Genomic DNA, 144,179 nt, shown 5'->3' with positions numbered 1-144,179 from the left:
TGCATGGCTCAACAAAAGGACAGGATGTATCCATGGAGCCTTTCATGGTTAATTAGGCGGGGCATGGCAGGAGGAAGGTTTTGCCCTCCCCCTTCGGAGAGGACAGGGTGAAATCCTGGCTGTCATATCCTAACTAAATATCACTGGGGAGGGTACCTGTAGGCTGTGTCCACCCAGAGTACACGGGTCTAGGTGTATGTCTTCCGGTGAGCATAAGAAAATGTGTGCGGATTAGCCACACATTTTTCGGAGGTTGATCTACCATCCTTCAACTTCATTTAGAATTTCAAAAAAGCCAGGCGCCCACACACCCACCTTGCGGATGGTCGAATTCCTCACATACCCCCCACCCAGCCTCAACATGTGAACCACCACCTACTGAGGGTTTGGTTCTTCATCAAGGTGAAAGCACTGATTGAGGCCATCTGCATTTCCATGCTGGGAGCCTGGCTTGTGCTAGATGTCCATATCTAATCCCTGTACGGATATGGGCCAACGCAGAAGCTTGTCAATTAACCATCGGAAAGGCCAGTGGTCTGTCTGGATCATAAAGTGCGACCCAAAGATGTAGGGTTTCAGCTTCTTTACGACCTATATGACTGTGTAAGCCTCTTTTTCAATGACGGCCCAGTTCCTTTCCCTTTTTGTCAATCGACTGATAATGAATGGTTGCTCTTCCCCTTCAGAGTTCAGCTGCGCTAACACTGCTCCAATCCCATAATCACAGGCATCTGTCTGGATAATGAACTCCTGACCATAGACTGGTACTTTCAGAACGGTATACGGTGTTTATATTGAATCCGGTATATTGAATCTCCATATATCGAATCTTTTATCTTGAAAACCTTTATAGTGAATGTATTTAGGGTGGGGTAAAGTGTAACATTTTTGGGGGAAATGGTCGGGATGGGTTTTTAGGGCTGGGAAACGGTTGGGGGGGAAATGTTTTCAAGATAATAGATTTGATATATGGGCATTCATTATACATTACCTCGATATACACATGTAACCTTCAGAACTGGGGCCCTGCTCAATCCATCCTTTAAATCCTGAAAGGATGTTTGACAGGCAGGGGTCCAAGTTACCTTCTTCTGCATTTTCTTGGAAGTTAAAGCATTAAGGGGCATGTCAATGGTCCCATACTCCTCGATGAATGACCGGTAGTACCCAGTGAGAGCTAGGAAGGCTCTCACCTGTGGCTGTGTGGTGGGGATTCCCAATCCTTCACAGCCGGTACCTTTGCTTCAAGAGTTTGTTTCTTACCTCCACCAACCAGGTGGCCTAGATAAGTCACTGTGCCCTGAGCTATCTGGCACTTAGTGGCCTTAAATGTCAGACATGCATTCTGTAGCGCCTGAACCACTTGTTTCAGACGGGATAAGTGATCCTCTCAGGTGTGGGTGAACACAGCAATGTCGTCTAAATAGGCAACACTGAAGTTTTATCAGCCCAGACAAAACCTGGTTAACCATCCGCTGAAAAGTGGCAGGGGCATTCTTCAATCCGAAGGGCTTCACAATGAACTGATAATGTCATACTGGGATTGAGAATGCTGACCTCTCTCTCGCTCCATCTGTCAAGCCGATCTGCCAATACCTTCCATGAGGTCCAAGGTGCTTGGGTACATGGCAGCGCTGAGATTGGCAATGAGCTCATCTGCCCGAGGAATGAGGTGAGCATCTGTCCTCGAGACAGAATTGAGCCCCCTGTAGTCCACACAAAAGCAGACTTCAGTCTTTCCACCATTGGTCTTATTAGGGACCAGTACCACTGGGCTACCCCAGGGTCTGTGGGAGGGCTCGATCACTACTAGGGCTGCATCTTGGAAACATCCTCCTTGATGGTGTCCCTGACCTTATCGAACATCCAGTGAATTCTACTCTTCACTGACTTACTGTCTCCAGTGTCCACATCATGGGTGCACCAATCTGCATGACCCAGAGTGAGTGAAAACAGACTGGCAAACTGTCCCAATAACCAGTGACAGTCTGTCCGTTGCTGTTCTGACAGGTCCATTGCAAGTTTGACACCTTCAAATGACCCATATGTGGTTTCAGTGTACATGGGGTCTGGGAGGGGATCGGTCTCCTCCTCAGTCTCTCTATCAGTCACTAATGCCAGGACCAATTCATCCCAGCTTTAATGGGGTTTTAGCCAGTTGACGTGAAAGACCCTGCACATCTGTCTAGGTCCTTTCACATCAATGAGATCAATCACCTCACTGACCTTTTTCCAGCACACAGTAAGGCCCAGTCTACTTGTCCTGAAGGGCACTCGGTTTACAGGCTCCATAATCGATACCCACTGGCCTGGAGAATAGATGGTCACTGTGGCCTTGTGGTCATGTCAGTGCTTCATTAGCTCCTAACTGGCCTTTAGGTTTTTCGTCTACTGTTCCATGTACTTTGCCATTCTAGACCAAAGGACAAGTACATAGTCCACCACATCTCGTGCAGGGGATGAGGGCTTGCCCTCCCATCCCTCTTTCACTAGACTGAGGGGACCTCATACAGGGTGTCCAACAGAAGCTCAGAGGGGCTAACCCCTATCCATTCTGTGGTACCTCCCTGTAGGAGACAAGAAGGCATGGCAGGAGAATATCCCATTTTCTCTGCAGGTGCTCTTCCAAGCCAGCTATCATGACTTTCAGGGTCTTGTTGTACCGCTCAACAAGCCCATTTGATTGTGGGTGGAAGGATGTAGAGAACCGGTAGGTGACTCCACACTCTTCCTACATAGCCTTCATGTATGCTGATATGAAGTGTGATACTCTGTCAGAAATGACTTCCTTGGGGAATCCAGCATGGGAGAATGTCCCAATCAGAGCCTTCACAACCACAGGGGTGTTGATGCTCCTCAGAGGTCCAGCTTTAGGGTACCTTGTGGCGTAGTCTACCAGCATCAAGATGTATATGTTCCCTGAGCTGGTTTGAGGATCCAAAGGACCCACACTGTCCATGCCTATTCATTTAAAAGGCTGCCCAACCACGGGTAGTGGAATTAATGGGGCCTTTGTGGTACCACCTGACTTGCCAGAAGCTTGTTCAGTTGGGCTGGACCAGACAAATTCCTTAACCTTTTCCCTGAACTGCGGCCAGTAAAAGTGTGCAGACAACCGGTCCGATGTCTTAGTCACTCCCAAGGGGCCTGCTAACGGAATATGGTGAGACAAATCCAAAAGGAACTTTCTGTGGCACTGTGGAATCACTTACCTTCTGGTGCCCTCATCTCAGAGTCGTTTGGCTCACTGTACAGGAGTACATCCTCCCAGTACACTTTGAACATCCCAGTGGCCTCGCCCTTAGACTCCTAATCTGCCCGCTTCTGCAATCCCGCCAGAGTGGGACACTCTTTCTGGGCTTTATAGAAGTCAGTCTGATCTGAGCCCCCAGCTGATGCAAGCTCATCCAGCTTGGGCAGGCCCTTCAGATCTGAGCTCACCTGGTCCTCCAACTCGTGTTCCTGTGCTGCGCTAGGCAAATCTGAAGTCACTGAGTCCTCTGCTACCAAAGTAGGATACTCGTTGGCTACTGGACCCTCTCTCAAAGGAGTAGGTGACTCAGCAGTCTGTGCAACTGGAGTAGAGGCTACCAGCCATGCCGGTCCCTCCAACAAGCCCTCTGGAAGTGTGAGGAAATGGGGTGTCAGGAATATCCGGAAACACTATGTATGGGCAGCGTGGCTCAATGGACTTCAATTCCTATGATCCTCATGGGCGTTTTTGGAGTGCGCGCATGCACACAATGCTGATGCCTATGAAACTGCTCCCCGGGCTATGCTGCATTTTGCTGATTTTGGCATCTGCAGGCTTGGCCGGAGGAAGAGCAGGAAGGAGTGCTGGAAGACTGAGACCGGAGGGGGAGAGAGGCTGTGCGGGTTGAGTGGCAGAGGACATCAAAGGTTTCTCTCCTTCGTGGCATTAGAGGCAAGCGTTCTTGACACCGCAGATACGCCCGCTTCAACGCAGTTTCATCATTGCCAGGGGAGGTGCCATCTGGCCACATCAGGCCTCATTTAAGTGCCTCATCAGGGGTGTTTAAGTACAGTGAACGGGGGGAGGGATGGGAGTCGGAGGGAGAAGCGCATGATCGCTGTTTGTGAAAAACGTTATTTCAGCGCATGAACGCTAATTCGAGAAGGATGTGCTGAAAGCGTATGAATGCTACTAATGAGGCATCATGTGAGAACATTTGTCTCGAGGGCACGCTATATTTGTTTGTTGCTGCCTGCTCAGAAAGGCACATGTGAAAGCATGCAGGCAGCATGCTGTGTTTTCTTTGGAGAATTGAACTGTGGAACTAAATCCTTTGAGGAATGCATTTAAGAGCTCAAGGGGGTAATGTGTTCAGCCTGTGTTCAAGGGCTAAAAATGTTATGTTGATGTTCTTTTTGTTTTTTGCTTGTGCTAGTGCTCCTCCAGGAGTCTCCTGGAAGCTATCTGCTTATGTGAGTCGCTTACCACTAGGGTATGAATGTTTGAAGGTACAAGTACTATGAGAGCATATTCCTAGTCAAGAAGGATTGTGCTCTGCTGAGTAGGAGAGAGGCCAGGAGGAAAAGAGCCCAAGGAACAAGAGGGTTAACACTGTTTTCTTATTGTCAATGTTGTATGTGTCTTCCATTACAAACCCCACTACCTATCCATTACATAAACCCTTACGCTCTATCTGGTTACCCTAAACACCCCCTTCCCTATCCACAACTTCTCCCTAACCCTCTTCCCCCCCATTGACTGCCTCGAGGTTACATGTTAGGAAGAATCAGGAGCCTGTGTCAAACAAGGTGGGAGGGGTCAACTACATTTGGCTTCCGTTGTCATGATTGAGTTGTGAGATACTCCAGGGGTGTGACAGGAAGCACTCCAGTCCTTAAAGCTCTGAGAGTGTTCACTCTAGCGATCTCTTTGGCCCTTAATCGGGTAGCCACTGCGACTATCTTAGGATCCGGAAGATCATTACCCAACAAACATGGGACAGGGATGGAGTCTTTCACTGCTACACGGCGCAGGGTAATTTCACCTTGCCAGCTGAACTATACTATCGCGAAGGGGTGCTTACTCTTTCCGTCAAACCCAATCATCAATATACTGGCCTGCCTGTACCCACTGCTGGGTGACAGGAGTGAGACTAGCCGCTGTGTCTCGGACACCATTTTATTATTCGGAACTGGGATCTCATCTGGAGACCTGCTACCTTTCCCACTCAGTGTACCCAATCCAAATTCGGCCACTCCTTGACCTAGTGGGAAGTCCTCCTTTAGGAGGCACACACTAATGATGGCCTCTTTCACGAGTCCAACATTCTCTATGGCTTGCTTGGGTAAGGCCCTCCAAGTAGGATCCCCTTTCCTATGGACCAGCTCCTTACACACGAAACAACCCTTGCGTGGTGAGAACGTAGGTGTCCCAGTTTTAGGGGTGCCTGCAATCCTCTTTTCAGTGTGTATGGCAGACCTAATGTTTTGGCATTTCCCTTCAGTCTTTTGGGGACCTGACTTTGAAGAGGAATGGGTTGGACCTTTGTCCTTCCAATCCTTGTTAACTTTTTTGTCCAAAGATTTCTCTTCCGGTTTAGGTGTGCTCGCCTGAGCCTTTTTCTGGACTCGAGTACTCACAAAACTCGGCAGCCTTTGCAAGCTCCCTAGGGTCTGTGATAGTTGTGTTCACAAGATGCCGGTGTAGGTCAACCTCACAATTCTCCAATATATGCACACACGTAATCAAATTTGACATCCCTTTAAATGTGTCAACTTTGTTACCAGCCACCTACCCGCTCAGATATTTCAATAAGTGTTTGAACGCTTCAAATGTCTGCATGCTTTTTTTCTGAGCTCTCTTAAGCTCTTGAGATACTGTTCTGGGGTTTTACAGAACTTCCTGAGGAGGGCCGCCTTTATGCTGTCATAAACAAGCCTTTTCTCAGTAGTTAACTGAAGAATTGCATCAGTCGTTGGTGTCGGTAAGCGACTCATCAGGGCTGCACCCCACAGTACCTCGTCCACCTCCTGCAGCTGAAAAGCAAGCTTAAGTGCTTCAAACCAGTCAATAATATCCTTCCCCACTTCATAAGCATGCACTAAGTCTTTGGGGATGTGCTGCCGGGGCTTGTCCCGGGCACTCTGGTTTGAGCCAGTACCGCTGCTTTCACTAGAGGTGGATCTGTTGGCCTCCTTCTTCTCTTCAAGTGCCAGTTTGTGCAGCTCTATGGTGACCTTGTCTCGCTATTTCCATTCCTCTAGCACTAGAGACTCCTCTCCTCTAGCAGGGGATTTCCAGCCGCTACCTCGTTAACAGCCGGAACAATTATAGGACCACTTAGAGACCTTTCTGAGGCCTGGACTTGCGGGATGCTGCACTAGCCCCCAACCTCACTGACACTCTACAGTGTTGAGAAACCATGCTTGCCCCCCGGCGTGAAGGTTGGTGAGATACACTGCTCATGCTGTCTTCCTGGCCAACTTCCACTATCCCTTCCGGAAGGTCTACTTCAATTGGGTACATGTGGTCTAACCCGTCCCCTGAGGTCTTCTCCCCAACCGCCCTTGCTTCTATCCAAGCTTGGAGGCTGGTTAGCAACTCAGGTTTATTAACCTTAGTGCTGTGGGGAAAGTCCACTATGTTGACGTACGACATGCAGGACATCCTTGGTCATGCCTTTCACAGTCTCTATGTCAAGAGCCAAGATTATTTAACAATACCTAGCAGTGTCTAAACGTTGCCTGCAATAGTACTTTTATTGTTGGGTGACTAAACTGTGCACAAGGCTCCAACTAGATCCGACCGCTTGCCCCCAATGTGACTAATCAACTTCCGAGGCACCAGTGATCGAGGGAAGAATATCAGTTTCTAAACCATCAATCAGCCCCACACCTCTAGTACACCAGAAGGGATCCGAACAGATTGGTAACACAAGTCAATTAGAAACCTCCTTGTCCAATTTTGGTACCGTGGACGGAATGGAAGACTTATCTCCGCAAGGTTGTGGATCATTAGTTAGTTGCAACACAGCGAAAATACAATTATTACCCGATGATAAAAATGGACTGTCCAGTCAAGGTTGTAGACAAATATCTACCTTATTATTATCACAAAAGACAGCTCTAGCACACTGCAATATACAACCCACCGTGTAACAAAATGCAGAGAACAGACAGTTTCAAAGAACGAAAAGGGATGCACTCTGGATATTGAGAGTAGCATAGTTGGTATAGTAATTAATCACAATAGTTCATAGATACTTGGTTTCAACACAAATGGATCAATGGGTCGTAAAATGTCACTAGGGGCCTTCGGAGAAGGACCAGGGGGTCACAACCACAATGTACCTTGTGCTTGTATAGGTTCCTGGTGCTGGACAGTGTAGAGTCGGTTTCAGAGCGCTTTGCAGCTTCTGTGACAGAGCTCAAGATGCGAGACAGCTGCAGGCATCAGGTGGCAGGCAGTTTGGCGAGCGAGGCTGGACGGATGGCTGCAGGCTGGCCTACATGGCGGCTAAGGGTCAGGAATCATTGTCTCAGTGCTGGTCAGCGGTTCTGAAGCACTGGTCGAGGCGTCTCGGACGGCTTTAGCGACTGTGGCATAACAACAGTCAGAGGTGCAGTTGGTTGCTCGATGGGCTCAACTGGTTCGAGACGTAGACAGGGTAAGGCCTCAGTGGGCAAGGCCCACCCAAAATCTGTAAATGCAGCGCTGTGTGGGCATTTACACATGTTAATGTCACTGCAGTGGGCCCAAGTACATTATCTTCAGACCCCACATGTTAGGCAATCCTGGCTAACCGTCTGCCTTTAAGGCGGACGGTCCAAAGCTGAGGAGAGTGTTGCAGGCAGCTGCCTTGTCCTTGGTTTGGTTCAGAGACTCAATGGCACCTCCCACCTAGGAAGCTTGCTGCAGAGCCTAGCAGGGCACACTGTGTGCTGGCTGAGTACCAGTTCTGGAGCTGCTGGAGGATCTTCTGGATTCAGTATCTCCCTCTGTTCCCTGGGAGATGTTTAGGGGAGGGATCTTGCTTCCCTCTTGGATGTCCTGGCCTTCCTTCACCAGGGGAAGATGTAAGGCAGACTGTACCATCAGCCAGGGTCCAATGTGGAGTTTGTTTTGCTACTCCTAGCAAAGTCTTCGGATGATCTTCCCAAAATAAGGGCTCAGCCCTCTTTTAAAGCCAAATGGGCCACAGTGATTGGTGTAGACTAATCTTACCTTAATGAACCAATCCTGGGTCCCCACAAAACACCTCCTGTATGTATAAAGGTCATAAACAGAGTGCTTGCAGCAGAAATGGTAAAGGGGTGAAAACATGTCATACCAAGTCCCACCCATCTTCCTGTCTGTTGTGGATCAAAGGGTCTCTCTGGTTAATTGAGCTCTCTGTGGTTCCTGATTAAAGCGGTAGGTCTCCATTGAAGCTGCGGCAGGACCAGACTTTGTGGCTTCGGAAAACCACATTCTCGTACCTTTTGAATGGGGTCCCCCTGTGGGAATGACTACTGCAAACAGCTGACCCAGACATGGCAGTTCACTGCCCACAATATTGAGAGACAGGAGCTGGCTACATGTTGACATAGATGCATATCAAATGTTGTTGGGGTTTCCTGTCTCCTTTGTCAACCTCTGTAGCCAGGCCCCATGCAGGCCTGTTGGAAGTATACTCTATTAGTATGTTACTTGCTGCCACCATACTGCAGGACTCAACAAAAGGACAGGGAGGCTCAATGAAGCCTTTGATAGTCAGTGCCGGACTATCCATTAGGCCAAGTAGACACCGGCCTATGGGCCCCACTCCTTTTAGGGGCCCTGCGACAACAGATCAAAATAAGCATTGCAGAAAATTAAAAACATATTAGGAGATAATTTGTGAGGGGGGCAACATTTCAACTGCCTCGGTGCCTCTGCAGTGTTTAATCTGGCACTGTTGATGGTTAATTAGGCTGGCCATGTCAGGGGGATGGCATGAGGGACTGCGCCTGTAGGCTGTGTCCACACAGAGTTCACAGGTCTAGGTGTATGTTGTGCGGTTAGCATAGGAAAATGTGTGCGGATTAGCTCTACACATTTTCTGGAGGTTGATCTACCATCCTTCAATTTCATTTAGAATTTCAAAAAAGCCAGGTGAGTGCACACCCACACTGTGGGTGGTCGAATTCCTCACACACATAGCTAATCAGCCTGCAGATTATTGCCTACTGCCTCTAACAATTTTTTGGATACCCCCAAAATATCGTCTTCCCACAAAACAATCCAATGGTATTTTTTGGTTGCGTGTGTGTGCACCGCCTCAAACAAGCAGGACAGCGCACATCTTAAACAAGCAGGACAGCGCACATTCCCACTGAGGACTACTGCTCAGTGTGCCCAAGCAGGTGGTGAGTTGCCTCACAAAGCCAATAAACCTACAAGTAATTGCTCACTGTTTCTAACAATTTTTCCAGCACCCCCAAAATGTTATCTTTCCCCTAAACAATTCAACTGCTTGATTTGTGTGTGAGTGTGCCATTCAAACAAGTTGTCCCTGTGCAAATTCCTCCTCCGCCTACTATTTGGTGAGCTCAAGCAGGTGGTGTGTTTCATCATACAGCCAATCAACCTGTCATCATCTGGCCACCTCTGCCAGCAATTTTTTCTGAACCTCCAAAATGTTCCTTTCCCCCAAAACAATACAAATGTTTGTTTTGTGTGGGTGCACTAAGTCAAACATGCTTGACCAGTGCAAATTCCTCCCCCGGTCGAATGCTCACTGTGCTCAAGCAGGTGGTGTATTGCCTGTCAGAGCCAATCATTCTCCCTCTATATGCTCACTGCTTCCAACAATGTTAACGGCATCCCAAAACCTTCTCTTGCCTCTAAATATTCAACTGTTTGTTTTGTGTGTGAGTGCACCCGTGCAAACAATTTGTCCCAGCACAATGCCTGTTCTGGCCTACTGCTCACCATGCCGGCTAATGTGATAATCACACAGCCAATCAAACTGCCACTAATTTCCTTCCACCTATAATCACTACCTCCAACAATTTTTACAGCACCCGCTAATTTTTTTCTCCTCCCCCAAAGTTATCGCAAAATAATTTAATTCAACTGCTTGTGAATGGGTGATTGTTCAATCAAGGAGCCCCACTGCATTCATACAAAGTAAATTATTGAGGTGCCTGGCAGAGAAGGTGAAACCCTAAAAAGAAATCCACAATCAATCTGCAATTAATGCCCAGTGCATGTGATCACCTCCAATAGTTTCCGCAGGACCCAGGACCGTGCATTTTTTTCTGTTTCTCCATAGTTGTGGCAAGTAAATTCAATTAATCTGCATGTGTGAGAATGTGTGCTCATTCAAGCGGCTCCAGTGCATATCTGAAAAGTTAATTGTTGAGTTGCCTGTACGAGAATGTGAAATCTCTCAAAATACATTCCCAAAGGTAAGCTTGCCTTTCTGTGAAATGCAGATTTTTGTGTTGTGTGTGTGTGCAAAAAATAAAAAATGTAATAATGATTTTTTAAAAAAAGGTTTTTATTATTCTTGGTTCACTTTGAACCTTTAACAAATTCATTTTCAAATTACATAAACACGTATCCATTTCATCACAATATCAATATCAAAATATCCCATAAACATAAAAAACAAACATCATACACATTTAAAAGTAAAAATACAGCATACCTTGAAAGCATTGCAATAACTATTAATCCATAAAAACCTTAAAGATTATTTTCCAAATTTTGGTCATAGGAAATTATTCCAAAAACAGAGCACCCAAAAAAACAAAAAAACAACCACTGCCACCACGTCAGACGATACTGAGCCCCTAAGACATTGTTCCCAAAAACAATCATTGTCAATAAAAGTAAAGGAGTTAAAAAAATGAATATCTAAGATGCAGGGATCTTAAAAAAGTGCAATCAAGTATTTAATGGAATAATGTTTCAGTCTCTGTTTAACATAATCTGCACATAGTTTCTTCCATCAGAATTTCCTTCTACTTATATAAGATTCTTTTAGTCAAAATACATTTCCAACTAAATCTCATAAAATGTTCATGTGCTTCTTTTCCAAGAAAGATTGACAGAAACAGGGCCAACAGACCCAGTTATTTTTATAATCGCTGGCCAGATGGGCCAGAGCATCATAGCTGTGCTTTTTTCCATAGTCAATATTCAATCCCAACATTCCAGACAATCTTTAGTGCAGTCTGGCCTATTCATCAACTCTTCTCGATTGGAACCAATATCAGACAATAAAATATCACATTAGAGACCAAATTGCCTGATCGATAAACTCTTTCGCAAGTTAATATAACCCTCTGGCCTTGAGGTCTACATATAACATTCCCAGACAGCAGTTAACATTTTACCAAAAAAAAGTTACAAATCACCACATACCAGTGCATTTTAATGATATCAGTCATAGATTGTACCTTACTGCATCCACAGGTAAGTAGTTCATTAATTTAAATATTTGCCTCTACAACATAACTTCAATACCTGGGAGCATATTTAAATAAGTAAAATTAGACAGTTCAACTCCATAAATGAGCTTCAGCACGATCTTGCCCTTGTAAAGTTTCACAAGTTCGAGAACCGGACATATTTTCAAAGCACAGCAGAAAATTATGTTTTGTTTCAAAGTCAAAGTCAAAAACTTCCTTCCTAAAAGTTAAAGTAAAATGCTCCAGAACTCAAGCAGCAATACAACTAAACATTCCTTTCCTTTTAAATTTTCCTTCTTTCTGGCTCTCCCCATAAATATATTAAATGCAAACTCTTTAAATGCCTACCAATAATAGAAAGTCAAATGCTGCTGCTCTCAAACAGAGGCAAACACAAGTCCATACCACCCTTTCTACCTCTCTGAAAGATTCCCAGTGACAACTGAAGAGCTCCAGCAGCTCCCCTACAAAAAGTCAGGACAATCCGCGTACCCAAATATCTTATAAATTCGTCTGAATGTGGTAAAAAGTGATTCAGATGAATAATTCAATCTGGGGTTACAATACACCATGGGTGTGTGAATTAGCTGAAAAAAATTGCTTTTCATTTTACACAAGGAAATTGTCATTGGGGGTCATTATGAGTTTGGAGGTAGCCATTCCTTGAATGGGGACTTACCGGGTCATTCCAACCTTGGAGGACCCGGTAAGTCCCCATTCAAAATACCCATCCCCATTTGAGGCCCCATAGGGCTCAATGGGAATGGGGAGGGAGCTAATAACGGGCCCGTTAATAACAGGCCCGTTATTAGCTCCCTGGTCCCTTAGCGGCTCCCGCTAAGGACGGATGGTAAAACCAGCCGTCCTTAGCGGGAACTGCTAAGGGACCTCGTAATGCAGAATGCGGCGGTAAGAGGTTACCGGCACCGGCATCCTTATGCGGCGCCGTTAACCCCTTACCGCCACACTCGTAATGAGGCCCATTCTCCCATATGGCAGTGTTATTTTATACAAAGCGTGACAATCTAAGAGTGACTGCTCTCAATGAAGCAAGAACCAATCACATACACATTTAACCCTCATTGCAGGATCATCAGTGTAGTGTAATTTGACATCTTTGAGATTGAATCATTAAGTTATTTTTACAATTCTCCATCAATCTTAAGGTGCGTTTGATAAAATAAGCAAGAAAAAACTTTACCTACAGCATAATAGTAGAATCGCCCATTTCAGATAAAAAGGTACAAATGCAGAGCACTACCTAGTTACCATCACTGGAAGTTCACCTCCAAAACAGAGCTACCCAGCAATGCATGAGTATGCAATGTATCAGTAAAGCTTGGTTTTTGCTGTGTATTTGTACAGGGGAGCGGGGTTTCACTGACGGGCCCATAGATCAGTGCGCGCCCTCTAGTACCTGTAAGACAAGATAGCTGCACCATGTGAGGACGGGGGTGCAGGATTCACTTACTCCAACACGACACAATAATGAGGACTCAGGAATTTGGCAAGGGAAGTCTGTTTAATGACAAGTACATCAAACAGAGAAACAAATGGAAATCAGCAGCATTGCGATCACCTGTCTCACTCCAACTTCCTCAAACTTCAGTCGAACAGCAATACTTAAATGCAAAACTCGTCATCACTGGCGTCTAATTCTACAAAAACTTGACATGCAATACAATTGGTTAGGAAAGGTAAGTTAAGTATAGGTGCTATATCTGTATATGATAATAGGGCATGCGGATTGGATAACTCTTATCGGGTGGGCGTCTACGCCCATCGCACTACATCAGACGTGATTGACGTCACTACAAGTACGATGTCTTATTGGTTCTCCTATCTATAGGACTCCAGATAACTTGATCCATTGTGATTGGGTAGGTTACACCCCTAGACATAAATCCCCATTTAAATTAGCAGCATGCAGAATGGACACCCATGTGCCTGGTGTCCCAAGTTCTACCCTATCTCCCTTCCATCAATCAGTATGTTAGGGCTATGTGTCAATTAGTTGGCTGGGTATGGCCTCGAAACTGTAGCCTCTTATCGGGAAAAGTTATGGCATCCTCTGGTCCTGGATGACATCAGGGGGTGGTACCTCTTCGCACCTGGCTGGTCACGTGTTAGTCACCATGAATCTGCTTCAGGTTCCAGCTTTTAGTGTATTTAATTCTGTTTCGGCCTCGCCACCTGCATGGGCCCCCCTTATCTTGACCTTCATGGGGCAGGCTGGTATGCACTGAAGTTTGCATCTTGTTAGCTGACGATCTCCTCCCTTCCTCTGGATGACCTTGATTTCCTAGGCATGAGCCGCTCTTTGTTGAGTTTCGATTCCGCTCCTTCTCCTGCCTCTGGCTGGGTTGCGAAACTTGGCCTGTCAGGCCTGTGGCAGCCTGGGTTCATTTCTGCTTTTACAAAATGGAGTCGCACTTGCATAATGTGTCTTATTGAGGTAGATATATAGTTGGTGCTCGCCACTCTAATCTTCTACTAAGCATTGCAAGCAGTATCGTTTCTTTAGCCTCTTGCGTTCCAAGCCAATCTATACACGTTTAACTGGTCGGTTGCTTCCATCTTGTCTCGTAGCAACATTTCCTTACGTTTTAACATTGTCTCTTCTCTGTGTCCATTACATTTATTTTCGTAGTTACTCGCTCTGGCGTGCTTGCCTTCGATAGCCGCTTTTGTTCATTCACGAGTCTGTTGAGGCCCTTGTGTTATTTCCACTGGCCTTCCATTAGGGCTCTTTGGGTCTCTTCATGGACCGTCTGTAGGTACTCTTTGTTTCGTATCAGCGGCTGGTACGGCTCTCTGATAGGGTACCGTGCTGCCCAGGGTTGTCTGGTTATGGGCGCTTCAACAGGTATGTATCTTCTGATGTATACTGGGCAGAGTCCCAGTGCAGCTCTTTGTTGATTCATTTGCTCCTCCTACGTCACATACCTTGGCGAGTATGCTCCTGGTACCTCGAACTGAGGGGATGGGGTGCAGGCCATGTCTGGGACCTCCTCTACACTCCCCCCTCTGGTCGGTTCATCGACCACTTCTGCAACCTCTTTTGTATTTATTTCTTTTGATTCTTCGGTGTCATGTTCATCGTCTTCAGGGTTTGTACATGATGGTGTGAATGTGTGCGTCTTTGAAGTCCATATTTTTATCACTCCTTTCAAACTCCCTGCTGTTTTCGTATGTTCGTCTTTGTTCCATGTCATTAGCTGACATTGTCCATTTGGACTGCAGTAAATCCATTTTCCTTCATATCATCTTCGTTTCTTGGGATATGTGAACTTTGTTCCTTCTTGTGCAAATTTGCTGGCCATCACAAAGTTTCTTATTTCTTCATCAGTCAGGTCTCTGGGCTTCCACCCTGGATCGACATGAACCATTATTTTCATCCCTATGGCTTTCTTCACAGTTTTCTGGCACTGTGTAATGATTATCTTGATAACACAGAATCCTAGCAGTACCATTGCTAGTAAAGCTCCCAGAAACTTGAATATATCTGCCATCCATTGTGGGACCCATGAGAACAGGACTCCAAACCAGCTGTCATCGTCCACTTCATCACTTTCATCGATCATCTGGTTCTTCAAGTTTGTCAAAATACTTATGGCCTCTGTTAAGGTTCCATTTTCTTCATCGTGTGATGATACAAATGTGCAACATGATTCTCCGATTTTTGTACAAACACCTCCATCCATTGCTGTGATCATGTCAAGCACATATCTGTTTTGGAGGGTCATCAGTCTGATTGCTCTCAGCTCTTCTTTGATCGCGTTAAATCCTTTTATAGTGGTATTGATGGTCTGCAATAACTCCCATCTGCTTATCTGCAACCATTTAGCATTCACTCCAATTTGGATGTGTGGCAAGAGCATTGTGGTGAACACTGTTGAGGTGAGGCTGAACAGCCTGTGTTCGTATAGGATTGCATGGAATGCCTCTTCTGATTTGGTAGAAAAGTAATTTTCTCTCTTTATTCTGGATACCAGTTCCACAGGTCTCCTTCTTCTTAGATGAGCATCTGCTTTCGGGAAACTGTCCAACTTCAGGTCATTCTTAGGGATCACTAGCACGGGAACGTGGACGTTCACTAGTGTGCATATGCCTCCCCAGTTTTTCGGCAGCCTTATGTATGCCTTGGATCCACACGCCCAGTAATGATCCATAATAACTGTGGTTCCTTGTGTCATTCCTGGGGCTTCAAAGATTCGTCCGCAGTTTACATTCTCTCCCATCTTCCTCGTGCCATTATTTCGGATGCATAGTTTTGGGGTATCCAGTGGTACTATCTGCAGGAGTCCTCCTCTGTCTTCGACCCATGTTAGCAGCTTTACCAGTTTTGGCCATAGAGGTTTGCATAACTTCTGCGAATTCTCTATTGCTTCTCGGCATGCTCCAAGGACCATCCAAGCTCGGCAGATTACTACTCTTTCTTCCCATCCATCTGGGGAGACCACTGTTCCCCAAATCTGCATTTGGCCTCTGTTCTTCCAGATTTGAGCCTTGTCTGCAGTTTTTCCTTGAACGTTCAATCTTGGGTTTATTACCCATCGTATTCCTGATCCTTTGACGTCAGGATTCTCGTATGTGATCACGTGATTCCTTGTGTGCGCCCTGTTTCTTGTCTTAATGTCCTGGACGTAGCCATCTTCGTCCGGGTAGTCCTTTTCGTTGGCCCATATCGACGAGGCTTCTCTTCCATAAATTGTCCTCTGGTGTTGCACATTGCTACGTGTGACATACAGTGTGCTGTGGGTACATCAATTTCTACAGCCACAAAGATCTTGGATTTTCCCATGCTGTACCGCAGGTGGGCACAGACGAAGCATTCTCCTTCTGACTGCCTTCGTCCTACTTCCTACATGTGCTGGTACCATATGTTGTTTCCGAGATGGGCTGTGCTGTCCAGGTAATCATTGAGTTCATTGTTGTCTTCATGTGGGTTTCTCTTAATCCTCAATGTCCTTTTGTAGTTAGCTATAACCACATCTCTAAATGCGTCTATATGACTCTTTCTTGTTGGAGGATTCTTGGGCATGCTTGTTAGCGGAGCGGGTTTCATTACCTGTATCGCTGTGGTAGGGGAAGGTTTTGCATTTCTTTTCCTTTCCTTTTGTAATGTTTCATCGAGGTTCTCCGGCCGCCATTGGCTCACCAACTCCCCAACGTGTGGCTGTCTTGTAGATCTGGTGCTTGTTAGCAGTGTTCGAGCTGGCGTGCTCGTTATTACAGTCTCTGCAGTTCTATTTTTCAGCTCCTCATGCAGTTTCTTTGCTCTGGCTATGACTGGGAACAAATAATCTATCAGTGCTTGCGTTTTCTCCCTTGTGAGTTCCTTTGTAGCTTTTTCTGTTCTTTCGAGGGATTTTGCTATGCCCTCTCTCTCTTGGGTTTCTCACTTGACTTCTCTTGGTTACTTCCACTATTTTCTGGAACCGATTGTTCGGCAGGCTGTCTCCCATTCTCTGCAGCCTTCGTTGGAGGCCCTGTAGCCATTGACACTTGCCCTTGTCTGCATGCATCCTGTGTGTGGGTGCGTGCAGTGGTCAGTGCTGCGTTTTCATTCATTCCGTGCTGACCCTGTCTCCAGCTTTTCTCTTCATTGGTTACCTCAAATGTGTCTAAATCACTGCTAATTACATTTAATTTTAGTTCGTTAATTTTACCATCAGGTTTTCTTGGGACTGGAATGACTATATAGGGTCTGGGTGCTTTCGTAGGCCCCAGACGTTCATTATCTGGTGGGTGTACTGAGATTGGAACACTTCGTGCACCAATAAAGAAAGCAGTTCTGATTGTTAATGACAGAAAAACAATAATAATTACTATACATATGCACATTATCATTCGGAAAGACAATTTGCAACATTTTCTTCCAGAGAAGTGGGGGCGCCCTTCTGCTGGGGGTAAAACCAAGTTACTGTTCTGGGCTCCCATTTCGAACGAATTCATAGTCAGTTAGTTATTCCTTCTCTTGCTCTGATCTCGTAGTTCAAGAGTTCATTACTATTAAAGTGACGAGTGCTTTACAAATGTCCCCCCTCTTGTGGGTGCTGTCGGTGATCTCTGGGTATTGCAGTACAGTTCCTTTTGCTAGACTATGGAAAAGGGTTAGACTAGCAACCTTGGTACATCACATTCATAATGCATATCTATAGTAGGTAAGGTCTCAGTGCACTCCTCGAATTTGCTTTGGTCCTGAGGACATGCTGGAACCTGTTCAATGTGAAGGAATGAAAAGACGGAACTGCTAAAAACCATACAAAAATAAAATGTTGTAAAAATAAAAGTGAACATGAAAAATAAAAATAAAAATGAAAAATAAGGAAAAATAGAGGGAAAGTACAAAGAAAAATAAGATGGTGCAGTTCTTGTCTCTGCTCACCTCGATCTGTCCTGCGGCTGAGTGGTTGAAGAACTGTGTCTCTATCCTCGATCTGTCCCACAGCGAAAGTCTTACTAGAATCTCCTAAGGTACTCTCGCTGGAAGTTGGATAGCTCCGCCTGGAGCATTATGCCGTGTAGGAGTGTGCCCATGAGTGGGGCGTTGGCCGAATCTCTAAGGAAGGTGATGACGTCATCATCTGCAGGCCTCCCCACCATTTCCGGATAGTCTGTGACTACTCTAAGCAGGACGTTGTGCGCCAGCCGGGTGTCTTCGGGTGATAGGGACATTTGTCCTGTGTTGGCTGGGTCCTGGTCATTCGTTTTTCTTTTGATTCGCATAGTCTCTGCACTTTCCTGTTGCGTGGACTACCAAGAGGTAATTTAGTTTAGTCCACAGCTGGTTCAACTGGGCTAAGTTTCTTGGGTCTCTGATGAAAGTGCGTGTGTCAGTTGTTCTCCCGACAAGTCCTGGGCATTTCTCGATTATTTGAAAGAACAAATTAAATCTGAGTTCATCAATGTCTACTGGCGGTGGAAGCATTTGTGTCCTCTTTGCTGTGCTCGGAAAGCTCGGCGAAGGCTTCCGTGATGACAGTCAGCAGTTGCCAAATTACCTTCTTGTTTGCAGGATCTTGAATAAAGTCTGTGACACTAGTCTCTCTCCCTATGAGTGACGGGTATGACAGCACCACCAATTGAAAATACGTAAGCACATCCCACTTGAGGCTTCTGCTAGGAGATACCATGAGTTCTGTGAACAAAGTCTTGACAGTGGTTACTTCAGGATACTTTGTTACACTCTCAGAAAATATTTTATTTGCAGTCTATCAGAGTCTTGATTCTTTGTACTACTTGGGCATGACGTGCTTTCAAAAGTTAGTTTTATCAATGTTGTTGTGGCTTTGGATGTGCTTCTCTTTACCCTGCAACTAGGATGCACAGGGTGTCCATTTTATGTCCCTTATTATCTTTCACTGGTTTGCGAAAATGTCTTTCTTTAAATCCACACTTTAAAACTGAGTTTTTTTCGCCTTTATTTCGCAGCTCATGCGTCCTTCTTCCTCGTCATGGATCTTGTCTGCACATGCTGAGGTTCTTCCCCGTTGTCTGTGGTTTCTTCATGGTTAGATGTAGCTTGGGGGCTCTCTCCTATATAAGGTTTAATATCAATTATTAAGATCCATGCCCTTCTGCCCTGGAGCTCGACGGCGGAAGGGGTGCAGTCCTCTACGATGAAAGGGCCATTGAATCGTGGCTCATCCCACCTCTTCCTGGTAAAGTTCCTTACGAGCACATTGTCACCAGGGAAGACGAGGGGCGCATGTAGACTTTGCGCGGTGTCTGCTTCAGCACTTCCAGATGTGTTTTGTGCTGCGCTGTCCCTTTTTCGCCGTCGCTGCAGCTGGCCTGAAATGACAGAGGCGCTGGATGTCATACAGTTAAGGTACTCGTGCATCTCTGTTCCCAGAACCTCTCTAGTCGGCTGGGCATCACATCTAGCTCTATCTCGGGAGGTAAGAGGGGTCCTCATCCTTCTGCCTGTGACTATCTTGTGCGGCGTGAGATGATGGTCAGAGCCTGGTCGGTTCAGAAGTGCATACAATGCCAGTAGTAAACAGTGCAACCATCCCTTTTTTAATGTGAGCTTCAACTTAGCTATCCTCTCATTTAATAGGCCATTGAGCCGTTCGCATATCCCATTCCCCTCCGGGTGATACACCGACGAGAACTTGTGCTTTATACCAAGCGACAAGCTAATCTGTTCAAAAACTGAATTTACAAAGTGGGCCCCATTATCTGATCTCATTACCTCGCACACCCCCCATCTAGGGAACACTTCCCTCACCAGAAACTTGGCAGCACAGTTAGCGTTGGGGTGTGTACAGGGACCTGCTTCTATCCATCTAGAGAATGGACACACCACCACAATTAAATACATGTACCCATTGCACACTTGAATCATATTGACATAATTGATGTGTAAGTGCTGAAATGGTCCATTTGGCCTGGGGATAACTCCTCTTACTACTTTTAATGTGTGCCCAGCGGTGAATTGCTGGCAGATTATGCAGTTCACCATGAAAAATGCAACGTGCTCCGCTAAATTCAGCGTGAACCAGTCTTCTGCGAGCGTTGCAGCTAGATTTTCTTTTGACATGTGGATGGGGTAGTGCAGTTGTTCTAATGCTACCTTTAGCAGGGCGACAGGCATCACTGGTTTACCAGTGCTGTCTTGCCTCCACAACCCGTCAGAGGGATTTAAGGAACAGCCTCAACACTTCCACACATTTTTCTCCTCTTGAGGTGCCTCCCCTTGGAGTTCCATTAGCTGAGTCTGCCCCATGTTACTATAGGCCTCACGTGTGGTTAGTGCTACCATCATCCTCTCATGGGTACGTGCCACCTCCACGTCCATGATTGTTTCATTTTTGGATGCCATGCGCTTGGCTTCCGTGTCCGCTTCATGGTTTCCACGTGACACGAAATCTGTCCCCTTGGTGTGGGCGGCGCATTTCACGACCGCTATGCCCACTGGGAGCTGTAGTGCTTTTATCAACCTGTCCAATAAGGCTGCGTGTTGCACTGGTGTGCCGTCCGCTCAGAGGTAGCCCCTCATTTTCCAGCACGCTAGACCTGCATGTACTGTGGACGTCACATAGGCGGAGTCACTGTACAGTTACTTCCTGATATGAATGATTCTCAATGGCGAGTATCAGCGCCAAAAGTTCTGCAGCTTGCGCAGAATAGTGAGAGGGTATTCGCGCAGTGACCAGTACTTGGAACTCTCCATTCGCTAGGTGTTTTACCACGGCCATGCCTGTATATCTTTGTCCGTCTTCTTGATCGATTCTCGAAGAACCGTCAATGAACACGATTTCGCCACCTGCCAGGGCATTTTCCTTTACCCTGGGGATTTCATCATAGGATTCCTCATAATTCGCACAGTCATGAATAGGTTCTCGCTCTGCGACTGGCTCAGCTATGAATGTGGCTGGGTTCACAGTTTTACATCGCACTATTTTGATCGATGGGTTAGAGATAATCACTTCATATGCGGATGCCCTCTGAGATGTCAGCGTGCCCTTTGGTTTTTCTAATATGGCGAATAACGAGTGCTCGACGTACAATGTCATGGAGCACCCAATCACAATGGATGACGCCTTTTCAATGGCGAGTGCGGCAGCAGCTAGATTTTGTTTGCATGTGAAGTGGCCTTTCATGACCGGGTCCAAACTCCTGCTGTAATACGCTAGGGGCTTGTACCCCAGTGAGGTTCGCTGAGCGAGTACTGCCGTCATGAAATTGCCATCAGTATGTGAGAACAGGTAGAATTCCTCTGCATAATTAGGAATACCGAGAACTGGGGCCGCACAAATTGCCCCCTTAAGCTCTGCAAACCCCTTCTCCATTGCCACAGTCCATTCAATTTCTCCTTTTGTTGCCTGGGCTTTCTTCAAAGCCTGAAGCAAGGGCTTGGTATATGAGCTGTAGTCGAAAACCCATGATCTGACATAATTGCACAGGCCTAAGAAGCTTTGCGTTTGTTTTATCGTGACTGGTTTAGCCGTGTTCATGATAGCTTCAGCCCTTTCTGGGATTACCTTTTTCCCTTCGTGTGAGATTAGCTGGCATATGTACAGCACCTCTCGCTGACAGTATTATAACTTTTCCTTATCAACTTTATATCCTTTCTCAGCCAGGATAGTCAGTAGCTGGACAGAGTCACGCCTGCATTGTTCCTCAGTGATACTGCAGATCAGAATGTCATCCACATACTGAAAAACAACACTGTCTACTGCAATATTGCTTAGGTCCATCTGCAGGAAAATGGATGGAGACTCACAGTACCCCTGTGGCAACCTCGTGCTTTTCAGGCACATTTGTCTGAAAGTAAATGACGTCAGGTCTTGAGAGTCACGGTGCAACGGGATTGAGAAAAACGCATTTTTCAAGTCAATCACCATGAAATATTTTGCCTCAGTGGGTATGTTGCATAGAATTGTGGATGGGTTAGGGACTAGAGGGAATTCGGCTTCAACTATATCGTTTAATTCTCTTAAATCTTGGATTAAACGCCAAGATCCTCCCCTTGATTTCTTGACAGTGTAAATCACTGTGTTGCAAGGTGATTCTGACGTCACTAGAATGCCCTGCTCCATCATGGCGGAAATTGTCTTCGCAATTCCTTCATCTGCCTCTCTGGAAATAGGATATTCTCATGCTCTTGGTAAAATTGCTCCTGGTTTCAGTTTAATTTTCACTTCACCTGCCCCCCTCAGGAGGCCTACGTCATAGGGCCCTATAGTCCATACAGCGGCAGGCACTTGGGCCATGTCGTCATCAAAGTATTCTGGACGTAGCAGCGCCAACATCATTCTCTGTGGCACCTCCCGTTTGATCATTTTGACCCAAAATATGAGACTTACTTCCACCCTTGTCTCTTCTAGGTCAGGGTATTCTTCGAACAGATCGTCATCAGTGACGTCAGTCACTCGATACCCTTCTTCGATGGCAATAATCGCACACCATTGCCTGCCTTTGTCATCATATCCTTCGACCAATACCACTTTCCCTCGCACTGCGGCAGATTGTATCATTAAGGGAAATACTTGTCCCTCCTCTTCGTGCATAGGTATTCTGAGTCTGAATAGAAACTCATCAGGTGTCCTCATAGTTCTATCTGAGAGGCCTGGCAATCCCGTCATAAGCACCCGCACCCCATATGCGAAGACTTCTGGCTCTAACGTAAAAGCTCTCATGGCTATGCGTCCTGAGTATGCTCTGATCATTTCACACACGTTCAAATAATGCATTCCTGGAGTGGAGCACACTATACCGTTCTCGGTAAATGAGATGGTCATATTCAACTTAGTCATTAAGTCCCAACCCAGGATGTTTACTGGGATTTGACGTGAATATAATAAGGGTACATTAATTTTGCGCTCTCCCACAGAGACGGGGAGCGCGTCTGTAGGGAACACTACTATGAGCTCCCGTGAAACTCTGAGTATCTATGGCCTCGCCGGACAAGGAAAACTTGCCTTCTCGTATGCACGAGCGCGTCGCACCCTTGTCAACTAAGAAGGAATATTCTTTACCGCCTATGATGACATTCACCCTAGGTTCCCTATTAGGGTCTGGTGTCACTGATAGGATAGAAGACATCAGAATCCCCTGTGAGCTGTCCTATTTTATATATAAGTTCGGCCCACTGTATACTTGCTGATTTCCCCCAGTCCCAGGGTTGACTCCCCCTCCAGAGCTAGTGCCCTGTGTCATTTGCGGTGGTGCCTGCTGGGATTGTCCCTGCGGTACGTTCCCCATGTGCGGGGATTGAACCACTTGCTGTGCACCTTGCTGCAGGCCTGGCGCCTGCGGCTGCACTGTGTGATTTTGTACACTGCCCTGCTGCGGGACGGCAGGCTGATTCACCATGCCTGGCCCCTTCCCTTGGCTATTTTGCCACATGCCTTGGCTTCTGCACACGCGCGCCACATGTCCTGTCATTCCACACAGCCAAAACACTGGCGGTGGTCGGGCCATCTGTCCATCTGGCATAGCTGGACTGCCCATCTGTGCGTTCTGAAAGCCACTTTGATTATTCTGAAAGCCTCCCTGGTTACCTTGAAAGCCACCCTGATTACGCTGCCATTCTCTTCCTCCAAAACCCCTTCCCCTCGGGTATAATCCCGTGCTACTTTGGTTATTCTGATTGCATGCTTGGTTCAGCTAGGCTTGTCAGCATGGCTCTCTCGAGAGCATACTTTGAGAGTTTCTTTTGCACCAGCTTTGCTTCCTTACCCTTATGAGTTGCCTCCTTCTTCCGGTTCTTTTCTTGCAACAATCTGCAGTAGTGTGCAATTGTCAACTGTATTTCGGCCCATGGTTTAGCTTCTGCACTGGTTCAGGCAACCCCTGGCATAATATGTGGTAGAATAAAGGGTAGATTTCGTCTAAGACTCATGCGTTTCGAGCACCCACGCGTCTTGAAAATTCTGGATATAAATCAACGGATCCTCTGACTCTTTCATTTTCTGAGTCATCATAGATCCTATATCTGAAGTGTCTGGATATAGCGTTCGCAGCGCTTTCCACACCGCTGCTCTACAATTATTAAATGGCGCTCCATCATGGGAGGTGTCAATTATGGTTACCCGAGGGTAGCCTGCCCGTTTCCATACATCGTCTGCTCTTTCACCAAGTATGGCGACTAGGAGGCCATTAATGTCCCCTATAGCTAAGGTGACACCCCCCGTCATTTTCTCTAACTCATGTATCCACTTTCCGGCTCCCGATGTCAGCATTGGAAGCTTATTTTTAAGGTTCTCTCGGTCCATGTGTGGCCATGGAATATATTGTGGTCTTGCTCCCCCCTTTTCTAGCAACGGGAATTGTAATGCGCAGTCTTCCTTTTCCTTCCCCATAGCTCCTTTGCCTACCGCTGGGGTGACATTCCTGCCTTGCCATCTTCCTGGCAATGCCCTTAATCTGTCTGCATAGGTAGGTGCTGACCCCTCCCTCTGACCGTGGGGTGTTCCTTTATGTCGGCCGGACTGCGCGGCAGACTTCGGTGTCCTACTTGTGGACCCGCTTGCATCTGACCATCGCACCCCTCAGTCCCCTGGAAGCCATTTTTCACACCGTCCCCCTTCCTCGTGTGCTACATCCTCCATTTCCCCACCGGAGTCAGATTCTGAATACTCCCAGTTGGTGTCCAGTCATAATATCGAAAAAATAAAGTCGAATGACAAAAAAGTCGAATCAATAATGTCGAAAAAAAAAAAGTCGAATTTGTTTTTTTATTATTTATATATTTTTTTGGGTTTGGTAAGTAAAAAAAAGGGGTAAAATAAAAAAAAAATAGAAAAACGGGGGTTTGGGGGGGAACCCCCCATTTCGAATAAAAAACGTATTAAAAAAAATTCGACTTTTTTTTTTTCGAGATTATTTTTTCGACATTTTGACTTTCGATTTTATTGATTTCGATTTTATGTCTAGGAACCCTCCCAGTTTACACAACTCCTTGCATCCTCTTCGTTCTGCCCAATCTCCAGCCTGTCTGGGGACAGTCCCCTGCTCCCACTACTTTGGGTGACATCCTCAGTGTCATATAGCTGAGTGTTCTCTAAGCACTCATCTTCCCTTCCCCCATCGGATATCTGTTCTAGCCCCATCTCATCGTATATTTTATCAATCATTTCCCCGATGCTTCTGGTGTCGAAGTCAGCTTCAATATTTGTCCCACTTATTCCTTGCACCGAGTCGTGTGCAGGAAAGAATTCTTCTATGTCTTCCCATTCTACAACAGGATTGGGTTTTTTAACTTCCTGCTCCAAATATTCTAGATCTCGTGCCCTCTGTCTGCGCTTATGTTCCATTTCCTCATTTACTTCCTTGCGCTTCCTTGCTTCTTCTCTAGCCTTATCCACTTCCCACATCCTTTCATTTCTACGTTCCTTTGCTCTTCTGATTTCCTCATCTTTTCTTTTCTTCACTTTCTTCTCACATGCTCTTTGCTCTTCTTCCGACCTTTGCCTATTATGTTTGTACTGGTCGTAGGCTGCCTTCTGGTTGCGATCGAGCTGTTTCTCTTGCTCTTCGCGATATAGTTGTTCTTGCTTTAGCCTATCCTTCCTTCTTGTCCTTTCATCCCTTACTTCCATCTCCTTTTCTCTCTCTCTCTCCTTTGCGTCTCATCTGAACTCTCTCTTGGCCTTATATCATCACTTCCCTTTCCATCCAACTTCAGCAATATCTGACCTCCCATCCATTCGTCTTTCACGAATGCTATCTCATCAATTCTACCTTCATTTCCCTTTCGTTTACTTCCCTCTCTCTCCTTATCAGGAGGTGCACAACTCCGTGCCCGATCTTTTCCTTCATCTTCGCGTCTCTCCTTGTCCCACGAGACCTTGGAGGCAATATTGTTTTCCTGTTCCCTTCCCTTATTGTCATCACTACTGTATGTAGGCGACTCAAATGCTTGGTTGCTATACCCCGTGGCTGCCTTAAGTTTTCTTAGCGGGTAAAGCCCCTCTGTCTTACTCCCTTCAATGACTGGCTCAGGCGGGGCCGGTGGTGCGGTAGGCATCTCACCCCCCTCCGTACATACATTTAGTATCCAGTCTGTGGGTGGTTATTCCACCTTCGTCTCTTCAAACATCTTCCACAATTCTAGAACAGCAAGACATTTCTTTAGCTTCTTGCCTGTATATGTGGCATTTAGAAAAGTCATCATATGTTGTAAGACGGCTTTAGATAATGACCCATTCTGTGGCCAAGGCATAAACATCTTGTGGGCAGTACCCTTAACCCACTCTGTACTATACTTTTTTAGTTTAGGAGCATGCTTAGGTAGTTGCATGCACAGATGCGCGATTCCGCTACCAACAATATTTATACAGTTTGTTATCCTTCTACTAGTATGAGCGATCACCAGATACGCAAACTCCAATCCAATCATTTCCCGCCAAAATGTTATTATCAATTAACTCAAAACCATCAATTCATTGGCGATTCCCTCTCAGTTACAGAATCGCGTAAAACCAAATTTCATTTCGGACAATCGACGATACAGTTCTATTACATTTGATGTATAACAGAACACATATGACAGGCACTTGACATACTAGACAGACAACAGCTGGTCATACATATACCTGCCTTCTAATCAATACCCCATCATGGAGTTTAAACAAGCTCCTTTGATGCGTCTTTGAACGTCTTGTAGTCTAATTGTCCCTTATTATATGGGCTATGAGTTCACGTTTCTTCTGACTGCTGTATTAAAGCGCAGGAAAAAGGTGAATCCTTACGTTTTTATCTCAGGTGCCCCCCTGGTAATCCTTAGTTTTTATCTCATGTGTCCCCCTATTACTCCTTGTTTTTCTCTCGGGTTTCCCACCGGTATCCACTCTTTATCTCGTATGCTCTAGTCATTACCCCTATATATATATATACAGTCTTCTCTACTTCTTACTATTTTAATTTTTTCCCCGCCACCCACTGTTACCTTTCCCTTACTTGATCTAATGCCTACAAGACATTTGCCAAAGTAACGAGTTTATTGTTTCACTCACCACTCGCATCTTTTCCTCTCTGGAACTTCGGGATCACCGCCCCTTCCACTTCCAGCCTTTTAAGGTTTTTTTGTCCGATTGGCTGCCCGTGGGAATGAGAAGGGTTATTCTTGGAAAGGCGGATTCCTTCAGACCCACTGCAGATTTTTTATTGACTTACTCTATCATTGTCCACGGGGAGCTACTCAGTCTACTCAGCCGGAATGGCGAAAGGACTCGTGATATTGCCGAAGGCCCAGAGCTACTTCGTGCCGTCGGTCTATAGGTGTCTTATAACTATATTAATCAATAATCAATGGCCGAAACCATCCTCACGCTACCAAGTGTACAGAAGAGCGGGGTTTCACTGATGGGCCCATAGATCAGTGCGCGCCCTCTAGTACCTGTAAAACAAGATAGCTGCACCATGTGAGGACTGGGGGTGCAGGATTCACTTACTCCAACACGACTCAATAATAAGGACTCCGTAATTTGGCAAAGGGAAGTCCGTTTAATGACAAATACATCAAACAGATAAACAAATGGAAATCAGCAGCATTGCGATCACCTGTCTTGCTCCAACTTCCTCTAACTTCAGTCGAACAGCAATAGTTATAGGCAAAACTCGTCATCACTGGCGTCTAATTCTACAAAAACTCGATATGCAATACAATTGGTTAGGAAAGGTAAGTTAAGTATAGGTGCTATATCTGTATATGATAATAGGCAGCGGATTGGATAACTCTTATCGGGTGGGCGTCTACGCTCATCCCACTACATCACACGTGATTGATGTCAATACAAGTACGACGTCTTATTGGTTCTACTATCCATAGGACTCCAGATAACTTGGTCCATTGTGATTGGGCAGGTTACACCCCTAGACATAAATCCCCATTTTAATTAGCAGCATGCAGAATGGACACCCATGTGCCTGGTGTCCCAAGTTTCACCCTGCCTCCCTTCCATCAATCAGTATCTTAGGGCTATGTGTCAATTAGTTGGCTGTGTATGGCCTCAAAACTGTAGCCTCTTATCGGGAAAAGTTATGGCATCCTCGGGTCCTGGATGACATCAGGCGGCGGTACCTCTTCGCGCCTGGCTTGTCACGTGTTAGTTCACCATGAATCTACTTCAGTTTCCAGCTTTTAGTGTATTTAATTCAGTTTCGGCCTCGCTACCTGCATGGGCCCTGCTTATCTTGACCTTCATGGGGCAGGCTGGTATGCACTGAAGTTTGCGTCTTGTTAGCTGACGCTCTCCTCCCTTCCTCTGGATGACCTCGATTTCCTAGGCATGAGCTGCTCTTTGTTGAGTTTCGATTCCGCTCCTTCTCCTGCCTCTGGCTGGGTTACGAAACTTGCCCTGTCAGGCCTCTGGCAGCCTGGGTACATTTCTGCTTTTACAAAATGGAGTCGCACTTGCATAATGTGTCTTATTGAGGTAGATATATAGTTGGCGCTTGCCGCTCTAATCTTCTACTAAGCATTGCAAGCAGTATCGTTTTTTTAGCCTCTTGTGTTCCAAGCCTATTTGCACATGTTTAACTGGTCGGTTGCTTCCATCTTGTCTCGTAGCAACGTTTCCTTACGTTTTAACATTGTCTCTTCTCTGTGTCCATTACACTTATTTTCATAGTTACTCGCTCTGGCGTGCTTGTCTTCGATAGCCGCTTTTGTTCATTCACGAGTCTGTTCAGGCCCTTGTGCTATTTCCACTGGCCTTCCATTAGGGCTCTTTGGGTCTCTTCATGAACAGTCTGTAGGTACTCTTCGTTTCGTATCAGCGGCTGGTACGGCTGTCTGATAGGGTACCGTGCTGCCCAGGGTTGTCTAATTATGGGCGTTTCAACAGGTATGGATCTTCTGATGTATACTGGGCAGAGTCCCAGTGCAGCTCTTTGTTGATTTATTTGCTCCTCATACGTCACATACCTTGGCGAGTACGCTCCTGGTACCTCGAACTGAGGGAATGGGGTGCAGGCCATGTCTGGGACCTCCTCTACATATTTAAAAATAATAATTGTCTCATATGATAGGGTTATTTTGTACATAGCTTTATCAAACCGTGACTGACAACTCCCAAGCATACTGTAACCAATCACAACCACACGTTTCCTTAATTGAGGCTTTTAAGCCCAGCATAAATTGACATCTTGGGGATTGAAGCATGTGGGCATGTTTACCATTCACCATCAATATCATGTGGGTTGAAAAAACAAGAAATAAACCCTTCTGCCCGCAATGTGGTAGGAGAATAATCTATTCCAGCTAAAAGGTCACACATGTGCAGCAGCTTCTAGTCTTCTAGTAGCCATCACCAGACGTTCACCTCTAGATCAGAGCCACACAGCAATGCACTATGGGTATGTAATTTAGCTGAAAAGCTTGCTTTTGCTTATAATGGGGAAATTGTTATTGATGTGGAAATTACGGTCTCTGCGAGTGGACCCCTAACAGCTTTATCTGTGTTTCACATGTATGTCACTGTTGCATTTTAATGTATTGCATGACGTTTCATTTCCCTTAATGTATTTTTCATATTTCACTGTATGTGACTGTACTGGCCCAGACACAGGGGATACAAGACCTGGCCCATCCCCTGAGAACTCCCAGCCCAGACGGCAGCTGCAACAGCTGTGATCTTTTACTGCAGCCTGGGAGGCTGGTCCTCCATCCCCTTCCTGGGATGCTTGCCCACTTGCCTTCCCCCTTCCAGTTTGCAGCCAGTGTAAAAGCTGCAGCCTGGTAGGCTAGCACATCCATCCCTTTCCTGGGAACAATTCCCTATGTTTTCCCACCTGTGATGTCCCTGCCTCCTTTCTGTACAAAGCTTCCTTAGTTCTGGGAACAGCCCAGAAGGCTCTGCAGAGGGGAAGCGACAGTTGTGGACGGGGGGCCTGTCCCTGCCTGTGTCCTCCTACACACTGCGATCCCGCCCCTTCCTCCTTGCATCCTGTGGGCGGGCCCTGGAGGGGTGGAGCAACAGCCTTATAATTGGACAGAGGACTGGGGCTCAGTCTCATTTTTGACACTGGTGGTATTGTGTGCTGACCATGGGGCTCGGGGGACAGCGAATCTAAGAAGGCCCCTTTTAGCAGGTATCCTTGTTTCTTGTCTGCCCTTCACTTTTCCCCACTCTTCTCCTCCTCCCCAATCTGCTCTATTTCACCACCAGTAGGTCTTCTGGCCTCTCTGCCCTTGCTTCCCACTGCTGCTTTCTCCTGGCCGCTCTGATTCCCCCTGCCTCTCTCTCTCTCTGTGCTCCCCTCTCTCTCTATGCCCCTCTCTCTTTCTGTGCCCCTATGTCTTGCTGCCTATCTCTCTCTGTGCCTCTCTCTCTGTACCTCTCTCTGTGCCTCTCTCTCTCTCTCTCTCTCTCTCTCTCTGTCTATCTCTGCCACTCACTCGCTGTGCCTCTCTCTCTCTTCCTCTCTGTGCCCTTCTCTCCCTCTCTCTGTGCTTCTCTCTCTCACCCTCTTCCTTTCTCTCTGTTCTTTCCCCCTTCTCTCAGTCCTCACCAGCTCTACCAGCCCCCCTTCTCCCATTATCTCACCACTGGTTATTTTCCTCCTTGCTCCCCACCTCCCCACTGTCTCCCTCCCACCTTTCCCCAACTGCCCATTCATTCTCCTCTCTCCACAGTCTCTCTCTCTTTCCTCCTTCCCAGCAGCCTACCCATTCAAACTTCTACCCCTCGATCAGTTCCCTTCCTCCCTTGGTGCCCCCCCTGCATCCAAGGGTACTCCCCAGGCCTAAACTGGGTCCCATGCAATTGGGTGTGCCCAGCTAGTATGCCTGCCACCAATGCTCACCTTGTACCCACAGCACAAGACAATCATCCATGTCCAGTGTGCCTCACTTACTCTGCTGCCAATGTGCCAGCTTCTCTGCCTGTAATAGATCTGTTACTGATTTCTTGATGCCTTCATTTGTGTTCCCTCTTTTTGGTGTAGCCTGCCTGTTATTGCCAGAGGGGGGACCCAGTCGGCATGCACAATGCACCCTCACTGAGGCCTGTTAGCTCCCTGCCCCAAAGCTGTGGTCCTGCCTGGGGTCTCCCACATGGCCTTCCGCATTTTGCCCTGCCTCCCACTTCCACATTGTCTTAAAGGGCAATGCTATTTTAAACATAGCTTGACCACCCCAAGACTCCCTGCGCTCAATGATGCAATGAACACACATATATACATTTCCCCATCATTCTGGATCATCAGTGCACTGTAGGTTGACTTCCTGGATATTGACGCACTGGGCATGTTTAACATTCACCATCATATGGTGGATTGGGAAAAAAGCAAGGATAAAACCCTTTTTCTTGCAGTGCGATAGTAGAATAGTCCATTTCAGATAAAAGCCACAAATGCACAGCACCATCTAGCAGCCATCACTGAAAGTTCAGTTCCAGATCACAGTTACACAAGACATCACTGGAAGATCGCTACCAGGCCAGAGCCACAAAACAATGCACTATGCATATCCAAATGAGCTAAAAGACTTGCGTTTTCCTTGCGTTTTCCTTCATATGAAGATATTGGACCTCATTACAAGTCCGGCGTTACACATCTGGTGTTACCGTGATGGCGGTGGTACCGTTTCTGCACTGGCAGAGACGAATGTACCACCACAAATGTTGGCGGTGCATCCGCCTTCGCCAAGTGCATGCCGGACATAGCGGCACCACTTACACGTAGCCGGAAACACCGGAACCGGAAATACCATGATCACCAGAACCTGAAAGAGAGTGGCGGCCATTACAGAAATCACAATCCACTGCAATCCTCCTTTACCAGAAGCCACCCAGCAACAGTGAGTGGCCAAACATACAGAGGAACATAGCATCAAGAATCCCACAAATCTGTATGCACAAGCCCCACTTCAGTGAAGCAGAACTCAACATGCTTGTAGACCACATCGTTGAAAATGCAGGGAAGCTATTTTCAGCTGACCAGCGACACAGCACGCAGCTGAGGTGCAAGGCCATATGGGCTGAAGCTGCCCAGAAGGTGACAGCTGTGGTTGTCACAGCCCATTGCATCAAGGACTGCCATAAGAGATGGGATGACCTCCGCCTAACGGTGCAGAACCTTCTGGCAGCCCACAAACGACAATGCACAGCAACAGGTGGCGGACCTCACTCACCCCTAAAGCTGCTCCCATGGGGGGAAAGGTACAGCAGTGTGTTGCACCTCAAGGGCATCGAGGGAGTCGGTACAGCGGAGGCAGGAGCTGGGACACCTGGCAAGGCTGGGGAGTACAGAAAGTGCACAAATATGAAGCTGAATTAAGCTAATCCTGCCCCCCCCTCATCAACGCACAGAAAACACAAAATCACCCCGAGCACACCCAGTACTCCCATGGACCTCCCCCCCCCCTGGAAATATTGGAAAGTCAGTCCGATGGCCTGCACCCAAGTATGACCCATACACACCCAAATGACAATGCACCACACATCAATGCGAGTAACCACAATGTCATGTTGCTCGATGACTGTGTTGCATGTAATTGTACTATACACACCATGTCAGTCCACTAACAGCATGCCTTACATTCATCCACAGGAACATCATCTGATACCGATGTCGGACAACCAGGGATATCGATGGGAGATGAGACGTGCACGTTGGCCAGCACGTCAGTCAACATCAGGGGCAGGCACCTCGGCCATCCGAGAAGTCACGACAGCCCAGGTACACCACGCCCAGGAGACCACCACTCCTGCTGCTCCTGGGACAGAGCAGGCACCCCAGCCCAACACCGCTTCTGCCCCTGAGACACAGCAGGCATCCCAGCCCAACACCCCTGCTGCCCCTGGGACACACCAGGCACCCCAGCCCAACACCCCTGCTGACCCTGGAACGCAGCAGACACCCCAGTCCAACACCCCTGCTGCCCCTTGGACACAGCAGGCACTCCGGCCGAACACCCCTTCTGCCCCTGGGACACAGCAGGCATCCTAGCCCAACACCCTTGCTGCCCCTGGGACACACCAGGCACCCCAGCCCAACACCCCTGCTGACCCTGGAACGCAGCAGACACCCCAGTCCAACACCCCTGCTGCCCCTGGGACACATCAGGCACCCCAGCTGAACACCCCTGCTGCCCCTGGGACACAGCAGGCACCCCAGCCCAACACCCCTGCTGCCACTGCTATCCCACCAGGAAGTGCGCTACCACCATCACACCAGGCTGAGTCACATAGCACGGACAGCAGTCAAGAGGAACAGCCCAGTGAGGCATCTGGATTAGGCAGCGAGGAGAACCCCAACACCCCTGATCAACTGGACGCATTCTGCCTATTGAGCCTCAGGAGTCCCATCCACTCACCATCCCCATCTCTGCAGGAGATCAGCGGCTGTCTCCAACGGATTGAGGAACGGCAGGACATGCTGGCCACACTGGTTGCAATGTGGGGAGTCTAGGCTGCAATGTGAGAGCAACCAGGAAAATGGCCACCGGGTTGCACGTGCCATAGGGTGTTGTGCCACTTCAAACATGCTAATGTCATGGAGGGTCCGTGAGGGCAACAGTTTCCAGTCAAACATTGCAGAAAGAATGTCTCTGGCCCTGCAGGGCATCATGACACGCCTAACCCCACATAACCCCACAATGCCCTTCACCAGCACCACACCATCTAGCTCACAGGCAGGCAGTCCCAGGAGGAGGTCCATGCAGCTGTCTGGGGCATCTCAGAGGGACATACATGGGGCCAAGTGTGGAAAGAAGTAATGCTGTTTGATTGACAATTGTTTCACATGTTGGCATATTAGGTCTGGGGCAGATTTAACCGCTTCTTCAACAGTTTGGCCACGATTTTGTCCCAATCTATCCGCCAAGATAGAGGATTGGAATCCAAGCCGAACAGGAGGACCGGGACTACTTTGCCTATATAGAATCTAACCATGGGTTGAATAGAAAACTTGCAGCATTTATGAAGGATTCTTTTCATCTGCGCCCCGATATTGAGCACCTTTAGGTCAATAGTTGCAAGAACAAGAGCCATAGTCGGAAAGGATTCAATACTAGCCCCTAGGTAGATGATCTCATTAACTACCTCTACAGGACGATTCTCCAATTCCCAAATGTACGATTTGAGCAGCTTTTTTGGCTGTTTAAAAATCAAGATTTTTGTTTTTTTCAGATTGATTTTTAGATCATTACATTTAGCATAATCTGCTAATGCCGAGAGCAGTCGTTGAAGACCACTTGTGTGTGTGGTCTAGAACCACCACATCATCTGCATAGGCCAACCAGTTGATTTTCAAGTCTCCAATTTTTGGAGTGGTTAAGCCTTTATCTTGCAGCCATATACTCAGATCGGACATGAAAAGAATAAATAGAAAGGGGTTAATCAGGCACCCCTGGCGGACTCCTTGTTGGATCTTAATTGAGTCTGACAGAGCACCTGCTCTGGATAGCCTGACTTGCATGGATGAATTATGATGAAGTTCATTAAGAATTGATAGGAGGTTGGGCGGAGCCACCAAGCGTTCAATTTCTTCCAAAGAAGATTTCTATTGATGGTGTTGAACGCCTGTGAGAGGTCAGTCCACGGTCCAAAGAGGGGAGTGTTGCCTTTCCCCACAGACCGCGTGCTTAGACAACTTAGAACATTAACCTTCTCTGTGGACAGTGTGGCAATCAACATGTCATGGTCATCACTGTTCCCTCTCGCAACTATGAATTTCATACAGCTATCAAAGATCCTTCTAGTTACAAAAAAGTCATCTAAGGTTGAAATGGAGCCTCCCCTATGCCAAGTGGGTTTGCTCAAGAGGTCCACCACCACATTCCGATTGAGCAGCCAGAGATCTTGTTCCCTCATAAATTTTAACCAGATTTTTCCACTCCTTGTACTCGATTTACTTTTGCCCAAAAGCCTATCCTTGACATCAACACATTGAGAATTCAAATCTCGCGCTATTATAATTTGATCAGACGGAAATAGAGAGACAAATTTAACAAGACAATCAGACAAATCTTGTAAATTACTCAAGTATGTTGGAGACTTGAGTATTCCAATACAAATTAACCACCAACCAGCGTCCCTCCTCCTGACCACCAGACAGACCCACTCTAACAATCAGAATGCCCTGTCTCTCTATAGATAACAGTTTGGAAAAGACAAAGACATCGTTTTTGAAGGCAATAGGGAGACCCCCTACTGGCCTTCCTCCTCCCAGTTGAAGGGCCAGCTGTTGAAATGTTGAGAAACCATGTCACGTCTCCCATGGTACATCCCCGATCATGCCCAACCAGAACCCTGTTCAGTCCCCGCCCATCCGGTTCCACACTCATCACCCACCGAGCTCCCTGCAATTCCCGCACTCAACCACGTAGGCTATGGCAGCAACGCACTGGGCAGGGGAGATGTCCGGCTGGCAATCAAAGATCCTTGCGCCCTTTTTTGAACTGGCATCTGCCATGGCGATTTCCATATGGGCGGCGCTGCCATACGAGCACACAGAGATCCACATGTCACGTGATCAAGCGTCCACTACTGTTTCCGTCAACATCGCGGGTCACATGACACAGTTCTCGCGTTTCCCCGTGATCCACGTCACATGACCACCTGATGCAGTTAAAAGGAACGGGGAAACCCGGAAGCAACACTTCTCAGCTACTTCTCTCGAGTTCTGTCGGCGCCTTGTTATTTTTGGATTTATTTAGCTACTACGACCTCGGAACGTTTCCACAGACAACCTTGCCTTTTCCCTTGGATTACAGCTGCCTGGATATTCTGGATTTATTAAAGTTACTACGACCTCGGAACATCCCACGGACTGCCTTGCCTTTTTCCCTTGGAGTACAGCTGCATTTGTCTGGTATTCAACCTCTGTTTCTGTTATTTCAAACTCAGGAATCAACCTCCTTGACTTTTGCTATTTACTGGTTCTCGACCGAGAATTTGTCTTCCGGACTGTTTTAGGATTATCCTGTGTACTGCACACTTGGCTCAGGTGTTTGATTCATCCAGAGTGCTGCCTAGACCCTGTCAGTCTCCTGTTGCCATAGACCCCTCTTGTTCTCCTTACCTGCCAGGTCCTTGTTGTCATCACACATAGGTAAGCCCTTTTGAGATATTCCCTGTTACACTGTATCTTTGTCCATTGCTACTGTTTATATAATCATTCATTGCATTGCAGTGGTCCAGGAGTCCTTTCCGTGTTCCTGGTACTAGACTGACGGCACTCTACACCTGTGGCCTCAAAGGTTGCAGGGGTAATGGTTTTACTTTCTACCCATGTGGTACTTGGGGACGGAGGTAACATTAATCTACACGACCATCAAGTTCAGAACAGACTGAGAAGCCTTTCTGGTCGTCTAGATCATGAACACCTCCGCCGGGGACCCGGTGACCGCTCTAATGCAAGCAGTTGCAGCCCTTAGGGCCGACATGGCTGCAGCCACGACTGCAATTCACCACCGCCTGGACGCCCTACAGAGTGCCCGTCACCCCCTACCCGAAGATGCCGAGTTTGGGGATACCACATCTCAAAATCCGACTCCATCCACGCCTCCCGCACCACCCATTCCCCTCGTACTCCCAGCCCCGTTTCCCCTTGCAGCACCAGAGAGATACCAGGGTGACCCCAGAAAGTATTGCACATTCTTGAATCAGTGCAAGCATCACTTTCTCTGTCGACCCCAAGCATTCCCCGATTCCGTCACCAAGGCTGCCTTCCTGCTCTCCCATTTATCTGGTGTGGCAGCCACCTGGGCGAACCCCTTGCTAGAAAGCGACCACCCTGCGCTTTACGATTTCAACCTCCTAGTGGGTGAGATGGCCAAGGTGTTGGACACTAGATACAAGGCTCAAACCCGGGACTTGGAACTGTTAGACCTCACCCAGGGCAGACAGACCCTGATTGAATACATAACCCGGTTTAATCAACTGTCTGCCGAGACATCATGGCCCGAGAACAAGAAAGCCATTGTATTCTATAGGGGTCTGTGTAGCACCATGAAAGACGTGCTCTCGGTTGTGCCATCCCTCCCCACTGTGTACTCTGATCTGGTAGATCTGGCTCTACAGGTGGACGCACGGAGAACCGAGCGCAGGGCAGAAGCCGGTCTTTCTAGTCACCAGTCTCTCCCCTCGGCAGACACAACCACAGAACCCATGCAAGTAGGCGGGATTCGTAGCCCAATAAGCCATGCTGAACGGGAACGCAGAAGAACAGATAACGCCTGTTTTTACTGCGGAATCAATGGTCACTACGTCAAAGAATGTCCCCGTTGACGATAAAACAAGACTTTGGGTTGTAAGAAGGCTCGCCCTTAAGACCGGGGGCACTGGCGAGCGCTTCATTGACCCCCTCTGATGCCACGTTCGGTCCTATCAGACCTGTTGTAGTCCAGGGTCAACTGAAACCCACCAGGGATTGCATACATATGGTACATATTGTAATCGACTCAGGGGCCACGGGTTGCTTCATAGACATCACGCTGGCCAACAATCTTAACCTACCTCTGATAGCAAAGGAACACCCTGAACCTGTGCAGGTCGTAGATGGCACCTCTCTCGAGTCTGGCCCGATCATGCAACAAACCACTCCTTTGGAAGTAGTAATTCAGGGCACTCACAGGGAAACTATGTCCTTCGATCTTATCGCTACACCACAGTTCGGAATCATCCTGGGCATTCCTTGGCTGAGACAACACAATCCGCTAATCAACTGGGGTTCTGGGCAGGTTTTCTTTGAGTCGGAGGTCTGCCAACATTTTTGCCTAGTGGAACCTGAAACAAATCCTAGCCCTGCTAGTTTCCTTGGGGCTGTGGCTTCCTTACACTTAGAGGATGATGACCCGACAACCACAATGCCACACATGGTTGGGGCTACCCTGGCCGGAATCCCTGCAGCATACCACGACTCCCACACCGTTTTTGACAAAGCCTCGGCAGAGGGTTTACCACCACATCGGTCATATGATTGCCCCATTGACTTAGTCCCCAATGCCTCGATTCCGAAAGGTCGGATATATTCACTGTCTCAATCAGAGGAACATGCCCTGAAGGAATACATTCAACAGGCCTTACGACTAGGCCATATCCAGCCCTCAACCTCCCCAGCTGCAAGTCCGATTTTCTTTGTACCGAAGAAAGAGGCGGACCTACGCCCTTGCATAGATTATAGGCAATTGAATTCAATTACCATCAAAAACCGGTACCCCATTCCCCTCATCTCCACACTACTAGACAGAATAACTCATGCGTCCATCTATACCAAACTAGACCTCCGGGGGGCGTACAATTTGATCCGCATACGCACTGGGGATGAGTTGAAAACTGCATTCTGCACCCGGCAAGGCCTTTTCGAATATACAGTGATGCCTTTTGGCCTATGCAACGCCCCAGCTACCTTTCAACGTTTTATGAACGATGTGTTCAGCGACATCCTTGATGTATTCGTGGTAATATATCTGGATGACATTCTGGTTTTTTCCCATACCCTGGAGGAACATATCATCCACGTTAGGGAGGTATTGTCTCGTCTTAAAAAGAACGGTTTGTTTGCAAAACCCGAAAAATGTCTCTTCCATACTAAGGAATTCAAATTTCTAGGTTTCCACATAACACCCCGGGGTCTGTCCATGAACCAGTCAAAAGTCCGTGCTATCACGGTCAGTCAGCCTTAAACAGCTGAAATCCTTTCTTGTTTTTGCTAACTTTTACCGGCGTTTTATCGCTGGTTTCTCCTCCATTGTTGCGCCACTAGCCGCCCTAACCAGTCCACTCGTCCCATTCCATTGGACCTCAAACCATCAGGTAGCATTTGATGCCCTCAAATCCAGGTTCACCATGGCCCGGTCCTGCAACACCCTGACCCAGAACTTCCTTTTGTTTTGGAGGCTGATGCTTCTTCTTTTGAATTAGGCGCGATACTCTCCCAGCCCTGTCTGTCCACAGGCCGCCTGCACCCAGTGGCATACCACTCACGGAAGTTCACGCCAGCTGAGTCGCACTACACGGTTACGGAAAAGGAACTTCTGGCCATAAGAAACGCATTACAGACCTGGCGACACCACCTCCTAGGGGCTAAACACCAAACTATTGTATACTCCGACCACAAGAACTTGCAGGACCTGGCTACCCTAAAATGCATGAACAGTCGGCAGGTGCGCTGGCATTTATTTTTTGCGGCATACGATTTTGTGGTTAAGCATAGACCGGGAACGGCCCACAGGAAGGCTGATGCCCTTTCTCATTCCCCTAGGGGGGAGTCCCTCCTGTCTTTTCCTGGCACATTGCTAGGGGAGGGCTATGTCATTTATGTCTGTACACCAGCCCCATCCATGTTAACCACCATACGTCAATGGGTCTATCAACATCCTCACACACTGGCAGAGTGGGATCATGTCCTCCAGGACGGGTTGCCGTTCATACAAGGGAAGCTCTATCTACCCACGAGCGACACACGCAATCAGGCCCTAGACTGGTTGCACAACGCCGCCATCAATGGTCACCCAGGGCAACGTCGTACCCTCGATCTGCTCAAACGGTGCTGCTGGTGGCCATCAATGAGACGTGACGTTGCAAACTACGTAAACACCTGTGTGGTGTGTGCTCAGTGGAAGGCACGCAGAGGTCGCCCACTAGGACTACTACAACCACTACTGTTTCCCCCCAGACCCTGGCATACGGTCTCGATGGACCTGATTACGGATCTACCACGCAGGCAGGGTTATGACACTATATGGGTGGTGGTAGATTCCTACACTAAGATGGCTCGTTTTGTGCCTTGTACGGGCATACCCTCTGCTCCTGCACTGGCCCGGTTGCTCTTTAGGTCAGTTTTTTGTCTTTTCGGGCTACCACAGGTCCTCATATCTGATCGTGGTACGCAATTCACGTCCCGTTATTAGCAAGCTCTTACTAGACTGCTGGGCATCGATGCACGCTTCTCCTCTGCATATCATCCGGAAACCGATGGGCAGACGGAGAGAGTGAACCAGGCCTTAGAGCAGTACTTACGATGTCTACCCCTTCAGTATCAGGAATCATGGCTCAACTTACTACACCTCGCAGAATTCGCTTATAAGAATACCCTACATTCATCCACTGGTTTTTCTCCATTTTACTCCATGTACGGTCAGCATCCCCGCACCCTTCCATTCCCGGATTTTACACCTTCAGGCACCCCTGCTGCTGATGCCTGTGCCCGCGATCTTGTCACAGTCCATGCCTAGACCCTTGTCCATTTACGAGATGGCCCAGGCTTCCATGAAGGCAGCTGCTGATAAGAAATGAGTGGAGGCCCCTGGTTACAAAGTAGGTGATCGGTATGGTTGTCGACCCATCACTTACATATCCCTGGCTATCGTAAACTGCTCCCATGATTTGTTGGCCCCTATCGTGTTGCCAAGATCTTGAACCCCGTGGCTTTGCGACTTGCGATCCCTCCTGCCTGGCGAATCCACCCGGTGTTCCACACCTCGTTGCTCAAACCATGCCCAAGGCCTACCCGTCTCACTGCCCCTCCTGATCCCATCTCTGTATCCTCCCCTGATGTCTTTGAGGTCAGTGCCATATTGGGTTCCCGCCTTCATAGGGGTCAGTTGCAGTACCTTGTGGACTGGTCGGGGTAGGGTCCTGAGGATCGCTCTTGGGTTCCCTCTCGAGACGTCCAGGCCCCTCGGTTGGTGGCTCGCTTTCATCGGGATCACCCATCCAGCCCAGAGGGTCGTGGGCCTTTGGGGGGGCTCTGTCACGTCTCCCATGGTACATCCCTGATCATGCCCAACCAGAACCCCGTTCAGTCCCCGCCCATCCGGTTCCACACTCATCACCCGCTGAGCTCCCTGCAATTCCTGCACTCAACCACGTAGGCTATGGCAGCAACTCACTGGGCAGGGGAGATGTCCGGCTGGCAATCAAAGATCCTTGCGCCCTTTTTTGAACTGGCATCTGCCATGGCGCTTTCCATATGGGCGGCGCTGCCATACGAGCACACAGAGATCCACATGTGACGTGATCAAGCGTCCACTAATGTGTCCGTCAACATCGCGGGTCACGTGACACAGTTCTCGCGTTTCCCCGTGATCCACGTCACATGACCACCTGATGCAGTTAAAAGGAACGGGGAAACACGGAAGCAACGCTTCTCAGCTACTTCTCTCGAGTACTGTCAGTGCCTGGTTATTTTTGGATTTCTTTAGCCACTACGACCTCGGAACGTTTCCACGGACAGCCTTGCCTTTTCCCTTGGATTACAGCCGCCTGGATATTCTGGATTTATTAAAGTTACTATGACCTTGGAACGTCCCACGGACTGCCTTGCCTTTTTCCCTTGGAGTACAGCTGCATTTTTCTGGTATTCAACCTCTGTTCCTGTTATTTCGAACTCAGGAATCAACCTCCTTGACTTTTGCTATTTACTGGTTCTCGACCTAGGATTTGTCTTCCGGACTGCTTTAGGATTATACTGTGTACTGCACCCTTGGCTCGTGTGTTTGATTCATCCAGAGTGCTGCCTAGACCCTGTCAGTCTCCTGTTGCCATCGACCCCTCTTGTTCTCCTTACCTGCCAGGTCCTTGTTGTCATCACACATAGGTAAGCCCTTTTGAGATATTCCCTGTTACACTGTATCATTGTCAATTGCTACTGTTTATATAACCATTCATTGCAGTGGTGAAGGGGTCCTTCTGGTGTTCCGGGTTCCAGACTGACAGCACTCTACACCTGTGGCCTCAAAGATTGCAGGGGTAATGGTTTTACTTTCTACCCTTGTAGTACTTGGGGATGGAGGTAACATTAATCTACACGACCATCAAGTTCAGAACAAACCATCAATTTCCACTGCTCGAGTCAAAAACGTTTCCTGAAAGAGAATTAGGTCCAAACTTTGAATAGTCACCAGTCTCCATTGATCTGAAGTCAGGGAGTTAAAACCCCAAGAATTCTAGGAGAGTAGATTGAAATAAGGGTCGGTTAGAGTCTCTGTTGGGGAATACCCATTTTAAGCAGAACTTGAGAGATAATCTCCAGAACCAACTCCCACGAGTTCAATAAAGAAGGAGTAGGGGCAACTGGACCAAGGGAGGTTGAATTCAAACCCAAAACAGGGGGTACAAATGATTTTAATGTATTGATCTGAGGACATATATCCAATATCAACATGCCCCTCTGGTGCCAATCCTTTTTAGTCCCCATTTTCATTTCTTTTCCCAGTCTTGAGCATAACTGCAGTTCGACTATGTTGGTATTTGGGCTGAAAGGAAAGCTCACTAGTTGTAGATCGGCCGACGAGAAGTACTTAAGAGATGAGAATAGATTTCATATCCACTAAAATTGCTGAATGATTCAGAGGGGGATTACCACCATCATTCAGCAATTTTCTTGAGAGATATATTTTAAGCTCAACATTTTGCGCATCTGTTTTAGCGGCTGGTTGCCGGTTGTTAATGGCTTTGATTTTCAGAATTGAGCTAAAATGAGGATCTGTGGGGCAGAGCCGGCCACCAACTGCCCCCAGATTCAGGGGCGTTTCTAGGGGGGGGGCTTAGGGGGGTTTAGGCCCCGAATCTTTTGGTTGTAGCCCCGGATAGAATCTCAGGAGCTACAGCCAAAAGACTAGCTAGCCCCCAGTCCCAACAGTTCCGACATCAGCTTAGCCCCGGGTCTTTTCCAGACCTAGCAACTCCCCTGCCCAGACTCAATGGGTGGACAGAGACGACTCCAGTGTTAGCCGGAGGCGGACGACCGTTTCCAGTGCATTGACTTAATTCTGCTGCCACTACAACACTTTCATCATCCTTCGGCTGAACTGGCAGGCTTGAGTTTATGGAGCTTAATTTTTACCCTGTTTTCAAAAAGATCAGAGCAATTTTTAACGTGGATTTAACCTTCTTAGCTTTAGGAGCTGCTTTTAAGAAGATAGGGGCTATTTTCCTAGGAGGAAAAATTGGGTCTGTTGTTTGAATAGCCACTGCAGTTGTTAATTTCGCCCCCTACTCAAGGGCACTTCCTTCCGGCGTTTCTGAGTTTTTGAGGAAGTTATAGCCTTTTTTCTCTTTCCAACGTTTGACGCTCCAAGGCAATCTGCACCTTTTCCATAACACTCTATTTGCCACCTCTTTAGCCAGTATCAGTAATGGTTAGAAGTATTATTCTTTGTTTGCATTACCTTGGAGCTTCGTTTTGCAGTTTGAACTCTACCCTGCTATTCACAGCATTGCGAGCTGCAGATAGCTCTTGCTGTGGCCCCTTCTGCTTCCTGGAGGAGGCGGAGCCACGCTGCAGCACGTGATGGATCACGTGACTTATCCGGACCTTTTATTCAGCCGTGAGTCACCCTCGCGGCGTTAAGCCCGGCGGGGAAAAGCCCATCAGCTGTTGTGCGGCTGTTAGGCGCTGGTGGTGCCAGATTCACTCGGGAAGTGCGCCTATGTGCAGACTGTGGCAGGGAGACAAGAAGGCAGCAAGGTAACTGCAAGATCTATTTATTCTGAAAAGACCTGTATATCAACCTGGTACTTCTGAAATCTTAGTAATCCGGCCTGGTCTTACTGACTGTTCACAATGGCGGACTCAACGGTCTCAAAGCTCTCGCCATATAGGACAGGGGTGGGCTGCTATCCCGAGGTAGCCATTACATGCAGCACTGCCTCATTCGAAAATATTTTACAAACAAATGTGGAAACGGCTGAGGAGGTGGTGAACGGATCAAGTATAGGAGAAGGGGAAGGCTCCCACACACAGCTTCACCTACAGCCCCAACAGTCTTCCAAGACCCCGGATACATCAGTGCCCCCCATAGAAATTGAAAATCGGGGACTTTTTAATAGCACGGTGGTCATTGACGATAGGGGCCAGAACGCGAAACCACAAATAGGACTGTCCCCCAAGGCCACAGTGTGGGAGGTTTCGCCCAATTCGATTCCCTTAAATTCTACTCTCTCCTCCCCAAAGGACTTGGGCGCAACTTATGATGATGAGACGGGTTCTCTAAGGCCAACCGCACCTCCTGTTGTGAACCCCTTTGTCTTCGGTTCCTGAAATGGGAACAAAAGAGATCAGCCTCCAGCAAATAAATCGGACAACGGTTGGAAACCCTTCGGGATTTCCTTACTGAAGACCGATTTCCACACAAACTATTCAAGTACGAACCAGCAAAACAGGGTGACTATTCGAGAGTGTCTTCTGGACCCCTCTACGCCACGGTCTAGATCCCAACAAATGACCACCCCAGGGTCGTACACATTTATCCCTGAACGTAAGGGGTCATCACCAAATAAATGGGGGGGTCTCTTGCCTCAGTCAACAAAACTTTACCTCAGGGACCCCCACAAAGATTCCATAAAGGAGTATTCCCCCAGCAAGCGCCGTTTCCAAGTAAACGGCAAAGAAGACAACCCTCTCCCACAGACGAGGATCTCTTGTCCGTCTTGGAATCAACTCAAGGAGATGCTCCTTCTAAAAAGGATCCCCAAATCGATCCTGGAATGATCACAGCTTTTGCTCTTGTAATGGCCCCCTTTATGAAACTTATTGAGTCGCAAAATGATCAGCTTCGGGACCATACGACAACAATCGCAATGATGTTTTCTAAAATGATCTTTATAGAAGGCTTTGTTTCGGCAATTCAGTCGAAACTCGAAAAAAATGACGCACATACGACAAACATTTTGAAAAGTATCATCGAGCCAATCATAAAAGAAAAAGAAATAAGAAGATCGGAAAGGACAAGTCTCAGGTTAGGGAGTGCAGGTGGCCCGGAGAGTGGTCCGACTTCCCTGGAACAGACTCATAACCAGCAGGTGGTGCTGTCTACAAAGAGTACTTTTGAGGAACTTTCCACTACTAAATACAAGGACAGTTCTACCAACACGGACCCTGCTGTGCGGGCAATTAGCCCAGTAATGAAGGAGGGTAGGCTAGCACCGAAGGAAGGATGTTCAGCATCTTCCATTGCAACTAATACTCTGCCCCTGGTTACACGGGATCAGCTCGAGGCTCCAGTGCCAACTAGCAACATCAAATTATTTGACTTATTTAAGAAACCAAAATCAGGTTTATCCCCAATGAAGGAAGGTCTACTTAAAGTAAACAAGAAAGGCGACAAAAACTATGGGAAAATAGTCATACCAACGGACAAACCTATAGGACAGAGACCTTTGCCTACAAGAAAACCCACATTGAGATCTAAAATTGCAACTGGTCTATCCCTTCCAAGGAACTTGGCACTTCCCTGCAAACTGCCAACTCATGAGAGACCAGCAATAAAAAAAAACAGAAATTGCTCCTGCTGCCCGCCTAAAAGTAACTCCTGATGAGTCCCCTTGCCCACTGGACATCACGTTGACAAATGACAACATGGACATCTCTCTCATGGACATATCTGTTTATTCAGACATAAACACCACATGGGAGGGGGAGTCAGGATCGAATACCTCCAGAACAGAAAGTAGTATCGAGGAAGAAGATCCAGAAATATACAGCAAGATAAAAGAAGTCGACCTTAAAGGGGAGACGAAGGCTCAGACGATTAAAGACAGGGCGGTGCGGCTAGTGTCCTTCAAAAAGCCCTCAATGCCCACGTTATCGATTCCGAACTCGGTCTTCGATAAAAAACTCAAGTGGAAAACTAGAGTGCACTCCGGTAGAGAAATATCGGCCAGCCCCACAGAAAAAGAGAGGGCAGACATACACCCATCTAACGCCTTGGTTTACACAACACTGGAAGACAGACGGAACTTTCTTGTCCAGAGATCCCTGGAAACTACCAGTAATAAAGGAGTCAGCCCTGACGCGTCAAAGGAAACAAAAAGAACAGTGTCATGGGCAGAAACGATTGAGAGAAAACCGACATGTGGGCCCAACAATCACAATGCCCACAATGGACCGGGGGCAAAAAATGCAAAGGAACACTACAGAATACTATTGGAAAGAACTCTAGGCTACGAAGACAACTTAATTATGAATCGGGCTAACGTTATGAGGCTCTTACAATCCCTGGATCTTCTGGAGGAATTAAAATCGAGGGATTTAGACTGGATCGAATTTCATAATGAACAGCGACACGACAGTGTGATTCTTCACACAACTGATCAAAACACTAAAAATGTACTCTTAGAGTTGGGCCCAAAACTTAACTTATGTGGATTCGTGCTTAGGGAGTTGGAGGAGGAAAACAGATCCGACCGTGTAGCTACTCGGAAACATCTACTACACAACCACCGAAGTACCACTACCAAACCCTATAAGGATCATCCGATGAAAGCAGGAAATAGTGGTAGAGGGACCCGAGAGGTTGATAGTGGAGGAGACCAAGTGCATATTCAATCAGAAAAAGCAGGACTAAACTTGGTGAATAGTCAAGACGACTGGAGTTGGCTGGCTGGGGTCCTATCTGCTAAGTCATAACGCCAACACCCATCTACGAGTGCCCACTCCAACTCCAAACCAAAAGGGATAAATATCATGAGTTGGAACACAAGGGGTTATGTGCATTTACTTGGCAATTCAGCAACACACCTGTCCTCTTACAACCTATTTTGCTTGCAAGAAACCTGGTTGTGTGATCTACCTCTTCTGGACAGGTTTGAGCTATATCTAAACCCCGGAGCGAAGGGCTCAAAAGGCAGACCGAGCTCGGGTTTACTGTTGGGGGTAAAGCGCACCAGTGGCATAAAAGTGCTCTCTTCTCTAAACAGAAACCCTTGGATCCAACTTACTAGGATTTCATCCACATCAGAACCAGCTTCACTTACTTCAGACTGGGAGTTGCTTATATGCAACGTATACTGGGGCCCGACAGCCCGAGATGAGGACAAACTTATGGAAGTCCTACTGGAAGCCATAGACGACGCCAGGATTGAATGCCCACTACTTGAAATTCTGCTATGTGGTGACTTGAACATGGAATGTTACGACAAGAAGCAGAGGAAAATAGAGTTCCTGCCTTTGAACGCCTCAAAAAAAATAACGAGAGGCGTGGTCATGGAGAAGGAACTACTAGCCAGAAATATATACTTGGTAAACGGTAACTTGGCGGGCGACAAACCAGCCGCCCGCACATGGAAACGGGGTGCCCAAACAAGTATACTGGACTATATGTTTGCATCAGAAAATCTCTTTGGCAAATTAATATCGTTGGAAGTGATCCCCACGATCCAGAGTGATCACAACATCCTGGAACTCAAATCTGAGGCCTGGAACAAGCTCTCGTCTGTACCAGGCAAACATCTACCAAACCAGTTTCTTGAGTCAACTCCTGGTGGCAATAGACTACGCATGGGAAGAAAAGAGATGGCCCTGGTGCTGGATTCCTTAATCAAGGACCAAGGTCCAAACCTGATAGAATATGCTGAAACACTGAAGATCTTTCGCCCAAAAGTAGTCGCCAAGGAAATTCACCAATGCAAGCGGCACCACTATGATCACCAAGTAGTGGCAAAAAAAAAACTGGTTAAAAAAGCCAGGAGATTATATGTTAAAACTAGAGCACCAGCTGACTTAGTCCTGTATACTAAAGCTAGAAACACCTACAGGAACTGGCTTAAGCAACACAAACATCAAATAATGCAACAAGACAGTGAGAAGATGCTTCACCTACTATCTACTAAAAACATCACTGGTATTTGGAAGTTGATCAATGAAATAAACATCCCTTCCGACTCAAAAATGGTAAATCCAATAGCCTCAGAAGTTTGGGAAACTCACATTCGGAACCTTTACTCTATGGGGAAAATCTGTGGTCCTGCCCCATTCTTACCATCGAATGAGCCCTGGGACTTTAAATTTGGAAAACAAGATATTCTAGACCTTATTAAACAGTCCAATTCTTCAAGGGCTGCAGGACCTGATGGTCTCACCAACGACATCCTCAAAAGGGACCCGGAAAAATGGGCTTCGTTCATGCTGGATTTGTATAACAACATAACAAGACTAAAAAAGTTACCTAAATCTTGGACGACGTCCATAATTGTGCCGATCTTTAAGAAGGGAGATAGGTCCGTGCCCACTAACTACAGACCGATTGCCCTTTTGGATGTCGTCGGCAAAATATTTGCAGCACTAATCTTGAAACATCTAAATGATTGGAGTCGGCTGGCAGACCACCTGGACCCTTGGCAATCAGGCTTTCGAAAGGGCATTGGAACATCCTTAAATGTGATACTCATCAACATAATCAAATGCATGGTTAAAGCCAAGAAATATAAGAACATCTATATCGTGTCAATAGACTTGGAACAGGCATTCGATTCTGTTGATCGCGGAATGCTATGGCACAAATTAAGGAAATGGGGATGTCCGACCAACCTGAGAGAACCTCTCGAAGCACTACACATGGGGACAACCCTCAGAGTAAGGTTGGACAGACAGGGCAACCTCTCAAACAATGTGGTGGCCATGCACGGTCTGAAACAGGGCTGTCGGTTGGCTCCCGCTGTTTTTTGCCTTTTTATATCCGACTTGCAGGAAGCTTTCGAAGCAGTGAGGTGTTTCCCCCCAAAAATCACAGAGACCGTCGTGGGAAGGCTGTTATTTGCGGACGATCTTCTGTTGCTAGACGAAACGGCCATCGGACTTCAGCGGCAACTAAGGCACTCGAGTCATACACACAAGGAAACGGCCTCCGTATAAATCCAAAAAATCGAAGATCTTGAGGCTAGGACCTATCATCGGCATGAAAAATCTAAGGTTGTACCTTTCCGGGGAAGAAGTACCAGTGGTTTCGTCCATGATATACCTTGGAGTAACTTTAAACAACAGCATCCAAGATGGTCCAGGTATCTGCAGGCTTAGAAGTAAAGTTACGAACTTAGCTTCGCAAGCCTTGTTAATCAAGCGACGATACTGTTCTTTTTCCCTTCGTCCTCTGATAGATTTCTACAAACTGAAAGTTGTGCCAATTCTCACTTACGCAGCAGAGGCGAATTTCTTCATCAATTCAGATGTTTGGAAACTGTTGGAGGGCCTATTCTGGAAAAGAGTATTGGGCTTACAGACATCAACTCCAATGGAAATTGTGCGTAAGGAAATAGGTCTATCGTCCCTTTACATATCTACGGTCTGGAAATCCCTGACACTCCTCTGCAAATGTCTGCACCCCCAGGAAAGAAGTGGATTTGTGGCAATTAACGAAGCAATCAAAAGACAATTGATTCCGGTCCTAACCAAGTGGCAATTAATTTGTTTTAAAATCCTGAATACCGTAGCACTAAAACCAGACAATCTCATGTTAAATCCGCTCATGGTAAAGAGAAAACTCTTGGACTGGGACTGGATAGCCACCCTGGACAGGCTCAGTGCTTTGCCATCAATCACCCAAGGCATGGACGAGCACTATTGCAGAGGCACCGTCCACCCTTACTTGGATAAATTTCCCTCAAATACGGAAAGACAGCGGTTCTTAAAATTCAGACTAAACCTCTTCCACACAAGAGAAGTCTTAGGGAGAAGAACCAAAAAAGAGGAAAAACCCAGTCTGCTGTGTCGAGGCTGTGGGCAAGAGGCTGAAACCTTACAGCATCTAGTGATGAATTGTGTTACCTTAACTAACTTCAGAGAGAAATGGTTGGGGACGCACCTTTCAAATGTAAGCACTTTAACCTTGCAGAACAGGTGGCTAATTCTGAGAAGGGGGGAAAAAGTATCTACGACCCTGGATCTGTTGAACTTTATGAGAGAAACCTTTACAATTTTGGACATTTAGTTATTTTTCTCAAGTTATACTGCTTCCCCCCTATATATATATAATTGATGTAACTGTGTTTTTTTTTTTTTTTTTTCTTCTTCCTTTTCTTCCTTTTTTTCAATTCTTTTCTTTTCTTTTTATCTCCACAATGCATTTAAAGTTTCCTTTGGTAACTAATTGATGCAATAAAATAAAAAAAAATAAAAATTATTCTTTAAAATTGTTGGTTTGGAAACATAGTTACATACAGTTTGTGCAGACACTGGGGATTATTGGATGGACCTGTTTGGGGGCTATGGGAAAGGGGGTGGGGACTGTTCCGCTTGCTATTTTTCTGGAGTTTTGTGTTCAGCTGTTTTCAATAAAAAATATTTGAAAAAAAGAAAATCATATAAAAATCTAGTTATGACTTTTATAAGATGCTCCACTGGCAGCTGGAATTCTGTATCATTACAACTGTAATTAGCACATGGGACCGGGCACCGCAGCCAATCGGACTATTCAAAATGCGAGTTAAATCTCATGATATAAGCCCGCGTCCCGAACACGCTGTGAGCTGCTCGCACCCGCTCTGTCCTTTTCTATCCCTTTCCCAACGTCCCTGCCTGTTTCTCCCCTCACTCCCCACCTCGCAATTACCTTGTGGGGTTTGTGGTGCGGCCCCTCATGTCTGTGGTCTGCCATTGAAACGGAAGAGGGTCTTCGATCAGAGCCTCGCTTCTATGTCCATGGAGGCAGGGTCGGATTGGCCCCTCAGCCTTTCGGCCCGTGGCCAGGCCGAAATCGTTCCTGTGGACTGGGGGCCCATTTCTGGCCACTCCGGGGCCGGTTCTGAAAAAAATAAATCGACAATTTGTTTTTTGTTGAAATAAAAACACATGCAACGTGCAATATGGATCTATACACACATATATTAATGATACATTTGTTGATCCATTCTTGTAGGAAATGTATAGTATATCACAATAGTGAAATCATAACCATATTTTTCATAGTGTACTTAGGAACAATGCCATTTGATGCCACTTCCTTTTTTGTCAAGGGGTGAAAGGTCGTGTTTCATCGGTTCCCGGGATGTCACTTTGGGGTGGGATCAATTGACGGGGTCAAATGACTACACTTCCGGTGATGTCATCAGAGGTCAAGTGTCGTGAGGCGAGGGGTGGGCCACTTTTTTTGGGTGTCCTATTTCTTGGCCCAGTCCGACCCTGCATGGAGGTCATGTTATGTTAGTATTTCCTTGAAACAGTAGGTGAGCGCTCGCTGCCAACCGTTGTTTCAAATAAATAAATTTGCGAGTGTAATCAGCTCTCTCTCTCTCTCTCTCTCTCTCACCCGCCAAGCTCCCTAACCGGTCATGTAAATCAATGGATTCATGCCCACCAAAAACAAAATCTGTTTTCACCCACCTGACCTCAAAATGTTGAGAGCTATGCTATTTAGCACCATGGAGCATTAATCCGGTGTTCTAATAACCATAATTGTGAGTTCCGAAGGCCATGCTAGGCAGTGGCATTGCTAGGGAGGATTGGGGGGGGGCCTGGGCCCCTCCTCTGAAATCCTGGCCTTCCCCATTGGGCCCCCCTACGTCAGCTGGTCTACGCACTCTGCACTGTCTGCAGTGCTGTGTTCGCCACACGGCACACACACAGGCCCGCAATCGACAATGAAGGGCTGTTAACTACCTTCTGCCATCAAGACCAGCCACTCCAATCAGAATGTAGCACACAAAACTGTGAATGATGGGTCATTAGTGACTTAATGGTTTTGTGCCTACATTCTGATGGGAAGGGAGGTGCAGTGGGGTTTGGTAGTTGGTATGCACAAAAGCTTCTCTGCAGGAGTGCTTGTGACGTCACACATTCCCTTTCATAGGCGTCCCCCTACTTTTGTCTGTGGCCCTCCCTACTCTTACTTTTGTATTTGTCCCACTCTGTGCCCCCCCCCCCAACCCCCTAAATGTTTATTCCTGACGACACCACTGATGCCAGGTAGTAACAGCCCGGTACCCGAGTTAATAGGGCCGAGCGAAACTCTGAACTCGTGATTATGACTGAGTTATGTATTACAGTTACAGTAGTGATCTCATTTGCCTATTGCCTGCGACGGCCATACTAGACTGAAATAAAGACAAAATGTACAAGCGTGTATTGACATATTGCAGGCTGACAGCTATTATTCTCACATGAAAGTCATTACTGACTTTCTCTGCCCGAGTCAAAATGCTCTGAATCCAGTCAAAAACACTGTTATTGACTGCTTTCAGGGCATTCTGATTTCAGAAGAGCAGAAAGCATGCATCTGCATTTAAGAAACCGCCATCCAATGTCCCAACAATAGCACTTTCAGCAAGAGACTACCTCCCTATGACCACCCTTTCTCAGTGCACCTTCAACGTTACAGCAACACTCAAGTTAATGCGCCAGAGTGGAAGCTAAAACATGGGGAAATGCATTCAGTTTCATATAAACCGTTTACTTTTACACTACACCAAATGTATGATCATTTTAAGTCTGGTCGAATTCAACCAAGGTTACTAGTAAAATTCTTACCTTATAAAGGCATGATTTTTTTTTAAACTACAAAATAAAACATGTACTGAACTAACACATTTTGCTGAATTACTTTACTCGCTATTGTACGAGGGTTTTACTTCATCACCACAGCTCCAAAACCTTTATCACTATCACCAATATGTGCTAATAGCCTGTAAACCTCCGGAGGGGTCGGGACTTTAAGTGGGCAGGGTCCATCCGGGGCCAAGCCCCAGCAGTCTCCAAAAAGGGCTTCCGAGCCGGGGCCCTGTTAGGGCCCTCACCCGAGTAGCCCCAGCCATGCCAGCCTTTATAGCCGAAGCGCAGCCGTTACCAGCACTTCGATTAGAAAAAAGAAAAGGGATTGCCGTTTCCTTTTTCTAAACTGATGTGTTAACACCTGGAAGCAGACTGTGTAACCGTTCAGAGCTTCGGCTCCATGGACTGCTTGATGTCTCTGTACATAGCAACAGGAGGAGGGCTGGACTGCCCAGCTCTCCTTTTACTTCCAAGTAAACAACCATCACCAGCATTAAACACCTTGGCTTCATGCTGCCTGATGACTTTACTCGAAAACAAAAGGAGAGCTGGGCAGTCGAGCCCTCCTCCTGTTTCTGAGTACATAGCCATCAGCAGCAGGCAGCACTTTCATTCAAGGAAGCCATGGTTAAAGCGTTGCACCACCTGGCTCCTTGAATGAAAAGGCTGCCTGCTGGGTGTGAGCTGGGGCACACTGGTGTCACACCTTTTGTGCGCCCAGCCCCTTCTTTTCTTTAAAAGGGGAGTCTGGGTGCATCAAAGGTAATTATGCAAGTGCGGCCCAGCACTACTCCTTTTAACAGCCTTCCCCTTTAGGGGAGGCTCTCCTTAGGGGGCATGGCCTTAGTTAGTCCACCCCCCCCAAGGAGAGCCCCCCTTGATGTCTAATCCCACTTAAAGCACTAGGAGGGGTCATTATCATGGGTCTATAAGGCTATGTTCTAAAAACCCTCTCCTTAGATGCCACCAATTTGTGTAGCCTAGAAAAAAAGCTGAAGGTCGGTATTAAAAATGCACTTTTACATTAAACTACCACTTTGCAAGGAGAAGTGGGAATGCAAAAAGGGCACATGCCCCAGGCCCCCATATGGCTGCCTGATTGAAACCAGTCCGTGCACATTGGTTTAACAAAAACTATAATAACACATACCATGTTTTATGGTGTGCTGCTGAGGTGTCAAACCTGCAGCCCGGCTGTTGCTGATCTGTACAGTTTTTATTTGCTCAGATCAATTAATCCCAAAAAGCTTTTATGTTCATTGTAGTACACACAGTTTGTCCAGTCATGATAGAACAACTCTTGTAGTATTCTCACCCTTCTGTGAGCTATATATAGATCATGTGCAATCGCGAAAGGTGAAATGGATATTGATACATTTCAGTGCCATGATTGCTCAGAAAATAGCTCAGTTTGTTAGGTACTGGTTACAGAGATTTGTGGGGGGCAGTGACCAGGGATTTCGTATCCCGTAATTTCTCTGGTTAAAGAGGTGGGCCCCAAAGAAGTCTGGGCCGCATGCCCCAAGATTCCTTAAGATGGCAGCAGTGGGAACTGCCTAATTGCGTAGCTTCGCAGAAAGAATGCGTGTGGGCGGGCCATGCTGTCAGGGGCGTGGGTCCCTTCTCATCACTCCTCCAAAATTGTCAACATTCAGGTCGGCTTACTGTAAACAGAGAAGCAGGTGCCGCCGGCGTGCCATCAGAGCGTTCCCACGGCCTCGCGCCTCGCGCGCAGCCGCGCTCTGGAACGTCACCCGCGTGCACCTGTCCGCCGGGCCTTTCCCGCTCTTCTGTGGGCCCCACTCCTACCTCGTCCAGGCACACTTCTATTGCGCACCCTCGCCGCGCGCCGATTGGCTGCCGAGTGTGGGAAAGCCGTGCCTGCGGGAGGCCGTGCCGCCAAATCGTGCATAAAAGCGGCGGGCCCTCAGCTGAGCTGAGCCTACATTCAGACGGGACGTGCAACGCAAACGATGACTTCGTGCCCCTTGTTAACGCGGTCCACAGAAGACCGGGCCACCAACCCGGCGAACAAGGTATATTAAACCGACAACAGGCCTGTGATCTTAGCGTAAGAACAAAGACAGAGACGGAGACTAAGATGATTAGAGGTGCAGACTCGAGAAGGGCGAGACTGGAGGCCTAATCTATCAATACCCATATGAATCAATATATATTCAGTATCATGAGGAGGACTCTCTCCAGCTCGCTCTCTGCTTTAGGAATCCGCTCCCCTCGCCCCCCCCCCTCCAACCTCGCCTTTTGCATGCATTTTTCCATAACTTTAAAATAATTGTGTTCAAACTGCGGAGAAGCTGTCGAGTGATGCTCTTGTAGAGTCTTGTGTTGGTTTAAGTATTACAATAGGGATGGGTGTTGGGGGGTCGTCGTAGGTGCACTAGCAGACGCGTGATGCCCCCAGTACTGCAATAGTACGGTCTCCTGCGGGCCAGGGTTAAACTGTGAGCGGCAGCCCCACTCCTGGAATAGCCACTGTTGCTGCAGGTGTTGGTCGAGGCAAATGAGGGTATTCATTGACTGGGCTCTCTCTGGTTACCACTATGTACCAGCAGGGGGAGCAGCAACTCCGGAATGGGGTGCGCTGTCTGCATGCCACAGTACAAAGGTAGGTTTTTTTTAGCGCACACGTTCTCTGTGCTGCTAAGTGTCATGGTTGGGTCTGTAAGAAGTATCGCCCAAAAGAGCGAGTTTAGAGAGTGGTTGTCTGAGCAAACGACGTAAGAGAGTAAGGGTGGGCTACCAGTCTGCCAAGAGAGGGCGTGTGTTCCAATGGGGCACATGGGGGTCAAAGGCACGGAAGGGATGGTAAAAGGGACAAGCTCACGCGGGCACCAACGCCTCAAAAGGGGATGGAGGGCGTACATCTCTCAACGCTGGAAGGCAGGTGGAAGATGCCAACCACTGCCCTTGGCGGGGTGCATTGGGTGAGGGGGGGGGGGGGTGCCGGTGCGCTCCCATGGTGCCTCGTGAGCAGGAGACTAACTGTGCCCTCGCTTGCCCTCTAGCGGAGGAAGCCGGCGGTGGAGAAGTTGAGGCGGGACCGCATTAACAGCAGCATTGCGCAGCTCCGCCGCCTGCTGGAGGAGGAGGTCCAGCGGCAGCAGCCCCAGTGCCGCCTGGAGAAGGCCGACATCCTGGAGCTCGCCGTGGCCCACCTGGAGCAGCAGAGGCGGCTGCGGCTCAGAGGTGAGGGCGCTCCCCTGCTTGGGGTCTTCAAACGTTTCCCCTTCATGTGGCATTCGATCTCATGAACTGCTCATTTCTTTCCGACGGAAACTTAACACCTACTTCTTTCAATAAGATTTATCCACTTTCCTGCCTCCACGGATTAGCGCATAGACGCCCCTTTTAGCGCGTTATACGCAACAGAGCGACAGATTCAGTCGCACTCCGAGCAAAGTTAAGATAGTCAAATACGTTCACATTTTCCCAGCAGACTAGTCTATACAGAACTGAATCTGCGATTTTGCAAACGCTGGTTCATAAATTGGCTTTAAAATGCATTTGTATTTGGTAATTTATAGGTAAAAATGTTAATTTGTACAAAGTGAACTGAGTGGAAAGAAAAATCGGAAACAGAAGCGTGCATCTTTAATTGTATATTTCAGCATTGGAACTTCTGTGGTATTTGTAAAACGAGCCGGTCTGATAGCACAGCGAGTAGAGCGCTCACTTTGACATCTGTACAAAGCCTGCTGACGCAGGTTCGATTCCTGGCAGGGTCAAACTCAGCCTTTCATCCTTCCGAGGTCGATAAATGAGCACCACACACCGTGGGTAATAATAAGCAGCGCTCAGATACCTGAGGGTTCGTAGTGCATGCTAAATTATTATTAAAGCATTAAACTGCCCAGGTGTGTCCTCGAATCTCTGGGTGCCCGTGGTAGTGCATTGCTTCACCTAATTTGATATTTGATATGTCAGTAGACTGTAGTCTGAAACATAGGGTTTATTTGACTCATAATGACAGTGTGTGTAGATGGCTGTGAGTCTGCCCCCCCCCCCCCAAGCATATGGAACACACGCGACGCAGTGTCCTCTGTCCGGCTCCACGAGACGCCCGGTTTATTACATACATATATGGTGGAGTTGCGTCACTCCACCGCACGTGCGCCCTTAAAGGTACAGGCACCATTTTCATAACAAACAAATACTAATAGGAGGCACACACATATAGTTTCAACACTTCACTGCAAACTTAACAAACCCCTTTATTTCCTTCCCTCCCAGGCCCACAAGTTTATGCTCAGCTGACGTTGACCGGGCACACCAATTCAGGGGTCCAACACATAGTCACTGAGATGGGCAGGCTTCCCCCTCCCTGCCCTATGGGGATACCTCCTGTCCGCATTCCCAGATCGGGCCCTCCTCATCAGCATCCCTTCGACCCAGGAGACTCGGCGGATGGGCCAGGCCACCACCCTCATCAGGTACCTCGTTGCAGGGTTGCCTCCGACCTGGTCTCCCCCACCTTCTTAAAGAAACTGGAATTTCAGGTGACAGTGGCAGTTCCATCTGACGCAGTCACCCTGGAGCCACACACAGCTACCACGTCCATGTGACTAGGCTTATAAGTCAGTGACAGTTTGCCTTGTGGATGCTGGATCTTCACTAACACTTCATCACCGGGGATCAGCTGATGGGGTCAGAGTCCTCTTCTAATGTTCTCTCTTTCTGTCCTCATTATCCTTTCTCGCTCCACCTGAGCGTCTTCGATCACTGCTGGTTCGCGCTCCCTCACTTCAAGTGTTAACCCCCTCGACACCATCAAAACATTGCGTCCGCTGGTGCCACTGCAGTCAATGCATAAGGGGTGACCCTGTAGTCCCTCAGAGATGAGTACAGAGCCCATTGTAGGCATTGGCCCTGTCCATGGGTAATCTGGAACACTTTATTGAGGGTCTTCATGAACTGCTTTGCCTCGCCGTTGGCACAGGGCCAGATTGGTGTAATCTTTCTGTGGTGTATGCCATACTCCTCCATCAACTGAGCAAAGCTGTCCCCTTGAAATGGCGGTCCATTATCGGAGCACAGGGTCTGAGGCAACCCATATATGGCAAAGATATTCTCCAGGGTATTTGCCCCTTATCAAATGACACTGGTCCAATGAACACAACCTCTGGGTACAGTGATCACTTGTCCACCACCACTAAGAAGTGAGTGTCTCTGCCGGTGGACCCAACGTCTACATGCACACTTTCCCAGGGTCTTGTTCCTCGGGTCATGACTTCAATGAGGGGCTCTCTCTGTGTCGGGGCAGCCGCCTGACACCACGCAAAGGCCGACCCAAACTCTTCCATCCGTTTCTCAAGGTCAGGGAACCACACTTTGTGGCTTAGCCTCGCTTTCATCTTTGCCGCCCTTGATGACCCTGGGGTGTCAGTTCAATGACTTGCTGGATTTTACACATCGGCACCACAATGTGGTCTCCCGGGCGTAAGAATCCAGACTCTACAAATATCAGTTCATCCATCACCCTCCACAACTGCTCTAACGCCAGTCGCGCCTCTTGGGTTCTTTGTGCCAGGCTGTCCACCACCGACTTCCACAACCCCTGCTGAAGGGCCGTCTTCATTATCAGGAAGCACTCATGGTCCGCCGCCGCCTTTTCAAGCTCTTCGATCAGCATTGCCGATTCAACAATCTGCAGCACATGATCATCGGCCTCCTCACCACTGATATCTTTGCATTCTTCCACCCGGCCCCTTGGGTGCCTTGGCAGATAATCCACTGCGTTGTTGTTGCCCAGCCAGTACACCAGTGAGACTCCATACTCCAGGAGTGCTAGCATCTACCGTTCAATGCAGGCTTTGATGACAAACCAGCCACGATCGGCAGCAGAGGTTTGTGGTCAGTCACCACTGTCACCAGCCGGCGGAGCACATATAGTCGAAAGTTCAGACACCCCCACAAGACTGCCAGGGCCTCCCGCTCAATCTGCGAATAGCGCTGCTCTGTTTCAGACAGTGCCCTGCTCACATAGGTGATCGATCTGATCTCGCCTTGTACGTCCGTTTGCGTAAGGACCGCACCCAGACCAAATGGGTTGGCGTGCACCACAACCTCCAATGACAACAACGAATTGAAGAACGCCATTGTGTCTTCCGCCGTTAGCACCCCTTTCACATCTTCAAATGCAGCTTGCTCTAGCGGGCCCCACTGCCATGTCGCATCTTCCCTGGTGAGGCCTCTCACGGGCTCCGACCTGCAGGCTAGTTTCCGGATGAAACAGCCACAGTAGGTGACCATCCCCAGAAATCTTCGGACCTCAGTTACATTATCTGGGGGCCTTGCCTCCACAATGTCCTTGACCTTCCGGGGGTCGGGTGATACACCCCCTTCCTTGAAGACGAAACCGAAAAACTCAATCCTTCTCTTCAGGAATTCAAACTTCTCTTTGTGCAAAATCAGCCCCAGTGTCTGCAGCCATTCTAGAGTCTTTACCAATCGTTCCATATGTTCAGCCTCCGTCTTCGCGAACACCAGAATATCATCGCTGAAATTGAGAACACCATCCAAATCCACACTATTGGATGATGTTCTGGAACACTTCTGCCTCTGATGACACACCAAAGCTTAGGTGTTTATAACGGTACAGGCCCCGGTGTGTGGTAAAGGTGGTGATGTATCTCGAGTCCTGGTGTAGCACCACCTGATGATAGCCAGCATGCAGGTCAAGTTTCGAAAAAACACCAAGGCCCTTGCAGTTCCGCGATGATGTCGTCAATCATGGGTCTGAGGTGTCTCTCTCGCTTGATGTCCTTGTTCGGGAGCCTCATATCAACACAGATCCTCACCGAGTCAGGCTGCCTCGGTTTGCATGCAATGACTACAGGCGACACCCATGCGGTAGGCCCATCCACCTTCTCTATTAAGCCCAGCAACACCAGATTATCCAATTCCTTATCAACCATGTCCCTCAGATGGAATGGAACTCTGCAGTGCTTGAGGCTGTATGGACTCATCGATATGCAGCTTCACATGTGTGCCAGCCATGCAGCCTATCCCCTCAAACAGCTGGCTGTACTTTGTGATAAGCCCCTGCACATCCTCCACGTACACCGCATATGCGAAGCTGATGATGCCCAATGCTTCAGCCGCTACACAGCTCAGGAGATTGTTGCTGCTAACACTTGTCACGTAGAACCGAGCTTTGATGGATGTTCCTCCATGTTCGACTTTCAACCACAAACGCCCCGGCCAATGGAATGAGCTGCTCACCACCAAACGTGAAGATCTACGCTCTCTGCTTCTGCAACGTGGGCAGCACCAACAAGGCATTGTAATGCACTCTTGCCATCAGGTTCAATGATGCCTGCGTGTCCACCAGCACAAGTACTGTGGACTCATTAACCTGTACCCAACACTGTGGCTGCCTTCTGGTGGTGGTGCGCAGTGCACTGACGCTGAAGATGAAGAAGATGTTTTATTCCTCGTCCTCCTCCTCCACTTCCTGAGTCAGACCATATTCCCCTTGATCCAACTGAGAGACTTTCGGCAGGCACTGTTGTCTAAAATAAACTGCCCGTACCGGCCCCCTTTGCACCACCACTGGTACCGGTGCCCTGCACATCGGCAGCATAGTGATCAAGTGTCCCACAGTGTCCAAAGCCTTCCCTTGCGCAAGGCATTCCGCCAGGTGCGGGAGATCATAACAGCCCTTGAGGCATGATTCCAGAGGCCTACCCCCTCTGTGACGCTGGCCACCACTCGTTTGTTGGGCCCCTCTCCCTTCTTGACCTCGCCCCACGGCACACACCTCCTCCGTTTTCCCTGGCCAAATGGACGCGTCCATTTTTTACGTCCTCACTTCAGACACCTCATTGGGCCGGCCCAGCTCCAGTATGTGGGGCAACTTGAGTCCAGGTTCCCGAAACACCTGCCTTCTCAGCTTGCCAGATGAACAGCCCTGAATGAGCTGGTTTCTGATGATGGTCTGTGCATTCTCCCAGGCACACAAAATCTACATCCAGCTGAGATGGCCATAGAGCGTGTCCAGAGACTCATCATCTTTCTGTTTGGTGCTACACATGATGAAACGCTCATAGTCCTCGTTGGCTAATGCACAAATTGTTCGCGCAAATCGTTCTTGGCTGTTGTGTATGATGTATCCACTGGCTGCAGAGATTAAAAGATTTTGTGCACTGCTGGGTCTGCTGAGTACAGAAGCGTGGACACTTTACTATCATCATCGGTCTCACCCGTGGCCCGGAAGTACATGTCCAGATGGTCTATCCAGAGCCTCCACCTTGCTCCAAGGCTTGACAGGGCCCCAGAAACATCAAATTCAGGCATCGGTATAAGCACCTCTTGCTGTTTTGGCATATGCACACCCACTGGGGCCACGGGCCCTGCCAGCGCCTGGGCTCCTGCACCATCTTCTTGGTCACCCATGGCGGTGAGCGCACGACCACCCCATGTGGAGTCTAGGGCCGCAACTCATGATGGCCCTCCTCCAGGCAGAATGCACCAAAAACAATTGAGCATGCAGATGTAGCCAACACTCCACCCTCGGGCTTGCTATAATGATTGCCCCTCCTCTAACATCCAGCCAGCCAGGAATATCCTCCCCAGCACACAGGCCAATGTCTCCAAAAATCGAGCTGTATGGGACAAAGGGGAAAAAGAAGAAAAATCTTCCCTGCGCTCACCCCTCTCCTCACCTCAATACTGGAGAGAAACTGCCCAAAAACATCCCAAATTCGGTTTTCCAGCAACAGAATGTCACCCCCTGACTGAGGGGAGTTCCAAAATTAACGTGGGAGGTGCACAAGCACTCCCAACGGGAGCCACAGCCTTCTCCACCACGTGCAGGCATAATGGTGGCCGTCTGCTTTGAACTCGCCAACTCTGCGGCATGGAAATCAAGATAAAATGCCCAAAGAAATCCTACCTTCGTCACCAATGTAGATGGCTGCTGGTGTGCCCCTCCGGACCCGTGAGCCCCCTCAGCATATGGAACACAAGCGACACAGTGTTCTCTGTCTGGGCTCCACAGTCGCACTGACGTTCCCGGGTACCCCCGGTTATTACGTACACATGCAGCAGAGTTGCATCACTCAGCCGTGTGTGTGCCCTTAAAAGTACAGGCACCACAGCGTGGTAGGTAGTGTCAAGTGCAGTTCTGAAAGCTGTTGTGGGAGGCCACAGTTTTGGTGCGGCACGCCAGAGAAAGACAAAAATCTCACTGTAAGCGCGGTAACATTCTGTGCAGCTCTGCAAGCTGTTGTGGGGAGGACACGTTTTGGTGGGAAACGCAGGAGGAGACAACAAGCTCACTGTGAGTGTGGCAGCATAAAAGCACGGTAGTAGCAAGTGCAGTTCTGCAAACTGTTGTGGGGACGACACGTTTTGTTGCGACACACAGGTGTAGACAAACCGCTCCATGTGAGCGCTGTGGCAGCGTGAAAGCGAGACATTGGCAAGTGCAGTTCTGCAGAACCCAAGACGGCGCTTGGTGCATTGTTCTCGCTTTCCCCTGCTCCTTGACTCTGTTTTCTTCCTTCAAATACCGGAAATGACACTGACAAATCTTCTCCACTTTACCCTGCTCAGTGCCTCTCCGAAAGATGCAAATGTGGTCCCTCTGTTCAAAACCGCTCCCTCCTGCTACAGTGCACTTCGCACGAACCTCCCAAATTCTACCTCTACACTTACATTGAATGTGCAAAATGACAGAGTACCTACAACATTATGAGACAGTCTAAAGCTGTCCAGTAATTTTATGGATAGACAGATACTATGTGTGAAGCTGGACAGTACTGTGGAAGGAAACATTCACAGCTAGTGTTGGTTGAGTGAGGGTTCGAATTAGAGCGTGGTGGCAGTGAGAAGTTGGGTACTGCTACACAAGAGCACTTGTGTGCTTGGCACACAGACAGTTGTCTCCAAACAGAGGATTTTTTTTTCTTGGCTTGGAACAAAAGTAAATAGTAAATTGATTACAGGGAAAAAACCTTAATCATGAGGAACGTCAACTGGTGATGAGGCATCCACCATCAATGGAGCCTGAAGGTTGTACTTAAGCCAACCAGAAACACAAATTAATATGAAGTTAGGGATCACACAGGGCGCCATAACAGAATTTTGAATATGGATTTGCAGCGCAGCTAGTATTAATCACAGCACAATCAAAGAGGGAGTGCAGCAAATTCACTGCATTCAGGCAGTACAGTACACAAATATATGTGTGTGTCTCAGCCCAGCCTGGGTAAGGACTGGCATTAGGTCGAAACACGTGTTGGCTTGTGGGCAAAACAGCCTGAATGCTTTGTTCTTTGGACTAAGAGAATGTGAATGATTTGATATGTAATGAATACTCTTAAAGATGAGAGTTGTGTGTACACAAAAGAGGAGATATTGTAACCTATGATCATTTCGGAAGCAAAAATGATCACAAGTTTTTGTCAATTTATGTTAAAAGAACTTTTTGTGATTAAGTAAAGACAATTTGAGGTAACTTTCGATCTGCAGGTTCAATAATATTTGTTATTACTGACTACAACCTTGACACTTGTTACTATAATCCGTCTGCACCAGCGCTTGCTGTGAGGTGTACCATAGTTTCCAGAAGAAAAACTAGCCGGCTCTATAAATGGCTTTGGATGAATTCTGGGAGCGTTTGTTCCTTTTTTAGTAGCACTAATTCGTGGTATCACAATGTCCATGCAACATCTCAGAGTAGCTTAAATGCTCTGTCACAACAACCATTGGTCAGCCAGATACCGTCACCTCCCAGCATGTTCACTAGTCAGACATGTGCTCTGTCTGCCCGTCATGGCGCTATTCAGCATGATGCAGTTGGCATGCTTTCACAGGAGTGACATTCTAGGGGTGGCGCATAGCAAGCATTGCCCAGGGATCTGGATTGCTTAGGGCAATTGGGCTGCATACCATGGTCCAGAAGAGCCTGGCTAGCTTGGCACCACCTGCTTCCTGGGGCGCATAATGAATCCCAGGCCCATTGGTACACTACAGATATGCCCATAAGACATTAACTAAACATGTTTGGTAATATCTATACAAAAGCATTAGAACACATCCGAAAGATGTGCAAAGACAAAGAGTGACAGTTTCCTTCTTAGGTGGAAGTTACATTGGTGGCACACCCTATGTCAGCTGTTTGTTCCCCAGAAGCAGCTCCTGCTTTTCTGGGTGATGCCGATACCCAAGAACTTCTTTTAGCTCCTGCTGTTCAGATTTTTTATTTAATTCCCCTATCACACATATGTACACACAGCAATGAGGAACCAGCGTGCCGCAGAACGTGTTGTTGGTGTTGGTCTCTCTCTCTCTCTCGCTCTCTCTCTCTGGCTCTCTCTCTGGCTCTCTGTCTCTGGCTCTTTGTCACTCTCTCTCTCTCTCTCCCTCTCTCTGTCTCTCTCTCTCTCAAGAATCACCTCTGAAATGAATTACAAATCGTGACTCTAATTAAACAATTTCATGCATCATCACAGGCGTCAACTCGATTAACCACAGTGTTCTGCTTGCTTGGGTCCTGGCATCACGGGCTCGAGTGGCTCCCTAATCCTGCCGGCAATAAACCTTCAGGCGATTGTGGGGTTTCATGTATCTCCTGAGGTCTACACCTCCTTTTTGCAGAGCCCCAAATATCTGGGCTAGCCCTAGGTGGACTGAACAGCTCCCATGACAGGTTGGCACCTCCAAAAAGCTCGAGGGGTTGTAAAAGTGTAATGTGCATGTCGGATAGCCAGTGCTTGTGATTGGCACGGCCCGAGTCTCTCGGCTCGTGACTGGCACTAACCTGTCAAGTAATCTACGCAACGTGTCTCAATGGGCTACTTCATGCCCGGGGCTGTCCCCCTGTTTAACATGTGTGTGACTTTATGGTGTCACTAAAAGCTATGGCCTCTCATGCCACCCGAATGGCGATTGCTCAGAAAGTATGCAGTACCCTGCCTAGCCGCCTGACTGAGGGCTCAGGTGGATGGATGAGAGCTAGTTGACACTGAAGCCAAACAGGAACGAAAGCATTGTAGCGGGCTCAGAGTCCAGACTGAGCATGCCTCCCCAGAAACCAGTGGGGTCTTCTGCTGACCCTGGACTAACATTCTCTTTCACCACAGACTTCACACAAAGACACCACTTTCTGGTACCTTTCCATGTGGACTTGCTAGGAAGCAACCAATATGTCTGCTCTCAAGTACCAAGTCAAGCATCTCTCTCTCTCTCTGCAGCTATCAATAACTTGCATTGGCCCCCTTTGAACTCCAGCTTCGCATATAAGTTAGCCATATGGATTGCAATTCCAAACGACAGTAACTGGAAACTTGGTTGGTCCGTGAAAAAGCAACCAATGTGGTAACATTTTAGGTTGTCCACCATCTGTGCCATTCATTTCCCAATTTGCCATATGCGGTGGGCATTGGATAGTGCCCAGTGTGTGGAACGGCATCCCACCTGCACTCCACCCGTTGCCTTGGCCTTGCTATATTGCAGAATGGTTGCAATACCGATTCCTTCTGGAAGGCTGTTCCTTAATACAATGTAATCCCATTCATTTATTTCTACAATACATGCTTGGGTTTCTGTTCCTGTCAGCATTATTGTTAAATGTACCCTCACATCCTTGAGTGGGGATACAACTGAAGTTACATTTTCTAACTTATTTTTTTATGTATTGTCAATTGTCTTAACAATACTCATTCACAGTCTAGAAATGAGTGCCTTCAGACTCCTGCCTCAAAAATGAGCTTTTCTCTCAACCTTGCTTTTCAGGCACCTTCCCCGATGCTGACCGCCAAGGATACGCCAAGTGCCTTTGTGAGAGTGTCGTGTTTCTGAGTGCCCAGAATCCCTGGGGTGATCCGCAGGCGGAAGTCCTGGAGCACTTCCGCAGGGACCCGGTTGCAGTGGGGAAGCAGGGCACACCGGCTCACATCTGCCCACCTTCATCCGAGCAAACAGCCCAAAAGGAAGCCTCTCCACACGGCTGCAAGACATTGTGGAGACCATGGTAGTGAGCGCACCTTAATGGGCTTTGTGTTAAAGGAAAGACTAAAGCAATTTTAGCAAACTTGACTCGGTGAAATGGGTTGGATCTGAACATGGATGCTGGGGAAGGCTCAGCTCTAGAGGAATTGAAGGATTTCCTGACAGGCCTGTGTCTTTTTTTTTTTCAGAGGAGCCGACATGTCAAAAAATCTTTCCAGCTTGCCTTGCACCAATGGTTGATATTGTTGTTTTATTTGAATCGCGCTCGTACACAAGTATTTCAGAGCGCGATGAGGCAAGGGAGAACAAAACAGTGGTCTTACTAGGCCCAGTGACATTGAGACCGCGCAAGTGCAGGGGAGAGGGAAAGGGCAAAGTGCATGGGAGGGGGGGAAAAGTGGAAAGTGCTGAGCAAAAGGAATACAAATAAATAAAACATACATCAATAAATAAAGCAGGAAACAGTGGGAGTGCAGCCAGCAAGTGGCAAGTGCTAGGTTTATGGCAACAGTGTCTGATAAGTGCAGATTTTTTTTATTTTTTAGAATTGGCAAATTAAAAGCCATATGACCCAAAATCATATCCATTGAAAGACCAGTCACACCCCGAGCCCCCCACCTATGCATACTGTCAGTCCTGCAAGTTCAAGCGCATCGCTCTTTAATGCAATTTTCTTTTGGACCAGGTGCACTCCAATGCATACTCCCCAATACTCAGACCTCAGCTACTTAGCAAAGAAATATATGCAGCATATAGCTCCGTGGGACGATCAGACACTGCATGCGCCTGTCTGCAAAATGCAGGCCCAAACAGCCTCTCACCTTGCTGAGGTGGATGAAAGGTGTGCCCCTGAGTTTAGGAACGCTATCATCTATTATTAAAAACGTCTAGAGGCCCTCCTGCTCTTGGTCAGCGCTACATCCATGTCAACATTTTGTATGTCGGTTTTGGTCCCCAGTTAAAGCAAAGGCACACTCAATGATGAAACGTTCCTTAATATTTAAGGTGATTTTGCATAAATATTTTATGTTTTTCATAAAATGATTCTCTGTTGTAGGTTTATTCTTAGGATTGCTGTCTTGTCTTGGTTTCAGTTTTTCCCAAATGTGCACTTCCACGAAAATCAAGCACTTTCCCCAAATATTCTAGGACTGGAGTTAGAATAGTAATGAATGCCTGTTCTAGAATGTGTGGACGATGGCTCTTAGCGGTACATGGAGGAAAATAAATCGCCTACCTGGTGACTTTTTCCCATGGGACATTTTCACATAGAACCCAGGGTCATTGCTACTGATTTTCGGCATTGCCAAGGCGTTTGTGACTTGTAGATTTCAATGTTTAATCATCAGTTTTAAACACTTGCTGCATGCAATTACCATTAAAAGCAATGGTTAAGTGGGCAGGAACTAATGGGTACAGGGATTTGTGCTGGTGTCGTAGCTCGCTGAGCTATCTTGCTGATGCACCTTTTCTGTCAGTTTGCCTGCTTGGAACATGAAGCCCATTTCCAAGCCACCGCACAGCGTCATCGGCTTTTGCCTTCTGGATTTAAGCATGGTTAACCTGATAGTGCTGCAGGCACAGCTGTGTGTGAGTAATGGGAGTAGCTATGGTATTTGGCAAGTCTCTTAAGCGGTTTGAATGGGGGTCGATTAGAATGGGGGGATGCATAACGCTTCATGTTGTGGGGAACAATCTCTGCAAGTAAAACGGATTTTAAGATTTTTTTTGTTGTTACTATTTGAGTCAACCTTGATAGCACAATTGTTAAACTCTGTTGAGGGGTGGACCGGAGGAATGACAGGACGAACACGAGGTAGGATTTCTTTAGTGGGCGGAGAGTGAGCAGAGGCAAGGGTGCATTGGGGAGTGGTTTAAGGGGGCGCATAATTCAATCACTTTTTTGTACACTTTGACAACTAGTTTAAACCAACACCAAAAGGCCTACAGTGCTTAAGGACTTTCCCCCTCGTTGTGCGTTGGGTGGTAATTCTGCTAGAATGACTGCCAAACTCATTTACCGTTAATACTATTTGGATCTCAAGGGTCTACCGCAGGGTTACACATGGTGCTAAGTCATTGATCATTTAAAATGTTAGAATTCTAAGGAGCCATGAGAAATTAGTCAGCATTACCGGGAGCTGTAATTTTACCACGGTAAATCTGTCGATTTTTGGTGGTGGCGTGGAGGTTTTACATCCAGGTATTTGCTGCAGGTAAATTCCCCATTTCTCCACCAAAGCAGGAATTCGGTGGTGTGGTAAAGCTGGCCTAATTCTATTACTGCCAAAAAAAAGTGTCTGAAACGCAATTACCGGCAGAAATGTATCACACTGTGAACTTGTTAGAAGGCTCTTTTTTTATTGGCTGGTCTCACATTATATATACTTTATATGCAAATACAATTGCATCTGATTAGATTGCTCACCGAGTTTAGCTGTAAGTAAAATAGGTCGGTTTGCAACCGGCAGTCACAGGTCCTTATCCTTGCTAGGTTGATACTTTGTTTATCATTAGGTCGGGTAATAAAAATAACTAAAATTACAGCGCTTAGAAGCAGGTGGTATATGGTGTGAAGTGCTTTATGGAAACTTTATATCTTTCTCATTTTACAACCGTGTATGTAAAGATACAGGAGGGTGCACTCGGTTTCACATGCAGGCCCTGTTCTCTCAGCTTATTTAGAGTTTCAATAAGAAACGTCAATTTTCTGTCTGGCCTCTTCCTTTCTAATTCGTTTCTAAGAGATGAGGTTTAATAAGAAGGGATGCTTATTTTGTTTTTACGCTCATGTGTTTTGCAAAGGTGCATATCTGCCTCTCTGCAGGAGAATGCCCCATTATTCCCAGCCAGAGGCCTCTCAGGGAACTTCTCTAATTCCATAGGCCAGTGCACCTTTGTTGTCAGAGCAGTTGGCACAGCACAGCAATACCAGATTAAGTAGAAAGAATAATTTCACGTTAAAAACATTATTCTATGTGGTGGATAACGTGACATATAAATTATGTTCTAATTCCTATTTTTTTTTGTAAAATACAGAAAAGTCGATTCTTATTCTATTCATGTAAATAAAAAATATATATGTTCTTTAAAAAAATATTTTAATTGTTACAATTTAGTTGATATATTCGTTCTAAGTTCTGAAGTGAAACACAAATAAAGTTGGAAGCAAACGCGATTTGTCTAACAAAATGTGAGTGAGTGTATTGGTTTTTCATAGTAGGTTAAATCATCTCAAACGTACATTTAAGAATCACCAATGTGAAAACTAGGAGCAGTATTGACATTTTATAGTCAGAGTGAGGGCTTTAAGTGGGTCAGGGCTAACCTGGGTAGTAGTCTTCAAAAATGTGCCTCGGGTAGGGACTCTGTCGGGTCCCCCTTAAGTGACTTCCCGACTTCCTTTACTGGCGTACTAAAATAAGGAGTGGCAATACCGCTTTCTTCCAGTAGATGTCAGTATTAGCTAGGTTTAGAATCGTTATAGGCTTAGATTATTTGTTTTCTAACTCTGAAGGGAAGGGGAAGTATGACCTGGAGAAAACGTTGTTTATTTTTGCAACTTTTTGTACTGACGTCTTGTTATTAGGAGTTAATGCAGGGCATAAAAGAGTCATGGATGTCATTCAAAAGAGCTGAGTTACTAGAAGACCTGTTTTGATATCAATTTTGTAATTTAATATATTTATGGCACTTTTTAAAATGGACTCTACCACCGAGTTCACAATAGACAGTTTTAGAAATACATTGTGTTTTGATCTTAAAAGCGAATGCCACAAGGTTGCACACCTTAAAGAAGGTCAATGTTAATGGTGCACTCAAGCATCTTCCAGTGGACACCTTGGAAGGGATCGTGGTGGACGACAATAAGTGAGATCCACACACCACAAGAGCCCACAAGCACCTGCAACATCAAACTCGCTTCAGCAGAAAGCGCTTCTTCGATCGTGGCAAAGCCACGAGGCTAGGAGGAGAGCCTCGCAAGTGCAGTGGGAACATGACTTCATGAATATGGACGATTACACTATACAGTTACATTAAATATTATATGTGTGTGTGCGCGTGCGTGTGTGTGCGTGCGTGTGCGTGTGTGTGTGTACATACGACTTCAGGCACAGGAAGCAGGAGGCATTAGCCCAGAATCTCACACTTTTCATAAAGGCCAGGATTAGACTCCGCCGGTCTGCTTTGAGCCCCTTTCCTTTTTGAGTTATATGGGCACCATGCATCGACGTGTACTTTTAAATGGGGAACACCATCTCCGTTCCACTTAAAAGTGAACCCCAGACATTACCAGAAAAACAGAAATCTTCATCCCTTCATCTTGTCACTACGTTTCTTTACCCCCAAACGTGTTTAGTTTTGGCTAATCGGTGGCTATACGCCTAACGAATGCATTGATGTGCAGCTAAGAGGCAGATGGCCACAGCCTGCAGGAGTTGTTTGTTTTTTATCCATTGACTACACATGGCCATGTTCATTGCTATGGGCACCCACTCTCTGTCCATTCCCATTCCAGTACACATCCTCCTGGGATCTCTTTCTTTGAGCTAGCTTTGTCAAGCAATAACACCAAATGGTGTGCCTGAAGCGCCTACCAGTGTTATTTCAAAGCAGACACCTGCGAGTTAATGGCTTAATTGGAGTTGTAAATGCACAATAGGTGTAATACAAATGTCTTAACCAAGTGTGCCTTCAGCCACTTGATTTATAAACAGTATGCATGTCTTTCAAAGTCCTGTTAGAAACAAGCACTGGGAGACCACCAGGGGGTGCAGACCAAATGGCTGCTTAGTGCTGTGTCTCCCTTTCCCTGCACCAAAACAAGTTAGAAAAATACCTCCAGAGGCTGCACCCGGTGCTGATGTGGCTTGAGCCATGATTTAAGGTGTGCCGGATTCCTGGGATGTGTTGACGGACTGTCGTGTTGTCGGAGGCTCTGCACAGGAAGACCCAGAGCGGTGGAGGGGAGGCAGAGAATTTCATCAGGTGCCGGCGGGAGGAGAACAAGCCCACCCTCTGACGCAGCAGACAATGGCATTCCGATCGTAGAGAGCCTGGGGCCTGGCCAGGTTAATGGCAGAAGGAGGCCAGCGTAAACCCAAACTGCAGCGCGAGCAGTGGGACAGCCACCACCAGGAGACGGAGGGGAGAGAGCGGGACTGTTCCCAAAGTGGACCTCCGGAGAAGGCGAGTGTGACGAATCAACTTCCGGGTTACCAGTGCTCCAGGGATGAATAACGGTTTGTAAACCATCAATCAGCCTCACATCTCGACTACACCAGAAGGGATCTGAACATATTGGGATAACAAGCAAATTATAAACCTCCATGTCCAATTTTGGTAACATGGACGGAACGGCAGGCTTATCTCCGAAAGGTTGTGGATCTTTGGTTAGTTGCAACACAGCGAAGATACAGTTACTACCCAATGATGAAAGGAACTGGCCAGTCAAGGCTGTATCAAAAATTTCTACTTTATTTATATCACAACAGTTTTAGCAACACCCCGAAATACACCCCACCCGGTAAAGTAATGCAGAGGACAAGACAGTTTCTAAAAAGGAAAAGGGATGCACTCTGGATATAGACAAGAGGGTAGTAGGTATGGTTAATGACCACAACAATTTAAGTTAACTTGGCTTTAGCACAACGGGTCTTAATATGTCTCATGGGGCCTTCTGGGAAGGACCAGGGGGGCAGAATCACAATGTACCTTTGGCTGTAGATGTTCTTGGGGCTCGACAGGGTCGAGTCGGCTTCAGGGGCGCTTTGAAGTTTCTGTGACAGAGTTCAAAATGAGAGTCAGCTGCAGGAATCAGGCGGCAAGACGGTTCAGCGAGCAAAGCTGGATGAACAGCTGCAGGCTGGCCTACACGGAGGCTCGGGGTCAAGAATCGTCTCAGCGCTGATCAATGATTGTGAAGCACTGGTCGAGACGTCTAAGATTTCTTTAAGTAATGCGGCGTGACAACGATCAGCATTGCCGTCAGTTGCGGGTCGAGGATCTTGATGAGTTTGAAAATGTCCTTAAATGCAGATATTGGTAGATGCTCATCGAGGCACTTCTCCCAGCTTCTTCAATGGGCTACCAGGGTGGCCTACTGTAAGCACACAGTTCCAAAACATGACAGCTCACTGTCATTGATAATGAGGGTGGGAGCTGGCTTCAGGTTGATACAGTTATATATGAAAGGTTGTTGGGTTTCCTGTCTCCTTTGTTAACCTCTGCAGCCAGGCCCCCTGTGGGACAGTTTAAAATACCCTCTGATTGGTATGTTAATAGCTGCCACAAGCTGCAAGGCCGAACAAAAGGACAGGGCAGATCCATGGAGCCTTCATTAGTTAATCAGGCTGGCCATGGCAGGGGGAAGCTTGGTCGCCCCCCTTCCAAGAGATGGCATAGTGTACTCCTAGCTGTCACATTCCAGCTAATTATGACAGGGTAGACTGTGCCTGTCGGCTGTGTCCACCCAGAGTACACGCGTCTATGCGTTTGCCGTGGTGTGAGCATATGAGAATGTGTGTGAATTAGCACCACACAGTTTCCCGAGGTTGGTCCACCGTCAGTCCATTGAATGAAAATGTTCAAATAGCCCAGATGAGCGCATGCCCACCATGCGGATGGTCGAATTCCTCACAGTGAGTGACAAAGGTGACCCTGGGGAAGTGATCATTGCGCGGCCCCGAATATGAGGAGAGGTGGACAGTGGGGCAGGGACGTCATTTGGGGGTCGCCAGAGGTCGCTGGCCAATCGGCAGCGGTCGCTCTTGCGACCTCTGGCGACCCCCAAATGACGTCCCTGCCCCACTGTCCACCTCTCCTCACATTCGGGGCCGCGCAATGATCACTTCCCCAGGGTCACCTTTGTCACTCACTGTCAATCTCTTGCGACATCTGGCCATCGACCAATCAGAGGAGGAGGGGGCGTGGCCACATCATCCTGCGATGCTTGTGGTCCTCCATTTTGATTTAGTTGCGCATGTGTAAACACGTGTGCTTGCTCCCTGATCAGCTCCTGCTGCTCCAGTCCATCCAGTGACCTGTGCCCTACTCACTCCACTGAAGAAGGCCAGGCTAGGCCAACTGTAGCGACTTGCTGAGTACTGGTGGGTCAAGGCAGGTGTCGTCGTGTGTGTGTGTGTGTGGGTGGCGGGCGGGCCGCCGTTGCAGCACTGCCACCGTCGGCGCTCGGTGAGCGCTGCTGCAGTGCTGGGTGGATTTCTTTCGTTTTCGTTTTTATTTATAGCCTGCCTGCTGTGGGGCGCAGCCCCAGGACCCGGCGGCGACGCCACAGGCGAGGGCACACGGCCCCCGGCACGGCAGAGTCTCTGCCGTCCAGGTGGCCATTTGCCCTCGCGACCTCTGGTGCCCCTGTCCCTGCTGCATGACTCCAGTCATCAATAATGAGCTGCCACTTTATCTAGCAGTAATCACACAGAACCGGAGGAAAGCTGCTGCTCTGTAAGGGCCTGATTCACCAAGGGTTTTCCAACGGGACTGCGCCATTATAAAACACCCCTGTGAATTAGACCCGGGCACCTCTCCTGTAGCTGTTTCCGGTAAGCATTGTTGGGGCAGATTCGCTATCGCTTTCTGAACTGCACTCCCGGATCGAGAAACAAATTAAATGCTTGGGAGCGCACAGGTTAACGTAGCTAGCGTGGATGGCAGGAGGGGCCATGTGGTATACTCGCAATGTATAGGCACTGAGGTGCTTTATTCCTTATCGCGCACGCTGCCAAGATACATAAGCATTGTGTGTGCGCGCGTGTCATGAACACTCCTTACTATTTTTTTTAAGTTCATATGCAAATGTGCGCTGCTTTCACCCTGGTATATATAACATGCAAAGAAATCAAATATGTATTGCATCACTTTAATTTCTTTGACGGTATTTACATTCATATAAAAGGTATGAAAATATTGCATCTTGAGTTTATTTCATTCCTGCAGCGCTTTTGGCGCTTTTTGCGCTTTTTTTTCATAAACATGGTGTGTTCATTGTCTTTCAAGGTATGAAAGCCGTCCTACTTTCTATACTGAGAGCAACGCACGCCGCGTGTTATTTACAGTGCGGTCCATGCACGGCCCAAGCAAGGGTTGCTTCCAATAGAAAGGGGATTTGTGTCTGAGCCGAAGACACCGGGGGTAAATGTCCTGACCTCGGTCTGCGGGCTGATACGAAAGGGCATGAGAAGTGGGCAAAGGTGTGAAAGTTGAAAGGCACATACAAGATTTGGACTTGAACTAAAGGGAATGTGCTGGCGTGTCAGTGATCAGAAAATGGCAAATGCATTTATGTTTACTGGCCATCAACCTGTTTTGTGCTGCCACTGTCAAAGAGGGTGGAACTTCAGGGCGATAAAGAACGGCTATCACAACAACACTGGAAAGGTCGCTGAAATTCCACACCTGGCAGCCACAGCCTATAGTGCTGGGCCTTGGGAAGAAAGCAACAGTGCTCAAATCCCGGAACTGACAGGCTGGAACAACTGCACTGCTGGCTTTGAAAGTGCATCATTGTCAGTCAACCTCTGACCTGCAAGGACCTGCTCTGTAAATGATGCCTTTGCCCTGAAGATAGTGAAGTTTAATTTGGATAATCACCCACATTAGATCCTCCTTTGCAGTTTATTTGTGGGAGCGCCCGTATGCAGGGCAGATGAGGGATGCCTGCGATTGTGGGGATCAGGTGAGAGGGGTTCTGTGCGAGGATGTGGGCCGGGTGAGGTGAGAGGGGTGCGGGCGAGGGTCGGGAACAGGTGAGACGGGTACTGCCGATGGTTGGGATCTAACGATTTTTAGAAATGGAGGCACAGATGCAAAGCAAGCCTGTCCCTCAATTTCTAAAAATCTTTTTGGCACCCTTCTTGCATTACATCTGCGAAATGAGGTGCAGGGAGAGGGCAAATGAGTCTGTTTGATATGATAAGTTATTTATAACGAGCTTAATACCCAGAGGTTTCTAAGCGCGGACCGAGGGATCGAACCTTTGTTGCGCGGACCGAGGGATCGAACCTGTGTTGCTCCATGTCATCTTGCTTCCAAGGCGAGCACGTTGCCCCTGAGCTATCCTCTCGAGACTCTGAAGATCTGAAGTACATTTAATGATACAGAACCAGAACTATTGAGCAAGTCTAACATCATCATCAGAATAACTCAACACTGTTGTAGTTATACAAAAGCTAATATATTTAAAGGGATGGAATTACTCAGAATGTAGCAGCACTATTCAATAACCCAAAGTGCTTAAGCATAGTTAATGTGAAAATACTACATTTCTCACAATTGGGACAGTACTGCCACTTCTCACAGAGGCTGCTACACCTTTTATGGGGCAGCACTGATCCAGCCTACTGGACAGCTTCACTTTTAATGGCACTTCTCAGTAGGGCTGCTATACTTCAATAGGAAATGACCAACAATACCCCGCAGGGAATTGTATACTCTTGATGCCACCGAAGCAGTACTTCCACCCACCACAGCTGCTTTATTTTTAACAGCACAGTGCGTGTACATCTCAGCCATTCTGGTTTACATTTATACAGACCAAATTGTTATTTCTCAGCAGGACTGCAACACTATACCATTGTGTTCTGTATGTTGGGTGCGTCTTCACCACCAATGTGGGTTCATGACACTCTCCCATTCAATTGGCAACAGGCATGTCCCGAGCTGCCTGCTGTCCATAAGCTGCCGCTCAGGATGTTGGAAGCCATGATGAGGAAAGGGATAGAAGGCTCGAGCCTTTAGGATAGCAGAATCAGCAAAGTCTTAAAACCTGCTCACTCATTCAGCAGTGAGGGGCCATGGGCCAAATTGAGCCTTATCCCACATACAGGGGGTTGTTACCCCTTTAGAATGAGCTCTCTCAGACACAAGTTATCACCCCTGTTTGACTCCTAGCTGGCTCAGCTTCCACTTGTGTGGTTTGTTTCATTTAAGTTCCCCTGTCTTTCACTGTTTGCAATAGACTTTTGATTTTATGTGGGGCAGGCCCGGCTGGATAACAATGAAAGACCAAGCAACAGTTTAAAACACCACCAGCAGGAGCCCCTCCAGACTGCCCCAACAAGTAGCAGATGATTTCTGTGTGTGTGTCCCCTTTATTGCGTGGCCGAGGGGGTTAGCTTGTGTTCAGGTGGGAAACTACCCACAGGTCTTTACTGCAGGGCAGCGAATAATACAGTGATTGTCACCAAATAATACACGTCCCGATATGTGCGCCTTCCCCCTCTACTGTCTCTGTGGAGTCGCCACACTGCACCATTACAGCATCCAGTTTGTCCCCACTCCACGAGACAAATCTGGGACTGGACCTGTGTGTGTTGTCAGGATAGAGAAAATATGAACTCAGGCTTTGTGGGACGAGGGAGTGTTTTATAATCAACAATTTTATTACATTTTGTCTTTGATAGATCATGTGAAGCAATGATGAGCCATCTAAGCAGCAACTTCCTTTAAGCCAGTCACCAGCTGCCCCACAGCTACAGTTCTGTCTTCACAATGCCAGCACCGTATCCTTGATCTGTAGTCACCCAAGCAATGATGAGACACACCCAGTCAGTGTCCTCTGTGAAAACCAGCCCGGCACCATCGGCATCACAGCCAGTATTCTGTGACCTCAAAACAGCACCTGCCATACGTTCAACCTCTTCTCTGCCAAACACCTGCAGCTCCACTACCAGAGTTCTGTGACCTCAAAACAGCACCTGCCATACTTGCAGCCTCTTCTCTGCCAAACACCTGCAGCTCCACTACCAGAGTTCTGTGACCTCAAAACAGCACCTGCCATACTTGCAGCCTCTTCTCTGCCAAACATCTGCAGCTCCACTACCAGAGTTCTGTGTCTTCTTGATCTCTTGCCATTGAACACTCACAGACCTCTCCTCTGGTTTCCAGTCACCTAAGCAACAACCTGCCTTCGAGTCAGAATCTTCACCTTTCATGCCATTGAAACAGCAGCACCGGCACGTCTGTCAAGCCACTGTTCTGCTCAATCTGGTAAGAAACTACATTTGAAGTCTTATGATCAGAGTGAAGGAAGAGCAACTGTTGGGCATTATCCCAAAATCTATACAATAGTACTAATTGTTGGAATGTGTACCATTATGGAGAGGTGCGGGGTGTGGAGGACAATGAACATGTAGGAACAGAAACCTAGGCATACAAAGAGTGTTGGTGAGTGTGGGAGTAATGCAAAATGCAGCCAGGATTTTTTCCTCCATAAAATATGGGGACAGGACTGATGAGGCTTTTGGTACTGAAGTTTGTATCACTCAGTATTGCGCTGTATGCCTTGAACACATTTTGAACTAATCTTTTGGCAGCCAAAATAACACAAGAAGAAGAATCATTAAAATCTGAAGGATGCCATACATGTTTTCTGGTGAAATATTCTCCCTCTCCCCTTTTATCATGGCTTTCCCCTATCCCCATGCCCGCCTATCCGTCCCTGTCCCCCCAGAATGTAGTCCGGTTGAAATAACAGGGCAGATCCACATAAAGAGGGGATTGGGGTTCATACACTTCACGTGGCAACATGGACCTTGACACTGCTACATATGATGATCCATTCTTGTATGAAACACTTCCTGTGATGTCATGTGTGATGTAATGTGGGGGGCGTGGTCACATGAAATCACTTCTGGTGGGGTGTGGTCTAATGACATCACTTCCTGTGGGGGTGTGGTCAAATGACATCACTTCCCGTGATGTCACTCTTGGGGGCGTGGCACTGTGATGTCACTTCCGCTACCCCTGGCATTTTGGTGAAATGACGTCCCTGCAGTGGGGCCTTGTGTGACAGATCAACAAGTCAGGAGAAAGCTGGCATGATGACGCCGAGCCAGTAGCCTGAGACAACAGTAAGCAAGCACTGCTGGAAGTCATTGCGGTCCCACGACAGAGCACAATAGGACATACATCAGAATGCCCAGTGTTGGAGCTAGGGTGCGGACACCCACTGGAAGACTACCAGAGCTGATCATCTCCTCAGATCTAGCCAAGAGCGTGTGAAAGCGAAACAAACACAAACCCAATCAAATGTCTACATACTTCATAGAGATGAGGCTGGATGCAAGGCTACAGGACCTGGAAAGAGAGGCTGCTCTGTCTCTCAAGGTTGATGACCTAGAAAACAGGGAGAGAAGGGTAACATAGGAATAATTTAATTTAATTTAATTTAAACTTTAATGTGATATAGAATGAAAAAAAAAATCAAACTTTACACATAATAAACAATTATTCGTTAAATAACAATAAGAGCAATAAACAAATGATATTCAACAAAATACATTTAAAAATTAAGTAAACAGATAATAATATATCAAATATCAAATTAAGAATAAACAGTATTATTATCATCTTTAGCCCAAGTGCTGGGCAAACTTATACATATTGAACGATAAAATACATATTTACAGGACTACTCACATCAAAATCATGTCTTGCACAAAAATGTATAGTATACCAATAACAAGTCCCAAGATGGCATGAATTTTCTTCGTATTACGGTGCTCAAATTATTCAAATCAAAAGGCCCAACTTTAATTCCATTTTTAGCCATATGTTGTAGAGGGCTATAAACAAATGCATGTTGCAGGTGTTTGTGCAATATAGCCAAAATGACATTTTACAAATGGTTTGAGGGTTGTGAACAAACTCGGCAAGGTATAGTGCTATTGTGTTAGGTAATAGGAATAATGGGTCTCAGAGAACATCAGAGAGAATCGACAGTCTCATTGGAAAGACTGGTGAAAAAGTTAATAGCAGACCTACTTAACAATGCTCCCGTAGAGGACATTGGCCCTCATTACGAGTTCGGCGGTAACCATGCCGCTATTGGCGGCATGGTTGCTGCCGAAATCGCGTCGGGGTCCGGGTCCTCGGAATGAGGATTTACCAGGCCATTCCGAGTTTGGAAGGCCCGGTAATTCCTCCCTCCAAGGACCCGGACACGGTCCTTCCCCATTCCCATTTCAGCCCTTGTAGGGCTGAATGGGAATGGGAGAGGGAGCAAACAACGGGCCATTACGAGATGGCCCATTGTTTGCTCCCTCTTCCCCTCGCGGGACTCGGTAAGCACGCCTCGTTTTCCCAGGCGTGCTTACCGTGTCCCGCGAGAGGAACTCGTAATGCGGCGGTATGGAGTGAACGGCACCGGCACCTTTTACGGCGCTGTTCACTGCGTACCGCCAGGGTCGTAATGAGGCCCATTGTGTTTAATAGAATACATAGGCGATGCGGTCCTCCCAAAGGTCCTAGATCGGTAGTTGCTAAGTGCCATTACTTTAAACAAAAAATTGATACATTAGCAAAAGCCAGAGAGTGAGGCATGATAGAGTTTAAGGGAACACAGGTCAGTGTCTATCAAGACATATCAGCATTCACACTCAATAGGCGAAAAGAATGTCAGTCGCTGACCCAGTGGCTACGCGAGCACGACATACACTATTGACGGGGATACCCATTCTCGCTCAGGTTCGAATATCAACAAGTAGAATATCGCGTTACATGAGCGGACGAAGTGGAATGAGCCCTGAAGAACATACAAGAGGGCAACCTGGAAAGTGGTGTGTCAAGCGGACAGAAATCGAAGATTGCCAGAAGAGGTTTGAAGAACCTATCAAAGAGAGAGCGGCATCTTGGAACAAAGAATTTCCGGAAATTGAATACGCCATCACGAGGCAAACAGCACTTAAGTGTGAAGTTCATGGTCCGCGCCAGGTCAATCGAAGCGAGGGTGGTTGAGGTAGCCGGACACATGGGCAGGCAGATGCTAACTTTGAGTTGGACAGTCACGAATCACCTGGAGGTTTAAGTTTGTGTTTATGATAAAGGTGTTAAGGGGGAGATGGGCTCCTGGAAGGTGGCCCTACTTGCAAATGGGTGTCTCTCACAAAAGGGACTTCTTTTTTCAACGGGTGGGAGTTGGTGAATTGTTTTGTGAGGGGGGACTCTAATATGCTAGTTGACCCTCAAAGAGACTGGTTGACCTTCAAAGAGACTGGTATTCACTTAGGGAGGAGGCCGCTCCCCCGGTGTATGGACCAGATGACTTTCTAGAGGCGTATTGCAGTGCTATCACTTGATCGATTCCTGGAGAATGGTTCACCCTACTCAGAGCTCTTACAACTTGTGTTCCTCTCCACACAAGACGTTTTCATGTCTATATTATAGCCTAGTTGTGGCAGAAAATGAATATGCAATAATGGCAGCAAGAATATGAGTGGTGGTATGGTCTGACCATGACCTGAGTTGGGTTTCAATGGAGCTAGGTCAGTGACCATTGCCCGATAAAAGATGGGCCCAGAAGGGTACACCACAGCCTTTTACAAATGACAATGGGAACTGGGGCCTTTTCTGTGTAAGCTATTTAATTCTATTCTGGAGGGAGATGAAGTCCTTGGAATCCTTCACACAAGCTTGAATAGTATCAATCCCAAAAGAGGGGAAAGACAGGCTAGAGGACTTGGAAAGAGAGATGGCTCTGTCTCTCAAGGTTGATGACCTAGAAAACAGGGAGAGAAGATGTAACATAGGAATAATGGGTCTCAGAGATCATCAGAGAGAATCGACAATCTCATTGGAAAGACTGGTGAAAAAGTTAATAGCAGGCCTACTTAACAATGCTCCCGCAGAGGACATTGTGTTTAATAGAATACATAGGGGAGGCACGATAGAGTTTAAGGGAACACAGGTCAGTGTCCATCAAGACTTATCAGCATAAACACTCAACAGGCGAAAAGAATGTCAGTCGCTGACCCAGTGGCTACGGGAGCATGACATACACTATTGGCGGGGATACCCATTCTCGCTCACAGGGCCGGTCTTTGTGTCAGGCAGCTCAGGCGGCTGCCTGACATCAGTCAGCCTCTAGGGGCACCACACCAGCATGCTGCATCATTCATTTTTAATAATGTTATGATACAAATTGCGAAACGAAACAAACATGTATTCTAGCAGTGCTAGAATACACGTTAGCACACTGCTGCAGGCTGCAGCCTCGGCCCTCAGGCAAGACAGGGCAATGGCAATCAGCAACATTTATTGCTCTATTACTTCCCCCCTGACCCCAGGCCCCGGGTGGTGCTGGCTCACTGAGTAGGATTGATTGGGGGTTGGCATTGTCGTGTCGGCCCCGACATTAAGGAAAGCGAGTGGGTGTGCAGCAGCAGGTAAGTGTGTCGCCTCCTGTCCTGGGTGCAGGGTGCTACCTCACGTCTCCTGCCCTCGGTGCAGGGTGCTGTTCCCTCCTGCCGCCTGTGCCCTGCTCTGCTCCTTCCCAGTCTCAGCAGGGCGCCCGTGCACTTATATTTGAGAGGCCGAGTACATCATTACGTTAAAATCGCATGCTGAAACAACGCAGTATTGCACATGCTTTTCTGCTACAGCCAAGGAAAAATCCTCCCTTTATTTGGTTGTGACAGCCAGGCCTGGAATCGGATCTCGCCATGCTCGCTTGGGTGGTGCAGGGCAGCCCATCAGCATTGGCATAATGGGGGGGCCCTGCAGCCCCCACATGCACTGCTAGGGGCTCCCAAGTCCTGTGTGCTCTCAGAGGGGGAGCACGCCTTTAGCTGCAGCAGGGGGCACTCCACTGTGCTGGACTTTGACGGCTCCATGCTACCCTTGGTTGGCAGCCTGGGGCTCATTTGTTATATCCCCGACAACACCTGTGACATACCTCCGACAGCCTCTGCGTACCTTGCACAATATTCAAAACCCTTCCACAACACACACGCCCCATGCATAACAACTGAATTACCCTGAAAACCTGTGCAGCACCCTGACAACCCCTCCCCCTCAGCCGTACCCTCAGCAACCACTGGAATTATCTAATTGTAATGCTAAAACGCTCATTGGGTTACAGTCCACTCTATTCCCCCCTCCCTCATCTTTGCCAAGACACTGCCTTTCCCACACTGTCCAGGCAGGGAGTGCTGTAGAGGAGTGAGCGCATGATAGCCTAGTTGTGGCAGAAAATGAATATGCAATAATGGCAGCAGGAATATGAGTGGTGGTATGGTCTGACCATGACCTGAGTTGGGTTTCAATGGAGCTAGGTCAGTGACCATTTCCCGATAAAAGATGGGCCCAGAAGGGTACACCACAGCCTTTTACAAATGACAGTGGGAACTGGGGCCTTTTCTGTGTAAGCTATTTCATTCTATTCTGGAGGGAGATGAAGTCCTTGGAATCCTTCACACAAGCTTGAGTAGTATCAATCCCAAAAGAGGGGAAAGACAGGGTGGATAGCAGCTCTTACCAGCTGATATAATTACTAAACGTAGACGCGAAAATCTACACTAGCGTACTGGCAAAATGGTTAGATAGGCTGCTTCCCAAACTAGTGCATTCCGTTCAAGTCAGCTTCATTAGGCGATAGCAAGGGGCAGAGAACATTTGCGAGACATTAGACTTGATGGCAGGGCTAGGTGAGGGCAATTCCGATACCCTACTGGTCACTCTCGATGCAGAGAAGGCCTTTGATTGGGTTGAGTGGCTGTTCCTGAGTGCTGTCCTACAAAGAATGGTACTGAATACAAGCTGGTACAGGGGTGCAATGGCATTGCATGCAAAACCAAAAGGCCAGACTAATGGCCAATGGAACAGAATTAGAGGAATTTCAGCTTCGTCGGCTACTAGGCAGGGTTGCCCCTTGTCCCCGCTATTATGTGCCCTTACACTTGAAGCACTAGCAATTAAAATTAGATCAGATCCCCGGATCCAGGGACTGGAAAGGTTTGGAAAAAGAGTACAAAATGGCTCTCTTCGCAGATGACATTCTGGCCTATGTCAAGAACCCGAACACATTGCTGCCTACGATGATAGAAGTTGTCTGGGAATATGGGAGTTTATCTGGCTTTGAAATGTGTTTCAACAAATCAACTGAGAGGATGCAGACCACTCCTTGCGTCGCTGTGGGCTCTTTCCACCCCCCATAAGAAGTGCAAGAGAACCTTACGAGCTTCGTCGAAGAAACATCGTGGTATATTCATTTTAAGTGCTGAGAGCTGACCCGCCCATGAAGAAACTATTTTTGCCCACCTATTTAGGTCTTTCTTAATGGTTTCCCATAGTGTAAGGTGGTTTTCTTTGTATAGGTTATCCATCGCTCTTGTGATGGCAGTTCCCAAATATGGAAGACTTCAGCATGGCCCATCCTGGCTTTGCCAGCATACAATGCAGTGATCCTAGTCAAATCATCTAATATCTCGTACAATACTGTACTGTCTTCTATGAAGTTTGCCTTCTCGCATGCTGGTGGCATCATTTAGCCCATTACTTGATCTTTCTTCTTATGTAGGCCATTTGAGTGGAAGGGGTGGTAGACAGAAGGGAGCGGGCCAGATGGTGTAGGACTCGGGCAAGCATATTTTAAAGTCTGCTCGTTTGACACAAAAAAACGCTTTGCATTTTTGTAAAAGTCAGGTTTTTCTGCACATTTATAAATGACAATTTCACAAGCCAGTGATTTGGAAGTATGTAAAGCTTTAAAATACAAAAAGCAAAACCAGATTAAGTCTGTTAAATCACACTGATTGGCATGCTGGTACTTACATACTGCTCTTGATGATGGAGAGAATGAAGCTCGAATCATTATGTGTTTCACCCTTCTGTAATATTTTGTTTTTAAAAATGGTCATATTTGGTAATGTGATTGGTGTACTTTCCAGGTTAGTTTTATAAAATGAGATTATTTTAGTTCATGGTAAGAACTGGTAATGAAAATGTTCAAATGCAGAAATTTTAGAGTTGGCACAAATCCCAGCTTCACTACTTGACTAATGTGTGATCCTGGGAATCTCATTCAATCTTGTATTGCCTAGCTTCTCGAAATTGCCAGTCCCTATATCTTTAAAAAATTGTCAGCCCTTCAGAGTGATTTCCTTCTCAGGGTATGATCTTCAAAACAGCTTCACTCATGCTTTCACTGGCTATAGTGTTGCTTCCACTAAGATAATGAGAATTGATATATTGGACACCACAGGCATTTGTTGTTCCCTTGATCTCTAATGGCAACACCACTTGGAAACCATGTTCCACTTATAATCTCGGGCTGTCTGGATACCGACACCTTCCTGGTAGCTTCTAATCTGCATCCAATATCTATGACAGGGTATGTGTAGCTTTCACCTTCCTGCCAATTGGTTTTCTCTGTCCATGCTTGAGCACGTTTACTTTCTGTGATGCAGCAAATGTGAGCTCTCTGCCTATTCTGGCTTACATGTACCTGTTACATACGGTCCTGCATTAATACTACAGGTTGCATACCTTCCTGGCTGCTTTTGATAAAAAGTCTTCTGTATCTACACTAGAACAGAAGTAACCTTTTCTTAGACTGATAATGTTGGCCTTCCAATGGCACTTGTTTGTCATTATGATTAGAGCAAGAATGAAGAGGGTAAGAGGACTTAAAGGCAGTAGACATGCATATTTTGAGTGCTGTGACGCAGCATATCAACCTATGGCTTGTGATCGCGCAGGGGTGGGCAGATCTTTATTATCACTTAATTCCTTTGGTTTGGTGGAGGGGGGCCCCAAAGATGCTCGTGCACAGGTCCCCAAAAGTGCTTAAGATGGCCCTGGTTTCAAGGCCGGGAGCTTTGGACTTGGGCTGTCAGCCAGGTTCACACTGGCAACGAACAATATTCATGCTGCCTGTCGCGGTGGCCTAGGGTCTTGAGACGCATGCTGCCGGTGCGGTCTCCCTCGCATGACCTGGGCGGCGGCATTGATAAACCTGCTCTAATTATCAGCGCAACCAGCGCTTGTAAAGGCACGCTCGCTGCACCACGTGCCACCCATTTCCGCACTGCTGCTGTCGCAGGTTACCTCTAGTCTTCTGCGACGTTAGGGCAGGAGCCTGATATCACTGGCCTTCACCTCCAGACAAGGAGCACTATAGGGAAGAGTGGGGGCCGTTCCATCTGCTGTGCCAGCCATTTTCAGTGCTGGTTTGCAGCTACGACGTGGCAGAGGGACGTGCCTGCTCTTTCAGTGACCCTAGACTGTCTACTGGTGCCACCACAGACCTCAGGGCCCGTTGTCCCCACCGTGAGGGCCCCCATTTCTGCTGGCCAGGGTTGGTGCTGTGCCATTGCTCCGGTGACTTCCATGTGCTGTCTCCAGGTGGATTTGTTATTCAAGTAGCAGAAGGTGACCCCTCACTGCAGCGGCTACAACCCCTAGAGGGCACTACACCATGTCAGAAGAAGACATACCTGCGACTGTGTCAGCGCGTTCCTTAGGTGCGTTCTAAATGCCACTGGAGGAGTCAGTGCCATGGCAGTTTCTTGTTCCTTCCGACATCTAAGACAACAGCAATTGGGGCCCAAGGTGGATGCGATGGTCCAAGAGCTTTAAAGTTTATGTTGGCGCAATGCCCCTTACGGGCGATGATAGGAAAAAGAAGATAGTGACATCAGTGGAGGGTGCCCCCATTCTCTATGAATTAGTGGATGAGGAGAAGGCCACATTCAAAGTGATTCAGGAAGCTCCAGCCATGTATTTTGCCCCACATACCAATGTAGACAGTGAGAGACACGTTTTCCACACAACCAAGAGAGTGGCGAAAACTCTGGATAACTTTGTTATGCGCCTCTGCATCCACATAAAATATTGCGCATTTCACAGATATTCCAATGAGGAAGCTCCCAGGTCATCGCGGGCTGAGAGTCCCCTGAATTCCAAAAGAAACTCCTTCAGAAACAGGGGTCTCTGGATGAGATCTTGGCTATGGCCGGAACTGACGCAGCCATTTCACAACAGGTCATCAACATGGGCAAGGCGATCCTATCTACAACGCCAAAAGACCACGACCTCATTCAGATAGGAGGCCAACATCTCAGGAGGGAGTTAAAGTGTCCAACTAATTATGCTACAGATGCGGATACAAATGTCCGCACAAGGGCACATGCCGACGATGGGACATAAATGCGCGTCATGCGGAGATGATGACCATTTCTGATCTGTATGCCGAAATGTGACCCTAGCCCCCCACAGAGTAGATGCCAGAGAAGTAGTAGGCAACAAAAATACCACACAGATGACAAGAAGCAGGCCATGAATACAGGAAGCACGCCCAGCGAAGAGTGAAGGGGATAAATACCAATCACGATGACCATACCGGTCCCCAGAAGAAAAGAGGGTCCTACCGCTCCCACCAAAATGTCCGATACACACAAGTGAATCCTCCTCCTCCCCAGATGAACACCGAAAGAAGGGATAACTGTGGGCACTTGGAAATGCAGTGGCGAAAGAGCACAACCCCACACTGGTCTTACAAGTCCACAACACGCCGACCGAATTTCTCATTGACACTGGCGCTACAGTCATTGTGATGAGCAAGGAGGCATACAACCTCCTTCCCCGCCCGCTGAAGCCACTGAAGCTGAAGCCGTGTCCGTTGACATATATTCATATGGGCCCAAAAAACCCTTACCGAGTTAAGACATGTTCACGACGTGTACTCACAAGTCTCGTATAGCAGGCATACAACTACAACTGCTGTCCACAGAGTTTAACAGCGGATGTATTTTGAGTTTCCGAATGGCGGTCGACATGGGACTAGTTCACATCTTGTACCACTTGATGGCACACAAATACCTGGGTCCAGATGGCGATGTGGTGAAGACATTCCCCAATCTGTTTAAGGGTTTGGGCAAGCTGCACAACTGCAAAGTGCAATTGCACATCGACCTGTCAATTATGCCTCAACATTACCAAGGGATCCCCTTTAACAGACAGAAACAAGCAGAGGAAGAGATTTGCCGGCTGCTAGGCCATAACATCATCAAGCTCACAGTCGGGCCCACTACATGGGTGTCACCTATAGTGCCTGTCCCGAACAAATTGGTACAGGGGTCCATAAGGCTCTGTATGAACATGCGCTGGCCAAATGAGGCAATTGAGCAAGAACAGCACCAAGCACCATGGATTACAGACATGATTCAGTTACCAGAGTTGTCCACTCCATGAAGGTCTCTTCTAAACAGGTCTCCTCTTGCTCATCCAGGACCATCAAGGAAAACATTGGCTCTCTTGCCCCCGCTCTCGCTGATTTCTGCAATCATTCTTTTATCACTGGATCTTTCCCCTCCCCCTGAAGCACTCCTTGTGCACCCACTCCTGAAAAAAAACTTCATCTGACCCTACCTGCCCTGCCAGCTATCTCCCTTTCTCCATCACCCACTTTCTGGGGAAGCTTCTGGAGAAGCTGGCCTAGCCCCAACTTAACTCTCACACTGAACTTGTTGGTGGCCTCCACTACCATCAATCTGGATTCTGAACATCCAGAGGCACGGAAACTGCTCTTCTGAACACCTGTGGAGAACTGCTCGCATCTCTGGACTCCAACTCCTCAGCTGTCCTTATCCTTCTTGACCTCTCCTCTGCATTTGACACAGTTAACCATTCCATCCCCATACAAAGGCTCCACGATACACTTGGTATCTCTGAATGGGCACTGGATTGGCTATCCTATTTCCTCACTAACCACTCTTCCCAAGTCATCCTGGGCCCCTTCTCCTCTCCTACTTCCATCCCCACCTGTGGTGTCCCCCAGGGGTCTATTCTCTCCCCGAGGTTCTTTAGCATCTACCTTGCTCTCCTCACATGCCTCATCTCCTCCTTCTCATCCAACTTCCAGTGTTACACAGATGACACACAGCTCTTCTTCAGACACCCTGCTGACCCTCTTGCACCCTCCATCATACCTGACTGGTTATCTGCCATGCAGTCCTGGTGTGCCTCTAATAATCTCTGCATCAACGCCTGTAAAACTGACATCCTTCCCAAAGGGGGCCCTGCTCCCTCATTCTTCCCCTCACTCTAGCCTTCCTCATTAGACTCCTCTCTCTCCTTCCTCCCTCACACTCAGGACATTGCCAAGAAGTCCAACTATCAGCTCCTCCTTCTCAAAGGAATTCTACCTTTTCTCACTTTCCCTCAGAGGCTCAATGTGACTCAAGCCCTAGTTCTCTCTCGACTTGACTACTGTAATAGCCTCCTCCTGAATCTTCCTTCCTCCACTCTTCAACCACTTCAGCTTATCCAGAATAGGGCAGCAAGACTTATCCTTGGCCTTAAGCTGAGGGACGCATCTCTCCTGCACTACAAAGTCTTCACTGGCTCCCAGTTGCTGCACGGATTCAATTAGCATCCCTCTGCATAATCCAAAAGGATGTCTGGGCCCGGGGACCACACTATCTTAAACTTTATCCCACTAAATACTCTCCCTCTAAACCACTTCACTCCTCTGGCACTAACCCTTTGTGTGTAAAGCATTTAGCTAAAAAGAGGGCAGGATGTTGCTCACTTTCCTCTGCAGGCTTCCTCCTTTGGAATAGCCCCCCCGCCCTGCCTTGAGCAGTTTCTTCTCAAATTCCGGAAGCTCCTCAAGACTTTCCTCTTTTCCTCCTCCTTCCCTCCTTCTCTTCTCTGCTAATGCCACAGTTGCTGAATCAGTATCCTTAGCCCTTAGGCAGCTTCAGGGCCTTGACCTCCCACACCAATTCTTCCCAGCTCCTGTCTATCCACAGCACTTTGCATCTGCACACCCTCTGCTCTGGAGACTTTCACTTACACCTCCCACAGCCCAGGCCCTGTAGCACTCATCATTCCTAGCACTTCGTCCATGGCTCACCCACAAGCTCGGACTCCCCAGTACTTACCCCCTCTTCCCTTGTCCTTTCTGTGAATACTCACAAGGCATAGTAGGTTCATCCCTCTTCCTCTATCCCCCCTGCTATTAATATTGTGTTGTAATGTATTTCCTGCCCTCCCTCACTCCCTCCCTCCCTGCCCTGTGGGCACTTTGAAACAGTATATTCTTATTGTATAAGCGCCTAACAAACAAAGAATTAATAAATAAATAAATAAATAGCCATAATAGAGCAAGAATATTCTCTAAGCTCGACCTCAACAAGGGCTACCATCAGTTAGAACTCACCCGGGAGTCGCGCTATATCACCACAATTGTGACACACATGAGGTTATATTGCTATAAGAAGCTGAAATTCGGAATATCCTCCGGAGCAGAGATATTCCGGGAAGAAATCTATCAGGTCATCAAACATATACCAAACTGCCTCAATTATAGCGATGACATTCTAGTGTTTGGCAAGTCAACACAACAACATGCCAAACCATTGCATCAGGTTTGCCTGACCTTAGAGGCTGCCCGAGCCACACTGAACAAACAAATGCGAGTTTCAGAAGAAGACTCTAAAATTCTCTGGCCATATCTTTTCAGACCAGGGTATGCACCACGATCTAGACAAAGTAGCTGCGCTAACTGACGCCCCTCGTCCAACAAACATGTCAGACTTGAGAACCTTCCTGGGGCTGGCCAGTTACTGCTCGGACTACCTGAAAAGTTATGACACCGTGAGCACACCACTGAGGGAGCTCACAAGCAGGAATTTGTGTGGACTCCCAAGTGCCAGGACAGTTTTGAGTCAATAAGGGCCAGCATCACCTCGGCCACAGACATGGCCTATTTCAACTCGAGCAAGGAGACTGAGGTAACAGTCCAGTGCGTCTGGGCGCCATCTTAGCCCATTTTTACAAACAGACACCACACATTCGCCACATTGTGTTGTATGCAAGCCGCAGCCTGTTGGATACCAAACAGAAATACTCCCAGGCGGAGAAGGAGAGCCAGGCGGTAGTCAGGGCCTGTAGGTACTTCCAGCTGTCCCTACATGGAAAAGCCTTCACCATTGTCATGTTAGAACAGAAGGATTTAGTTACAGGGGCCGCCCATTCCATACTGCTGCTGCAGCAGCTGCTGACCACAGGGATGTGGAACGGATGCGAAGGCAGGTTGTGCCGCAGGGAGCCCTGGTGATTCCTGTCAGCTGAGTCGGCCAGGTGGTGGGGACTCAGTCATTATCTGAGGCCGGCTCCGATGGGGGCTTAGTTTGATCTGTGGCTGCATTATTGCAAAGTGCATAGGATAGCATAGCCATGTGTCCGACCCGTGGTATACAGTGGAGTATTCAGCATCGCAAGATAGGGGAGGGAGGGAGCCACAATAAAGTCCTGCTACTTCCCCCCCAAATGCAGTGCATGCTATTCCATACAGTCTCATTCGTGCTCCCAGACTGCCCACCCCTTCCCCAATCTTCATTTATGGTAACATTAGTGGCAGATGGCATTTTAAAACATAACAAAAAAATAAAACTGCAGGATCATTACAGGTGCAGAAAACTCATCTATTAGAGCTCTGTCCTGGCGCTGTGAGTCCAAATATATGCAAACCTCCTAATTTGCGTAGGGATTGCACCAACAGAAATAACTTCACAGAAAAGGACATTGCAAGGAGCATCATCAGTCTTTGATACTTGGAGGAACCATGGACTTGACTTTAGAATAAATTGCCATGAGTAAGCCAGGTGGCAAATAACTTTGTGGTGCAAAATAACTAAATGCACTATTATTGTGCATTGAGCAGCTGTATAGTCATAGGGTTTTTTCATAATAGTATGATATATTAACATAAGCTATGAAGTGAATCAGAATCACTTACAGAGCTGCAGATAAGACACAGTGCGATTAAATGATTTTCCCAGAATCACACACTTTGGTTAAATTGTGAAACCGGGATGTGGACAATGTAAGCAACTGAGCACATCTTCCCAGGTTTAGTTGATATAGATATTTATTAAGGTTTTGCTTTGCATTTTATGTGCTTAAATAATAATTAATTTATAGCAATGCCTTGGAAGCAAACCACATTACATAATAAACTAGCCTTTCATAGTAAACTAACTTTACACTATATGCATTGTCATAGAAATATGTTGAGCAATAAGAGTATGGCTTTAGTTTTATTCTCCCCATCTTGCATGCAAAGTCACAATAGCATCATGCAGATTAATGTGAGCCTAACAAATCCCCCTTGGCTTTTTAAAGCCATAGACATTATGCCATAAAGCATGCAGCATTATGCACCCTTCTCACTTCTGATCACTCCCTCCCATTTCCAAAAAGGGAATACAATCCCTGCTAATAGCCCCCCCTCCCATGAGTGCCTAATGGCTCTTCATGTAATCCTCTGTTGACACAGAGCAACGCGAGAGCCCCTCTGCTGCCCGGAGCTCCTTTAGACATTGCCCTTGCAGCAGGACACCTCTCCTGTTCGGAAAGGGTAAGGTGTCCTGCTGCTAGGGCAATGAACGTGGATTGCAGGAATTGCTTGGCACACATTGCCCTGCCAGCAGGACACCTTTCCTGTTGGGCACCACCCGGGGGTGCCGCACGGAGAGGTGTCGCACTGACAAATGTCCCGGTCTGGCTCTTAAAAGAGCAACGGGGGCAGCTTACCCCCCTTTCGCTCCCCCCTTGGTATGCCACTGGAGGTTTACTGCTCACACCTTACCTAATATATAGGTGTTGAGTGGTAGGGGTGCACTGACTGCCGCAGCTGCAGACAGAAGTTAGGAGGGCTAATGCAACTGTTTGTGGTGGGCAGGGGGTGGCAGCACGGTAATGTACAGGGGACATGGGTGCGGTCTGTGAACATGTACAGTCAGTGCAGCGGGGGTTTGCTAAACTAACTAGCTAAAGGTGTGTCAGTCACACTTCACATGGTTCAACAACAACTTGGCAGCGCTGCAGCGGACATAATGCACAAAAAAGTATACCTTCCTATCAACAGTTCCTAGTTATACTACCCACAAAATTAAGGAAATGGTAGTGACCCTGACAACACTCTGACCAGACCGGCGCAGCCCTGCCCTGAGGAGCACTTCACCCCCCATGACATCAAAACCTGGCTACGCTACTGAGAAGCATATCATCACCCTGCTCATACCCTCATACCATGTTTCAGGAAAGAGAGGGGCATAGAGAATTGGCAATTATCGTTCAATGACGCTTCTCCCTTTCTTAATGAAGCTCTTGGAATCACTGGTCTCCCCCCTCCTTTCCACCTTCTTGGAATCCTCTCTTTATTTTGATTCATTTCAGTCTGGGTTCCGGGCCTGGGAGAGGCACTGAATCAGTATTTAACTTGGTTCTGGACGACCTTGTGCGGTTGGTGGATCAGGGAGGTGTCGGAGCGGTTTTGTTGCCGGATCTTTCAGCTGCTTTCGACACAGTCGACCATCCCACGGTGGTCTCCTGCCTTTCGGACACTGGTCTGTCTTGCTGAGTTCTTGACTGGTTTGTGGCTTTCCTGGCTGATCATTACCAAACAGTTTCTCTTCCAGTCCGGTCTCACTTTTTTTGTGGTGTCCCCCAGGGTTCTGTGTTGTCCCCTATTTTGTTTAATGTCTATGTTAGGCCTCTTCTGCTCCTCATCTTGTCTCCTAGGTTTCACTACTACTTGTACGGGGAAGATACCCAACTCTTGGTCCGCCTGGAGCTTACTCAAGCTGACACTGCGGTCCGGCATAGAAAGTGCATTGAGGATCTAGGAGCTTGGATGAGAACTAACTGGCTAAAACTCAACAGCAGTAAAACCGAGGTGCTGGTCATAGGGACCACTTCTACCTTCCTTTTCTGGACTGCAAAGTTCTGGCCCACTTCTCTTGGCCCTCTCCCCGTGCCTACCTCGTTGTCAAGAACTTGGGGGTTAAAATATCTGCATCCCTCACTATGGATGAGCAGCTGGTGGCAGTTTGCAAAACTGGTCACTTTAAGCTACGGATTCTGCGGAAGGTTCTTCCCTTTATCCCTGCGGAGTGCCAGGCCCCGGTCATGGCTACATTGGTCTTGAGTGGGCTTGATTATTGCAACTCTCTTTACTTGGCACAACCTTGCTATCTGATTAACCGGCTTCAGTTACTCCAAAATGCTGCCACCAGATTCTATTTTTTTACCCCCCCCTTTGGAGCCCATATGTCTCCATGGTTAAGGCAGCTCCACTGGCTTCCCATTTAAAGTTGCATTCTCTTTAAGACCATGTGCATTGTACATCAAGACTTTTACGGCGTGGGGGCGAAATACCTCAAGGAGAAATGTGTGCCATATGCCCCCACATGTGCTTTGCGTTCTCAATCCACCATGCTGGTGGCGGTCCCCCGGATCAGACTCTCACGGACAGGTGGGCGGGCTTTCTCAGTGGCTGCTGCCAAAGCCTGGAATGCACCGCCTATCGCCCTTCGTGGGATTGTGGATCATTTTACCTTCTGTCGGATGTTGAAAACCCTATTGCTCTAGCCGCATTCTAACATGGAAATCCCTTCATGCAATGAGCGCCAAGATGCCTCCGGGCGTATGGGTGCTCAATAAATTCATTTAACAGAATATCACATAACAGAGAAACAGAGAGGTAGAGAGAGAGGATGGTGCAGAAAGGCAAAACAGAGGGAGAGAGATGCATGTTCTTTAGGCAGAGGTGGGCTTGGGTATAGGAAATGCGAGTGAGCTCTGCAAGGGAGCGGAAGAAATCAAGGCACCTTATTTGGAAAACACTGGCCACATTTATTTTACACTGCAAACAATACTCCATTTCCCATAAAAGTGACCCAAACAAGTAGATCCGAAGTAGGGGCGGGGAGAGTCAATTCTCATTCTTCTCCGCTGCCCCTTTTTATGATCATTCTCCCCACCCCATCCCCAGAGCCCACGAAACAGAAGACTGTGGCGGGTGGCATCAAATAAAATAAATAGTAAAATACACTGCCCTGATCCAGCTGCGGGAGGCCACCTGCAGCCACCGCCCGCTCCTACTGCCATTGCCGCCGCCCGACCTACCCAATCCAGCAGCCTTTCCATTTCGGGAGTGGACTTTCCTTTGAAATTGTTGTTGCACCGAGCAGCCCCACTCCTATCCGTTTGTAGAGCCCACTCCCGATACGGATCTGGGGGCTGCGGACACATTTCACACTAGCAGGCACTTCAAAAGTACATCAATGTAAAACGACATATCAACAAGAAGACAAACACATTTCCATCCCTGTTCATACAGCTGCTGGCTGACCCCTTTTTAAAAATAAATCACAAAAAGGTTAGAAATGACTGCGTCAATGTCAGGAATTTTGCCTCCCCTGCAAATGTCCAGAAAGGTGCAGGTGACTGTTAGATTGCTGCACATTTGAAAGCACATACCATTTGTGAATTTGAAATGTGCTTTAAAATGTGCAGTATTATGACCTGATCTGCGCAATTGAACAAGGGGTCGAAGCAGGGCGCGACTGTGCGTAGCTGCGATGTGTAATGCCCTTTTTGAATAAAGCCCAACCTTTTGGGGCACAAGTAATCACTTGCACCAAAAAGAATGTGTTAAGTGGCCCCTTTAAGTTTATAAGAATATTTAACTGAAAATGGAGAAAAAGTAGATTTGTATTTTATTTGTGTTTTATAAAGCACCTTAAGCCAAGGCGCTGTACAGAGAACAAGGAACAATACAATATAATGGATAAACAAACATTCAAAAAACAATCGATCAGGGATTTTGCAGCAAATGAGACTTCAGCGACCCACGAAATAAAGAATAGACAGAAATAGAACAAAGAGTGTAAGGGAAAGCATTCCAGGGAAGAGAGGTTAAAAGCTTAAAAGTGTGAAAACGAGATTGGGCACAAGGGGGACGTGGCACCGCCAACAGAAACCGGGGAAAAGAGCGGAGAGAACGAGAAGGAGAATAGAAAGATATCAAAGCAGCGAGGTAGCTAGGAGCAAGACTGAGAAAATGTAATTTAATTTCAGTCTGAAAGGGTGGCAAAAGAAGAGGAAATAGAATCTTGGAAAGAGAGAAGACTGAGAAGACAGAAAGAAGAATTGAATACAGATTTGAGAGGGGTAAGACGAGAACTAGGAAGTCCAAAGAGGGCAGTGAAAAAGTACAAAAGTTGGGAAAACATTAAGGAGGAAATTAGGAGTTTTGAAACTTGAATGGTGAGAAATGGATGGGCTTTACAAATATTATGAAGGTGGAAGCGACAGGCACGCAAGGTTAGAGAGATGTGATGAGAGAAGGAATGATTAGAGTCAAAGTGGAGGCCAAGATCCTGGTCCGTGGGTGAGATAGGAAGCGGGGATGGAGGAAAAGAAATAAAGGAGGGGGAGGGGGAAGAGGAGGGTATTAGCGGGGCAAAAGAGGACTTCAGTTTTCCCAGTATCCAGCATAAGATAGTGAGAGGACATTCAGGATTTAATAGCAACGAGCTATCTAATATTTTCTTGTATTGCGCCACACGCCCAATGGCCTCTGGGCGCTCACCAGACAGACAACATTTAGACATAAAAGGGAGAGTAAAAAGTGGTCAATCACAGGGGAAGAGAAGAGGTGGATCACAAGGCTTAATCTAACCTAGACAAGCGGAAAGAGTTAGGCGACTATCAGAGGAGAACGACGAGAAAGAGAGAAAGAGTTGAGTGTTGTCAGCATAAAAGTGATGTGATAAACCAAAGGAAGAGATAACAGCTGCAAGAGGGGAGGTGTAAAGAGAGAACAGAAAAGGGCACAAGACGGACCCTTGAAGCACATCGTGGGCAAGCCGGAAAGATTGAGATGAATTGCCGGACAAAGAAACAAAAAATGATCTTTGAGATAGATATGAATGAAAAGAATACATAAGTGTTGGAGACAATCGTGGAGACTTAAGAATAGACCAGCCGTTCCAGTAAGTTAGAGAGATAGGGTTGTAAAGAAATAGGACTGAAATTTGAGACAATCAGTGGATCAGCAGTGGGCTTCTTTAAAATTGGAATAATGGATGCATGCTTGAAGGATGTGGGAAAAGTAGAGGTAGAGAGGCAGATGTTGAAAAAGGAAGTAAGGTAAGACACTAGTGAAGGTTAGACTTTAAGAATAAGTGTGGAAGGGATCAGGTCAGTAGGAGACGCAATCAGTATTAGAGATAGGTAGAAAACCTGCAATAGAAGTGGGGGAAGCAGAGGTAGAGGGAGTCGCAACTTCAGGTGAGATGGAATCACATCAGGGCCGATTTTCAAAAGTTGTTTTGCACAAGTGATGAAATGCCCTAACGTCTGTTTTCACTTGTGTCAAAAAAAGTGCCACTATTCAGAAAGGACATCTTCGCATACCATGTTTCACCCCCTTGCTTCATTGCAGGGTGCATGTCTGAGGATTTTTAAGAGCATCCCAAATTGACAGCTGAGATGGGGCTTTGAAAACTAGCGGCAATCAAATAAATTCCCTTGCACCTCTTCACACAGGTGCCGGTGGGGGCTGGGAGGGGGCAGCGGCGGGTGCGCATTTCATGACAAGGTCATTTCTTCCCCTCTCGTGCATTCTTTTTAAGTGGAAAAGCAGCATGGGTGATAACTGAGTTTTCGCTAAAGGGGGGGCCAACATTTTTTGGGGGACAAATTGAATCCTTAACCTCAAGGCTTTGCGCTCTAAATCCTACGGGCATGTGGCGCGTAATAAATATTAAAATAAATAAAAGTTACTGTGATTTTCAACAAAGAATTGTCAACGCCTTAAAGTAGTTAATGAAAGCATTTGTTTCGTTTTAAGGTCTCCAAAGGGGCAAACAGCTGCATTGTTGTGTGGCACAGTCGATGTTACTATCACAAAAGCGCAGAGACAAACCTGCCAGAATTCTAACATATAGCGAGGTTGCACAGGCTCTCTAGAGATCTGCATATAGCAGGACCCATGAGATTAACCCGCTTGGATGGGAAAGGGACATATTTTCACTTCTGCTGCATAACAGCAATCTACATGCAAAAAGCCTGCTCTATGTGGGAATTCGAAAAGCCCAGCAAATCGAATACTGCAGGCAGAACACTCATTTATTAACAGAAAAATACAGTGGCAGCTGGTGAATTTTTTAATGGGAGGGGTGCAAACGTTAACCATGACTATGCAGGACCAACCAGGCATAGCCCGGGACCTGAGGCAATCAAAAGCGGTTCGGAGCACGGGTTCTTCTCCCAGAGAAATGTTTTAAATAATGGTTTAAATTTGTGTTTTTTGGTTAGAAAGCCACGCCGCTTACAGTCTGTTTTATACGGTAATACATAAAATAAATCCAATGTCAAGTCACCAACAGTGAACAGTAGCATTTTCCAATGTACTTTCATTATGCCTTTGCCCACAATATATGCCAGCATTCTGCCAGTGCCCACAAAAATGTGTTCATGAATGCTGTGCCCATATATGTCCAAGCTGGCTGCACCAGTATATGACAGTATTCCTACATACTATACTCCTGTTTGCTTTGCCCATAATACTATGATGCTATAAGAAAACTTGTCCAGGCTGGTTCTGCCAAGATACTCAAGTATCCACACATGCGACCATACGTTGTCCATAAGCAAGCAATACGTGAAGCAAGATGCCCCTGCATTGCATTGCCCATTGTTAATGCAAGAACGGTACTATGCTGACTGTCAAAAGAAAAATCATGTGTGTGTGTGTACATTGAAAGCTATACCATGAGAGCATCCTTAGGAAGTGCTGAGTGTTTACACTGGGTTGGCTTGGCTCCTCATGGATGCCAGGTGTCCACCCCATTGCCTATTAAGGAGGAGTGGCCACTGGAGAAAAAGCACCAAAGCCATTTTCTGTAAATCCTGCCATTTTTGGTGCAAGGAATTTGAGCAGAAGGGGCCACTCTAACACTGTTCAGTGTCTTCTGCAAACATGAATTAAACTGCTGCCCATTTAAGGTGCGTTCCTGGTAACACAGACAGTGTGGCTAATGGTGCAAGTGCTTCCCAGGAGCCCTGCTGCAGGAGTGGCTGAGGCGCTGCAGGGCCTTCCTGATAGATATCGCTGAGGCTGCAGTTTGGAAGAAAAGTCCCACCTACAACTGCACATTGTTGCGGTTCCCTTCACTGTGGAGCCTGCACGGAACTTCTCCAGACTTTCAGAGTCTCCATGGGGAATAACGGAATTCCCCCGTCACTTAAAAACAATGGGGGAAGTTACCCTTGGCCCCATGTGCTTGGTGCTCATGAAAACCGCTGCTTTCCCATTTCCATTTGTTTTCCCTAAATCGAAATAGAAATTTGAAAGTTTAAAATGACAGGCACTGTAAAGGCCTGTCACTCTGAAATGTGCTCCCAGGCCCCACTAAGAAGCCGAGAGCCAGTTTATATATTTAAGTGGACTGGCCAACTCATCATTTGCGCTCAGGCCTGGCCTGGGGGGCGAGCCGGGACGACCGCTCGGGGCGCCATGCCCCCCAGGGAACCATTAGCCCCTGCCACGTCACCTAAGGGGAGTCTTTCAAGGGCTCCCCGAGCTGGGGTAGCGGGAGAAGGCGCGGTAGGTGGTCTTTTGCCATTAAAAGCAACAGCAGCGGCGGGCACATTTAATGAAAATAGGGTGCTCAGCACCCCATTGTCATCAAATGTGCCCCTTCGCCGCGGGCTCTTCAACAATAAAAGGTGCCATTAGCCCCCACGACGCCAGCTCGGGGGAGTCCTTCAAGGGCTCCCCTGAGCTGGCATAGTGGCAGAAGGCGTGGCAGGCGCCTCACCATTACCAGATGCGCCCGCTGTGGCAGAGTGCATTCAACAACAACAGGGCACTGATGCACCCTATTCATACCATTACCTCCTCGCCAGAGCAAGGAGGTTTAAAAAAAAAAAAAAATGGTACTTCTGGCCCCACCCCCTGTTGACCAGGGGCGCGCAGCGGAAGGGGGGTGCCAATTCGGCCAGGGCTCTGCTGCCCCTAAGGCCGGCCCTGTTTGTGCTGGCACGCAAGCCCCAGCCCCCCAAAAAGGCACAGGTCACCTTTGTAAATAAGGCCATCCTTTTCACTTTTTTTTTAAACTTTTGGTACTTTTTAAGAATCGCCCAACTGAATTCTTGTTTTTTTTTTTTTTTGCCGATGTTTGAATTCTAGGGGTTTTCTAATCAAAGACCGCCTCCAAGTGGACAAAGAGAGGAATAACAGGGACATAGCAATATTGTTGGACAAATTGTGAGTTTGTACTGTTTTCTGGGAAGAACAATGACCAGTGTTGAAAGTCACTAAATGGCAGGAAGTGACGAGATGTTAGTAAATCACGTGGCTGTTGTGTTGCTTTCTTGTACTGTTTTGCCGTGAAGAGAAAATGGAGCAACTTAATCTTCCAGAACTCAGTTTCATCTCTCTCTGGGATCACTTATAGCCGGACAACCAGTATGCAAAGAGCTGACGGAACTTTTTTGGTTAGGGAGTTTTCCAGCTTCGTCTCTCCACAATCCGAGGTATTTCGAGGACGGGTGATTCCCCTCTGGCTACTTCACTATGTCCCGCTCTAGAGCACAAGCATTGGATCTGGTTAAAATACTCCTGTGGGGAACAGCGGCTTTTGCAATTTGACGCGTGGCCCTATTTATAAGCCTGGGTTGACTTCTGATGTCTTCCTTCAGGTCTGCGATACAATTAACACCTGAACTCTGGTTCAAATATTAGTAGGACATCTTGCAGTTAGGACCCTGCAACTTTAAAGCTGGCACTTTGGTTCCTAAAACCACTTGTTTTTGGTTCCAAGAATCCTTTGACTGCCGGTGTGTTAGGGGTTCTTTAGTGAAGTCGGCTAGCATCTGGGATCAGGTTCAAGTATCTTGCCCCTCACCCCCTCCACCCAAGTTCAAAAGCCTTATGGTACTCTAAACCTCCTGTTTATTTCTCCAGACCTGGTTCAAATCTCTACAGGCTCTAGTTCCCCAAATCCAGTGGACCCCCCATTGCCATTTTAAGAGAAACATTAGAGCTGATCTTCGGGGATATTGCCCCACTTCTGAAATATTGCAAGTTACCCTTGGCTTCAGTTCAAAGACTTCACAGGGGGGCAATTGGTAGGGGTCAGGGGCCTTAGTAGAGAGCCAGTTCTAGAAGAAGGGCTAGTTGCAGTTGGGGGAAGTCTCCCAAATTCAACTACCATTCATATCCGGTTGCAAATGGTGTGGCGGTGGGGAGTAGTACACCGTGCAGGGTTTACAGAGGGAGTGCCTACAGTGTTAGCAAGAGGCCTGACCCTCCAGATACATCACTCCTGGTTAAAATTGTCCTGAGGTGTATGTTAGGCGAGAAGGGAGTTTGGAGGGGAGCCCTATAGTGTAGTGGAGGAAGGGAAGTCTTGCAAGCAGGGGTGGACTGGGAACCAAAGGAGGCCCTGGAAATCATTTTCAAAGGGGCCCCATATTACACCTTTTCAGCAAGCCCAGCCCTTTTCCTATGAAAACATGTGGAAATAAAATAGGTTACCACACAAAGCAGGCCCGTGCTTCAGAGGCCTACCGGGATATCTCCAGAGTTTATATAGGCCAGCCCACCCCTGCTTGCGAGCACAGAGAAAGTGGGTATAAGTGAGGATGAAATGAAGAGGAGGGTGAAAATTAAAAGAAGGGAGGGAGAGAAAGGAGAGCAACAGAAGCAAAGGTCTGATCTACATAGAAAATGGAGGGGTTTAATGACTCCTTCCAATGTGCAAAGGTCTCAGGATAAGTGCTGTAGGGAATACAGCCTCTTGCCTCATGTGCCCACAAGGATGTACAGCTTCTTGTTTGATGAAGAGAGGTCAACATTCCTTGTAGTAATAAAGGAGGCCTGGCCGCAAGCGTGGGGTGGGTGTGACGGTCTAAAAGGCCACATTGGATGTGTTCCAATGAAAGCAAAAGGGGTCATTAGTTTTGAGTGTATGGATGCAGAGGGCTCATCAAAGGAATAATGTTGTATATGGGGAAGGGAAGTTCAGTGCCCCTCTCTGCCATCGCCATTCAAGCTGCAAAGTGTTAAGGGATTGAAGAGCGAGGCAAAATATGTGTTATAATGATCGGGTGTGTAAATCCCTTGAGTAACCACATCAGCAATGCTGGTCTCGGAATCCTTTGGGAGGGAATCTGGTCATTGCATGTAATGCCATTCCATCGAATTTTTTCCATCTAAAATATGTGCATTGAATGCATGTTTTTGGGGGTAAAGGGTTAATTTCTGTTCAGGAGGATGTTAAAGGGTAAAAAACGGTGCACATTTTTTAGATGGAAAAAATTTGATGCAAATGCATTTAGATGCAAGGAATTCGATGCAATGACCATAAACCCTTTGGGGGAGTTAAGTTGAGATGGTTCAAAGGGTGTGGTTATCCAAGGCATGAAGGCAACCAGTTTAGAAGCTAGGAATGGGAGAGTTAGTGCACATCTGCATTCAGCGGGTAAAATTGGGATGCCCTAAGAACAGCGCTGCTTCCAGGGGCAGCTGAAGCAAGCAACAGCCCGCAGCACAGGTGGGATTGGGGCACTGCAGGAGAAGCTTGTTGAATCTCTCAGCAGCGTGAGATGAGACTGTGTGTTTTTTTCTTAATAATCATTAACAGACAGAAGCAAGGGACAGTGGCAGAAGACAAAAGCCTGCCATGCCCAGTTCCATGTACCACCACGATACAGGCAAAGGTGAACAGCTCTTCTCAGTGTTTTACATCAGCCCATACCTCCCAGAATTTAGCATCTCTTTGTGAAAGGAGACATCTTCATGATGTTTCGGGTGAAAATGTAAAGTTAAAAAAGCAGAATGCGCCTTTGGTGCGCATTCGTCATGATAGAAAAGACCGAAATCCATAATACCGAACAGGGGGAGCAGGGTTTGCAGGGGTGTCCCTAGCTCGCCTAGTTCGATATAATGGACGGCTGGGGTGTCCGCTGCATACATTGGATGCACAGCAGGGGACAAACAACCAAACTCCCAAAAGCTCGAGTTGTAAAATATGAACAAGTGGGCTTTGAAATTTTGTAACTCGAGCTTTTGGGATTCGGTTTTTCGACGTAGATCTCTGCCACACCACCTCGAAGATAGTGTGATAAATTCTCCAAAAACACTGGCCTGCCGGAATGGAGGGCTGAGGGCCTATGGAAGGCTTAAAAATCATTTTGTTTTTGTGGATGACTTAAACAAAGGGTCTAGAGGCTGAATGGAGGAGAAGAGGATTGTGGCGGCGGTGGTGGGAGGGATGGGGGGGTGAAGAGGTAGTCTGATGTAATGGTACAATGTATGGCATAACATATAAGAAAGGGATGAATCAGACTGAGCCCTACTCGTTCTTCATCGCCCCAGTCGTCGATTGGGTAATGCCTAGATTATTTACCTGTAATCCCCAGAGTCCTACCCTTTCAAAAGCCGGTAATGCTCATAATTGATGACTAGATTGAGGAAGGGGGACATTATGTTCTTGTAGCAGGTGACTAGGCTAATTTCTCATGTGTTCGCTGTTTTAGGACAATTAAATGAGCGATTCTTTGTCTTCGTGACACCATGTTTCCAAACTGGGAGCTGCTTTTAATGATTGTTTGCTGGTACATTTATTCCAATTGAAATCATCAAGACCAGAGCTCCCTGAATGCACTGATTTGCTAAATGAAAGCCCATGTCACGAAAACAACTCCTGGTGACATGGAGTCACATGGCTGACCTATGATATTTACTGAGGCTCAGAAACTGTTGCTTGCACAAGTGGAGGAAAACAACAGTTTTTGGCAAAAGGGTCAGGAGTTGGAAAAACTGGATGGTAAGGTGTTGGACCAGATTATGGTTGAAAGTGAGAGAGGTTGCGCTTAATTTCAAAATGCCACTGTTGTTGTTCTGAGTGTCCGAACCCAATACACTGTGTGGGCTAGTTACTGTAACAAAACGTGGACGTACACAGGTAGAAAACAAACAATAACAAAGCCAACCGTTTTGCCTTGTACATAGTGAAATGGTTTTCTTCATTTTATATATATGCATCACGTGCACGGGTAGCCACGCGATTAGTCAGGTGTTAACACTACTGTTACACATTATGGGAGGTGGTCACTATGGGCTCGCAATCGGTTGTGTGGTACCCTGCTCTACGCGACTCCCGAGAATCCTTTTCATGATGACTCCCGTTCTGAAAGTAGCGGTCTAGACTCTTCACGTTTCTCCGAGACGTTCCGGCATGCTCACGTGATCCTTTATCAAACACGGAAGCCGGCAACTCCTCGCGTCGCTTCTGTTTCAACAGACGCTCCGTGAGTTCGCCTCTAGGGATTTCTTATCTCTGCTTCTTCCATTTTGACTTTCGATTTACCCTGAATCTTTTTGTCTCTCAAGCTTTCATCCCCAGATTCTTGCTTCCATTCTGGTCTCACCATCTCTCGGGAGTTCTCCTCACGCTCAGATATCCATCAGTGTCACGATTACGCCAACACTGCTTTCATCCGTGCTGGAACACCCAATAGCTGTAAGTGACACAAACTCAGAATTACTTTCCACCTCTTTCGATTCAGATTCTGACCCAAGGATTGTTTCTTTTAGAGCTCCCAGCTCTCGATCTCTTCTCCTTCGAAGCCCTAAATCATTCATCCTCTCCTTCACTTTGCTGGTGAGAACCCCTAACAGTGCCATTTCATTTCCATTTCCCATTCCTTACTTTACGCTACTACTCTGATCATATTCCTTTCGTTCATCCAGACGAAGCCTTCCTGCCCACAGCCACTCGTAGAAGACATTCATCAACCACCCGGATCCACAACACTTCCAGATTCGACCAGGGTTTTCTTCCCCATCGAGGGTTTCCCTGGCTACCCCGTTCTCTCCTCTGGTTATTTCCACTCCAGGTCGGAGAGGACAGGGCTGTCCTAGGGTAGCTTTCACAGCTGCACTTGGTTGTTTCCTGATGGTCTACTCGATCGGTCAAGGTGAGATTATTCACATTTTAATAATCATTGCGGAAAACAGTTTCGACATCTTGTCTTACGTCCAGGAATAATAGTAAGCGACGCCCGAAAATATTGACAGACGAAGACCATTATGGAACAACAAATGCAGCAACTCATGGCCGCTATGCAGGCCATGTCTTTAGAGGTACAATCACTTAAGCAAGACAATATACAGTTAAGACAACAGGTTGCTAGAGCATTTTCCGATACTCCTCCGTCCACATTACATCTGATAATGTATGATGGCGACCCTTACAAGCTCAAAGAATTCCTTGATAGCTGTACTGTCCAGTTTACACTCAAACCTCGTTTCTTCCCAACGGACAAAGATAAGGTGGGGTTTGTGATTTCTCACTTATCTGGACCCGCATTGGCTTGGGCCACGCCCTTGGTTACCTCAAACAATGTAATCCTTGATTCATATACTGCTTTCTCTAACAGCCTAAGATCCATGTTTGGGAGAAAAGAAATCACTGTATCCTCTCAGGAAAGACTCCTTGACCTAAAACAGAGCGGAAAGTACCTATTAGGGTATATAACCCAATTTAAGCAGTTATCGTCTGAATTAGGATGGCCGGATGAGGGTCTTCTAACTCTTTTTCGTAGGGGATTAACAGACGAGCTGAAAGACGAGATTTCTAAAGTTCCTCGCCCAGCCAATTTAGCAGACATGATTACACTAACCATGCAAATTGAGTACCGGTTGCAGGAACGATCCTATGAACGGAAAAAGAGCAAAAGTACCCGATCCTTTAGTGAATATTATCCGACAGGAAATAAATCACACGTCCAAAATGAAGAGCCCATGCAGATTGGAGCTGTGAGGGGACCATTATCCGCCTCTGAAAGAGAAAGAAGAAGGACCGGAGGTCTGTGTATGTATTGTGGTTCTTCACTACATGTTTTGAAGGATTGTCACTTGGTTCCTCCACGACGTACCCCAAATCCTAAATCGGGAAACTTCAAAGCCCTACCCCAAGGGGTAGGACGGTAGTGGCTCCGAATCCTATTTCCCCATATCGAATGGGAATGTCGCTTGACACTGCGACTTGCCAAACCATGGTCGTGGTATCTCTATCTATGATTCTTTCTGAACGAGTGTTGGCGGGCATACCAGCCTTGATTGACTGTGGAGCCGCTGGCAATTTTCTGGACAATGATTGGGCCACTAAGCACAAGATACAACTTGTTTCCAAATCCATCATTACTCCCATCCAAGGAGTGGATGGAAGTCCATTGAGCTCCGGCCCGATCAAAGAACAGACCGAACCGATCACTTGTCTGGTCGCTAATCATAAAGAAACTTTGGTTTTTGACCTCATTAAAGCAGCTCATTTCCCGGTTATTTTGGGTCTCCCATGGTTACGACTCCATAACCCTTATATAAACTGGTCAGCGGGTACTTTATTCCTAGGGTCTGAGTACTGTGTAAACCATTGTTTGTCCCAGGAGTCTGTGGGTGTTCACATTCCAACTGAAGTGTCTAACCTTCCATCCCGGCCCACCATAAACCAACTAGAGATCATCCCACCGTGTCATCGAAAGTTTCAATCGGTTTTCGAGAATCCCTTATTTCCCACTCTACCTCCTCATAGGAGGGATGATTGTCATATTACCCTTCTTCCAGATCAACCCATTCCCTTCGGCAGAATGTATGTTTTGTCCCAAAAGGAAAAGGCAGTCCTAAAAGACTATCTCCAGGCCAATTTACGCAATGGTCTAATCTCTGAATCCGTCTCCCCAGCGGGCGCTTCTCTTTTTTTTATTCCCAAAAAAGACTCTGAGGAACTCCGCCCCTGCATTGACTACAGAGGTCTCAACAAGATTACGATTCCTGATAAGCACTCCATGCCTTTAATATCTGACATTATAGAGGCAGTCCAGGGGGCTTCTGTGTACACGAAACTAGACCTCAGAGGAGCCTACCACCTCATCAGAATAGCTCCTGGGGATGAATGGAAAACCGCTTTTCGCACCCCTTTCGGACACTTTGAATATCATGTGATGCCGTTTGGTCTAGTGAATGCACCAGCAGTGTTCCAGCGATTTATGGATCACTTGTTCGCCGACATCTTGTTTCATTTTGTAATCATATACCTGGACGATATTCTTGTTTATTCCTCCAACCCGAAAGACCATGTCAATCATGTGAACACAGTTCTCAGTCGACTCCAATCAAATCATCTCTATTGCAAAGCCTCAAAGTGTGTATTCCATCAAGAGCAAGTTACTTACCTAGGTTTCGTATTATCTAGCCTGGGCGTATCTATGGATCCAAAGAAAGTGTCCGCAGTCTTAGATTGGCCCATTCCCTCCTGTGTCAAGGACATCCAGCGATTTCTAGGATTTGCTAATTTCTACGGGAAATTTATCCCCTGTTTCTCTGAAATTATTCTGCCCATCACACAATTACTAAAGAAGAACGTCACATTCTGCTGGAATGAAGCAGCCCAATGTGCCTTTCAAACTCTGAAAGAAATTTTCACTTCTGCCTCTATTTTGATCACCCCTGATCAGACCAAGCCGTTTATAGTGGAGACTGATGCCTCTCAATACGCTATGGGAGCTGTGCTGTTACAACTCTCTGATCTGGGGGAAGAGAGACCTGTCGCGTATCTCTCTAGGACATTTAACGCAGCTGAACTAAATTATTCCGTTCTGGAGAAGGAACTTTTGGCTATTAAACGGGCTTTCGAAGAGTGGAGACATCTGCTGTTGGGTTGTTCTTATCCTGTCAAAGTTCGAACCGATCACCAAAATCTCAGAGTTCTCCAGAATGCCCAGACCACCAACAGTAGACAAGCCCACTGGGCCTATTTCTTTCTTCCTTTTCGGATAGAATTCACTTTTCTTCCTGGAAAACATAACTTAAGGGCCGACGCTCTTTCTCGGAAAGATTCTCCCACTTCTAATTTCTGTTCTGAAAGGATGTTTCCCACAGCACGATTCATAGGAGTCCTAACTGACTTTCTTCAAGAAGTACTAATTGCTACAAATCGAAAAAAACTCCTATGTGAAGATATCGCCGCTAAGCATCAACTCACTGAAGAGAGGGGCTATTATTTTCGAGGAGCTCAGGTTCTGCTTCCCACTTCGTTCCTACAACAAGAAGTTCTACAGATGTGTCATGACTCCCGAGCAGCTGGTCACCGAGGATACGCCTCAACCTTGGAGCTTGTTCAACGACATTTCTGGTGGCCGGAAGTAAATGCAGACATCCGTGATTATGTTGCAGCCTGCACAATCTGCTCCCAGTCTAAATCTCCTCGGATGTCTCCTCTGGGTTTACTTTCTAGAATGCCTATTCCAGACCGACCTTGGCAGTTTATCTCCACCGATTTTGTTTTGGACCTACCTCCTTCTGAGAATAAAACCACTATTATGGTCACCATCGATTATTTTACCAAACTGGCAAATTTTACCCCGTTAATGAAACTTCCTGGAGCAGCGGATATGGCAAAAATATTCCTTTCCGAAATCTTTTCTCGACACGGACTCCCAGACACTATTGTATCAGATCGAGGCCCCCAATATACCTCTCTTTTCTGGCAGAAGGTATGTCACATTCTGGGAATCAAAAGAGCCTTAAGTTCCGGATACCACCCTCAGACTAACGGGCAGACGGAAAGATTAAATCAGACTTTGGAGGGATATCTGAGATGTTTTATCTCAGCAGCCCAGGATAATTGGGTAGAACTGCTCCCTTTTGCGGAGTTCGCCTACAACAACGCCAAGCATTCAGCTCTTCACACCAGTCCTTTTCATTGTTCTTATGGGTATCACCCTTCCTTTGTACCTACCGTTTCTGTTCCTGCTTCCTGTTGCCCTGGTGTTGACAGCCTTCTCTCGGATATTCGAGAGGGACAGAAATTAGCCAGACTGTCTCTTCAAGAGGCTCAAGATCGGGCTAAGAGGTACGCAGATAAACATCGTCGGGCAGCCCCTACTATCATCCCGGGTGATTCTGTTTGGCTGGCATCCCGATTCCTTCCTCAGCATCTTGTACCTTCTAAATTGTCTCCTAGATATTTTGGACCTTTTAAAGTCCTATCCTGGGTTGGGCCTGCAGCAATCAAACTCGCCCTACCGACTTCCTGGTCTCGAATTCATCCAGTGTTCCATTTATCTCAAATCAAATTGGTCGTTCCTGACCGTTTTCGGAGATCAGGGAATCCTCCTCCGCCTCCGGTCCTTACTGCTACTGGATCTGAATATGAAGTGGCCAGTATTTGTGACTCTCGTTACAGGAGGGGAAAATTGCAGTTTTTGATAGATTGGAAGGGCTACTCACCTGCTGAACGATCCTGGGAACCTGCTTCTGGTGTTCATGCTCCTAAGTTGATTCGTCGATTCTTTCTTTTTCACCCGGGTAAACCGGGTTCTCCCCGCAGGAGGAGGGGGTATACTGTTACACATTAAGGGAGGTGGTCACTATGGGCTCGCAATCGGTTGTGTGGTACCCTGCTCTACGCGACTCCCGAGAATCCTTTTCATGATGACTCCCGTTCTGAAAGTAGCGGTCTAGACTCTTCACGTTTCTCCGAGACGTTCCGGCATGCTCACGTGATCCTTTATCAAACACGGAAGCCGGCAACTCCTCGCGTCGCTTCTGTTTCAACAGACGCTCCGTGAGTTCGCCTCTAGGGATTTCTTATCTCTGCTCCTTCCATTTTGACTTTCGATTTACCCTGAATCTTTTTGTCTCTCAAGCTTTCATCCCCAGATTCTTGCTTCCATTCTGGTCTCACCATCTCTCGGGAGTTCTCCTCACGCTCAGATATCCATCGGCGTCACGATTACGCCAACTCTGCTTTCATCCGTTCTGGAACACCCAATAGCTGTAAGTGACACAAACTCAGAATTACTTTCCACCTCTTTCGATTCATATTCTGACCCAAGGATTGTTTCTTTTAGAGCTCCCAGCTCTCGATCTCTTCTCCTTCGAAGCCCTAAATCATTCATCCTCTCCTTCACTTTGCTGGTGAGAACCCTTAACAGTGCCATTTCATTTCCATTTTCCATTCCTTACTTTACGCTACTACTCTGATCATATTCCTTTCGTTCATCCAGACGAAGCCTTCCTGCCCACAGCCACTCGTAGAAGACATTCATCAACCACCCGGATCCACAACAATTCCAGATTCGACCAGGGTTTTCTTCCCCATCGAGGGTTTCCCTGGCTACCCTGTTCTCTCCCCTGGTTATTTCCACTCCGGGTCGGAGAGGACAGGGCTGTCCTAGGGTAGCTTTCACAGCTGCACTTGGTTGTTTCCTGATGGTCTACTCGATCGGTCAAGGTGAGATTATTCACATTTTAATAATCATTGCGGAAAACAGTTTCGACATCTTGTCTTACGTCCAGGAATAATAACTACATGCAAAGGTTACTATAATTTGCCAGGTTTTGCCATGCTAAGCTCAAGTACTTACATCATATCACAGGCATTTCCACCACAATCCAATAACACAACACTAAAGGACACCACCCTCCACTCTATTAGAACTATGATCCACTTAACAGGACTATGTGGTGAGTCAGAAGGAAGACACAGACTCTTGGGTGACATTGCCAGGATGATTTATTAAAATAAGAATATTTAAGGCCTAACTTTCTCTAACACTATAGGAATTCCCTGCCTAACTTACTAACAAATGTGCTTGTCAGTCAGTCGTGGAAGTCCAAATAAAGAAGTCTGCTGGCCAAAACTACCCTAACTGACCCTACCACTGTGTAAACTAAATTATTCTTGGAGAATGACTCCCTTCTCCTTTGGATACTTTTAGTATCTGTCTGTTAATTAGCGTAGGGTTCTTAAATATCTTCTCGTTACTTCTTTGATCAGCCTCTGTAACTCTTCCAAATGGGCTTGGTAACTTTCCTCTCCCTTTTGTGATGTCTTTCGTGGGTTTATTACACGTTTCACTTTCTTGACTGTAGATCTTAAAATACTCTTGGTTATATTCCTGCCTTGGAGCTGTTATCCCCCTTCCTTTATTATGATTCAGTTTAGTTTGGCCTGTCCATCCTTTATCTGTTGCACTGTTTTGCGCCTTTTCCCAAGGTAGTGTGGTCACTGGCTTTTCTCTCTCTTCCTTCAGCTTTTTAAAAACTTACATTTTTGAGTGGTCAAACTTTGCATTCATTTTAGATTTGTTCCCCTTTTCCGAGGCTATGGCATAGGCTTTCAAGTTATCACACTGCATTCACTTTAGATTCTTTCCCCTTTTGCCAGGATATGGCTTGTGCTTTCAAGCTATCCCACTTTACAATTACTTTTGATTCTTTCCCCTTTTCCCAGGGTATTACAAGATCCTCTCTCTCGGTGTTGAGCTTCTCAATTGTTTCCCCTCTTGGGCTCTCACTCTTTCTCTTGACTTGCTTTAAGATTAACTGTATTTACAAATTAGTACTGAGATGAGTTGGATCTACAATATAACAATCCTCTCTTCGAGGCCACCCTTGACTACCGTACTCCCAGTTACCTTCTCTCCAAAGGAGCACGTCTTCTGGAGTCGGGTTCCTCAGGATCCTTCTTGCCTGCTGTCAACCACCGTGGCTTTCCTTCTTTGGCATATGGTTTCTTGTCATCTCCCCTCTGCTCTTGGTGTCTCATCTCACTTCGGTGCTCCAGTCTTTGAACATGAGGCCGGGCGCCATCAGACTCCCCCTTCACAATGGTCTCGGCGTAGTTGCTTGGACCATCGGTTAACCACAGATGTTTCCCTGTGGTCCTGCCACCATCTATTTGCGGGCTCCTGCCTTGCTGGACACTATCGTTGCTTGCACGCCACAGCATTGGCATTCTGCCCGATATGCTGAAGCGAGTTTGAAATTCATGGGCTCTCTGGTTCCGGATTCCTGCAGATGTCACGTCACTCAGGGATTTCCCGTGTGGTCTGTGTTCCTCTCTCTCTCTCGATTCCTTGAGGTTACATTATAAGACAAGAGATCAAAATCTCTTAAAACCTAACACTAAACCCTTTACTCCTGATCGTTCAAAGTGTTGAAAATTGTCAGTAGATGCTACATTGTCAAAACCAAGGTGAAATACTGTGGAACAAAGGTGACTGCTCTCATAGTAAAGCAAGTAGAAGTATTATTGTTCAAGTGGAAGCTGCAGCAGTAAGAAGTCATCCTGACAAACCTAACCGTTTAACTGTCGGAACCATAATTCAAGAAGTCCTAACTATTCACCAAGAACTGTATAACATGAACAGTGTGGATATTGTCTTTGTTCTTTGAATTGTGGCAAATATTCCGGTGGAATCAACTAAGCATCGTGGCCAGGATTACCATTGTGGCTATTTTCTTAAAATTGGAAAGTGGATAGCTTTACCCAAGAAAGAAGATTTGTTGCTAGTGGAAACTTCTGTTGATGAACAGTTGCTTTGACTTAAAATCATCAAAAACTCAGACATTTTCTTTTTATGGTTGAACATTTTCATGAAGAGACTATAAATCCTGGGGCAGGTAAGTCACTGAGGACATTAAAACATAATTTAGGAAATGTGAATAATGTTAATTTCATGTTAGAATTATAATTGTTCTTTTATAACGTTCTTAATAAAAACAAGTGATTTCTAAGCGTGGGATCAGGATTCGAACCTGTGTTGTGCCGCGTTGTCTTGCTTCCAAGACAGGGTGTTGCCCCTGAGCTATCCTTCCTCCCCATGTTGAATTGCCATACCTTTTCTCTATGTGTCGTTTGTTTAGTATGAGGGCCAGTTAGCCTGTGTTAGAGTGTGTTCCCTTAGCTTTTAGAGTAGGCAGGGATAGAGCAGGGACAATGAGGCATTTTGATATATATTTATTAAAAATAAAATGGCATATTTTGAGAGATCTTCAAACAGTTGTCCGCCTCGCAATATTGACCCCTGACGCACTACATAGCTCCTAATAACACTTTCAATACGTCCACGTCTCAGCAACTGGCACCTAATCCAGTGTTGCCAAATACTAAACCGCACACCAACTTTAGTGACACCACTTGAAACACACAATAACAGTAACAGCGGCATTACTAAGTAACAACACACAACTTTGATTCCCTCACTGTCACTCATTTTCCTGCATCCACAACTTCAAAGAGGATGTATGGGATTTTACCTACGCAGCAATTATATTTCTTAACATATTAGATGCAAACTTCCTTAGCTTCATCGTATGCTGATAACACGCAACCATCGTCCATTTCAGCATACAGTTGGCACTCCATGTTATTCGAGATATGCTTCCAACATCGAAATGCATCTTCAATACCAAAACAATACCTCCAAGCCCTCTGGGACGTGGTTCCACACACACACACCAAACTCCAATAAATCTACTTGGCACATCCATTCCAAAATTGCCTACCATACAACATGCATTGTATTTGTGCATTGCGTCCATTTCTTACATTATAATGTGCTGCTAAAGCTGCACAATCATCACTGCATAGACAACACTAACCTGCACACACATAAACACATTATTCTCCCTCTATTTACAATCAGATCCCTCAAGCCTCTTAATCACCCTATACATTACCTTATTTAGTTTGGTGCCCCAATGTTCCACAGATCACTTTCCACTTGCATGGCACTTACATTTCTGATACCACTCACATGGCAAACAATAGTGGGTGGTGCACACCACACCATCATTTTTCACCACTCAGATCATTCCATTGGCACACATTAAAATGCCACATCACTTTAATATTTCTCTGATATCTATCTCCAAACAGACTTCATGTTAAACTTCACTCCTATATCAACAGACCCTATCTCAATTGTCGCTATACATTTACTCCTAAATGTACTTTACTTTACATGGATCTTTATCCTAGAAGTCCTTGCTGCTCGTCTGCAGCACCAACCTTTACATGGACCCACAATCTATACTTTTCTCCACGTGTCCTTACTGCTCTTAACTCCATGGCAGCACTAAACCTGTAAAACTCCAAAGCATAAATAATGTACTTCCTAAATGCATCCACGCCGCACATTCGACATCCACACCAACACATAACAAACCTAAAAAGAAAATTAATATAGGCCCTCATTACAAGTTTTCTGGAAAAATGCCAGTATTTACGGCATACCGGTAGTAGCGTTATAGGCACTCCGAATGCAGGAATTACTGGCATATTCCAGATCCGCCGGCGTGTGCGTCCCCGTTGCTGGAAACGGTACTACCGCCATGCAGGAATTACTGGCAAAGATCACAAACTGATGATGTTTCCGGGAGAAAAGTGCCAGAAACAACTTTACCAACATCCAGACTGCCGGAAACACTGGTGCTGGCAATTCCAAAGCCGGAATGTCCAGCGCCGGAATTACCGCGACCGGAAACAGCGTCATCGCAGAGACGGGAAGCGTTCCGGTGGCCATTTTGAAAAACAGATTCGACTCAAAATCAGTAATGTCTTGCTACCATCCACCCCATCCACCACAGCAGACAAGTCAGGGAGTGCAAAATCTTGGGTGCCAGAGGACTGGCTATGCAAGCCACGTTTTACAGAGTCTGAATTGACTGCACTCACAGACAATGTGGTTGCCAATGCAGATGCACTATTTGGGGATGGCAATCGGAGGACCAGTCAAAGGAGGAAGATGGCTATATGGCAGGAGGTGGCGGACAAGGTTACTGCAGTGGGGCCTGACCCATGCATGACCTGTGACTGCCACAAGGGGTGGGATGACTTTCAGCTGCGGGTCGCCAACATCCTGGCCATCCATCAGAGGGAATCTGCTGCCACAGGAGGGGGGACAGTGACACACTCAACCCCAATGCCCTGGGAGTATATGTGCATCTCCATCTTTCACATGGAGGGCATCAAGGGTGTTGGGGCAACATAGGCTGGCACTGGGACCCAATACGATGGTGGAAAGTACAACAAACCCCATGTAAAGGCTAATTATGTGTCAAAATAAATGCATCACCAGGCAGGGAAACAGGGAACCGGTCCAACATGTGTCAGTAACAGCAAATAGCCATTCACACACACATGCCAAGGGTTGCGGGCAGACATAGCCATACACAAGCACTGTAGCCAAGATGCACTGTCCCACACATGAACACATGAAGAACACCCATGTGCGCTAAGGGAGAACAGGACAGGAACCATAGGCCCACTTCACACACAACAAGCCACGTGGCAGACCAACAGTCAATGTGCACACCCACCACCCACATATAGAAGCATACATCGGAGCAAATAGACCAACCAAACAGCATGACAAGAGCAGGACACACACTGACACACACTATATAGCATGAGTGTAATGCAAGCCCACAGAAGTGACTCCCAGAAGGCTAACAGCATTTTCATTTCACCACAACAGGCACATCCTCTGATGATGACTACATGGCTGGAACATCGTCAGACACTACACATGCACCCAGACCTTGGAAGGCTGCACCACGGCCACCTCCAGCACCAGCACAGCCACCTCCTGCAGCAGCACCATGTCCACCTGCACAAGCAACACCTCCTCCTGCACCTGCACCACTTCCTGCTGTGCCAGCTCCACCTGCACCTACTCTACTGCCAGCAGTGCCAGCTCCACTGACACCTGCACCTGCTCCACTGCCTGCTTTGCCACTGCCAGCTGTCGGAAGACCCACACCTGTGGTCCGTAGCCCCTCCGTCCCCTCCTGTGCCTTCCACACCACCCTGGGTACACCAGTCACCAGACCAACGTGGCGGTAGAGCATATCTGAAGAGGAGGAGGACCACACCCCCTATCCAACCCCATCATTCAGCCTGGCAACCCTGTACAGCCCCCCTCAGGCACCAATGCCAAATATCCGGGAAATGGATTTGTGGCTCTGTGCCATGGAGGACCAGCATAGGGCAATGGCTGGAATGGTACAGCAACAGCTGATGAGCTTAGGCTCCTGCGGGAGTGCATTCAAGTCAGCAGCCGCAGGAGCGCATGGGCCCAGGGACGCAACCTCCGCTGCCCTCGTCATGCCGAGTCCATCTTCACATCCTGCAGGTCAACCCTGGAGGACTTGGGAGCCCAGGGGTCTGACCCGCCCTCAACCATGACTACCCCAGGGAGCTCACAGCAGGGCAGCCTGATGCGCCGCTCCCTGCAGCTGAAAACCACACATCGGCCATTCAAGGGCCCCGTAGCTAAGAGGCCTAGAAAATTATTCATCTTTCGACACTTTTGTGTTTGACACTGGGACTTTTGGGTGCTTGGAGTATGTGGGGAGGGGGAGGCAGTGTGGGGACAGGTTGTGTGAGGTGGGGGCAGAGGTGTGTTCGATCAGGGTGTGTGGGAAGATGGATGGGATTGGGTGAGGACAGAGTGTGTGGGGAAGAGGGGTGTGGCTACAGGGCATTGTAATTTAAATATAGAATAGTTAACACTTGAAGCAATGAATGGACATTCCTTATTTGGTGCAAGCATTTATTGTGTGCGCGGATCATGTGCATTAAGGTGCAAGGGAAGTGCAGAGTGAAACGGGTGCTCAGAAAAAGTTATCAATGAGTTCTTAATGGGACATGGGCCCAGCCCTGCCCCCCATGCTCACGTGCCTAGGCCTGGCTGGCGCTGCATCAGCATCATCGTCATCATCCACTGGCGGAGGAGTGTCTAGATCTAGGGGCGGGGGTATGTTGCGTCTCGCGCAGATGGTATACAACATTGAACATGCCAGGACTATCTTTCTCTACCTTCTCTGGCCTGTACATCAGTTCACTTCCTCTGAAACGTACCTTCAAGAGCCCGAAGGTGCACTCAATGGATGCCCTGCTCCTTGCATGCGCCCTGTTGAATGCCATTCCCTCCTGCATTTGGGGATTGCTCAGAGGGGTCATCAGCCACGCAAGCAGCAGTATCCAGAGTCACCTGCAAGGGGTAAGGACACAGGCTTAGCCTTATCTTGCATGGAGCAGAACTATGTACATTTGCCATGTCTTACACTTAGCCTGTATGTGTCGGTTAGCCACATCATGCAACTGGTCTAATGGTACAGCTGAGCCTTATGCTCCCTGCTGTCCCCTGAGCCATGTTGCATTTGTATTGTGCTGGGTTCTGCTTCATGAGGCGGATTGTTGGGGGCAGGAAATGCATCAAACTTAGATGGATTGTTCAAGGGTGGAAAGTGCGTCACACTTGGTTGGATTGCTGGGGGTAGGAAATGTATTGCCACTAAATGACCCTAGTGTAAACACAACCATGCATCCACCGCATCACTGACTGCACACACTTCTCAACGCCCATAATGACAACAAACAATGCACAATCATGCATCAGCACCACATGACGGCTACCAAGCACAAAAGTCCCTAACACTCAGTGACCGGTTCAGCGTAACTGTAGCTGCCAACAGCACATCAAAGCTCTCTTGCTCTTCTCCCTCTCAAACCCCCTAACAAACCCTCCGATCTCTCCTTCCATTGCAAATCCACCAGAGAGCCAAGAGACTACACAATTTGCAACACTGCATGACACAGGACTCATTGACATGTGTGAATAATGCTAGGCAGGAGTGTTGCCTGTGACAGCAGAATCTCAATGTCAGTCTATGCATGCATGCCCCATGTCTCACCAGGACATATATCTCTTGGCCCTAGGTGGCACAGTCTACTGATTTACTTGCTTTGGAGGGGAGGCAGTGTTGCATTCCGGTACCTGTAGTGCATTTCATGTGGATGTCCTTTTGGGTTTGTAATGGCTTGGTCAGTGACTGCTACATTTCCAGTCAAATGCTACTCCTGTGTGTTTTGGCCTTTCAATTGAGGCATGCGCTGGTTGGTCCTACATGTGGAGGGTGCTTGCTGGCCATGCATTTGTGAGATCTCCCACTCCTCTGTACAGGAGGGTCATTTTCCATCCCATCAAGCTTTCTGGCATCTGTGAACTCTGACTCGGAGACAGGAACAAAGGAACAGATGCCCGGTTGAGTTTCACAGCCATCTTTATTACAGGTTACAAGACACTCTGGAAAGCACCCAGAGTCATTCTGCCTTTCCTGCTTATATAGGCCTAGTTGAATAATGCAATACCCTCATGCAAATTACTTCCTTGTCAGAACATATATCTGATAGGTCCTTTTAGCCAGAGAAAAGCCCTCCCTATCTTTTGATTGGGTGGCTTATCTGTTACTCCCAAAGCCCACATGAGCTAATAGTTGGCAAACACTTGCTGTCTGACTCATAGACTGATAGGCTAGTTTAGACCTGGCTGAACACAATTGCACATCCTTCAACTCCTGCCAAAAGCAATTATAATCACATCACTTGTCAATTCTTATCTACTCTTCGAGGCCAAGTTTATTCAGTGTCTCATACCGTGGAAAAACAAGTTCATTTATTTGGTGCCAGGTGATGCAGCTGGTCTTGTCAAATTGGTCTTAAAAAAGTACATCATGCCCTTCTCATTATTAATCTTATCTGGATTTCCTGCCAAATCCAATTATCTAGCATCAAGATGCTGCCAAAGACCTTGTACTGTATCAGCATGAGTCAGGTTTCTCTCACACCTGCCTTAAAGCTAGACACAATTTTGTGGCTTGGCATCCATTTGAAAATATATCCCAGTCTGCCTACTATGCTACCCAACGGTGAGTCAATATTTCATTTCTTACTTTGTATCTCTTTTTCATGATATATTTTTACATATTCATGATATATGTGTGATACTTAATGCACCCTTCACTTCCTGGGTCATTCTAACCCAAATATGTACCGCGGCACATGCACTTTTCTACCTATAAATAAAGGCATTGTAATTCTGATTTCTACAATACTGGAACCATTGATCTGCCTATCATGTTATCTGTACACCGTTGAGGGGGTGAGGGGTCTGGCACCCCTATACACCTCCTTTGCCTGTGGCCCATGCTGTAATGTAGGTGTAAATGTACATGTGCTGTTCTGCAGGACCATGGAGTTGTGGGTTGACCCTGGGAACTGGGCACAGCATTGCATGATGGTCAGGTCGGCGTCCCAGGTTTCCTGGATATTGAGGGAATGGTACTGCTTACAGTTCCTGTAGACCTCCTCAGAGGTGTGGTGGGGCACCAGCTCTATGTGTGTGTGTGCGTGCAGTCCAATGCTACCAATACATGAGGCATGCCTGCAATCACATAGAAGCGGGCCTTGGTGGTATTTACCTGTGCCTAGGTGGTTGGGAGGGCAGTGTGCTGGCCTGCATGGCCAAGGAGGGCCTCCAGCACCTGCACAAGCACTCTGGAGAAGGCAGGCTGTGAAATGCCATGTAGCTGGTTCACAGAGTGCTGGAATGTGCCAGTGCCCAGGAAGTGCAGTACTGACACCAGCTTCAACAGCCGTGACATGGCTGTCCTGGTGCGATCTTGCTCCCAATGTCATTCTGAATCAGGGCCAGGTGGTCATGAATGGTCTCCCTGTCTAGGTGGTACAGGAGGTGTATCTGGCTGTCTGAGGGCCCATGGTGTGGCCCTTGTGCAAGGGATCATGGCACGCCTCCGCCTCACCACCTGCATCGCCTGTATCCCCATGCTCATCCTCCTCCTCTTCCTGTCCCTAGCCTCCTGTCACCACTGCTGTTGCTCCAGCACCATCATCTGCACATCAGCATACAGCGCCTTCAGATCCATGGCAGCGACAATGAGTGGCAGCATGGTTGTGCTGGGAAGTGTTCTTGGGGTGGGTGAGGCCCTTTAGTACTGTTCCTGTGTGGATTGGGTGCACCTATGCCATTATTTCCTCCATCTGGGTCCATTTACCAGCAGTTCTGAGGTGGTCGTGTCTCTGGCATGAATTTACTGGTAATGCCAGCAAATATCAGCCTGTACTACTGGTAAGTGCATGCTCATAATGTGCTGGTATTACCGGCACATGTTTCAGGAATTGCTGGTATTTACATCGCCTGTGTTACCAGCGCCGGTAATTCCAGCAAATGTGTTCTGTGTAGCACATACTATGCTGGTCCCGTAACCGGTATTTACATCGTCTGTGTTACCAGCGCCGGTAATTCCAGCAAATGTGTTCTGTGTAGCACATACTATGCTGGTCCCGTAAAAGTGCCGGCACACAGTATTACAAGCACTTTTAAAGGATACCAGCAAACCTGTAATGAGGGCCATAGTCTTGTTGCAGCAGTGCCCCAGCACCTCTTCACAGGACCATTTCCAAGTGCTTACAGCACTCATTCACTGATGTCTTTGCTCCGTTGATTTTACCTGTTCTGGCCTCTGGCCAATGACCGCACCCTAGCACACTCTTCCAAATATTTAATGTCATTCTCCATTGCCCCTTAACAGAGGATCTCATCACGTTGTCCTCCCTTCCTCCGGTCATGACCATTTCCCTGGTGGAACGATTCATGGGATCACGTCATTTCTCCCCAGGTGCAAGCCCTTCCCTGTGAGGCTAGGGAGATAAACCCACTATGTAACATTCCCCCTAAGGGGGGCAGAAAGCAGGACCTCACAGGGAGTGACTGTTTCGTGATGGAACTCCCTTACTCTCTTTGCCTTGAGACTATATAATCCATAAAGTCTGCTGAGAAACAATCTGACAGCACTACTGTATGCTATTGTAATACTCTTTTCTTTCTTACAGTAAATATTGATACCATCAAGACCAGGATGACTAAAATGGACCTACAGTATCCTCTCAAGTCATCTTCCAGGAGTACTGAGATTGATGGAGTTATACAAACTACTGAATTGGCAACTACAGAAGGTACTGGGAAGTGGTGGTCTCAAGGAGGCATGAAGAATACCCCATGGACACAAACAAAAGACTGGGACACTCTACTGGGGTAGACCCAGTGGATGGAAGTAAAAATAGCGAAAGGACCCAATGAGAGGCAAAGCAGGCCTGAAGCCTGGCAGACCCGGGAAGTTGAAACCTGGGAACAAAAAGCTACGTTAGGGAAGCAAACCTCCAATCAGGAGGACCCCAGCAGCAGATAGCAGGAGTCTTTTTCAGGCTGACCGAGAGCAGGCCTGACTGGAAGTTGGAGACTGACCTCGGCGAGGTGGACCGAGTGGTCCATTAACTGTGCCGATACCATCTCGCCGGGGATCGTGCACAGCCAAAGCACAGTAGTGGGGAGCAGAAAGAGAAACAAAGAAAACATTCCTTGGGAACGCATCAACCCAAAACCCCTGGAAGAACCAGTGATGTGGCTCCAACAAAGAAGAGATAACAGGAGACCTGTTAGGGGATTGGGGAAAGGGTGCTGAAGTTAAAGAAGAGTAATCTCCCTCATCTCAGTAACTGTATTAAGAACTCAAATGTGAAGAAAGCCCCAAAAGAAATCTCCCTCGTCTCAGTAATTGCCTCAAAAGTACCAAAGGTAAAGAAGAAATCAAGAGTAATCTCCTTCATCTCAGTACATGTGCCCGAAGTACCAAACACAAAGAAGATATTGGGAGTATTCTCCCTCAGCTCTGTAATTGTATCAAGAGTATTGAAAAGAAAGAATGCCTCGGGACAAATCTCCCACGTCTCCACAGTTGTGATAGAAGTATCAAGTGTGAAGATTACATCACTGGTGATCTTACTTGGCTCAGTTCTGTCAAAGAGACTGAAAGAGAAGAACATATCACGAGTCTTCTCCTTCAACACTAACATCAAAAGAGACATTTAGGTTAGAGAGTGACACATATCCTTTGTCAGAGTGTTAGAAGAGATCAAAGACACAACAGGAGCATTCCCCCATGTTTTCACCAACAAAGGAGTGCAAAGAAAGAAGAGAAATAACTGCATGGTTGAAACAACAGGAGTGTTTGACCTTAAAACAAACCCTAAGAGAAGTCTGGAAAGAAGTGAAAAGGTTGATCAAAACTGTTGCAGGAATTTATCCAAAGGTAAGCCAAAGGCTAACCAACTGAACCAGGAGAAGGGAGTCATTCTCCTGATTCTTTCACCTAAAGTGTTGAATCAGAAACTAAGGGAAACGTTACACAGAAGCTGCCCAAGTCGACCATGAGGAGATAGCAGTTGTGGAACTGTATCAGGGGTCCCCCAGGGCTAATAATAAAGAGGTTAGCAGTAGTCCAAAAAGGAGCACACTCCGGGCAAGGAGTAAAACTGTTTATTATAGCTGGGCGAGCACAAATCACACAGCAAAGTGGAACAGAACTGATTGATGAGAGCTGACGCGCTGGCTCACAGCGAACAATAGTTTAATCCAGTTAAAACAATGTTTGCTTAGTTAGATATAGTTGCAGTTCAAGCTTCGCATCATCTTGGTTCCCAAGACACTAACTGGGTGGATGGACTACGTCATACCCCTATGCAAGGCATACATTAGCTGGACATGATTGGAGCAAACAGATCTACCCCCTTTCAGCCCATCTTCTCCCGTGTGGCCACATTGCTTCCTGCGCTATCCTACAAACAGTTTGCAATTAGTAAAGACATAATTGTGCTGACCTCTGGATCTTTATTTAACTGCCATTGGTCAGCACCAGAAAGGAAGGAACACGAGACACCCTGAGCTAGTGGGAAGGGAGATATTCACACGGCACTTGCAAGATATTAACTTCGCAAACACTATTGTAGACACTCTGAGGGCTTGTTACTTACCGGGAAAAACCAAAACCTACCATCTGATTGGCTCTTCTTGGAGCGTCCCTTCATTCTGCATCCTTGTTCCCATACCCGCCGTCCAAGGCGTGATTTGACACCGCCTTGGTGCCATGCGAGTGCCTTCTGTGTTAGGTCAATTTCCACAGCTCCCACAAGTAGAGACGAGCAGCCTGGAGTCAGCTTCTCTCCTCCTTCAGCTGCAGTGCACGGGCCATGTGCTTGAAGTTGTTCTGTGATGTGAAGCCCCCCTGTGGTACACCTGTGAAGAGAGTTTACCTGCAGTTTGGCCATCCTCGCCTTTACGTGGCAGAGTCCCCTGTGCCCATACAGGGGTTTGTACAGAGTGTCCCCTTTTGTTTCCCTCCATGCATGGTCTTTGGACCTTACTACAGTTCCCTGGGGTCCCCATGTTTTTTAGGGTGTCCCAACATGTCACCGTTATTCCCACAATTAGTAAGTGCACCCCCCTTTCTGGTGCTGAATCAGCACCTTCATTACTTTTCCCCTTCGATCAATCTTTCGACCGACACTTCCTTCCCCCATCAGTACCCCTTTGTTCCATGGTCATCCATAGAGATGTTACTCTGTCCAAATCCCCTCCTTCTTTCTTGTACCCTTCCAGTGTGTCTCCTACTATTAAACAATCCCACCTATCTGGGGAGCATGCTACCTAAAAAGCATCATAGTCTTCTGCAAAAACTACACGCACACCATCCTCCCTGGGTGTCTCTCTTTCTAATCTGCTCTCTTAATTACCAATTGTATTAGCGGACATTATATATCGTACTTTTGCAATATTTACATTGTCTGATGACCCACGAGCCAACACAGAAGGCGACAAGAATCACAAGTATAGGGACAATTATTTCGAGCATAGCAGCCAGCCACTCCGGTACCCAAGCAAATAATGAATCCAGCCAGCTGTCTGAGGCAGGATTATAGATTCCTTTCACCAACCTTTCATGTAGTGCATGTATTTCCTTGTCAGCCTGTGAGAGATCAATTGGCGGCATCAGTGGCGTGAATTTATGCTGTGCAACAGCTGCTTCCAATCTTGTGGCAGACCCCGCCCTCCATGGCAGTCATTAGGCAACAACTAATCTGTTCTGTAGGGCCACCAAATGCAGGACGCGAAGATCTTCTCACACGCCATGAAGTCCTTTCTTGGTTGCATTTGCCAGATGTAGAACCTCGTAGCGGGTGATCTGCAGCCATTTAGCATTGACAGCTGATTGCACCCCTGGAAGTAGGAGAGACGTGAAGAAAACTGATGCTTTATCGAAGAGTCACAAGTGCTGTGGGATTGTGCCCACACTCTGAGTTGATTCGGCAGATATATAATTACTGCTACTTTTCTTTCTCATCACTTTCCCTCGCTTGTCTCTCACCTCTGCCTGCCTTTTTTCTTTTTCTTCTGCCATGGTGTAGAGACCGATGTAGGGTTGTGGAGGGTCTCTAGTTCACATACCTCTGCCTAGTCGGGTGGCAGCTGGGCATAAGCTTTGGAACAGACAGGCCCACCAAAACCCATCACCACCGCGGTCCCTTTCTGCAGCTCCGGGATGATCATCGTCCTCTCGCAGCCAGCGTTCATCCCCAGTGCGGTCATCCCTGTCGCTCTGAAACATAAAGAATGCTGTGTAAGTGGCTTTATATCTACTGGATAGTGTTTCTCATTTATCCAAGTTAGGGCATGTACATTCATTTCCCATATTCCCCTGCATTCTTCATTTATTTTCTTCACCACCGTCTCTTCATATCACACCAGCCCTTCTGTGTGACACTGCATTATTCCCCATTCCCACTTTCCATTATGAAACACCAAACCGCCTATTCACATTAGGGGTCTGGTGTGGCACCACGGAATATCGTGCCCTGTTGAGGTCTTACAATATATTCTCTTATGGGCAGTAGCTAATTGCTCCCCCCTTTGTGCCCCTTCTATTTCATTGCCTCGTTCCTGGCCATGCTTTCCAGTTGTATGTAATTATCTGCATATACCTCCTCCCTTTTGTTTATCCATTGTACTTCCACTTTGTGCGACTGTAAAAGGCCCCGAGTTCTACATACAGACAAGTGCATCAGACATTACCCTGTTTCTGCTGCTACGTTTTGCGGAAAGTCTCTTGGCATCCCTGTAATGTGCGGGATTAGTGAGTACACATAGCAAATGCCATTGGTGTTCTCTCGCCCCACCTTTTTCATTTCATCGTACCACACGGTTTCAGATGCCGTTTCTGCCCCCTCCCCAATGAAATCATCGAACTTCTCAGTGCTCAATATACTGCTCTTAGTACAGGTCCCTTTTTCACTGTTGGCGAGCACGCCTCTACATTTTTTGTATTTACCAGAAGAGAAAGAAAAGAGAAACAAGAAAGAGACAAAACAATCCTAACTCTATATTTTTCACATTGTATTTATGCCTTCTCCCAGTCCCCCCACTTGTATCTTTCTCACCTCCTTCTGTCTCTGTGGGTTTTGTGTAAACTCTGTTAGCTGTGAAAAAAGTCAATAATAATTCTGTTATACTTTCCATCAAGTTGCCTTTCACACTTCTGGGGTACTGTTGTTGAACTTGCAGAAGCCAGAGGCATGGATCCATGTCCTTCTTTCTTTTATCTGCACAGTTGTGGATGTTGAGAACACAACTTGGTAAGGGCCAGCGAACCTTGGCTCTTGCCATCTCTGTATAATGTTACAGAGGAGTACTCTGTCCCCCGGGTACAGAAGCTGTGCATGTGGAAACTGTTAGTTTCTGTGTGCACTAGTCCCTTCTTCAACGTTGGTCGGCCGACTTGTTGAGCATTGATCCTGGTGGGAGATGTATTTTATGGCACTTGTCATTTCAGTTAAGTACATTTGTAGCTCTTACCCAAACACCTGTGCTGTGTTATGTGCATCCGAAATTCAACATGCAGTCAGAGTAGGTGCATGCATTCGCCTGCCAGTTACAATTACGTGCAGAGTCAAGTGATTATCAGCACCAGGTGAGTTGTGCTGAGAGACCTCTATTCAATGTCTAAATTACCTGCCTCAGTACAGAAGCTGCCTACAATGGGTGCAACTAGAGACATTGGGGGTGAGAATAATTGGTTGCATTATGATGCATCTTTATGGCAAAATGCTTGTTTGCAAATAGAGAACAGGCCCTTGTGCTGGAAGAGTTGGATAGGTAAGGGCATACTCAGGGTCCGTGATGTGTGGCACAATGGAGACATGATCTCCTTTGAACAGCTGAGAGCATCTTTTGGTATTGGAACTAGAGAAAGAAATCGTTATGAGGCCTTAAAGGTACTGTTGACTGAAAGGATAGGGATGTTAGATGGGAGCATGAATGAGAGGCCTGCTTTGTGTGAACCTCTCCGTTCTGCATCGTATGGGGTTTCAACTTATCTGAAATTAATGCCGGCAGAAGAGGTTGATGTGAGAGCATGGGACAAGCTTCGTCAAACCTGGGCGGATGATCTTGGTGTGGATATCTCGGTTCGGGAATGGTTGTATTTACTTCATGTAGGTGTGCAGGCAAAGATGGATTTGCAGCTGCGTTATATTAGGCAAGGGTCCTCTTTAGACTTTATTGGACTCCGTCCAAGATGACCAGATTGGGACTTTTGGACACCGATTCATGTTGGGGTTGTGGATGTGATGAGGGATCTTTGATACATATGTTGTGGACGTGCCGGAGAGTTTCCGACTTCTGGACTGGGGTATTGGATAGACTGGACCTTGTATTGGAAGAGAAACTTCCTCACTCTTTCCTATCAATCATTTTATTATCCAACAGGGGTAGAGGAGACAGAGCTAGGGACTGTGCAGAATGGATTATTAGAGGGTTGGTTTTGGCAATGAAACAAATTGTACGGGTCTGGAAGTCAAGGAAGAAACCGGGTGTGGAAGGGTGGTTATCAGATATGCAGGTCTTGTCGAACTTTGATAAAGTTATGCTCCTTCGACAAGGTAGAGAAGGGCGTTATTCTCGGCTTTGGGGATCTTTTAATGACTTATATGGGTAATGGTCGGGTTCTAACCCTTGGTGGATAATCCCTCACATGGGTTGGAGATGCTGTCTGGTGATGGGGAGCTGTTTGTTGTGTGTTTTTTGTTTCTTGTTGTTTTGTCTTATTGTTTGAGTGTCAGGGTTCTTTGTTCAAATTGTAATTGTTATTTGCAAAATTCATTGATATTCAGGTGTTCTGTATTATTTTGTTTATCTCTGAGGTTCTGATAGGCATTGCAATTTGAACATGATGCGATGTACGGAAGATTTCTATTCTGTTATTTGTTAAAAATTTTAAATAAAGTGATAAAAAAAAAGAGCCAATGGGAGGCAATGAAGCTAGTTTTGCACAATGTTTTTGTTAGCTTGGCTAAGCGTTCTTTAAGAAAGCCATTTAATCTCTCAACAATTACATTTGCTTGTGGCCGGTACACTGTGCACATTCTGTGTTTTATTCCAAAGAGGTGTGTTATTTCCTTGAAGAGGTCATTGGCAAAATGCTGCCCATTATCAGACCTTACCTCATCGCATACAACCCCATCTTGAAAACACCTCTCTTACTAGGAATTATGCAGCTGACTTAGTGTCATTTTGAGCACAGGGCCCTGCCTCAAGCCAACGTAAAGACGGACAAACCACAACTAGCATATACATGTAAGAGGCACATCTCTCTTGCATATCAACATAGTCAATATGCAAGTGCCGGAAGGGCCCTTCTGGTCAAAGCAATATTCCATTAACAGTCTTGAAAGAATGTCCCAACAAAAACTGCTGACACACCTGTTGCGCATTTACCTAGACTCCCAACCCCGAACAACATCATTTTCCCGCAGTGCCTGGCTGGATCCATACCCTGCGGTGCTGTTGGCAGTTGCCTTGGCGACTGGCCGACGCTGCTTTACGTCGGCGACCGGCACGTCCACAAAGTAGATTGGAGTTGTCACGTGATCACTGTGTCCTCACGTGACACGGTTACGTCGCAAGCCGGACATGTTAGAACCAGGCTATGAAAACTGCCAGCAAACAGCTTACAGTACTTATCAGCTGTTCTGGCATTTTGGCTCACTTCGTTGTCCGTGATTCCTGTTTTGCATCTTGGGCCTTGGCTTTTTACTTTATGGATTTCCCCTTTGGAATGCCTTGTGGATTACCCTTGGTGACATTGGTTCTTTTGGGCTTTTTTGGCTACTGGACTTTGGATTGTATTTCCTGGATCTCTTTTGGATTACCCTTCTGCTTTGGTGACCCAGAACTTTCTTGGAACGTTTTTGACCTATATTGACCTAAAACTTTCCTGGAACTTTTTTTTAAGCTGGGTTTTTCTGAAACTGAACATACGGCTCTCCATCCATCAGGCTTATTCCATCAAACTTGAATTACACCCTTGTGTCGGCAGGCTACATGACTCTACTCCATCTTCATAAACCTGTGTATGCCATTTCAGCTATGTCATTTGTTATATGGGTAGATTGACTGAGGTAAGACAGTATTAATGAATTGATTGTGCTTTACTTTACTGTTCCCTCTACAGCTGCAGAGGACCTAGCAGAGCCAATCCCGTTATACCATTGGCCTCATTGGTTGGCTATAGGGTGGTTTTAGTCTCCCTGGCTGACACAGGTGGCGAAAGGTTTGAGGTTAAACTGGGACATCCAGCCGTGACAACAACACACAATTTCCCATAAATGTAGCCACTCGCTTGTGTACATTCAGTGCATACCATCCTACACTTATTTCTGCTGCCATTTCTTCTCTTGATACATGGGCAGGAAAGTGCAGCTGTTCTAATGCTGCACCTAACAGTTTTTTGGGCATTACAGTTTTCCCCGTGCTATTTTGTCTCCATACCAAATCTGTGCATGACAGGGAACACCCTCTTTGTATCCATACATCCTTTTCCTCCTGCAGGACCTCTCCTTGCAGCTCTATAATCTGGACAATCAGTTTTGTATTAGAGTTTTCCCCATTTTCTTCCTCTTGTCCCTTCTTGCCCTCTGCCGCCATTATTTGTATTCTCCCTTTCCTACCCAGATGTAGCCTCATACTTCCCTTAGTTAGGTGGGCCACTTCTTTGGCTGCTCTGTCGGCCTTTTCGTTCACTACAGATATTCGGTCGTGCTCACCTGTAGGGGCAGCACACTTTATTATGGCCACCTCCACTGGCAATTTCAGTGCCTCAATCAGTTGCCTAAGCAACTCAGCATGCTGTACTGGGGACCCGTCACTTCTCCTGAATCACCTTCTCTCCCATCGCTCTAATCACAAATGTATTGTAGATGTTACATAAGCTGAATCTGAGAATATGTTAGCTGCATGCCCTTCCGTCATGTTTAATGCACCAGTCATGGCCACTAACTCTGCTGCCTGCATTTAATAATGCGATGGTAATCTCTGCTGGGATGCCATTACATATTCCCTGTCCTTGTAGCACACTATCGCAGCTCCAGTATGTCTCCCTTCTGTAATGAAGATCATGTCTGCCCATTCTATTTCTTCTTCTTCTACCTATATATTCCCTTCCAGTCTGTCCATGTGTGCTGCACAGTCATGTGCGTATTCCCCTTCTTCTGCAGGTTCTGCAATGAATATCACTGAGTTTACCACACAACACCTCATTACCTCAATTGCTGGGTTGGTTAGTATAACCTCATACCCTGAAGCCCTTTGTGTCATCAGTGTGCTCTTTCATTTTTCTAAAATGGCAAATAACGAATGCTCCATGTACAGTAGTATGGGGCAACCAATGATAATTGTTGCTGCCTTTTCTATTGCAAACGCTGAAGCTACACGCGCTTGTTCACAGGGGAAGTGTCCCTGCATAACTGGGTCTAGAATACCACTATAATAAGTCAGTGGTTTGTGTCCCTGTGGCTTCTTCTGCATGAGGACCGCCATCATCACTGAGCCATCTGAGTGGCAGAACAAGTAAAACCTCTCTTTTTAGTTCGCATAGAATTTATTGGGAAGGTGGGCTCCTGTATAGTGAGCCCACAGAGTCCACTGAAGGGGACCATAGGAGGTTGTAGGTCCCCCTTCAAGGGAGACCCTTCCTCCTGCAGTTGGTGCATGAGGTCCCCCTTGCAGGTCATCTTGGGGTCAAGAAGACAATGGAGAGGTTATTCGTGCATATCTACTGGCCCAAAATGGGTGTCCAGAAAGAAAGCCATTGCAGGATTTGGGTCACTTGCCAGATATCTCGGAAAAGTGGTGCAACAATTCAGGCTCTATTGGTACCACTCCCTGTGGTGGGTGTACCATTTGAGAGGGTAGGGATTGACATTGTTGGTCCCCTTGACCCTTCAACATGCTCTGGCAGCAGGTTTATTGTGGTGTTAGTTGACCATGCCACCGGGTATCCTAAATCCATCCCACTCAAGACAGTAACTGCCAGATCAGTTGCTAAAGCATTACTTGGCAGTTTCACCAGGGTTGGCTTCCCTAAAGAGGTTGTGTCTGACAGAGGCAGCAACGTTATGTCTAAGTACATGCAAGATATGTGGAAGGAGTGTGGGGTCTCCTGTAAGCTTTCTTCAACGTATCGCTCACAAATGACTTAGTTGAGAGATTCAATAGAACTCTCAAAACTCTCAAAAGCATGATTGGGGCTCTTGAGGAGCCCCAGAGAAGAAGGTGGGATCTCCTCCTACCATGCTTACTCTTTGTCTACAGAGAGGTCCCTCAAGAAGGGGTTGGTTACAGTCCCTTTGAACCTCTCTTTGGTCACCATATCCAGGGACCACTGGCTATAGTCAAGGAAGGATGGGAGCTCCCCACTCCTCCTGTCACTACAAATGTGGTGGACTGAGTTTGAGAAAGAGGATGGCCTTACTGATGACTCAGGCCAGTGACAAGGTGAAGGCTGGAAAGGAGTTGGTCAAACATTGGTATGACCATAAAGATTAACTTGTACATTTTCCCCCAGGCCAAGAAGTCCTACTCATGCATCCTATCAGGCTTAGGGCCCTACAGGATAAATGGTCATGCACTTACAAAGTTGCGGAGCAACTAGGTGAGGTGAACTATTTAGTGGACCATGGGAGGCCTGGTCAAGCCCCTAAAGTGTTCCATGTGAATAAACTGAAGGCATTTATCCCTAGCGTTGAAATGGCTACTCTGCTTCTGGCATCAGACAGAGAAGAAGGGGAACCTGAACCCCTCCATGATCTATTCCAAGGCAGTCCTTCAGGTGGCTCCATTGAAGGTGTCAAATTGACTCCTCAACTGTCTCCTCAGCACCAAGGCGAGGAGAGGACTTTGCTGAGGCAATTCTACCCCTTGTTCTCACTTACTCCAGGCTTGACACCTTGGTGCAAACATGAAATTGTGTTACGCTCACCTGACTCCCACGGAGGCGCTGGCCAGGATCGTGCTGCTGTGACCTCTTCTAAGGTGTTGCGCGGGGCTCAGAAGATGGACTGGACCGGACTCCCAACTCCTGCTTGTCCGGCCTGCAAAAGTATCCTTCTGTAGGCGAGAATAAGGGATTAACTGTCTGTGGGGAATGCTACCAGCCTCCCCCTTTCCCCTCTCACCCTCCTCGAAACCCTTCTGTGCTTCCCGTGGCGTCTCACCTTAGGGTCTTGAAGGGCGAGCTCTCCTTCCTGCTTCTGATGCAGGGGCGCGTTGGTATCCAGTTACTTCACTGGATTCTTGGTTTTATGAGAACCAAACTTGCTTGGCTTCCAGGTAAGTTCCTTGAAAGGTTACCCTTTTGTCCTTGCATCAATATGCTAATGTCAATGTCTTTTTCCCCATAGGGGCCGGGGTACGGAATGCCGGGGAAAAGGCACCGACCCGAGATGCGAGGTGCAATCCCTGTAGAAATCAGGTAGTCTTGATGAGCGTTTTTGGGTAATGTCTTTTCATTCGCTCATTGACGCTAATGTCTTTTTCCCCATAGGGGCCGGGGTCCGGAAACGCCTGGATGCGGCGCGGACCCGAAATGAAGAGGGAATGACCCAACAGGTAAGTCTTAACATGGAGGTTTAGGTTTCCTCATTCCCTTCTCTCTCTCACCTTTGCTCTTGTCTTTTTCTCCCTAGGCGTGGAAGCGTGGCTGCGAATCCGGGTGATCGCTGCTGAACATGGAGGCGCCCTGTGAAGGTGAGTGGAATGCGGCGCTGCGGCGGTCGATGCGATGTGCTTTTAAATTAAGTGTCTTCCTTTGCAGGATCGTCGGCGAGCTGACTCCGGAATGTGGATCTTGCAGGTAAAGTCTTTTCCTTCTCCTATTCTCTCTTTCTCTTCCTTTGTAGGTGATCAGGATGCTGGCAGGCGTGGCAGAAGTCCGAATGCAGGAGCAAACACGGTGAGCGTCCAGCTGCAAGATGCAGAACAACGCGAAGCATGTGCTGCTCTTCGGGTGTGGTTTAAATAGCCTGTAAAGTAGTTCCAGGTATGTATCCTTCCACTCAGGTATGTATTCTTCCTCAGACCACACCCGAGTGATAAAGTAGTCCAAAAGATAAAGTAGTCCCATTCAGTCCTCAAGAGGGCCTGGATGTAGCAGCATGGTCTGCTTCAGGTAAGTGCACATTAAAACACTTACACACATGTCTTGCTTTATGAGCCTGGCGCCTAAGGCGCCAGGACTGGGGTCCAGAATGAGCCTGGCGCCAAAGGCGCCAGGACTGCGTCCAAAAGGCCCCAACTTGGGCCCGCTGAGACGTCCTTGGGGAAAATGATGTCTGCCTCTGGGGTTGCTGGGCTGGGCCTGGCTCCTTGGAGGTAGGCATCATGACAAATTGATAGTGTGCCTACCAAAAGTAGGAGCTACAGGGATGTCAGATAAAGTGAGATCCCACATCAAGTCTGAGGTCAATACAATGTTGGATCTAGGGGTGATTGAACCCTCCAGTAGTACATGGTCCAATCCTGTGGTTCTGGTGTCAAAGGCAGGTACCTCTGAGTTTGGGTTCTGTGTGGATTACAGGCCTCTGAATGCTGTCACCAAGACAGATGCGCACACCCTACCAAGAACAGACGAATTGGTAGACAAGATGGGTGCTTCCAAGTATGATAGCACTTTTGATCTCACTGCAGGGTATTGGCAAATTTCCCTAGCAGAGGATGCAAGGAGAAGACTGAATTCTTTAATCCAGAAGGGTTTTACTAGTTCAGGTTAATGCCATTTGGATTAATGAATGCACCTACCACCTTCCAAAGGCTGGACAACCATGTTTTGAATGTGTTGGATGAATTCTGCATTGCATATCTGGATGATATAGCAGTCTTCAGTCCCACTTAGGAAAAACAGGTGAGACACCTAGAGAAAGTGTTGCAGGCTCTTCAGAACGCCCACCTGACAATAAAGGCAAGCAATAGTCAAATTGGTCAGAGTTCAGTAGTCTACCTTGGACATTAGGTTGGTGGAGGTAGAATTTAACCTCTTCCCAGTAAGGTAAAAGCAGTACAAGACCTACTGCCAAAACCCAAACCCAGGTGAGAGCTTTCCTGGGCCTCACTGGGCATTACCAGAACTTCATAGCAGACTATGAAACCATAGCTGCCCCCTAACTACCCTCACTACTCCAAGAAAACCCAAAATCATCACTTGGACTAAGGAGTATGAGAACACCTTCCAAGGCTTAAAAGACTCCCTGTGCCAGGCCCCTGTTCTCAGGTCCCCTGAATATCAGAAATCTTTTATTGTGCAGACAGATGCCTCTGACACTGGGATAGGTGCAGTTCTATCACAGCTAGATGAGAAAGGCAGGGAACAGCCTATTGGTTTCATCAGTCGCCAGCCTAAGGGCAGAGTGCTCAGGTGGTCCACAGTGGAAAAGGAATGTTTTTCCATAGTGTGGGCACTTAGTAAACTGAAGCCCTACCTCTATGGAACCCACTTCACTGTGCAGACTGACCATAGGCCCTTAAAGTGGCTGATGAACATGAAGTCAGGTGGTCTATTAGCCTGCAAGGTTTTGACTTCACCATTGAACACAGGCCAGATACCCAACACAGCAATGCTGATGGGTTGTCCGGAACTGGTGAACCGACCTGTACATGAGACTCATCCAGAGGTGGATTAGTTCCCCCTGTCCTTAGTCTGGGAGTGGTGAGTGTTAGGAAAGATTTGTCTGAATGTAACTTTCCCTCCATTTATGGACCCCCCAAACTTGTTGCTTTTTGTTACAGTGTCCTGACCTGACTTTGGCCTTCAGCTGCACTCCACTGGGCGTTCGCTCATTGTTATGGGGAAACTGACACGTCCTTTAGGCTGTCAGTACTGGGAAATTTTGTTTCTCTTAGTCTTTCGACTTTGTTGCCACTTCTGGTAATATTGTATCATTGCGCAAATTACATTACTGTACCAAGCAATGGGGTCCTGGTGTTTTCAGGCCCTAGTCATCCCTTATGGATGTTGTGGCAAATGTAGTGGGCAAAGGAACAAATTGGTGGCAGCAGAAGCTTTTCTTTGTATAACTTTTTACCAAGCCATACCGCACTTACCGTGTTTGGCTCATGAATGTGGCTAGTGTTTGTCATGCCCCAAGGCCTTTTGTCTGTTCCTATGGCCATTTTGTCCTTTGGCCAGCCCCTGACCTTCATGACCCAGCACTTCCTTATTTGGGCATGCATTTGCCTGTGAAAGCTGCCTCTTTCATGGGCTCTTGCAGGTCACGTGTGTGGGTACCCAGGAAGTGGGCTGGGACTGTATGGTCCCAATCCATACTCCTGGTGCCAGGATGACTGGTGTGCATGAGAGCATGAAGACCCCAGTGATCCCTGATTGGACCACTGCTGGTGCTCATGAGTGGGGCAGATCTTCTCATTGGCTGACCGGGTGCAAGCACCCACCAGACTTTTAGATATGAGGGGTCATGAATGCAGACCAGCAGATCAGCAACAAGTTTGAACCGACCTCGGAACGGAGCCAAGTATCCGGAAGAGCCGAGCAGAACCAAAGACTATCCTGAGACACGCTGAAGAAGGTAGGCACCCTAAGCCTCCTGTTGTCCTGGTGGAGACCTGCTTTGCACTCAAGCTCAGAAAACTTGTGAAGGTGCTTTGAACATTTAGAGTGGTGGGGCTAATCACTCTCGATGCCTCCTGGTTGCCCTACAATAGAGCTTGTTCAGAAGTGTCCCTGGGCCATCCAGTGGACTGTCCAGCTCAAACATTGGCCACCGAGCAGGCACTCGCCGTGTCGAGCTTTTACTTGAAACCTTGGGGAATCCTAACGTCCACTGCAAAGCACCCTTCCACCGAATTTAGCTGTCCCAGCTGCTTTGGGCCATGAGAGAGAAGGCAGCATCAGATTGCGAGAGTTGGGTGCCGCCGTGTCACTGTGCTACAGTGACGGTCGCGGAAGGTGGTTTCCCCAAGTTCCTTCTTGTGCCCAGGCTGCATCAGTGTTTTCTATGTTCAACACCCACATCGGGAGTTACAGCTCCTATTGCAAACCAGACCTGTACCTGCACCCGCAGCGCCTGCGCACTTTGAAGCTGAAAGGAGGGTGGGATATCGAACCTCTGAATGCCCCTTTCAGACCTGTGAAGTGTGGACCAAAACCAAGCTAAGCACGGTAAATCCAAAACCAAGCTAAAGGCGGTAAGTACTACAGTCACTTACCGGTGGCCCCTTGTTCATCCATATCGCTTTTACGCACAGGGGATCTCTAGTTATCCTTCCTTTGGCTTGGGTGGCTTCTGCTTCCGAAAATTGGGAATAGCTTTGCTCATCGCTGTAGATTCCCTCCTGACTGTTGGAACCTGGTTTCACCCTTCAGATTTCTGTCCCTAACTTTTCCAGCTTCTTAAAAGGGTGCTTTGTGACTTTTACGCACGGCCAAGTGCTTTTATGCGCAAATCGAACATTGAGCACAAGGCTCCATTTATCGTAGGGTTGGACTTATAAAGTTAGGGTTTCCACTTCTGAAGTTCATCTATGCTCTAAAAGTTATTTGCCCTTTCCATTGCAGGTATTGGTGGAGTTATTAACTTTATCGCATTGACTCCAGTGATTGTATATATTTTACATTGTGTGTTGCTTGTGTGGGATTTTGCTATTGCTTTTTATTATTAATTTGTGTTGATGTTTGGGCCTAATATATGGAATACTTTTGGTATACTTCTGTCTAATGGTAATTATTGGTGTTTCACTGTGTGTGCTCATGGAAGATTCCTAATCACACTCACTCTTCCTGGGATGTAGCCTTGACTGCTCTCCAAGCAACCATGATTTAGTCTGGCTATCTTCCCAGAAGTTTCCCGCTTCACTAACAAGTGTGGCCTCCTAAACAGCTGTCCATCAGGCCAGAGTTTAGACATCCATTCGAACACTCTGCACCGCCATCCTTCGTCTGCCTCTTGATCCTCCTCTGCTCCACCTGACCTCCCCTGAACACCCCTTTCCCTGTCTGATTCATGCTAGGTTTGCATACCTCCGACTTCCCTTCTCCACCTTATTCTCCCATCCCCATTTGTCCCAGTGGGCACCTGTTGATGTTGGCCAATGTACCTTTGTGGTTTGCCCCACCATTGTACCACAGGAGATTTGAAATGCTCAGTAGCCATGCTGCCGTCTAACGCATGGGGTATTGGCAAATTTCCTTAATGCAGTCTCTTCATAGAGGGTCCTCTGGTTTCTGCTGCCAACGTGGAAATGAAGTGAGTGTGGAGTTGAAGGAGAGTTGCTTCAATGGACTTCCTTAATGTTTATTTTTCATTGTTGAAGCCTGTGGTGTTTTTCAATAGAGCAGTGTGAGCCTCCTGTTACATGGCCTTCTGGGACAGGTAGTCCTGTAACAATAAAAACATAATCCTGTCCACAATGGGGTACAGAAGGACTTGGCTGATAAAACACAATACCTGCTACATGTAGTATGGCACAAGCAGGAGGCAGAGCCTAGTCCTGCCCTCGAAACTCCTCACCTGGCCTCTGGGGCAGGACTGGCTCTGGTGAAAACTCTGGTAGGCTTCTTGCCCCAAGCTGAGAGGATCCCTAGGCCCTGTCCCCGTCACAGAGGGCATTCCGGATCACTGAACAGTTCCATACACGGAAGGTAATTGCTAGATTACTTGTATAGTCCTTAGAGAGATTTATTGCCCCGGCCTCATGGGTAATTTCATGGTGAATATAATGTCCTTTCTATGTTATATTTAGAGCAAGAGGACTGTGTTGCTCAAGGTGTGTTGTACATTTCTTTGATTATAATTATAACTACTCTTTTATACCTCACTTAATACCAGTGATTTTTTTCTAAGCGCAGAATTCGAACCTCTGTTGCGCTGCATTGTCTTGCTTCCAAGACAAACACATTGCCCCTGAGCTATCCCCTCATTAATTGTTGAGAGTCCAGATGTGAACAGTGTTTGAGGAACAATGCAATTCCATTTCACTAGCTCACGAGTGGTGTACCCCAGTTACAGATGTAATTACATTCCATGTTCTCCCTTTCTCCATTGCTTGTGCATTTTCAAATAATGAACTCTATGTTTGAAGCAGGCAAGGTGTTTTCTATCAGTGTAATTCCACTCAACAAGCTTTGAGTGGGGCCTGTGGTGAACCAGAAGAAAGGCTCGGAACAATGACTGACATGTTTGTAAGGACCTTTATTCAAAGTAAAAGAGAACTTCTAACTTACCCTATTTCTATGAGGAAAGTTCCCTACCTAGCAACTAAAACTAATGGTGCTCGTCAAAGAAAAAAGTCATTGGTCCAAAATCTTATCCAACTAATCTAGCCCTACCGCTTGGGAAAACTGAACTAAAAAGAGAGGCCGGAGCAATGACCTCTATCTTCAGCTTCTGCCTGGCACAATCACATAGATGTTCATTAATATATAAAAATAAAACAAGTTCACAGCTTCCTTGCAGACTTTGCTTGCCCAAATAAAAGTTCCTCCTTATGGTTGCCTCTTTCTCTGGAAACCAAGGGTTTTTTCTCAAGACCTCTGCGGGTTTGTTTTTTACACAGTTCTCATTATAACAGTCTCAGGGCTCTTGGACTCCCAAGGTCCTATGGCGTTCTGACAGACTTGCTGTCTCTCAATTCACGTAATTCACACTTTAGGATTTCTCAGGCTCCCACTGCCTCTTCGGCGTTCCAAACCTTGATACAAAATGTTTGTATTTCTTTCACTCTGCTTCACATCGGTTTTTTTCACAGTCCCGTAACCTTTCTTGTTCTAATGCACATGGGGTGCTTGCCCACTTGGGATTCTCAGGTTCCTGTAACCTCGTTTGCTTTCTGAACCTGGATTCAAAGTGTTCCTATCTCTTTTGTTCTGATTCTTTTTGCCCGATTGCCTGCTCGGGTATCTCAGGCTCTTGTAACCTAGTTGGCTCTTCTAGCCTGGATTCAAAGTATTTGTACCTCTCATTGGTAGTCTCTCCATGGGAGCGTTAGCCCTCTGGTTGCTGCTGGTCTCTGCAGCCAACATCCTTTGGGTATAGAGCTCGGGGATCCAGACTTTCCCCAGCGAGCTGCTCTCTGCATCGGTCACCGGACTGAGAGCCCACCAATTGCTCCACCAGAGGAAACTGGTGCTTATACATTTCCGCCTCTTCCCCCGACGCTCCGAGAAAACGCCAGCCTCTCATTGTCAGGCTAGTGTTGGGCTCCTTCTCCATGCTGCAGCGGCTACGTGGCCCAGCGTGGCTCTGCCCCTTCAGTGTCTCCTCCATAGGGCTCGCATCTGTGTAGAGATCACACACACCCCTATGTAGGAGTTTCCTTCTTTCCATTAATTGTTCCTTTCCTGTGTAAGTATGTCATCACGAACAACAAAGGTGTGTCCTTCTTCCGTGTCTTTGGTGCCGAGATGACATACAGCATTATCTGATGCCAACGGGAAGGAAGGGCTGCCACGGCTTGGTGCAGTCAAAAAAGGAATAAAATTAGGTTGTACAAGTACCATGAAGACGGACAATGTATCCCAATCTGTGAAGTCCTTATCAGACTGACCTTGTCCTCAAGAGGGGAGTCAGTCCCACTGAGATCCCACTTACTCAAACCCCTAGGGAGGGTCTTGCAGAACGGGCTCACCTCCCTATCCTCAAAGGGGGGTGGCTCCCCTCTGAGAAGGGACACATTGTTCAGATTCGTCACAGGCATCAGTTACAAGTGCTATTCCTCTTCATTTTTTTTGTTCCATTGCTTCACATAGTTCCTACGAGAATTCAATGTGTGATGTAGACCAAGTGTGAATAGTGTTTGTTGAAAAATGAATTCCATTCCACTAGCTCCGAGTGGTTTCCTCATTTACAGGTGTAATTAATGTTTTCTCTAATTTGATTGCACGAGCTTACAATGGTGTCTCAATTACAAGTTCAATTCTTCCACTCGACGTTTCACTAGGCTTGAGGGTGGACACCCGGTACGAGTGTTCTTTTCAAATGCAATGCCATTACATTTTATGTCCTCAAGCTTGGCGGTGCTTTCTGGTTAAAAGTGCAACTGTGGGGGGGCGCTGTTGAGCGTGAACAAGATGGCTGCTTGACCGTGCGGCTCTGCAGCTCGTAATTCCAACACGGCAGGGAATGCATTCTTGCTATGCATGCACCGACACAGGAACGGCTTGGAATGAACCCATAAGGACGCAGTTCCCTCACAGCCGACTTGTAGACCTGCTCGTGAGCTCCAACGCAGCTGATGGCTGCTACTGCCTTGCGCGGCCTGTACTGGGCTCGCTGTAAAATGCCCGATACATGTTGCCTGCCGGGACCTGTGTGCTGACTGTGGTGCCTGAAGGGCTGGGCCGTGGGTGGCGCCGCGAGGCTCCGTCAGATATCACCCATTGCCGCTGGGTCCCTCCACATGACAACACATGTTCATCTGCCCGGTCCCTGTGGAGGTTGCTGGCCCTGAGCCCGGAGCGTATTCTCCAGAGGCGCTATGGGACAGAATTGGCAGCGCTTACCTGCCTCGGATTGTTGCTGGCACTGGCGTGCCTTTGTACTGCTGTCACCTGGACCGCAACTTTGAGACCAGCTGCACTCCCGCTCTGATCCAAGTGGGCCAAAAAAGATGGGGGCACTGGCCGACGAGGTACGGCGCTACTGGGGTCCCCAACTACTCCTGTAACCGGCCAGTGGATAGCAGAGTCACTGTGCCGGTGCCAACACGACTTGTGCCCTGGCGCTTGGGCCCCGCTGGCGTGGTTTCCCCCTGCTTCTGGGGTAAAAAAGGAGCAGCTCCATCTCCAGTCCCTTGGCCGGGCTCACATAAGGCCCAGGAACAATACGAACTGCCCTACGGAGCCGCCTACACTACAGGACCGCAGAGCCTTCAGGCACCCTTGTTGGAACCCCGACTGACTTCAATCCCTCTTCCCGCCCCCTCCTCTGGCGGCGGCGGGGGGTCATAAACCTGCCCTGCCAGCCCCCTCATCATCTGGGGTCCCTGCTACTGGTGGCACACTGTGAGGCATCAGCTGATGCACCGTAGTGCTGAGGGCGGTGCAGTCAGAATCCCTAGATTGGCAGCACCCATTCCTTAATAGTCCATGAACTGGCCCAACCGTGTTGGGCTAAACCGGATGCAAGACCGCCTGTCCAGTAAAGCACTGACAAGTTTAACTTCACCGGCTGTGATGTGTTGATGAGTGCCTCTGTGCTAGATAGTGATCCAGTGGTGGTGACTTGAGGATGTTTGCCTGGCTGACGTGGATTTGACTCGGTCCTAGTTGGGCTGCCTCCTTATTCACGCGGTTGCCCAATTTAAACATATGTGAACACCCAACTGCTGATCCCTGGAACGCACCGATTACCGGGGGCCGGAGGGGCTGGCTGACTGGTCACCCTAATTGCCAGATGACAGGTGTGCCCCTTATTGACTTGCTTCATTCCTAGCAGCTGGGCACACAGAGTTCACACCTGCCCCCTAACCCCGGCTTGAAGAGTCCACCACTCCCTGCCCCCCAGACCCACATTTTGAGTGTTGCCGATCCCCTGATGGTTTATCATACTGGCTAGCAGCATCCTAACCTCAGGCACGCACTTCTGCATATCACAGGACCTGTAAATCCCTCTGTACTCATTACTGACCGGTCCCAGGTGCTGCGGACGAGTCGCAACCGACCCCTTGAGCAAGGTCACCATAGGCTGTATAGCTGGCTGCCGCTGCGTCGCATACTGATCCAGCCACTACCACCTCCAGTCCACAGACCTGCCAATCCTTTACCTGGCACATGTCTTGTCAAATCCATCTCCCCTCTGGTGCCAACGGTACAACAATGACCAAAGGAGGGGGCAAAAAGCAAAGCTCCATAAATAGGTTTGCCAAAACTACCCCCAGAGAGTCGGTGGATGCAGGCAATGCTGCGAGCCCCTCCTCCCCTAGCAATGTTGAGCCCACAGAGCTGCAGAGGATGATGGACTACATGTAGGAGGGGTTTACAACTCAAAATACTAACCTGGATGACATGAGTGGCACAATAAGCACCATAAAGGCCTGCATGGAGAAAATGGACACTCGAGTCACTGAGGTCGAGACCAGTCAGGGTAGCAGAGGACGATATTAATGCACTCAGAACCGACTTCACCGTGCTCACCAAGCAAGTGTAAATTGTTAGTGAGAAAAACAAGGACTTGGGAGTCCAGATCATGGCGTGATAATATATGCATTATTGGGGTCCCTGAGGACACCACCGCTGGTTCCATGGACGATTTCGTCAAGCACACCCTCCTTTCCTTACTGGAGGGTGCCAAGCTATCACCCCACTTCGCTATAAACCGTGCCCACTGCTCACCGACCACGAAACCTAAACCTGGGGCTCCTCCCCGCACAATCATCACCAGAGTCTTGAACTACCATGACAGAGACGCACTGATGCAGGCTGCCAAGGCCATGGGGGAGCTATTGCTGGGATCAAATAAAATGAATTTTTATCCCGACTTGTCCATTGCAGTGCAACAGGAGCAGAATTCCTTCCTGGCAGTGAAAAAGAGGCTCCGCGACCTTCTGGTCAACTATGCCATGATGTACCCTGCCAGACTCCAAGTGGAGCACTCTGAGAAGGTTTACTTTTTCACAATCACCAAAGAAGCTATGAAGTTCCGTGACCAACACTTCCCTGGGTGAACTTGTTTGTCCTACCATTAAGTATTTGGTTGTTTCTTTTGGCCGCTGTTAAGACACTGAGGCAGAACCGAAAATAGCACTCTTGTAATGGGCCCACAGGGGACACTATTCCTTTCTTCTGTACTGGTGCAGCTCATTTAATGTAATGCCTCTTATACTTGCCATAGTGTACACTGCTACGTTGTGAAATGGGCTGCTTGATGCAAACAGCTCCCCCATGCTAAGTTGCAATTTTTATGGTTATCTATGTTATCAGGTTTTCACCCCCCTGATTGGAAAGAGTTTGCAGGGGGGTAAGGAGGAATGGTTTACGGAAAATGCTTGACACGTGACGGGGTTGTCAGATGGCTACAATCCTTCATAGTAGGCTCCACAGGGTGCTACTTGTGGGGTCGACTAGAGTCCATGGCTTTTTATTCACTGGGATTAGATGGCAGCTGACACACTTGGGTGCATAAATTGGAATATTAGGGAGCTGGGCAATTATACTAAGATGCGGAAGCTGCAACTGTATGCAGACCAGCACAAAGCCTGCATCCATTTGTTTTGCAAGAAACACACTCGCAAGTGACAGGATGCAAAAGATTTCCTAAGTATTGGGGCACACGGCACTATTATACGCAATACTCGCCCCAAAGCTATGGGGTTATGATCTTGATTCACAAATCACAGTATGTACCAGAAACCACACAAGTGGACCCCTGGCGTCGGTGTGCTGATGCATGCCATACTGGCGGGACTGGAGGTTGTACTCTCAATATATACGGGCCAAACACTGACAAACCCGAGTTCTACACACAGATAGCAGACATGCTAGCACTATACCCCCTATTTCCAGTCCTGTGGGGTGTGGACTTTAATACCATTGTGGACCTCAACCTGGACAGGTCTCGGAACAGGGCCTGCCAGCTATCTAGAGCCGCTCGAACTATCCTGGATAGACAGGTCGGACTTAGTGTGGTGGATGCCTGGAGACTATTACCCTCAATCCCAGGGATACACATTTTACTCAACAGTGCATGATTCGCACTCTAGAATTGACCGGTGGCTGATATCTGGGACTCTAATAAACCACATACCGGATGCAGGCATACTCCCTAGGACATACTCGGATCACTCCCCAATTACTCTGACCCTAACCTGGGATGAACTGTCCATTCCCCTTGCCGGGAAGGTGTCTCTCCTCAAGATGATAATATTATAGCTAATACTGTACCGCTTCTTGAATGTCCCTCTATGGCCCGGGGCAGCGCTGTTCGCCGAGCTTAGATCCGCAATGACAGTTTCCTATGGCTTTCTACCCCTGACTTCGATTTGACTGTCCTTGTTGCCTTGTCGAGCAATTAAGGTTTTTCTTAAGTACAACTGTGTCAATTCCAATCTGCTTTGCAGACTTGTTAGTTATAGTACCTCTCCAGCAACTTTGTCAACTGCAATCCAAGTTAACTGCCATTTCACTTTTTTATCAAACCACCCCATCTAATGATTTGTGCCTTGTGTAGAGCTACCAATGTCTACATGGCCCTATGTACTTGCATGCAATAATGGGGGGCTAGGTCACCAAGCTGTTTCTTTCTTCCCTGTTCCACAAATGAGTGTCAATCTACCAGTGGTGTGCTGTGGTGTGGTGGTGGGTGTTGAAGAGCCCTTCGGCACCTGGTAGATGGATTTGTGATGGTTGGGTGATTCTTCCCATAACGCGTAGAGAAACACACAAGGATTGAACACATTACTTAATATTGAGTTTTTGTAAATTAATCATATATGGTGATTGTTAGAAATCTATTATGATAATTAGTCTACCTGTGATCAGAAAATAAGAAGCCTTTGTTTTGAGAATAAAATGATTCAGTTTACGCTATAAACTTAATGTTATTACAAATGAAGAGGAGTGTTATATGACCAAACTGTGAGATTTCATTTTGAAGTATGAATGTTATTAATGAACACGATTTGCAAATAATTCAATATTTGATTGTGTATACAAAACAAATTGGGTGTGCAGGGGACGGGAGAGTCCCACAAGAGTGTGGACTTCTGCTGGTTTTACATTTGTTAGTACAACCCAGTGTCAAGGTTGGTTTTCTCCCCGGCACTCCACTACCTATCTGAAGAAAAAACAAATCATCCAAAAGTAAAGGTGTGCTCTAGGCCAAGTAGAAAATCGGTTCTTCCCATAACTCATCCCGAACCAGCAACTTGTGACCCGACAACTAAAAATAAGCAACTTGTGAATATCACATGAGGCCTCAGAGTTATTTGTGAACGAGACCTCGACAATAACCTATAAAACAGGGTGGCTCAATTGGTGCACTTGCTGGTTCAGCAACTAAGGGAATTTTCACAACAAATTGGGTGGTATTACATAAGTGAGTAATGGGAGCCCATTAAGGGCAAAATGTTAGTTTGGACTTCTGATCTGGAGTTGTTTGTCAACTAGTGGAGTTGCTAAATATGAAAGAGAGGGGTGTGTGATGTGGCATACTTTTCAGCTCGCATGCTTTTGGTGGGTGTCACCCGCTTTGGAGTCAGTACACAAGCGTGTGCACACACACAGACACAGCAAGCTCCACAGATTTCAATGGGCTCTCACCCACTCAAAACAAAATTATCTGATTTCACCTGCCAACACACAAAACTTAGGCAAGACACCTGTTTTTATTTGTCTCTTTGGTTTAAAATAAACCTTTGACAAAACAAATGAATACATGTTTATACAATTTATAACAAAATAGGCGTAATAAATACCACCAAATGCATACCTGTACACACCTTATAATTTTACATAAATTCATAAAAATAATCTTCACATTAAGGATATTTAATTTCGAGAACTCCTATTAAAACCTTAAAGTAGCCAAAATTAAGGACATTTGTTTCCTGGAACAGATACAGTGCCATTGGCTCTATCTGGTTATAATGTTATCCTCAGATAAAACTAAAAAGGCCTTAAATACCATATGAGTAAATTTCAACAAGACAGGATATTCAATTAAGAGTTGTTTAAGTGTTTACATATGAGCAATATGTTTACAAAAGCCCCCTGCCCTCCATCTGTAAATGTGCTTAAGCAAGTCATTTCTGATCCGAATTAACATCCATGTTCTTCAGATAAATACATACACAAACTACAAAAACAGCACAACTCAAAGGTTTGAGTACGGTGAAGCATTGATTTTAGGGGAGCTGCAATCAACATTCTTACACGATGTTGCAAGTGTTCGAAATGTGTGGAATGGTGAAACAGAAGTTGGAGAGCAGGAGTCAAGGAGAAAGCTGTCCTATGGCCGTTGATATGAGGCGTTAATCAAGGAGGTTTAAACATGTACACTGCATCCTAGATACTTAGCATAATGTAGGCAACTACATATCTCATTTTTGTTAGGGACACCACTTATTAAAAGTTTTTTTTTGTTTCAGGTGGAGGCAACCTTTTGGGGATTTGTAAGGCAATGGTAAGCAATTGTTTTCATTTTCAAACGAAGGCAGCTCTACAGACACATTCCTTATTCCATCCAGGAGCATCTAGATGGGGCAGACGCATACACTGCAGTGGGGCCCTGTTGTCTTCTAGGGAACACAGACTATGCCAAGCCAGAGAAAACTTGGCAAACGTCAAAGAGTCAGCAGCCTCGGAAGTGAACATGCCCCTGTGCTGCTCCATAAAGAAGCATCAGTTCATTTAAAAAATGCCCCGACTACTCTGCGAGTGCGAAATTTAGACGGCAACTGCAGCAGGATGATGTTTGTCTGTTGGAGGCCCAATTTCTTGATTCATTGCTGAAGCATTGGTACATTAGCAGTGATGAGAAACATTAGCACTAAGTGAGGCACCTTACTTCATATCGATCTGCTGGCTCTCTATGTCAGGTTCAGTCCTGATTTTTAGACTAATAATGTGTGCATTTAACTTTTTATACAGTGACATTAATCCGGATAAAGTACCAATTCTGCCCTAGATTTTTGTATGCAGAGTTTGGCATTGCACAAATTATATATATACACACACATTATTACACGGCCCGCGGTAGCGGCGTGTAGTCATGGTCAAGTTGCTCATCTCATAGGAAGACCACTTTTTGGCCGGCTTATAACTTCGATCCCCCTGGACGTATTTGCATTAAACTTTGTAAAAAAAAAGCATATGGGCCTCTCTGAATTGTTTTTGGTAAGTTGGGTGAGGTTTCACAGAGGTGGGGGGCAAAGTTATAGGAGGGGTCCCAAATGTTGTTATTTTCCCATAGACTGAATGGAGAAAAACTTTGCACAGGACTACAGACCAAACGGCTGGACGGATTTTCACCAAATATGCAGCAGGAGCGGCGACTTGGTCCCGCAAATCCGTCCAGTACTTTCTTTAAAAACAGTTCAAATGTATGCCACTAAAAATAGTGATATCTGGCTCCGCTCCGAGGTCCCATTTCCCTGTTCGCTCTGCGGTCCAAAGTCTCTTTGGCCTGGAGTGTGGCGTGATGTTGGCGGATTGGACGCTCCCGCTGGTTGGCTGGAGGGAAGCATGCTGTGCGTCACAATTTTGGGTTACGCCACCATGTTTTATCTGTGGACAGTGCAGTGCCGAAAGGGCATGGCAAACATACTTTACACCATGTGGAGGTGGGAAGAAGGGATCGAAAGGGTGGGGGAGTGAGAAGTGGTTCATCTGATATATCTCTTTAGGTGGAAGAAGACGGTGGTGTGCCTGCAGTAGCCGTTCAGCCGTGCATACTGCGCCAATTCGCGGGTACCTCCAGAGGCAAGTACCTGGTGTGGAGAATGCAGGCAGCCTTCGTTACGGCATTATAGCTCGTGCGGCGACCTCTTCAGATGGTGACTTGTCAATTGCAGAAGGTGAGTGCATTGCACATGACATGAATATTTCAACATAGCGTGTACTGTGGTGTGTTGCGTGTGGTAAGTCTGTAACCTCTTACATGCATGGCTGGAGGCCTTGCACTGACAAATTTGTG

The 144,179-nt window shown here is 47.2% G+C and overlaps 1 protein-coding gene across 3 annotated transcripts; it reads left to right on the top strand.

The window, feature by feature from the left end:
• The first annotated feature begins 53,953 nt into the window (after window positions 1–53,953).
• LOC138472305 (transcription factor HES-5-like) lies at window positions 53,954–143,336 on the top strand. Of its 3 annotated transcripts, XM_069610431.1 has the most exons (6): window positions 53,954–54,116; window positions 55,107–55,287; window positions 64,840–65,077; window positions 75,477–76,062; window positions 118,209–119,464; window positions 142,633–143,336. In XM_069610431.1, coding segments are annotated over exons 1-4 (483 nt in total). In that variant the 5' UTR covers window positions 53,954–54,053; the 3' UTR covers window positions 75,478–76,062; window positions 118,209–119,464; window positions 142,633–143,336. The 3 variants fall into 3 exon arrangements, with proteins under 3 accessions (XP_069466532.1, XP_069466531.1, XP_069466530.1); XM_069610430.1 differs by lacking the exon at window positions 142,633–143,336 and having other exon boundaries at window positions 118,209–124,523; XM_069610429.1 differs by lacking the exons at window positions 75,477–76,062; window positions 118,209–119,464; window positions 142,633–143,336 and having other exon boundaries at window positions 53,957–54,116; window positions 64,840–68,247.
• Window positions 143,337–144,179: the final 843 nt, after the last annotated feature.

The sequence above is a fragment of the Ambystoma mexicanum genome, chromosome 8 (genome assembly GCF_040938575.1).
Source record: "Ambystoma mexicanum isolate Mex_15411 chromosome 8, UKY_AmexF1_1, whole genome shotgun sequence".
NCBI lineage: Eukaryota > Metazoa > Chordata > Amphibia > Caudata > Ambystomatidae > Ambystoma > Ambystoma mexicanum.
The sequence above is the reverse complement of the archived record's forward strand: the minus strand, read 5'-3'. Positions and strand labels throughout refer to the sequence as shown.

Excerpts from the sequence above, each read along its gene's own strand:
- LOC138472305 (XM_069610429.1), top strand. The coding sequence starts at position 54,054 with ATGACTTCGTGCCCCTTGTTAACGCGGTCCACAGAAGACCGGGCCACC. Across the intron at positions 54,117-55,106 it reads CCACCAACCCGGCGAACAAG|CGGAGGAAGCCGGCGGTGGA; the intron begins GTATATTAAACC and ends CTTGCCCTCTAG. Across the intron at positions 55,288-64,839 it reads GAGGCGGCTGCGGCTCAGAG|GCACCTTCCCCGATGCTGAC; the intron begins GTGAGGGCGCTC and ends CTTGCTTTTCAG.